At 40.6% G+C, this 131,749-nt stretch overlaps 4 protein-coding genes and 1 pseudogene across 7 annotated transcripts; 4 read left to right on the top strand and 1 right to left on the bottom strand.

Annotated features, from left to right (window-relative positions):
• The first annotated feature begins 13,076 nt into the window (after positions 1-13,076).
• Positions 13,077-33,970, top strand: LOC148049197 (DGAT1/2-independent enzyme synthesizing storage lipids-like; annotated as a pseudogene).
• LOC148049198 (uncharacterized) lies at positions 23,366-25,068 on the top strand. Its single transcript, XM_087706758.1, is given in 2 exon segments — positions 23,366-24,989; positions 24,992-25,068. Coding segments are annotated over 2 exon segments (1,701 nt in total).
• A 24,750-nt stretch (positions 33,971-58,720) lies between the features above and the next one.
• Positions 58,721-75,581, top strand: LOC148049196 (DGAT1/2-independent enzyme synthesizing storage lipids-like). The gene is made up of 7 exons (XM_087707052.1): positions 58,721-58,747; positions 60,457-60,794; positions 70,649-70,813; positions 71,001-71,194; positions 73,600-73,660; positions 74,602-74,741; positions 75,430-75,581. The coding sequence occupies exons 2-7, from the start codon at positions 60,503-60,505 to the stop codon at positions 75,532-75,534; spliced, it is 957 nt and encodes a 318-aa protein (XP_087563178.1). The 5' UTR covers positions 58,721-58,747; positions 60,457-60,502; the 3' UTR covers positions 75,535-75,581.
• Positions 75,582-87,440: 11,859 nt separating this feature from the next.
• LOC148049195 (DGAT1/2-independent enzyme synthesizing storage lipids-like) lies at positions 87,441-95,024 on the top strand. Its single transcript, XM_087703858.1, has 7 exons — positions 87,441-87,467; positions 89,172-89,509; positions 91,112-91,276; positions 91,464-91,657; positions 92,487-92,547; positions 93,445-93,584; positions 94,569-95,024. The coding sequence occupies exons 2-7, from the start codon at positions 89,218-89,220 to the stop codon at positions 94,671-94,673; spliced, it is 957 nt and encodes a 318-aa protein (XP_087559984.1). The 5' UTR covers positions 87,441-87,467; positions 89,172-89,217; the 3' UTR covers positions 94,674-95,024.
• A 17,310-nt stretch (positions 95,025-112,334) lies between these two features.
• LOC106545489 (DGAT1/2-independent enzyme synthesizing storage lipids) lies at positions 112,335-130,007 on the bottom strand. 4 transcript variants are annotated; one of them, XM_087707049.1, is made up of 7 exons: positions 129,960-130,007; positions 128,455-128,554; positions 123,986-124,150; positions 118,494-118,687; positions 114,070-114,130; positions 113,338-113,477; positions 112,335-112,699 (listed from the first exon to the last, which is right to left on the bottom strand). In XM_087707049.1, the coding sequence occupies exons 2-7, from the start codon at positions 128,474-128,476 to the stop codon at positions 112,598-112,600; spliced, it is 684 nt and encodes a 227-aa protein (XP_087563175.1). In that variant the 5' UTR covers positions 128,477-128,554; positions 129,960-130,007; the 3' UTR covers positions 112,335-112,597. The 4 variants fall into 4 exon arrangements, with proteins under 4 accessions (XP_087563175.1, XP_087563173.1, XP_087563172.1 ...); XM_087707047.1 differs by having other exon boundaries at positions 128,455-128,938; positions 129,960-129,987; XM_087707046.1 differs by lacking the exon at positions 129,960-130,007 and adding an exon at positions 129,253-129,735 and having other exon boundaries at positions 128,455-128,938.
• Positions 130,008-131,749: the final 1,742 nt, after the last annotated feature.

The following is a 131,749-nucleotide window of genomic DNA, read 5'->3' as shown; positions in this document are numbered from 1 at the left end:
AATCTTTCCATGTTCATTTTAAAGAGCACAGCATAAGATTCCTTTCATTTCCTATGCATAGCCAGTGCCATTTGTCTTTGTTCCCCTTTTTGGTCAGAAAGGAAAAAGATGAAAAGAAGACTACTAATGAAACACATCGAATATGGTAATATATTCACCAATTCAGAGTTCAGAGCAGGGGTGAAATCCTCCTGGTTTGGCTGGGTTTGGCCAAACTAATAGGGACGATTGTCCTTGGTTCTGCGAACAGGGATTAAAAAAAAAGCTTCCGAGGATTACGTGGCTCAGCTGTGAGTCGCACGATTTTCTGAAACCCCACCCCCCTGCTTTTTAACACATTTTTTTCCTGCTGGTTCAGGTGAACTGCAGGGAAAAAATACTTTAAAAAGCCGTGGGTGGGGGTGCTGCAAAAGAAAGAAAGAGAGAGGGGGGGATGGAAGGAGGTAGAGAGAGAGAGAGACGGAGAGATGGACAAAAAAAGGAAAGGGAGGAAGGACAACAAACCTGGCACTAGACTTCGAGGATACCTTGAAAAAGCACAGCAATCCAGGGCTGGTAGGGACCTGAAGGTCATCTACTCCAACCCCCTGCTCCAGCCGGACATTGTTAAAGTGAGCTTCTGTCTTTTGATCCCCAAGTCACATGACTACATAGCCACACCGACCCAGCCACATGACTTCCACCAAGCCACGTTCACAGAATGGGTAGAATTTTTTTAAAGATTTCACCATTGGTTCATAGCCTTACGGCAATGGGTTAGGAATTAGGCAGTGGTAGGATTCAAATAATTTAACAACCAGTTCTCTGCCCTAATGATTTCTTCCAACAACCACTTCACCAAACTGGTCAGAAAGTTAACAACCAGTTCTCCCGAAGTGGTGTGAACTGGATCCCACTAGAGTTAGATTACAGAATGTAAGGCAGCATTGAGCTTCAGACTTTAGTGTCTGTGTCCTGAGCAACAAATTTTCTGACATTACTGGTAGTCCTCAAGTTACTATCACAATTGGCCCCCAAATTTATGTTGCTAAATGAGACATTTTTAAGTGAGTTTTGCCCCATTTTATTACATTTCTTGCCACAGTTGTTAAGTGAATCACTGCGCGGTTAAGTTATAACATGGTTGTTAAGTAAATCTGGCTTCCCCATTGACTTTGCTTGTCAGAAGTTCTCAAAAGGTGATCATGTGATTCTAGGATACTTCAACAATCATAAATATGTTTCAATTGTCATTTTGATGAGTCAACTGAATTCTGATCCCGTGAGCACCCACGGGATGACGATGTGTGAAAAATGGTCATAAGTCACATTTTTAAGTGCCGTTGTAACTTTGAACGGTCACTTAATTATTGTAAGTCGAGGACTACCTATATTCTGGAACTGTGACTGGCATCTTCAGACCAAAGTTCGTTTGTTCCTGTCATCTAACTCAGTCCCTGATTAGTTGCCTGTGGTTTGTCACCCAATATTGCCAAACAGGTGCTAAATATGAAAGCCTATAGATTACATAATGTTGGAAAAGGAATATGTGTATTTCAGCACTGATTTCTCAGTAAATATATTAAGATGTGGCCTTCCTATTGCTTTGATCTATTACAAAATCTTTAATGGGGAGATTGTTTATTTGGTAGGATGAAATACTCACGTGTTCTTGTTCCACACTTAGAAATGATGACTTTTATTCCAAGGCAAAGAATTTCATCATAGAGATATTCATTGTGTAATACTAATGATAAGTCTGAATGATGGATATTTTTCTTCCTAACCCTAACTGTAACTATTGCTTACAGATTTTAGAAGCTCCATGAAAGGAAACCAGGATAGGTTAATATGTAAAAAAAACAACTAGTCTGAGAATAATTAGCACCAGGCTGGGGAAACCTTAATTTCTTAGGTCTTCAGACTTTCCAGTAATTGTAGCTCTTCCTTACACCAATCTGACACATCCATAGATAAAATGTTCACATTCAAATATACAGATAAGTTTATCCACACATATCTTGCCACACATATTTTGTTAGCTTTACAGTTAGTAAACTGTGACACCTACAGCAACATGTATTTTTATATTAAACATAATTCCAGGACACTGCAACTGTCATAAATTTGATTTAGTTGTCAAGCATCTGAATATAAATCACGTGAGCATGGGGATGCTGCAACAGTCATAAGTATAAAAAATGGTCACATACCACTGTTTTTCACTGCTATTGTAACTTCAAATGGCCACTAAATGCTATTGTAAGTTGAGGATTACCGGCAAATACTTTCAGTGCATAATTTAGTAGGAAACAGGTGGGGCAGAGCATGTTGTAACTATCTAGTCATTAATCTCCAGGTCTATGCAATATCCAGGGATTTAGCTAAAAATACTCTTACTCCATCAAATCCTATTTTAAGTCCATTTATGCCACATTGCATAAATAGCCAAATAGGTTTTGCCAGCCTTTTCAGAAGCATTCTAGTTCATTGTTGCCAAAACTTTGTGAACATTATTTGTTCATTTTAGACCTTTCTTATATACTGAAGTTATCAAGATCATCTGGCCAGAAATGAAGAAAGAGGAGGTGAAGAACTCTGAAATACTTGAGTATTTAGGATATTGCATGAGGGGTCTCCGGTAACTCAGAGTCAGTACTGTGAGGGCTCTCATCTCAAGCAATTCCATCTTCCAAGAACACCAACCCAATTTCAGGCCCCATTGTGGTATTCCTCCTGAGGTAACAACAGCAGTAGTGGGATTCAATTTTTTTTACTACCGGTATCGGCATGGCTTGGTGGATGTGACATGGCTTGGTGGGCGTGGCATGGGGTGTGTGACTGGGGAAGGATACTGTAAAACCTCTATTCCTTCCCCACTCCAGGGGAAGGTTACTGCAAAATCCCCATTTCCTTCCGATCAGCTGGGACTCAGGAGGCAGAGAATAGATGGGGGTGGAGTTTTACTGGTGTTTACTGGTTCTCCGAACTACTCAAAATTTCCACTATCAGTTCTCCAGAACTGGTCAGAACCTGTTGAATACCACCTCTGAGCAATAGACTTTTCCAGTAGGGGCAGTAAGAAGGCAAGTCAGAAGTTGTCACTTAGCACTAGTTAACCCACCTTGATGGGATATGGTGGCTCAGTGGCTAAGACACTGAGCTTGTCAATCAAAAAAGTCGGCAGTTCAGTGGTTTGAATCCCTAGCGCCACATAACGGAGTGAGCTCCTGTTACTTGTCTCAGCTTCTGCCAACCTAGCAGTTCGAAAGCATGTAAAAATACAAGTTGAAAAATAGGAACCACCTTTGGAGAGAAGCATTCGATGTGCCTTCGACATTTAGTCATGCTGGCCACATGACCACAGAGACGTATTTGGACAGTGCTGGTTCTTCGGCTTTGAAATGGAGATGAGCACTGCCCCCTAGAGTCGGGAACAACTAGCACATATGTGCGAGGGAAATCTTTACTTTTACAGTAATCCACCTTGAGCGCTATATTTGACAAAGTAAAGTCATTATTTATATAATTTCTATGATATGTGCTCAACAAGACTTACTTGACAATTGAGGATCAAAGAGGAAATCTACTTCCTGCAATTTAGAAACTTTATCTCTGTTAAAGTAGCTTAAAATTGTATTTGCTTTCTGTTGTGTCTGAGTCTGTTGAACTACAATTCCCACCCCCTTTAAAGTATTATTACTGGTCTAGGTATTTCATAGCTCTATTCTGAGACAACTGAATTATTTCTGATTGCATACAGTTGCATTAATATGAGCTAAATTTTCATTTCCTGCTATTTCTGTACCCTATTAATTTTTAGTGAATTCGATTTATGTTTTCTAGGTATGAATTATCCTACCCAGTCTTGAGATATCTGGAAATGTGTTAAAACATGCTTCATATCTAAGTATAATCTTTATTGTCACTGTACTTAAATAAAACGAAATTGGTTTTAACCTCACTGGTGCAAAATTATGGCAGAATGAAAAAAAAAGAAATAGAGAAAAAAAGCTAGCATGTCCATGCAGTGATTGTGATTGTATTTAAAAGCCTGACAGCCAAGGATAGAAACTATTTTTAAACCTATTTGTTCAAGTGGCTAGAATGGTAGACGTGCGATGAGACACTAACCAGGGTGTGAATCATCTCTGAGTATCTTCCTTACTCTGCTAAAGCAGCGAGATCTGGTGATGTCATCCAGTGGTGTCAGAGGGCAACTAATGGTTTCTTGTGCCGAATTGTTAAGGTGACCAGACGTCCCGCATTTGGTGGGACAGGCACACCTTTTCATAAATTTTCCCGCGTCCCGCACCGTTCTTAAAAAAACACACTTTTTTTGGCGCTCGCAGTTCCCTCACTCCCCCGCCCATCAGCTGCTAGCTCGCTGGGCTGGCTCATCATTCTGTTCTATCCTGCAAATTTAAGCCAGACCAGCCTGCCGATCACTGATTGGATTGGCCTGGACTCCAGCCAATCAGTGAGCTGGCTGGGATGGAAAATTTTCAGCACCGCGTGCTGAAAATTTTCCATCCCAGCCAGCTCACTGATTGGCTGGACTCTGCTTAGCTTAGCACGCCTGTGAGAGTCTCCATTTCATTTCGTCTTTTGTTTTGGTTGCAGCTGCGCTTTCTCACTGGTGAGTAATCATGGAATGGATTGGTACTGGTGGGAATCGGGAGGTGCTGGGGGGAGGAGACAGCCCTCCTCTCCTCCTTCTCCCCCTTTGCGGAGTTCATTTCACTTCCTCACGTCACAGCCAGCTTCTGTGCTGCGCCGCCATGTGCGGCAGAAGCTCCGGAACCAAGTGGAAGTTCTCTGCGTGAGTGAAACAGCCGCCGCCACTCGCGCAGAGAACTTCCACTCGGTCACGGACTCACGGAGCTTCTGCCGGTGTGCTGGGCAGTTCCCAGCGACCACGGCGTGAGTCCGCGAGGCGTGGTCGCGTCCCGCCGCCCTCCCATGCGGCTCTCCTGCGGCAGCGGCCGTTTCAGTCACGCAGAGAACTTCCACTCGGTTCCGCGGCTGCCGCCGCCTGGCAGAAGTCCCGGAACCGAGTGGAAGTACTCTGCGTGAGGTGAAACGGCCGGCCGCCGCCTCGCTCTCCTGCAGCGGTGTCCATTTCAGTCGCACAGAGAACTTCCACTTGGTTCCAGGGCTGCCGCCACCCAGCAGAAGCCCCGGAACCGAGTGGAAGTTCTCTGCGCGAGGTGAAACGGCTGGCCGCCGCCTCGCTCTCCTGCAGCGGTGTCCATTTCAGTCACGCAGAGAACTTCCACTCGGTTCGGGGGCTGCCGCTGCCCGGCAGGAGCCCCGGAACCGAGTGGAAGTTCTCTGCGCGAGGTGAAACGGCTGGCCGCTGCCTCGCTCTCCTGCAGCGGTGTCCGTTTCAGTCGCGCAGAGAACTTCTACTCACTTCTTGGGCTGCCGCCGTCCGGCAGAAGCCCCGGAACCGAGTGGAAGTTCTCTGCGTGAGGTGAAACGGCTGGCCGCCGCCTCGCTCTCCTGCAGCGACATCTGTTTCAGTTGCTTCCCTCGTCCGTCTCAATTGCTGGAAGCAGTAACAAATGGCGCGTCCGCTCCGCTGTCAGCGCCCTGACAGCTACCCCAGCCGGCGGCTACCGGGCCTCGCTGGAGTCAATTGCAAAACCGCGTTCAGCGCTTTGAGGACCTGAAGCATCTTGGGAAATGCAGTTCCCTATCGGAAAGAATGGAGTAGCTGCGAATTTGTAACAACAACAGAAGATAATAACTTGGTGCTTCGCAGGTTACGAAAATCTCAAGTTTGATTTGCACACTGTTTTTTAAAAGTTAGATAAAGAAATTATGCTGTGAAAGCGACTAGAAAGCCCCCCTCCCCTTCCTGTGTGCGAGAAAGGGAAGGAAGGAGGGAGGGGGGAAGGAAAAGAAGAAGGGAGGGGGGAGAAGATGGAAGGAGAAAAGATGGATGGAAGGAGAAAGAATGGAAGGAGAAGGAGGAAGATGGAAGAAGAAAGGAAGAAAAAGAAGAAGGGAGGGAGAAAAGAGGGAAGGAGGTAGGAAGAAAAGGGGAAGAGAGGGAAAGAGCAGAAAGACAAAGAGGATGAAGTTGATAGGCAAGAGGAAGGGGGAAGGAAGGAAAAAAGAAAAAGGGAGGGAGAGAGGAAAGAAGAAAAGATGGAACTAGAAAGGAAAGAAGGGAGGGAGGGAGGAAAGGGGAAGACAGGGAAAGAGCAGAAAGACAGAGAAGGTGAAGGTAGATAGACAGAAGGAAGGAAGAAGGAAGAAATAGGAAAGGAGGGAAGGAGGAAGGAACAGAAGCGAAGAGAAAGAGAGAAATGGAAAGAGCAGAAAGACAGAGAAGGTAGATAGGCAAAAGAAATGAAGCTGAAAGAATGGAAGGAGGAAGGAAGAGAAAAGGAGGAAGGGAGTGAGTGAGGAAAGAAGAGAGGATGGAAGGAGAAAGGAAGGAAGAGAGGGAAAGAGCAGAAGACGGATAAGGTGAAGGTAGATAAGCAAGAGGAATGAAGGAAGAAGTGAGGTATCTCGAGGAGGGGGAAAACATTTAGTGACCAAAGTTACAATGGCATTGAAAAAAGTGACTGATGACCATTTTTCACACTTAGCGACCATTGCAGCATCCTCATGGTCACGTGATCAAAATTTTGTTTCGCAACAGATTCGTATTTATGCTGGTTTCAGTGTCCTGGGGTGACCTTTTGACAAAAAATAAAATTTTTAATCAACCCCCCTCCCCCCGTCAATAGTGTCCCTCTTTACCAATCTGAAAATCTGGTCACCTTACGAATTGATCACTCTCTGCATTGCCTTCCTGTCCGCAGCTGTTAAAACAGCGTACCATACTGTAATGCAGTATGTGAGGACACTTTCTATGGTGGACTGATAGAAAGAGATTATCAGCTGTTGTTCCACCTGATTTTTTTGCAGAACTCTAAGGAAATGAAGTCTCTGTTGGGCCTTTCCAATCACCAGAGACGTGTAGTTTTTCCAGGTGAGATCTTGACTAATAAGCACCCCCAAGAATTTAAAAGAGGAAACACTCTCCACACAACCTTCCTCGATATACAATGGGGAAGGCTCCTCTTTGTGCTTCCGGAAATCTAGCACCATCTCCTATGTTTTACTAGTATTTAGTTGTAAGTTGTTTCTTGAGCACCTTAATTAATATAAGTTATTAATTAAATCATTGAAGAGTACAGGATTCCCAACTGAATATTGTGTGATCGCCAAGGAGTAGTGACCTTCCTCCCATATTTGGGCATACCGGGGGTTGTAAATCTAAATAGATACCTTTCACCCTGGCTTGGCTGATAAGGAGTCGAGCTCTGTGGCTCAGTGGTTAACACATCTGCCTTAGATGCAATACAGCACAGGTTCGATTCCCAGTAAGGGTATGGCTAGCTGAAGAGAGCTAAATAGCTTGAAATAGATCTATCCTAGTCTCCCTTTATTTATTTATCAGGACAAATACAACAAATGTAACAAAAAGGCAACAGTAAAAAATATTGGGTTTCTGTCTGGATGGTCTCTTGTGACGAGCCGAAGGACAGAGAATGGAAGTAGTGACCTTCCTCCCATATTTGGGCATAGCGGGGGTTGTAAATCTAAATAGATACCTTTCACCCTGGCTTGGCTGATAAGGAGTCATTCTCTGTGGCTCAGTGTTTAACACATCTGACTAAGATGCAATACAGCACAGGTTCGATTCCCAGTAAGGGTATGGCTAGCTGATGAGAGCTAAATAGCTTGAAATAACTAGTCTCCCTTTATTTATTTATCAGCACAAATACAACAAAATGTAACAAAAAGGCAACAGTAAAAATATTGGGTTTCTGCCTAGATGGTCTCTTGTGACGAGCCGAAGGACAGAGAATGGAATTAGTGATCTTCCTCCCATATTTGGGCATACTGGGGGTTGTAAAAATCTAATAGATACCTTTCACCCTGGCCTCGCTGATAACGGATAAGAGCCTGTGGCCTAATGGCTAAGAAGTCTGCCTAGTATGTAATATAGCCCAGGTTCAAATCCCAGTAAGGGTATGGCTAGCTGATGAGAGCTAAATAGCTTGAAATAGATCTATCCTAGTCTCCCTTTATTTATTTATCAGCACAAATACAACAAAATGTAACAAAAAGGCAACAGTAAAAATATTGGGTTTCTGCCTGGATGGTCTCTTGTGACAATCCGAAGGACAGAGAATGGAAGTAGTGATCTTCCTCCCATATTTGGGCATACCGGGGGTTGTAAAAATCTAATAGATACCTTTCACCCTGGCCTCGCTGATAACGGATAAGAGCCAGTGGCCTAATGGCTAAGAAGTCTGCCTAGTATGTAATATAGCCCAGGTTCAAATCCCAGTAAGGGTATGGCTAGCTGATGAGAGCTAAATAGCTTGAAATAGATCTATCCTAGTCTCCCTTTATTTATTTATCAGCACAAATACAACAAAATGTAACAAAAAGGCAACAGTAAAAATATTGGGTTTCTGCCTGGATGGTCTCTTGTGACGAGCCGAAGGACAGACAATGGAAGTAGTGATCTTCCTCCCATATTTGGGCATATCGGGGGTTGTAAAAATCATATATATATATATATATATATATATATATATATATATATATGTATGTATGTATGTATGTATGTATGTATGTATGTATGTATGTATGTATGTATGTATGTATGTATGTATGTATGCATGCATGCATGCATGCATGCATGCATGCATACATACATACATACATACATATATATATATATATATATATATATACACACACACACACACACACACACACACACACACACAGATAGATATAAACTAACTACTAGAATTGAATACCTGCATAAATGATAAAATTGAGAGACATCTATTGGTATAAGATAATAGTGTGGTATATAAATCTATGACATATATTAATTAAGGACAAAAATAGAATTGAATACTATATAGGAATGTTCAGGTATTGAAACGTGATATTAAGGAAGGTTAACTATTGTTAAATATTGAAATATACAATTACTTATATTATTGATATTACTGATAAAGTAGAAGTAAAGTAAAACTTATATGCAATTGTGGGCAAGGATAAATAGGGGGATAAAAATGGCAACTTCAATAAAATTAGTGAAAAAAACTACACCCAATGTGATTTCAGCCACACCCCCTTCCTCAAATCAAAGATCAATTGAGAGTGCATTGGGGTTGGAGAGAGGTGAAAAGATGGCAGGAACAATAGGGACAGCTCCATCGATGCAGAATATGCAATTGATGCTCCACATGATACAAGAGACATTGGCAAAAAGCCAGGAAGTGACAACTACTAATCATGAAGAGACAAGGAGGAATCATGGAGAAATGAAAAATGAATGGGAGAATTGAAAGGAACTATCAAAAATGTAGATGACAAAATTGAAAGTATACAGAATGCCTTAGCAATTAATGAACAGAAAATCCAGTGTATGGAAGAAAAAATAGTACAAGCAGATCAGAAGATGGGGAAAATGGAATTGGAATATAAAAAACTTAATAAAGAACTAAAAATATCAATAACCCGACTTGAAAATGAAAGAGCTGCATTCTACCTAAGATTCCAAAACATACTGGAAGAGAAGGAGGAGGACCTGAAAAGAAAAATGATTGAAATTTTCACTGAAATTCTCCAAAGAAAAGAACAAGAGTTGAGAGGAGAAGTCGATGAAGCTTACTGGGTGCATACTAACTGTGCCAGAAGACATAGACTCCCGAGAGAAGTGCATGTAAGATTTGCTAAAAAAACAACGAGAGATGAAGTGTACAAAAAAACTAGAGAAGACACGGATTACATTACAGGAAAAAGAGTTGATCACGCTCAAACAGATTCCACGGAGAATTCGGGAAAAAGGTAGGCAGCACCAATTTTTAACAAACCATATATAAGATAAAGAATACAGAAGAAGCACAGAAATTCTATGAAGAATATAGCAAAGCAGAAGAAGAACAAAGAAGTAAGGAGGGACTAGAAAGTAGGGTCGAGAGGAAGAAACATTAGGTGACAAGGAAAGAAACAGGAGAGAAGAACAGAGGCAAGAAAGAGAGAGAGCAGAGAATGAAGGCGCGAGAGGGAAAAGTCAGATACAAACTAGAAATAAAAAAAAAACCCAGCTAAAGATGGATCAAGAAATAACAATTATCTCGATAAACTTGAATGGACTGAATGCACCAAAAAAAAAGAGCCCAGATGTTTAATAAACTTAAGAAATTGAAAGTAGATATACCCTTTATACAGGAAGTAAGAATTGACAGAGCTTGGATTTCATCTGGGCTATGTAACCAAGTAGACGAAACTGAAATAGAACCAAATGAGTGGGTAGACCAATTTAATAACTCAAAAGGAATTAGCACAGAAAATTAAAGTAGTCAGACTGAATTACTTGGAATAAGCCATCAAATCAGGACGATGGCTGGCATATAGACTGTAGAACGAAAGAGAAAAAAGGAAATGATACGAAACTATATGGGTTTGTGGAAATACCATCCCCAAAAAACATAAACTGAGATTTGAAAGAGACACCTATAACAATAGAAAAAGAAAGGGAGGGAAGAAGGAAGGAGATGAGAGGAGGAAGGAAGTAGAGAAGGGAGGGAAGAAGGAAGGGAAAGGAGAAGAGGGTGGAAGGGAGAGAAAGAGAAGGAGAGATAGTAGGAAAGGAAGAGGAAGAGTGGAGGAGAGGTAAGGGAATAAGAAAGAGGTAAGGAGAGGTGGGTGGAAGGGAGAGAAAGAGAAGGAGAGAGGGCAGGAAGGGGAAGAGAGAGGGTAGGAGTAGGGGAGAGGTAAGGGAAGAAAGAAGGGGAAGGAGAGGAGGAAGGAAGGAAGTAGAGAAGGAAGGGAGGGAGAAAAGAAAGGGGAAATAAGGCGCTAGGGATGGTAAACAGGCGCTAGGGATGGTAAACAAAACAACTCAAACTGTATATTATAACCTTTTAAATGGAACAACAAAAGTATAAGAATGGCAAAGAAAAAGAATAACTATAAATATATAAATATTTCCCAAATCCAAATTGCATGTTGTGCGGAAGAGCATACCCTCATGCTGATTGGTTCTGACTTCCTGCTGAGAGACAGGGGAAGGTAAGGCACATTCAAGTGGAAAATGTTAAAATTTGCAGATGTCTAAAAAGAACACTGATGCAACCATCATTGAATGACAGGCACTAGACATGTTTTCTCATGTGCAGGGCTGGAAAAGTTTGCTGCAGCCTTCAGGAAGACATTCCAAAGGATAGATGTCACAACAGAAAATAATCATCCAATTAAATGATATTTGATTTGATTTGATTGATTTGATTTTATTAAACTTGTATGCCACCCTATTCCCCGAGGGGACTCAGGGCGGCTAACAAACCAAATAGGGAAAGGGGTAGTACAAAAGACAAAGAAGACAAAACAATACAAAAACAAATTAAAAACTCATCAACAGCCACAACCATTCGAGTGGGGTTGGGAACTCATCAGCCCCAGGCCTGCCGGAACAGCCAGGTTTTAACGGCTTTGCGGAAAGCCTGAAGGGTGGTGAATCTCCACGGGGAGATCGTTCCAGAGGGCCGGAGCAGCCACAGAGAAGGCCCTCCCCCGGGGGTCGACAATCGACACTGGCTGGTTGATGGAATCCGGAGGAGGCCTAATCTGTGGGATCTAATTGGTCATAGGGAGGTGATTGGCAGAAGGCAGTGTCTCAAGTACCCAGGTCCGATACCATGGCTTTAAATACCATAGGGCTTTAAAAGTAATAACTAGCACCTTGAAGCGCGTCTGGAGTCCAATGGGCAGCGAGTGCAACTCACAGAGGATAGGTGTAACGTGGGTGTACCGAGGTGCACCCACAATCACTCGTGCGGCTGCATTCTGGACAAGCTGAAGTCTCCGAATGCTCTTCAAGGGCTGCCCCATGTAGAGCGCATTACAGTAGTCCAGTCTTGAGGTCACAAGGGCTTGAGTGATTGTTCTGAGTGTCTCCCGGTTCAGGTAGGGACGCAATTGGTGCACCAGGCGAACCTGGGCAAATGTCCCCCTGGTCAGAGTTCACAAATGGTGTTCTAAAGTCAGCTGTGGATCCAGGAGGATTCCCAAATTGCGGACCCTGTCTGAGGGGCATATAATTTCACCCCCCAGACTGAGAGATGGAATACAAGGCCAATTATTGGGAGGGAAAAACACAAGCCACTCGGTCTTGTCGGGATTGAGTGCAAGCTTGTTCACACCCATCCAGACCCTAACATACTCCAGGCACTCACACATCGCAACAACCGCTTCACTGAGTTGGCACGCGACAGACAGATACAGCTGTGTATCGTCCGCATATTGGTGGTATTTTATCCAATGCCGCCGAATGATCTCACCCAGTAGCTTCATGTAGATGTTAAACAGGAGGGGGGACAAGACCGAACCCTGTGGCACCCCATACTTAAGGGGCCTAGGGGTCGACCTCTGTCCTCCAACCAACACCGACTGCGAGGTGTCCGAGAGGTAGGAGGAGAACCACCGAAGAACGGTGCCTCCCACTCCCACCTCCCACAACCGCTGCAGAAAGATACCATGGTCGATGGTATCGAAGGCCACTGAGAGGTCAAGGAGACCTAGGACGGAGGCATGGCCCCTGTCCCTTGCTCTCCAGAGATCATTGATCAGCACGACCAAAGCAGTTTCCTTTGTGTAATATCAAAAACTGATATTCCCACAAAATGCCTTCCTGCATGAGATTACATCAGATCACAGCTCCCAAAGGATCTCATGGCCCAGGACTCAGACTCAGATAAATCTGCCTCTGCTGAACCAAGTGGAATGTCAACTCAGCAGAATAACAAACCAGGAGTCATCTAAGGTTGATTAAGCACAAGGCACCATGAGAACAGTTAGAGCAGACTTAATTCTCATTTCATAAGCTACTTGTTCTTCACTTAAAGATCAATGTTGACATTGGCTAAAAGAATGGTTAATTCTAGGTAGATGAATTGAGTTTGTTCTCACTCCACCCTCTGAGGGAGGAGAATTTATTCATTTATTCAATCATTTAAAACCATATTTCATCAGCGTAAAATTGATCTTCCAAGCAAGCTGTTTGAAGGAGGTAATGATTGTGTATGCAGGTGAAATTCATCTCTTTTTTTCAATACCAGTGGGTCCCTTCTGTTTTTAATCAATAATGCTCTGATTGTTCATAAATTTACAACTTTTCTTTTAATGTTTTGACATTGACCTCAGTAGGATATTTCTATTGCAGAAAAGTTGGATAGTGAGAGGTTGTTAATGTATAAATTACTGTTTCATTCTGAAGGAAATTCAGTTGAATTAACTATTTTTATCACCTGTTCTAAATGACTTGGGGGGTCGGATGAAGAGTCTTAGAATCATTTTGCAAAAAGCTGAATATTATTACAAGACTTTGTGGCCATTCTGAGGTAGCTTTTCAAATATCTGTAGAATCTGAAATATTACTGCTATATTATTTCATCTATGAACCAAGAAGAAAGGCTAATAGTGATACCAGCTATCAGAGTGTGCATGGAATAGTGTTATGCTATTGCTTCTATCTGTCTCATTCTGCTAGAAGTTCTTTGAGCAGGTTAGCTCACAGAAAACAAAGACAGGAAATATTTATTCATTATTAATATTTTTTAGAAAAATTATATTTATTATTCTGAATAATGAATTTATTACTCATTCTGTCAGTAAATCAGAGCGTTTCCTTAATAATAGATTGTGAAAGATTGATAGATTGCGAGGCAAGATATTTCTTCACCCTGTTCTGCATTACTGTATAGTGGTATAAGGAAATCCTTAAATGAAGCATTTCTTACTGAACAGTTAAGGGAGTGGGTGCCTTTTTCCATACTTATACGGCTGCTTTGGCATCTGTTCTGTTGAATCCGTGCACATCATTTTTTTCCCTCGAACTCAATATACTCAGCAGCTATAGAATGTTTAGATTTATAACCAATGTTTCTTTTTAAAACAGTTATATTAAATGGGAGTAAAACAATTACTATGTTAGAGTAGCACAATGTTTTTAGAAACTCTGGGAGACTGCTTTGCTGTGCAACATCCCTGATATTTTAGCTGCAGTAGAACTACAAGAGTCGGATTTTGGAATTTATGGTGATGAAACTCTTGAAGCTAACTTGCCAACTGAAGATTAATGTCCTCAGACACAAACCTATTTTAGTGTTTGTTTCTATTAATTGAAGCTAACTTGCCTACTGAAGATTAGTGTCCTCAGACAGAACTACCATCCCTGTTTTAATCACATTCTGCCTTGGAGATGCCTGTCATAATGAAACAGGTTCTAGCAGAAGGGAACAGAAGGTGAGTTTCTTGCAAGAAGTCTACAATTGATCCCTTTCTAATAAAAATAAAGGAGGAGGTAGAAGCTCAGGGACAGAATGGACATCAGTCAGGAAGAAAGAGTTTCTATGACAGATTTTTAACAGAGGATTTCAAGATTTGTCTTGTATGCACAAAAACCCACAAGTTGTTTCAAAAATCAAGGACTCCCTTCTGAATAGACACCTTTGGCTGGTCAAACCTTTTCTTTCTTGGTTGGTTAAAAAAACAAGTTTAGTGTCAGCCTCTAATTATACTAATAATATTTCATTAAAAGTACCAATAGTTTGATTGATTGTACTAAGATTTGATTTGTTTTATCATCTCAGCCCAATCTTCTCCATTAGGCTATTTGAAAGCATCATTACAATGTATTCAGTGCTATTCTGATATTCTGCTCTTATCCGAAAGCTCAATATTGCAAATAGTAATTATATTAAAGAATGTTTGTATGGTTTTTTTCAGGAAGAAAACATTTTTGGACTTTTATTCCTGTAGTCTGAGTTTAAACATGACTGCAGAAAATATTTACTATACCCCTGGAAAAGAATATTTCATCTGGCCAACTTACATTTTGGAAGAATGTGCAGGCTTTATAGTATATCCCATAACAGTGTTAGTAATATTGATAATATTATATTATCCAGTTATATTTGCATTTTCATTCTTCTATACCACTAGTCTAGTATATTATGTGTGGGGGGAAAATTGGTAATTTTCCAGAAGATGGCAATAGCAAACAATGGGATATGCCAAAGGAAATTTACGCATGGATAACAGACTTGTTTGGAAAGATATTGCATGGTAAGTAGGATGTTCTTCATTAATTCTTTAAGGCAGAGAGAAGGAATTTATTTTCACTCATAGACATAATTCTTGGGGCCAACCCTTAACTGCAGTCATTTGCATCTTGAAACCTCATCAGAATGTAGTAGAAAATAAAGGGGAAACTGAGGCTGCATACTGCCAATTTATATAGAATTCACTTATTAAAAAATGCTTCTACAATTAGTCAACAAACTCCCTTAATCTTTGAGGTTGCAGAACTGAATGCAGGAGCTGCCTTAACCTCAATTTAAGAAACTAATTGCAGGTATTACACACAATATCAAGTTTGCTTATGGTCACTCACACACAGTGATGTGCTGTGAGGTTTATGGCTGGTGAGGCAGTCTTCTCCCCCAACATCCCACTGTCTAAAGTTCTTTCTTTCTTTCGCCCGCCTGAGATCTGACAGCCCACCAGCTTGCTTGCTTTTGATGGCCACTGTTTCTGCGGCTGCCGCGGACATAGAGGTGGGCAAAAGAAAGCGGCAGCCCGCCAGCCCTCCTGAGCTGCCTTCACCTGTGGCGGGTAAAAGAAAGCCGCAGCCTGCCAGCTCACTTTCTTTTGCTGGCCTCTATGTCCGCGGCTGCTGCAAAAGAAAGAAAGCGGCAACCCGCCAGCTCGCTTTCTTTTGCCCGCCTCTGTGTCCACAGCAGCCGTGGACATACAGGCCGGCAAAAGAAAGTGAGCTAGCAGGCTGCCACTTTCTTTCTTTTTTCCCAGAGGGAGCAGCCCAACTGAGCTGCCCGCCTCTGGGCAAAAGAAAGCAGCAGCCCGCCAGCTCACTTTCTTTTTTCTGCCTCTGTGTCCACAGCAGCCATGGACATAGAGGCCGGCAAAAGAAAGCCAGCTGGCAGACTGCCACTTTCTTTCTTTTGCCCAGAGGGAGCAGCCCACCTGAGCTGCCCACCTCTGGCCAAAAGAAAGCAGCAGTCCACAAGCTCACTTTATTTTGCCCCCCTCTATGTCCACGGCTGCTGCAAAAGAGAGAAAGGGGCAAGAAAGAGAAAGAAAACGGCAGCCTGGCAGCCCGCCTGAGCTTCCCGCTTCTGGGCAAAAGAAAGCGGCAGCCCGCCAGCCTGCCTGAGCTACCCGCCTCTGGGCAAAAGAAAGCGTCAGCCCACTAGCAGAGGAGGGTAAAAGACCCGCCTCTGCTGGCGGGCTGCCGCGGACACAGAGAAAGAAAGCTTGCAGGCTGCCCTCCTTGCCTCTCCTAACCCCTTCCCTCTCTTCACTCTCAAACACACACACACATATACAAAGTTGCAAAGTCCCTTCGACCCACATACCTTTTCAAGCTGTTTCACAAAGGATTTCAACTCTGCTCTTGCCTGCCATCATGAAAATGTAAAAATGTAAAAGGAAAAAGGCAAGAGCTGCTGAGGTCAGGCTGGGCTAGTTGCCGCCAGAGTGCCCAATGGATGACTCTGCTTAACTATTTTAAAAAGCCTCTAAAAAACTCCCTCTACAGGAGGAGGCAAGAGAACTACGTGACTCATCTACATAAGGCTTTTTTCAGCTTTTAACTCTTGCCTAAGGGTTGCTCAAGTGATCATAAAGTCAGATTAAAATGAGGCACGTGGTTCTCCTGCCTCCTCCTGTAGAGGGCACTTTTTAGAGGCTTTTTTAAACAGTTAAGCACTAAGCAGAGCCATCCATGGTGACTCTGGCAGCAACTAGCTTATCCTGACTACAGCTCTTGCCTTTTCCTTTTACATTTTTTTTCTTTTCATGATGACAGTGGTGAGGCTCAGCCTCCCCTGCCTCCCCTGACTGCATGTCACTGCTCACAAACACACACACACACACACACACACACACTCGCAGCCCAGGTCAACACCCATGATCCAATTATTTTTAACTGAATACTGAGTTACAACTGGTTCTTTGGAATTTGCGGAGGCCTGAAGAATTTAAAGTAAGTGAAAAACTTTACTGGTTTTGCAATGTACATTTTCATTTTCTCACATGCACACAGACACTTATCCATATTTGTCACATCCTTCTCAGCTAGGCTGCCAAGTATTAGTCAGAAGGATGGAAGCCACCAATTATAGATCAAAAGTTAACTCAAAATGCACAGGCCTTAGAATCCCTTTTATCCACCAAAGAATTCAGTTTGTTGATTCGTAGGACTTGCCGTGATCAGTTTCAAGTCTGTTGGTGGGACTTTGGGAAGGGTTTTCCATGTGCTCAGGCTCAATTTCTTTAGTCTAGTTTGGGTGACATTTTTGATTTGTTTCCTTAAAGACTTAGGTCCTTCGTATATACTTCCTGGAGGTTTTCAAAAATAAAAAGGTCAACCATTTGACTGAAATGTTATACGTTTCATGCTTTGGCCATGGGTTAGAGTAGAAGACCTCCAAAGTCTCTTCCATCTCTATGATTCTATGGTTCCATAATCTAGAAGACCTAATTTCTGGCTTTTTGTCTACACTGCTTATGGGCTTGTTTCATCTTTAGTCTCATACATACATAATTTTAAAATAATAATAAGATCAACCCTATGTATACTGTAAAACTAACCATAAAATACCAGAAATATTTAGGTATAGTAGTATAGTCTGTATTGTTATTGTACAAAATAAATACAGTGAAATTGGTTTTAGACTCACTGGTGCAAAATTATAGTAGAAACGAAAAAAGAAAGAAAAAGAAAAAACTACTCGTACGTTTCCGCATGTGCATGGAGTGATTGTGGTTGCATTTAAAAGTCTGACAGCCTAAGGATAGAAACTATTCTTAAAGCTATTTGTTCGGCTGGCTATACTTTGATGTCCTCTGCCCGATAGTAGAAGTGCAAAGAGACACTGACCAGTATGTGAATCAGCTCTGAGTATCTTCCTTAGTCTGCTAAAGTAGCGAGACCTGGCGATGTCATCCAGAGGGCAACCAATGGTTTCTTATGCCAAATTGATCACTCTCTGCAGTGCCTTCCTGTTCACAGCTGATAAGCCAGATATATATACATCTTCATATCATTATATTCCTAAAAATTCAGAATTATAAAAATAAAAACCAGTATATAATCATCTTAGGAAAAGTTAAAAAAAACAGAGAGGATATTGATCAGTACATTGGAGGAGCAAGACCTTATATCTAGTAAAAACACTAGCAAATGTTTTCCCTGATGGGACAGGGAATAGCGCCTGGGTCTCCCATGTGTAAGGGAGGCATGTGCCTATCATCACCGGCAGAGCAACCCAAAAAAGCCCAGGCCTTCTCCCCAGTGCTCTATTTAGTGACTGCAATTTGGAAAACATTGAGTCATTGGGTGAAGCGATCATATGGCTTCTCCTATTATAATCACAAGAAGACCTATAATATATTTTGTGCTAAGGTTTCAGTTGCTTAGAAACACATTGGCTTTACATTTTACATTAAGACATAATTTCTCCTGGTTTGGGTCTGGCCATCCAACCTAGTAATCTGTAATTCTAGTCTTTTTGACAATTAAAATAATTGGAATTTTATTTCATATGCAAAGTACAATACCTAGAGGTCTGACAGTAAACAAATTAAATCAGGAATATTTCTTCTAATCCTTGCCTCTACCATGTACAATTTTCCCTGTGACTTATAATTAAACTCCAAATGAGCTGTTTTAATTTAAACTTGTTTTTTCAAAATTGTAGTTAAGCTATTAAACATTACCATTAACTATACCTTTGGATAAAGCTGGAAGAAGCCATCTAAAGCCCATACATTCTATATATTTGTAAGAATTTTGGAAAGTATCAACAGAATACCAAAACTGTATTTTTAAAAATGAGTTTTTTAAAATGGACAAAATTTTCAAAGACATAAATATTTGTGGGAAAGGTTTGATGCCATTAACTAACACGAATCTAAATAACTTATAGGAAACTAGGCCAGATGTGCAGGATCACAAAAGCAATAACATTGATTTCTCAGAAGAGTCTTTTTTATTTTTTTAGGATTCAATGTGATGGTTCCAAAAAGCACATTTGATTTAAAATATTTAGCTTGAAAAGAAAAATATGCCATATTTTTATGTGATCTTCTATAGGAAACTCTTGTGACAAAAAAAGCTGAAGCCATTTCATTGTTCTCCCAATAACAGGTTATTAGATTTCTGGACTAGAAAATTTACCCCAAGGACCAGCACTTCTTGTCTATTATCATGGAAGCTATCCAATTGACTATCACTGTTTTGCAATAAGGTTGTATAGACTCACTGGGAGATTCTGCTATTCTGTGATAGAGGATTTGATCTTGAGTTTACCAGGTAAAAAAATTACTATGTTTAGGCGGGTGGGTTTGTGGGGGGGAGTTAATAAAATTGATTCACTAGCGTGTGAAGTCCAATTTTTCTTCTCCAAGGTCTTATTTGGAGTTATGTTATTATGGAAATACATGTATTCTGCTTTCTTTTACAAGCAAGAACAGAATGATTTCTTAGGTCTGCTTTTGCAGGACTAAAACAATTCATTTCTGTTCATCGCTGTGATTGTTCTACAAGAGAAAGGTGTATAAACGTTCTGAAACAAGGGCACTTACTTGGAATTGCACCAGGAGGACTACGAGAGCAGAACTATGGAAATAACCAGTATAAAGTAATATGGGGAAAACGTAAAGGATTTGCTCATGTAGCTATAGATGCCAAAGTGGTAAGCCATTTGTCTTCATATTTTTTCCTAGTGGTCTTTTAAGTGGAATATGCATTTGCAAATATTATCTATTTATTTTTAAGCTATTTGCTAATGCACAGAAGGGTGCATAAAACCACAAATCAGATTTGCCAAACCAGGAAAAGAAAAATCTTATTTCTTTCAGTTTACATAATTCAAATCACTTTTTTTATTTTCATCAATTTATTATGCTAAACTATTTAAGACAATGAAAGTATAAATGCATATATTATACATTATGTTGTCATGCATACAAATAGTATAACTACAAAAGTAGTGAAAATAAAAGTAATAATTAAAATAGGAAGGAAGGGTTGTGTTTCCTTTTGCTCTAGTAAAAATTTGCCTATCCAACCCTAAGCAATCCATACAATGCATCAACGATTAGATATTAAAGGCAGTACACAGGAAACAAACCTTATGACTTATCCATCTATGCCAAATTTGATTGTAATAAAAAGTATGCTGCTCTCGCCACATCTCCTGGAAAAAAAGTGGAAAAAGTAAAGTGATAAATAATGCAAGTATTATTTATACAAGTATATAATAATACAAGTATACATAAAATTAGAAATAAAGTCATTGTCCTATAAAACTTAAAAATTATGCTGCTCTCCTGCACTCCCCAGAAAAAAAATAAAAAAGAAAGCCATTGATATATAAAATTTGGTGCAAAATTTGGTGGAATCAGGCAGTTAACTTGTGTTTTCTATGTTTAATTCCTTTTAACAGATCTCAAAACAGGTGAGTTGTGTGTGTGTGTGTGTTTGATTGATTAGTGGGCGTATCTATATCTGCCTGGTTCACATTCAAAAAAGTTCCATCTTTACCTTCCCTTACAAAAGTGATATTGGTGGAAGTTAGTTAGAAAATAGCTATGAGAGTGAATATGAAAACTATTGAATTTAGCTTTTCATTTGATTGAAAATAAACCCATTCAGCAAATTTTAAACTTGAGATTACAAAGATTTTCAATCCACAGGTCATACATCTCATTTAAAGTACACATCTGTGCTCTAGTAATCAACTTTCAAAGTTTTCTTTTAAGAATGTAATGTAAACATGACACTTTTTCAAGAGGCAACTGGACTTTCTGGATTTTCTTTGAAGATGTTTTGCTTCTTATCCAAGAAACTTCTTGGATGAGAAGCAAAATGTTTTCAAACATTTGGGCAATCATGACCTGGATGACAGAATCACTATAGATATGTAAATAGTATGCTTTTTTCCACATTGGAAGGTATAATTAATTTCAATTTCTTTCTTTAAATCAATTTTACAAAGTCTTAACATTTTTAAAAACTTTTAAAAAATGACTCTAAAAATCACATCTTTGTTGTATATTTGGGGAGGGATGCAAACAAATAAAGATCTCACCAAGCTGGAAAAAATATGTTTTTCTTTTTAAATGTATTAAAGATTAAGTAATTCAGCAAATGGTAAACTTGAAGTGCTGAATGATTTTCAGTCTTAAAGAAACAATAAACAGTAAAACTCCCAAAGGATTAAAAAGAAGAGGACCTTGAAGACCTTAAAGGCTTAGTGTGCTTTATGGCGTACATTTGGGCAAACTCCAGATCTCAATTCCAGACAGAGTTTTGGCTGTCCAGATCTTACATCCAGTTACCTTTTCAGCCATAATGCGCCTGCAATGCAAAAAAAAAAATATGGAAATTTTAGTTCATTTTCACCTCATTGGAACATTTCTGCCTCTGAATTGGAAGGTTCTGGAAGGTTTCTACCTTCCCCCAAAGGTCTATGTCAGTGTGGTAAACTCAAGGCCTGGGGGTTGTAACCAGCCTGCTTAGGCCTGGCCCACTGGGCTGCCCTGAAAACAGCGAAAGACTCACCCGTGGTGCCTGTGTCAGCATTTGCCTGAGTATGCTAGATGCCAATAACTGATCTGAAGGAGTAAATTTATCTGTAAGAAAGATGGACAAAGTTATAGGACAATGTAATAAACGCTCAATAAAAAAAGAATCATAATATTTTCATTCAACTCTTGCCTTTGTCTTCCCTTTGCATATTAGTTGGTTATGTGAAAAATAAAACTGAAGTTTAATGTTAGTTTAAAAATCAGGATCTTTTGGATGCATGAGCATGAAATATCAGCATTAAGAAAAAAAAGTTCAGCATGTCAGTACCTGAACTACATTTAGTACAATGACACACCAAACTACATTTAGTTCAACAATGCCCTGCTGAAAAGGGATGTGATAAAAATACAATGATCTTATACAATATATTGTTCATATTAGTTAAAATAACCTTTTAATTGATGTATTTTATGTCCAACCAATACATTTTATTCCTTTCACATATTATAACTAAAAGAAGCTCATTATTTGTCTCTTTTATTTCTTCTAGCCAATCGTTCCTTTGTTTACACAAAATAGTAGAGAAGGATATATGGCATATGCAAACATAAGTAAGTAAAACTTTACATATTCTTGAAAATGTTATTTATTTAAGACTATAAATTTGTACATCTGCATCTTTGCTTACCATATTTAATTTGAATGAAAAATAGCTAAATCTGGGTTCTAAGTAAACTAAAAAATATATTTGGGGTAGATTAATTTGGGATTATTTTTATTTTATTATTAGGAAAACTGTTTTAAGAGGTGGTGAAGTGGACAAGGCCATGGGAGCAGTGAGTGTCTCCACATGTGTACTGGACCCGTGCCCCTCCTGGCTGGTCGCAAACAGCAGGGAGGTGACGCGGGGCTGGATCCAGGTGATGGTGAATGCCTCTCTTCGGGAGGGTTTCTTTCCACCGGCATTGAAGGTAGCAGTGGTGAGACCCCTCCTGAAGAAGCCATCACTGGACCCAGCCAGTTTGAACAACTACCGTCCAGTCTCCAACATCCCCTTCATTGGGAAGGTTGTTGAGAAAGTGGTGGCCTCGCAACTCCTGCGGTCCTTGGATGAAGCCGATTATCTAGACTCCTTTCAGTCTGGTTTCAGGCCTGGCTACAGCACGGAAACTGCTTTGGTCGCACTGACCGATGATCTCTGGAGAGCCAGGGATGGAGGTCATTCCTCCATCCTAGTGCTCCTTGACCTCTCAGCGGCCTTCGATACCATCGACCTTCCCCCTTCTCACTTTGTCCCATCCTAGATTGCGCAACTTAGTCTCCGCATTTTATGAATGAGGTGTGAATGATGTGACTGTTGGTGTATGTGCCCACTTTTAACCCCTATCATTGTTGTATTTCTCTCTGTGTTTTTAAATTGTTAGTGGGGACTGAATGGTGTTGTGATTGTGTATGTCTGAATAGGCTGGGGCCTCACCCAGGCACCCTCTATACTGAGTGATCTGCAGAAGTATTAGAGGGGCCTGGGTCAATCCCAGCCGCAGAATGCTTGTTTCGAAGGGCCTGCCGGAGCACGCAGGGGTTATGGGGGTGGATAGGGGGACCACGGACACGGGAGTGGGCCGGAGCATTACGGTCTTAACAGGGAGGGGCAGATATGGCGGGGACTTTAGGGCAGGCCATTACCGGGGAAGGAGGGCTCGCTACGTCACAGAGATCCCTCCTTCCGGCCCTATGAGTCCCACTCCAAGGCCAGGTGGTGTGAGTAATCAGGACCCTGGCCTCAGGCTGCTGTCGCTAAATGCCAGGTCTGTAGTTCATAAAGCTCCTCTCGTTCAGGACTTAATTTTAGATGAGAGGGCAGACCTGGCATGTATTACTGAGACCTGGCTGGGCCCGGAGGGAGGAGTCCCCCTCGTAGAGATGTGCCCAGAGGGTTTTCAGGTGCTCCATCAGCCGAGAGCTCAGAGAAGGGGTGGGGGTGTGGCCATTGTTATCCGAGAGTCTCTAGCACCTCGTAGGATCCCTGCTCCGGAGCTTGTCGGGTGTGAGTCCCTGCTGGTGAAGTTGGACCTCAAGGGTCAAGTGGGTCTGCTGCTAACATACCTGCCTCCTAACTGCGTTGCAGCAGCCCTCCCCTCGCTCCTCGAGTCGATAGCCGAGCTGGCAGTTGAGTTCCCCAGACTTATGGTTCTGGGGGACTTCAATTTGCCTTCGCTCGGTGAACACTCTGATGGAGCGCAGGAGTTCATGGCTTCCATGACAACCATGGGCTTGACCCAAGTAATCCAAGGACCAACCCACTCAGCGGGTCACACGCTCGACCTCGTATTCCTCTCGGAGCAGTGGATTTGTGATCTTGGTCTGAGGGGTAATGAGATCATACCCCTGTCGTGGTCAGACCACTGCCTACTGAGGCTAGACTTCCGGAGGCCAAACCCCCACCGTAGGGAGGAGGAACCGACCAGGTGGTTCCGCCCCAGGCGACTTATGGACCCCTTAAGGTTCCAGACGGAGCTTGGGGTTATTCCTGATACTCTCGCCCGCAGTCCAGCGGAGACACTGGTTGCGGCCTGGAACTTGGCAGCAACGAAGTCTCTTAACCAGATTGCGCCTCTACGGCCTCTCCGAGGCAGTGGATCCTGGAGGGCTCCTTGGTTTACTGAGAATCTCCGGGAGAGGAAGCGCCAAAGGAGACGCCTAGAGCACTTATGGAGGTCCAGTAAATCCGAATCGAGCCAAGCACTTTTAACAACCTGCACCAGAGAATACATTCGAGCAATTAGGACGGCTAAGGGAACACACATTGCCTCTCTGGTTGCGTCTGCCGAGTCGCGCCCAGCCGCCCTGTTTAGGATAACCCGTTCCCTCCTAAATAGGAGGGATACAGGTGATCCGCTGCAGGGCAGGGCTGAGGATTACGTCCAATTCCTCGCAGACAAGGTTGCTCGGTTCTGGGCGGACCTGGACTCCAATTCTGCAGAACCAGCCGAGGCACTAAGGGATAATCTGGTAAGTCATCGCTGGATTGAGTTTCAAGCTGTTACCCCTGAGGATGTGGACAAGGCAATGAGAGCTGTAGGTGCCTCCACATGTGTGCTGGACCCGTGCCCCTCCTGGCTGGTTGTAAACAGCAGAGAGGTGACACGAGGCTGGATCCAGGCGGTTGTTACTGCCTCTCTACGGGAGGGGGTCTTTCCCCCCACTTTAAAGGCGGCGGTGGTGAGACCCCTCCTGAAGAAACCATCCTTGGATCCAGCTGTTTTAAATAACTACCGTCCGGTTTCCAACCTCCCCTTTGTGGGGAAGGTTGTTGAGAAGGTGGTGGCCTTTCAGCTCCAGCGGTCCTTGGAGGAAGCCAACTATCTCGATCCATTCCAGTCAGGCTTCAGACCCGGCTGCAGCACAGAAACCGCTTTGGTCGCGTTGACCGATGATCTCTGGAGAGCCAGGGATGGAGGCCACGCCTCCATCCTGGTGCTCCTTGACCTCTCGGCAGCTTTCGATACCATCGACCATGGTATCCTTCTGCGACGACTGCAGGAGGTGGGGGTGGGATGCGCTGTTTTACAGTGGTTCTCCTCTTACCTCTCGGACAGGTCGCAGTCGGTGTTAGTCGGGGGGCAGAGATCGACCCCTAGGCCCCTAACGGGTTCGGTCCTGTCCCCCCTTCTTTTCAACATCTACATGAAACCGCTGGGTGAGATCATTCGACGGCACGGGATAAAATACCACCAGTATGCGGACGATACACAGTTGTATCTGTCCGCCCCGTGCCAACTCAACGAAGCGATGGATGTGATGAGCCAGGGTCTTGAGGCTGTTAAAGACTGGATGGGGGTCAACAAACTTGTGCTCAATCCAGAAAAGACCGAGTGGCTGCTGTGTTTCCCTCCCGCGAATTGGCCAAGTGTTCCATCTCTCAGGCTGGGGGGTCAAATTGTACGCCCCTGAGACAGGGTTCGCAACTTGGGAGTCCTCCTGGACCCACAGCTGACTTTCGAACATCATTTGTCAGCTGTGACCAGGGGGGCATTTGCCCAGGTTCGCCTGGTGCACCAGTTGCGTCCCTACCTGAACCGGGAGGCCCTCACAACAGTCACTCGTGCCCTTGAAGAGCATTCGGCGACTTCAGCTGGTCCAGAATGCGGCCGCGCAAGCGATCATGGGTGCACCTCGGTTCACCCACGTAACACCTATCCTCCGCGAGCTGCACTGGCTACCTGTTGATCTCCGGGTGCGATTCAAGGTGCTACTTATCACCTACAAAGCCCTTCATGGTATTGGACCTGGGTACTTGAGAGACCGCCTACTGCCAATTACCTCCACTAGACCGATACGATTGCATAGATTAGGCCTCCTCCGAATTCCATCATCTAGCCAGTGTAGACTGGCAACTACCCGGAGGAGAGCCTTCTCGGTGGCTGCTCCGACCCTCTGGAACGAACTCCCCGTGGAGATTCGGACCCTCACCACCCTCCAGTCCTTCCGCGCCGCCCTAAAGATCTGGCTGTCCCGGCTGGCCTGGGGTTAAGACTCTAACCCCACTCGAATTTGTGTGGCTGTTGTGGTTTTTTTAATATGTTGTATTGTCTGTATGTTGGAAATTGTTTGTCCTCCCCCCCCCTTTTTTTGAACTGTGAGCCGCCCTGAGTCCCCCCAGGGAAAAGGGCGGCATACAAATAAAGGGAAAATGAAAAAATGAAATGGTATCCTTCTGCGACGGTTGCGAGAGGTGGGGGTGGGAGGCACCGTTTTTTGGTGGTTCTCCTCCTACCTCTCGGACAGGTCGCAGTCGGTGTTAGTTGGGGAGGAGAGGTCGACCCCTAGGCCCCTGAAATACGGGGTTCCTCAGGGTTCGGTCCTGTCCCCCCTGCTATTTAATATCTACATGAAGCCACTGGGTGAGATCATTCGACGGCACAGGATAAAACACCATCAATATGCGGACGATACACAGTTGTATCTGTCCGCCCCGTGCCAACTCAGTGAAGCGGTTGACATGATGTGCCAGTGCCTGGAGACTGTTAGGGTCTGGATGGGGATTAACAAGCTTGTACTCAATCCAGACAAGACTGAGTGGCTGTTGTGTTTTCCTCCCAAAAACTTGGTCAATATTCCATCACTCAGGCTGGGGGGTGAAAACCTACTCCCCTCAGACAGGGCTCGCAACTTGGGGGTCCTCCTGGATCCACAGCTGACTTTAGAACACCATTTGTCGGCTGTGACCAGGGGGGCATTTGCCCAGGTTCGCCTGGTGCACCAGTTGCGTCCCTACCTGGACCGGGAGGCACTCGCAACAGTCACTCACGCCCTCATGACCTCAAGACTGGACTACTGCAATGCGCTCTACATGGGGCAGCCCTTGAAGAGTATTCAGAGACTTCAACTCGTCCAGAACGCAGCCGCGCGAGCGATTGTGGGTGCACCTCGGTACACCCATGTTACACCTATCCTCCGCGAGCTGCACTGGTTACCGATCAGTCTCCGGATACGCTTCAAGGTGCTAGTCGTAACTTATAAAGCCCTTCATGGTATTGGATCTGGGTACTTGAGAGACCGCCTGCTGCCAATTACCTCCCACAGACCCATTAGATCTCACAGGGTTGGCCTCCTCCGGGTGCCATCCTACCAGCCAATGCCACCTGGCTATTACCCGAGGGAGGGCCTTCTCTGTGGCAGCTCCGGCCCTCTGGAATGAACTCCCCGCAGGGATTCGGACCCTCACCTCTCTCCAGGCCTTCCGAAAAGCCGTCAAAACCTGGCTTTGCCGGCAGGCCTGGGGGTGATGAGTTCCCTCCCCTCTCGACATGTATGGTTGTGCGACTGTTGTCTACTTTTATTATTTGTATTTTGTCTTTTATGTTCCCCTCTTTTTTTCCCCCTTGAATTGTTCGCCGCCCTGAGTCCTCCCAGAGAAGGGCGGCATACAAATAATAAAATACCAATACCAATACCAATACATATTAGTTTTCACCTAGAATGTGAAAAGACTATATATGCTCTCTCTTCAGATATCTGTCTGACTGTCTGTCTGTCTGTCTGTCTATCTGTCTGCATGTCTGTATATATGTATGTCTTTCTGTCTTTCTGTCTGTCTGTCTGTCTGTCTGTCTGTCTTTCTGTCTATGTATCTATCTATATTCTATCTATCTATCTATCTATTTATCTATCTATCTCTAGATATAGATTTACAAATCTACAGATATGCAAACACGTATACTGTATACATATACATACATATGTACATATTCCAGAACTCCAGGGCTTTGGTGTAAAAACTGATTTAATACATTTCCCATAACTGACGTGATGTCATGGGATTACAACGCACAGGGATGACCCAGAAATTATGGATATTCAGCAAAGTTATCCATATTCTGTAAATTAATTGGTAATTATCCTGGAAAGACTGCCTGTCTTGTCTGTTTATCTGTCTACTATCTATCAACCTGCTGTTTGTCTGGCTACTTATATTTGTGTGTCTATTTATGTGTCTATTTATGTTTCCTAACTCTAATTTTTTAATAACTTTTAATCTAAATTGTATTTTACAAACTGTAAGGTTCCAAACATGATGGCTTATTTTCTTGTTTCTATACACTGCAAAAGCTTCCATTAGTTGATTTCATTGCTGGCATTAACTCCAGGGCTTTGGTGTAAAAACTGATTTAATACATTTCCCATAACTGACGTGATGTCATGGGATTACAAAACATACAGATGACTCAGAAGTTATGGATATTCAGTTGATTTCATTGCTGGCATTAATTATTGCATTTAAATATAGGCTCCCAACAAAGTCAAATATGAAACTCTTGGCAATCTACTAATATACATATCATATTTTCTAAAATTTGTACCCAGGACCAATGAGATGGTTTTATGAGAGAAACCGATGGTTCATCTTTCCATTGTATGGAATGTTTCCAGTTAAACTTATAACCCATATTGGAAAACCAATTCCATATGATCCAGATATAACTCCTGAAAACTTAGCTGAACAGGTAAGCGTATTTCTATTCTAAAGAGAAAATATCCATTCAAATTAAAACTTCCTTCTTTATGAAATTATAAATTCTATAATAACTATTTGCAGACAGTTATTGAAATAGACTAAGTATATATGCAGAAATATTGTTGAGTGTTTGGTACATAAATGTCAATGTAACATTATCATCCATTCACCCCTTACTGTTTAAACAGCGCTTATTTAAACTACACAATATGATTAACAGCATGTATAAATGAAAATATCCATCAAATATACTGTATATCACACTAAAGCTTCATCATGGAGAGTTCAACCTCTTCTTACCCAATAAGTTTATATTTTCAATTTATCCAATTATGGTTTATTCAGCAACCCACTGTTAGGAACAAATTAAATAAGAGGCATCAGCATGCATTCTGCTTTTTAATTATACAACTGGGTGCAGCAGACCGTCTAGCCTAGGTCAGAAGAAGAGGATGTAGAAGGCGGCTTGAACACCATCTCCAGCCATACGGCATAATTCCAACTCTTCTGCAAGGGCATTTCTAAGAAGGAGAAAGGGATGAAGGTTTGTGTTTTTACATGCAAAGGACGGATATTGTTTTTTATAGACATTGCTGCAAATGTTCAACTCCGTTTACCAGGGTCTTATTTTCGCCCACATGAATTTACTCTTGTTACAGTATACAAAAAGAGACAGATATTTGCATATCATATATTTTCAGATTTATAGGAAAATGTGATTTATCTAAATGGTGTAGCATGAGCAGGAAGAGAGAAAAAAATCTTTGCCATAAGATAAAATCAAAGATAACATTGGTTTTCAAATGTATGTTAAAGACTGTGATGAAGAGCAAGTTAGAATGGTTTGAATTCACTAAGAAAGAGAAATAAAATACTGAATGCTCTACGGAAAAAGAATTGTGATTTGACATGCTTGCAAGAAGTACATATAGTGAACCACCAGCAAAATGTGTTGTATTACCCCCGGCTGGGTATAATGTATACAAGTTTAGCAGATGAAAAGAAAAGGTGCATTGTGTTGTATGTTAAAGACCATATCGATTCTAAATTGGTGTACACGGATGGGGAGGGTAGACTTTTAATGGTCAAATTGAAATTTGTTCGATATAAAATTTTGCTGGTGGCCATATACGCACCGAATGACAGCCAAAGTACTTTCTTTAGAAGTTGCATTTAAAAATTGCAGAGTTAGGCTATGACCATATATGTGTGGTGGGTGATTATAACGCGGTGGCAGATAGGACAATGGATTATAACCCAGGAAACATCCAAAAGGGGGGGAAATTAAGAGAAAGGAGGAGAGTTCTCCCCAAAACGTTTGAAGACATGAGGGAGGAACATGAATTAAAGGATGTATGGCGTGAACTCCACCCACAGAAACAACAATTTACTTTCTTTTCACATAGACATCAATCCTGTTCTAGGATTGACATGGCCTGGTTGACACCAGAAATTGGGGATTTGATTAAGGAAGCAGCAATTGAGGTTAATACCTGGGCCGATCATAATCCACTCTTATTGGTGTGGAAAGGAGTAAGGCAGGGGAGGAAGAGAAGGTGGATGATGAATACAGAGATAGTGAAAGAACAAGAATTTCAGCAAATGTTTAAAAGGGAAATGAGGTGTTTTTTTTGAAGAAAATAGGAAAGGAGTAACCCCACAAATACTTTGGGATACGGCCAAGGCTTATATGAGAGGCCTAGCTATTAAACATACAACAGGCACACACAGGAAAAAATTAGAAGAGAGGGCAAAATGGGTAGCTAAACTGGAGGTGGTAGAAAAAGCCTTGCAACAGAACCCACTAGATAATAGGAAAAAAGAAGAAATGGCTAGAATTAAGCACGGGATCTCTCTTCTAGACCAGGAGGATGTTGCTCGGAAACTTAGGGGGATTAAGCAAAACTTTTTTGAGCATGCTAACAAACCGGGTCGTTGGCTCTCTTATAGACTTCGAAAAGAAAGAGAGAGCAGACATATAGCTCAACTGCAGAATAGTAAAGGGGAATTAGTAGAAACCAAGGGGGAGAAACAGGAAATTATCCAAGGTTTTTTTCAGCAACTATATAGTAGGGAAGAAGTTTCTGAAGACCAAATTAAGGAATTTTTAGACAATGCAAATCTACCCAAGATCTCAAATGAAGCAAAAGGGGTACTGAACCAAAAGATAACAATAGATGAATTAGAAAAGGCAGTCAAAAAAATGGAAAACAACAAAACTCCTGGCATGGATGGTTTGCCAGTTGAAATCTATAAATCTTTTTTGGAAATTTTACGACAAGAGATGATAGTAATATTTAATGCTGTCTTGACGGATTCTATCGCACCGAAATCATGGGCTGAGGCTTATATAACCCTTTTGCCTAAAGCTGGAGCTGACCGCACCCAAATTAAAAACTATAGGCCCGTTTCACTTTTGAATGTGGATTATAAAATCTTTGCAGCTATACTGGCAGATAGACTTAAATTCTTCCTTAATAAATTTATACACCCTGATCAGAATGGCTTCCTGCCGTCAAGGCATTTGAAAGATAATGTTAGAATTATTTTGGATGCCTTAGAATATTATGAAGCTCGGCCAGATAAACAAGTGGCCTTTATGTTTCTTGACGCACAAAAGGCTTTTGATCGGGTAAATTGGAACTTTATGTTGTCACAACTAGAAAATATGAAGTTTGGAGAAAACTTCTTAAATGCAATTCGGGCAATTTATGTACGACAAACCGCGACATTATTGGTAAACGGAGAAGAGGCGGGTGATATTGAGATTGGTAAAGGCACAAGACAAGGATGCCCGTTATCCCCCCTACTGTTTATCCTCACATTAGAACCCCTTCTTAGAATAGTGAGAAGTGACACACAAATTAAAGGGTTACGAGCTAAAGCTCAGGAATTTAAGGTCCAGGCTTTCGCCGATGACCTTGTTTTTATCCTGGAGGATCCTATGGCTTCTGGGATACAACTTTTATGTAAAATAGAGGAGTACGGTAGGATAGCAGGGCTACGTATAAACAAAGAGAAGACAAAACTGTTAATTAAGAATATGACTCTGAACCAGAAAAGGGAAGTAAGAAGCCTGTTAGGGATTAACATGGCCCACAAAGTACAATACTTGGGAATTTGGCTCACGGAGAGATGTTCCTCTATCAAGGCAGATAACTATATGAAATTGCTACAGCAGGTATCTAAAGATATGACTAATTGGAGTGGCAAACAACTGTCTCTGATGGGCAGGATCGCGACAGTCAAGACATATGTATTACCAAAATTTTTGTTTCTGTTTCAAACGGCACCAACTAAATTGGACAATTTTTTTAAAAAATCTTTGGAGACAATAGTGACTCGATTTATATGGCAAGGCAAGAAAGCACGAATTAAAGCCCAAATATTGCAAAAACGTAGAGAACTGGGAGGCTTCGGAGTACCCAACTGGGAAGCATACTATAATGCAGCAATTATGACATGGGTGAAAGATTGGGTGATGTTGAGTAGAAGGCGCCTATTGGCTATAGAGGGAAATGACCTCCCTCAGGGATGGCATGCCTCCCTCTGGCAAGAAAGAGACAACCCCCATAGGTACTTCATGGGACTTTATATTCGGAAGATTTTGATGGGGGTCTGGGAAAAGATGAAGAAAAAATACTATCTTAGGGTTCCGTGCTGGTTGGCACCATTAGAGGCCTTAACGCATCCCAGTGTATTTAATTGGACAAGAAACATAACATATAAAGATATCATGACAGAAGATGGCAACATGAAAACAAAGATGGAATTAGAGCAGCAGGGCAGGAATTTGGAATGGTGGGAATATTTACAGGTTAGAGACAGGTTTAAAAGTGATAAGGTACGTTTTGGGATCTACCCAAACCCTCAGGGGCTAGATATGATTTTGTTTGGTGGAGACAAGAAAATGTTATCAAAGATTTACCAATTTTTGACCTGCCAAGATGCTAATGAAGAGATGGACAAAAGCCTTCTAATAGCATGGGAGAGAAACCTTGGCTATGAAATTGAAATGGGCAAATGGTGGGATCTATGGAGTAAGACCATTAAACTTACAATATCTACAGCATTCAAAGAAAACATATACAAGATGGTTTATAGGTGGCACTTCCCCCCAACGAGGTTAGCCAAGATGTTCCCTGAGTTATCTCCATTGTGTTGGAAATGTGGAAGAAAGGATGGCACATTCTACCATATTTGGTGGTCCTGTACTGAGGCCACGAAATATTGGAAAAGGATTAAAAAATGGCTAAAAGAGGTTACCGGGGCAAACATGGAATGGAGACCCGAGAACCTTCTACTAAGCATTAAACCAGAAAACATAAGCAGTTCAATATGGCATTTGAGCCTACATATAATTGTGGACGCAAGAATAACCTATGCACAATTTTGGAAATCCACTACCATACCGTCGGAAGATGCTATAATTAAAAAGATCTATGAATGTGCAGAAATGGATAGAATGACGGGTTGGCTGAGGGACAAAGGAGAAACGGAACACTATCTTAGCTGGAACTTATGGTATATGTGGGCAACAAAGAGAACAGCAGGGACTTAAAATGGGGAAAGTTAAAAGTGAACATGGGTATTGTAATAGATCCCTGAACTCTGTAATGAGAAGATGTGGCTTAGAGACCTAACAATGAGGAAGGAAAGAAAAAAGTTGGGCTGTGAATGACTGTCACCGTGGGGGGGGGAGGGGAGGGGGGTTGTATGTTTAAAATTGTATTTGTATCTGTATGTTTTACGCTTAAAAAAATGTATAACTAATGAATGCCGATACAAAAGGCTGTATATTTACTTTATATTGTTATGTATGTTTTGTCTTTTCTTATGTTGTTGTATTTTTCTTTCTGTTTTTAAAGGTAATAATGTTTAATAAAAACTATTTTTTAAAAAAAATAATAATAAAATAAATGGTGTAGCATGAGCAGGAAGAGAGAAAAAAATCTTTGCCATAAGATAAAATCAAAGATAACATTGGTTTTCAAATGTATGTTAAAGACTGTGATGAAGAGCAAGTTAGAATTTTATATATGTGCTTAAATATGTGGTGTGTTCTATTAAAGAGTCCATATATTGTATATTTAGTTCCAGGATGTTCTCTCAATAGTTGCTGAATCATAAATCTAAATTAAATCTCTTTTTTTCCTTTTTTTTTTGTCCCATTCCATCCCACTCCACTGCTCCATGCCATTCCACTGCTCCAACAGACTCAAAGGGCAATAGAAGATTTACGGGACAAACACCAAAAAATCCCAGGAAGCATATTGCATGCTCTTTGGCAACGCTTTGATGCACACGCCAAAGATAAATAGTGATATAACATCGACAATCTTGTGGATAAGATATGTGCATATATAGCTAATATGTGTGTATGTGTAGTGCATGCGTTCCATCAGGCACTTTTTAAAAACAGAATGTCAGGGCAAGACTGTTATCATAAAAGAACTTATCATTAAACACTTTGAAAACAATTACTAGAAACCTGTCTTAACTTATCTAATATTTTTAGATAGCTTCCTTAGTAGACCTTAGGAATTTTGTAAAGTTAGTATGATATCTCTTGCTTTCCTTACAAAGAAGTTGACAAGAGATTTTATTCTGTCCAGCAGGATATTAGTGAACAGGTTACATGATGATTGATTGAGTGCACTGCTGACTTGAAAATTATTCTGAAAGAGTGATCATCATTCATCAAATACAGAGATCACAAAATATTCAGTTGGGAATCCTGTACTCTTCGATGATTTAATTAATAACTTATATTAATTAAGGTGCTCAAGAAACAACTTACAACTAGATACTAGTAAGACAAAGGAGATGGTGCTAGATTTCCAGAAGCACAAAGAGGAGCCTTACCCATTGTATATCGAGGGGGGTTTTGTGGGGAGGGTTTCCTCTTTTAAATTCTTGGGGGTGCTTATTAGTCAAGATCTCACCTGGAAAAACAACACGTCTCTGGTGATTGGAAAGGCCCAACAGAGACTTCATTTCCTTAGAGTCCTGCAAAAAAATCAGGTGGAACAACAGCTGATAATCTCTTTCTATCGGTCCACCATAGAAAGTGTCCTCACATACTGCATTACAGTATGGTACGCTGGTTTAACAGCTGCAGACAGGAAGGCACTGCAGAGAGTGATCAATTTGGCACAAGAAACCATTGGTTGCCCTCTGACACCACTGGATGACATCACCATATCTCGCTGCTTTAGCAGAGTAAGGAAAATACTCAGAGATGATTCACACCCTGGTCAGTGTCTCTTCGCACGTCTACCATTCTAGCCACTGAACAAATAGGTTTAAAGATAGTTTCTATCCTTGGGCTGTCAGGCTTTTAAATACAATCACAATCACTACATGGACATGCTAGTTTTTTTTCTCTATTTCTTTTTTTTTTTTTTCATTTCTGCCATAATTTTGCACCAGTGAGGTTAAAACCAATTTCGTTTTATTTAAGTACAGTGACAATAAAGATTATACTTAGATATGAAGCATGTTTTAACACATTTACAGATATTTCAAGACTGGGTAGGATAATTCATACCTAGAAAACATAAAACGAATTCACTAAAAATTAATAGGGTACAGAAATAGCAGGAAATGAAAATTTAGCTCATATTAATGCAACTGTATGCAATCAGAAATAATTCAGTTGTCTCAGAATAGAGCTATGAAATACCTAGACCAGTAATAATACTTTAAAGGGGGTGGGAATTGTAGTTCAACAGACTCAGACACAACAGAAAGCAAATACAATTTTAAGCTGCTTTAACAGAGATAAAGTTTCTAAATTGCAGGAAGTAGATTTCCTCTTTGATCCTCAATTGTTACTGTAAAAGTAAAGATTTCCCTCGCACATATGTGCTAGTTGTTCCCGACTCTAGGGGGCAGTGCTCATCTCCATTTCAAAGCCAAAGAACCAGCACTGTCCAAATACGTCTCTGTGGTCATGTGGCCAGCATGACTAAATGCCAAAGGCAAATCAAACACTGTTACTTTCTCACCAAAGGTGGTTCCTATTTTTCTACTTGCATTTTTACATGCTTTCGAACTGCTAGGTTGGCAGAAAATGGGACAAGTAATGGGAGCTCACTCCGTTATGTGACACTAGGGATTCAAACCACTGAACTGCCGACCTTTTTGATCAACAAGCTCAGTGTATTAGCCACTGAACCACCATATCCCTTCAAGGTGGGTTAACTAATGCTAAATGACAACTTCTGACTTGCCTTCTTACTGCCCCTACTGGAAAAGTCTATTGCTCAGAGCTGGTATTCAACAGGTTCTGACCAGATCTGGAGAACTGATAGTGGAAATTTTGAGTAGTTCGGAGAACCAGTAAATACCACCTCTGATTGGCTCCACCCCCACCTATTCTCTGCCTCCTAGGTCCCAGCTGATCGGGAGGATATGGAGATTTTGCAGTAACCTTGCCCTCTCCAGGGGAAATAGAGATTTTACAGTATCCTTCCTCTGCCACACCCACGCCAGTAAAACTAAAACCATGAAGTAAATATTTAAACTGCAATGTTTGCATTCAGGAGAAGAGCAAAGTTACTCCTGTAAACAGACTGAATGGTTTTAAAACAAAGGAACCTCTGGAAGTTGTTTTTGCTGATATAATAGTACCTTTAAAACCCAGTTTGGGAGTTGCCTGTTACAGTGGGGGAAAAAAGTATTGAGTCAGCCACCAATTGTTCAAGTTCTCCCACTTAAAAAGATGAGAGAGGCCTGTAATTGATATGATAGGTAGACCTCAACTATGAGAGACAAAATGAGAAAACAAATCCAGACAATCACATTGTCTGATTTGGAAATAATTTTTTTGCAAATTATGGTGGAAAATAAGTATTTGGTCACCTAAAAAAAAGCAAGATTTCTGCCTCTCACAGACCAGTAACTTCTTTTTTAAGACGCTCCTCTATCCTCCACTCATTATCTCTATTAATGGCACCTGTTTGAACTTGTTAGAAGTATAAAAGACACCTGTCCATAACCTCAAACAGTCACACTCAAAACTCTACTATGGTGAAGACCAAAGAGCTTTCGAAGACACCAGAAACAAAATTGTAGACCTGCAGCAGGCTGGGAAGACTGAATCTGCAATAGGCAAGCAGCTTGGTGTGAAGAAATCAACTGTGAGAGCAATAATTAAAAAATGGAAGACATACAAGACCACTGATAATCTCCCTCGATCTGGGGCTCCATGCAAGATCTCACCCCATGGGGGTCAAAATGGTCACAAGAATGGTGAGCAAAAATCCCAGAACCACACGGGGGGACCTAGTGAATGACCTGTAGAGAGCTGGGACCAACGTAACAAAACAGTAACACACCGCCAGGGACTCAGATCCTGCAGTGCCAGACGTGTCCCCTGCTTAAGCCAGTACATGTCCGGACCCGTCTGAAGTTTGCTAGAGAGCATTTGGATGATCCAGAAGATGATTGAGAGAATGTCATATGGTCAGATGAAACCAAAGTAGAACTATTTGGTAAAAAGACAACTCGTCGTGTTTCGAGGCGAGAGAATGCTGAGTTGTATCCAAAGAACATCATACCTACTGTGAAGCACGGGGGTGGCAACATCATGCTTTGGGGCTGTTTCTCTGCAAGGGACCAGGACAATTGATCTGTGTATAGGAAAGAATGAATGGGGCCATGTATCGTGAGATTTTGAGTGCAAACCTCCTTCCATCAGCAAGGGCATTGAAAATGAAATGTGGCTGGGTCTTTCAGCATGACAATGATCCCAAACACACCGTCCAGGCAATGAAGGAGTGGCTTCGTAAGAACCTTTTCAAGGTCTTGGAGTGGCATAGCCAGTCTCTAGATCTCAACCCCATAGAAAACCTTTGGAGGGAGTTTAAAGTCCATGTTGCCCAGCAACAGCCCCAAAACATCACTGCTCTAGAGGAGATTTGCATGGAGGAATGGGCCAACATACCAGCAACAGTGTGTGCCAACCTTGCAAAGACGTACAGACAATGTTTAACCTCTGCCATTGCCAACAAAGGATATATAACAAAGTATTGAGATGAACTTTTGATATTGACCAAATACTTATTTTCCACCATAATTTGCAAAAAAATTCTTTCCAAATCAGACAATGTGATTGTCTGGATTTGTTTTCTCATTTTGTCTCTCATAGTTGAGGAGTACTATGATATCAATTACAGGCCTCTCTCATTTTTTTAAGTGGGAGAACTTGCACAATTGGTGGCTGACTAAATACTTTTTTGCCCCACTGTATGTTTTGAGTATCATGGATCATTATTCTAGATATGGTTTCTCTTATTTAATGAAAACAAAACAGAAACATTTCAGCGTTTCTTTAATTGGCTGAGGTTTGTGGAAAGAAAGATGAAAGCCAAGGTTATCTGTAGTTACTGATAATGGGACGAAGTTTACCAACTATAAATTCCAAACAATGTTGAGAACAGCTGGTATTGACCATAAACGTTCTGCTCCTTATAGGCCACAACATAATTTGTTTGTAGAACGAAGGGGGCAAACATTACAGGCCATAGCTTGAACTATGATAGCTGATTCAGGTTTGCAGGAAACACTCTGGTGCAGCTTTTTCACGCTTCTGATGGGCTGCTCATGTTTGTAGCCGAATGAGAAGAAAGACACCGGACAAATCTCTCTTGGGATGAGCTTCGCTTGGCCCCGAGCAATGCCCGGGGGGCTCCTTTTATTCGTTCCAAACAAAGAGAAGGTGTATACAAATTACATCAAAAGGCACATGACCAAATAATCCAATAATAATAATGCAGCTTGGCAAAAGGCTTCATCTCTGGGCAAAAGAGGAGAGGTGGATAAAAAGGGGGGCTGCTTCGTCCTTGGGCAGGAGAAGATAGATAGATGAGAAGGGAGGGAAGTGAAGGAATAGGGAGGGGGAGTGGGGGAAGGCGAGCAGCTCGCATTCCTGCATTTCTTTGAGGTGCTAACTGCTAGATAAACTGGTACAGAGAAGCACACTAATTAATAGGAAAACTTTTTATTGCTAACAAGAATGTTTTTGTTCAACTCATCCAGGCAGCCATAGCTGCCCTATACACAGAACTGGTAATGGATCTCAACATCTCCTCATTTTTGTTTTAAAATGAGAAGGAGGAAAACAAATATATCAAAATGCAGATTCTTCATCATCACTGGTTATAGCAAACACCTTTACAAACAAATTGTTGTCCAGCTCATGCTTGTCCTCAGCGTCCAGAAGGGATTTAGTTTCGTTGATAAGAGTGTCCTTCCTAGCTGAGGAAAAAAAGCCTTTGCATAGCTGAAAAAGGGAGGGCAGGCATTGAATGCAGCAGCAAAGTGAAACAAGCACTACTATGATACACATAATGGAGGAAAAAATGCTTCTTAACCAGGAGCCATCCGGTAGCCAGGACCACAGACCACCCCACCAGGCCGGCAGGACGTCTTCTCGAATCTGGGAAGCCAACTCCTTTAAGGAACTGATCTGATGCTTAACCAATTGAGAGGTGTCTGAAAGGTTAAAACAACACATGTTTTTGACAGATTCACAGCCTAGATGATGTACCAGTAACAGAAAATCAATGGCAGCACGATTGTCTAAGACAGCATGTCTGATCTCTGCCTGTTCCTGATTCAAGGCAGCTATGGCTGCTGATGTGATGTTTATAGTTTTTGCAAGGGAACAGGCAATGCGATGGGCTGTCCTGTGGTTATGCATTGCGAATGCCGGAACACCAACTATAGAGATAGCAAGGGAAAGATATTCAGCCTCGTTAAAAAGATTAATTGAGCTGTCACATGTTTCATCAAGGACTACCGACGACCTCCGTGGTCGTGGAGTGAGGTCCTGTTTGGTTGGTAGAACCGCAGTAAGACGACTCAGACAGCAACGTGTATCTGATAGATTAGCAGGTATGTAATTAAAAGTTTTTTGACCACATGTGAAAAACCAACCAGCAGGAAGCAGAACGTGAGCCCAATTGTAGGAAATGTTCTCGTAGGTGGAACAGTTGGCAGGAAAGATTCCCGTGGGCATACAGGATTGTGTGAGAGAAGCAGTACAATTTTGAATGCGTGCACATGTAACGTTGGGTCCACTAGCTACAAAGGGTGTGGTGAGAGACATGGCATCAGCTGGGAGCCGTCTTGTGACAAGGCCCCACACCATAGAGTCGCCGTAATTAACTTCCTCTCTTTTTTTAAACATTGCCAGCTGGGTGTCTTTTAAAATAACAGAAAGAGGCGTGCAAACTGGTATTAAACAATTCCCTAATAACATGTTCATGTCCACAGCTTCGCTTAGGCAAAAATTGGATACGTTTGCCTGTTCTGCCAAACGCATCCACAAGTTGTATGTCATTCGAGTGTGCAAACCATGAGAAGCAGCTGACCTTTTCACCCTGTGTGTGAGAGATCTAGTAGGCACATGTAATGGTTCCTGTAACTTGTAAGAGGCACGATGGGAAATTTCACAGCGTATTAAAAATGCAAGCAATACTAAAACTATGCCACACAATAAAAAAATAACATAATGATATGAGAAAGTTCTAAAACTGAAGGGTTTCATACCCTCCTGCCACCGCGACAGGGGATAACCTGGAAGTCTTCTTCGAAATAAGGGACATCCTTCTGGTGGCGAATACGGTGGAGGGTGTCCTTCCCCGTTTTCCTGGTCGGGGCAGGAAACAGCCTCTGTGGTCTCATATGGTGGAGGGTGTCCAGGCCTGTTGTCCAAGTCAGGCCAGGAGGCAACCACCACAAGCTGTACCTCATTTGGGGGCTGATGGACGATGGCCATCCCTGAAGTGTGTGGTGGTGATTTAGGAAGAAAAGGTCTTACGTGTCTTCCCGGCACCCAGAGCACCTTGTCTTTTACTTGGATTGCAGCGTAGCCCCTTCCCCAGGTGATCAGGTCAGCAGGTCCTCGCCACGTCAGGTCAGGCAGGCAGCGATAGTAGACAGGTGGACAGGGGGTGTCTGCAGTAGGTGGAGCTGCAAAATGACGAGTCGCTGCTGAGGATGGTGGGCTGCCGGTAAGATTTAAGAAATTCAGGGTATAAAGGCAGAGATTAAGCATGTCTTGCACTGCTGGGAGGCCAGGGGGCAATTTTCCCCTATTGCCAATATATCTGTCCAGGGCATGTTTTAATGTCTGGTTGGCGCGTTCAGCCAACGCCTGACCCTGGCTGTTATAAGGAATGCCAAATTTATGTACAATGCCCCATTGGTTACAAAAGGCAGCAAAGGCTGCACTTGTGTAAGCGGGGCCATTGTCTGTTTTTAATTCTTTTGGGCGTCCCAACGATGCAAAGGTCCGAATACAATGATTAATAACATGTTTGGTGGCTTCGCCCCTTTGGGGGGATGCCATAATGTAGCCTGAATACGTGTCAATGGAAACATGTAAATATTTCCAAGGGGCAAATGGAGGATATTGGGTAACATCCATTTGCCAAATCTGGCAACACTCTGTCCCCCTGGGATAAACTCCCATAGGGAGCGAATGTGCTTGCCGACTACAATTGGGGCATTGTTGAATGATTGCTGATGCCTCCGCCGACATAAGGCCAAATTGTTTTATGAGCGCTTTCTTGTTTTGATGAAAATAGGAATGACTCTCCCATGGCGTGGGAGCTGTCAAAGTTAAAAGAGAAGAAAAGTTGGCAGCAGCCACTGCTGCAGTGTCGGCCACATCATTGCCTTCCTGGAGAGGCCCAGGGAAGGGCTGATGGCTTCGAATGTGGGAAACATGAAAAAAGTGGGTGCGGGCAGAAATTAACTTTTGCAAAAATAAAAAGAGCGAGAGTAACTGTGGTTCCAATGAGGGAGAAAGATAGGCCTCATAAATTGATTTCACAATCTGAGTTACATAGAGGCTATCCAAAATAAAGTTAAAGGGTGTATTTGGAAAAGTTGAAAAAGCCAAAATAGAGGCAGCAAGCTCCGCACGCTGAGCGGAAGTCTGGGGGGGGGGGGTAATTTTTGTGCACCACCGACCATTCTCCTGCCAGGCACAAGCCCCATAGGTTTTGCTTCCGTCAGCAAAAATAGTCATGGCCTGAGGAAGCGGGAGAGGGGAATATGGAGTGTGCCATTGCAGGGGAACAGTTTTCAAAAGAGCCAATCTAGGGTCAGGAGGTGCATGGCAAGAAATCTCACCTGGCCAGTCAGCAAGTGCGAATTGAAGGTTTTCCGAGTTAGCAAATAAAGTCTCCCAAGTTGATAAAGAACAAGGGACAAAAATCATGGAAGGTTCAATTCCGGCCAACAACTTTGTTCTGACATGGGCTTTTGTAATTAGAGCTGCAAAAAGTGCAGGTTTCTGAGAAATTGTGGATTTTGGGGTGTGAGACATATGTACCCATTCAATAATTAATAATTTTGAAGTTTTTTGCACCACGGCTCCTGTTGGGAGCCCAAGAGTGTTACATATAATGAAAGCTAAGGGGGTGTTATCCTGAAAACGATCCACCCAAATTTGAGCAAGGGCCTCATTTACCGCTTTTAAAACTTGCTGATGTGTTTCATCTAATTTAATAACATCTGCAGGGTTTTTGCCCATTGTTAATACAGAAAACAACGGAGCCAATTGAGAGGTTGTGAGCCCCATATATGGGCGTGCCCAGTTAATGGAGCCCAAATATTGCTGTAACTGTACTAATGTGGGAGTGTGTGGCAAGTCCAATTTTGGCATTGCAGGTGCAGCATGAGAAGGCAAAAGCTTATGACCCAGGTACGAAAAAAGGTTGTGCTGTTTGAACCTTTTCTGGAGCTATGTGCAGGCCATTTTTATGGAGAATGTTAGTCAAAAAAGGTAATGTTGCTAAAACCATACCTGGGGGCCCACATGCCACTACCAAGATATCATCCATATAGTGGTAAATTAAAAAGTGAGGATGTGCCGTCCGATACGGCTGCAAAGTTTTATCTACAAAATATTGACACATGGTGGGGCTGTTGAGCATTCCCTGAGGCAGGACTGTCCATTGAAAGCGAGAAGCAGGTTTGGAGTTGTTAAATTCCGGGACAGTAAAAGCAAACAGTTTGCGATCTTTTTCATGGAGTGGTATAGAAAAAAAGGCATCTTTTAAATCAATGATCATGAGATCCCACTCTTGGGGAATCAAATTTGGATTGGGGAGGCTGCATTGCAACGCTCCCATGGGTTGGAGAATTTTATTAACAGCCCGCAAATCATGCAAAAAACGCCATTTACCAGATTTCTTTTTTATAACAAACACAGGGGTATTGTAAGGGCTGTGGGATATCTCTTTTCTCTTCCTCTCTTCTCTCTCTGTCTCTCTCATCCTCTTTCTCTTTGTCTCTGTTCACTTTCTCTTTCTCTCTTTTCCATTCTTCTGTCACTTTCTCCTTCTCCCTTCTCTCTCCTCTTTGTCTCTTTCTGACTCTTTCACTCTTTTTCTTTCTTCCTCTCTCCCACTCTTTCACCACTTTCTCTTTACTCTCTACTGCCCAACCTGTCCCCATAATTTACCTACTTTCCTAAATATCTTTCCCTTACTGGAGCCTTCGCTCACTCAAACACATACACACACACACACACACACTCATGCACGCACAAAACCATTTTTCTCCTATAAATCAATTGCTCTGTGAAACATCTGTGAAAAAAATTCAGGTGCTCAGGCCTGAAAATGTCATCAAAGCAGCAGAAAAGAAATCAGAAGAGTCAGTAAGAAAGGGAGTAGCAAGAACTCCTTGAGACATGAAGTCATGATGAGGAAAGACTAAGAGAGGCATCGTAGGGGGTAATGGAAGAGAGGTAACCGGGATCACCGGAAGAAAATAGAAAGAGCCAGACATTGGAGCATCTATAGGTTCACTTGCCAAGAGATTGAAATAAGAAGGAAGATAAGAAGCAGAAATAGCAGCATCAGCCTTTTGTGTGGAGCTGGCTGAATGCCCCAGGATTAGTTTCCTGACAGTGAGTCAGGTTGGAAAGCAGGCAGAAGCATCCTTTAAAGGGATGTAATGCTGAGGAGCTTCAGGGGCTGAGGGTGACAGAGGCATGCACACAAGGGAAGAGGAAGCCTTGGATTCAAAGTGTGAATTTAGTGAAGAGGTTTCCAAATATGGCAGGGGGGGGTCCGGTCCCCCCATCATGGCCTTTTCATGAACTTTTAAGCATTCCATGACGATCCGCCAAGTGGAAAGTATTTTCGGTTGGAAATACTTCCCTAATTTTTCCCAAATGGCTATTCGAATTGAGCCCTTCTCAGGATATGTGGGACAAATTTGATAAATGTACCTGAGAAGGTTAGTAAGATCTTTTTTTGAAGGGATGGGGAGAAAGTTCCCATTGTTTTTTAAGATTAATATTGAGGATTTGGCCAATTCTCTAAGGTCGAAAAGGTGTGCAACCTGGGGCTTAGAGAATTCTGCCCCCATAACTCACGATTCTGGGAGGATGCTCCGTCTGCGACGGCTGGTCCTGTTATGCAAGAGGCGTTCCTTCACCGGTGAGCAAGAGGGTTCCAAATGGGACGGATGAAGCGACGTGCTTGATCAGCAAGTTCACGTCGGGGTCACCAGTTGTGGCTTTTTCACGCTTCTGATGGGCCGCTCATGTTTGTAGCCGAATGAGAAGAAAGACACCGGACAAATCTCTCTTGGGATGAGCTTCGCTTGGCCCCGAGCAATGCCCGGGGGGCTCCTTTTATTCATTCCAAACAAAGAGAAGGTGTATACAAATTACATCAAAAGGCACATGACTAAATAATCCAATAATAATAATGCAGCGTGGCAAAAGGCTTCGTCTCTGGGCAAAAGAGGGGAGGTGGATAAAAAGGGGGGCTGCTTCATCCTTGGGCAGGAGAAGATAGATAGATGAGAAGGGAGGGAAGTGAAGGAATAGGGAGGGGGAGTGGGGGAAGGCGAGCAGCTCGCATTCCTGCATTTCTTTGAGGTGCTAACTGCTAGATAAACTGGTACAGAGAAGCACACTAATTAATAGGAAAACTTTTTATTGCTAACAAGAATGTTTTTGTTCAACTCATCCAGGCAGCCATAGCCGCCCTATACACAGAACTGGTAATGGATCTCAACACTCTGGGGTGAAGCTATGATGTGTAGTAACCATGTTTTAAATAATGTGGTGAATACAACAACTGGTGAATTGCCATTCACTAGGTGGCATGGCAGAAAGCCAGATCTGAGTTACCTAAATATATTTGGAGCACCAGCATGGGTGCATATTCCCTCACAAGTAAGACTGAAAGGGCAACATAGAGCTCGACAGTTATTTTTCGTAGGTTACGAGGCCAACAATAGATCATTTAGGTTTTGGGAGAAAGGCACAACTAAAGTTCACTGCAGTGTTAGTGCTAAGTTTATAGAACACGTTGGGTGGAATAAATTGGAATTTAACAATGATGTAGTTATCAACATCCAGGTAGTCCCTAGTGATGAAATAGTAAAACCAGCAATTAAACAGGAAGTGCAGGTACAGGAGGAACTAGAAGAACGGGACCAGGTGAAACAGGAGAGTCCACAGATGAGTCCTGAGCTGCCTAGACATTCAACCCATGTAACACGACCACCTTACAGATATCAAGTTACTATAGCATGTCAAGTAGATAAAGTTCCTGCTACATATCATGAATTAACCCTGTATCCTAAGGAAAAGCAGACAGTTTGGAAAACAGCAATGGAAAAGGAACCGAATTCCTTACAGAGGTGCATGAAAATGTAAAGTTACCCCCAGGTAAACATACCATAGGATATAAATGGATCTACAAGATTAAAACAAGTGTAGATGGGACTGTTACCCATAAAGCCAGATTGATAGCACAAGGGCTTGCTCAGTCAGCCAATGACTATGATGAGGTATTTGCACCTAGTCTAAAGGCTACAACATTACGTGCATCATTAGTTTGGGCAGCTAGGCATGGATATGTAGCGAATCATTTAGATGTTGAGACGGCATATCTCCATGCACCGTTGCAACATACTGTATATTTAAAGAAGCCTTTAGGGTTAAACACTGGTAATAACACTGATTGCTGGAAGTTAAAAAAGAGTCTTTGTGGCTTAAAGCAATGAGGCTATGAATGGAATCAAAGTATAGTGAAAGAGTTAACTAAGATGGGTTTTAAAGCTGCATAACTGATCCATGTTTGTTTAAGAAAGAAAGTAATGGTGTGATTTCATTGTTTCTATTGTTCACTGATGACATACTATTAATCACTAAAACTGAGCAAGAAGCTATGAGTATTATAACACTGTTGAGGATGCAGTTCAGTATCAAACATCTCAGTTAGATTAGGCAATATCTTGGTTTACAAATGGGTAAAACTAGGGGAGCATACAAAATCTCACAAACCGAGAAAATTAACCAGCTACTCAGAACGTTCAGGATGGAACTGTGTAAACCAGCTAAAACTCCAATGGGTCTGGAATTTAGCCATGATTATGTAAAAAGCCCTGTGTTTGATAAAGGTATTTATCAATCATTGATTGGTAGCTTATCGTATCTGAATAATTTGTCAAGGCCCGACATAACATACAGTGTAAATCAATTAGCCAGGTTTAATGCTGAACCTGCTGAAAGGCACTGGCAAGCTGCTAAGAGGATATTAAGATATCTTAAGCAAATGATGCATTATGCATTATATTTAGAACCTAGAGATGATCTGAGCTTAACTGCATATACTGATGCAAGTTTTGCTACAGATGTGTCTACACGGAAATCAGCATCAGGGTTTGTTGTATTCCTGGAAAAGGCACTAATTGGATGGCAGTCTATCAACTATGGAGGCTGAATTCTCATGTATGTCATTAGTATGTACAGATTTGGTGTTTTAGAAACAATTCCTACTTGATATGGGGATTGACATACGAGACCCTATTGTTGTTTATGAAGTCAATCAAGCAGCAATTCATATAGCATCCAATCTTGTTGTAAAAACTAGGTCAAAACACACTGATATAAGATATCTGAATGTACGGTAAAGTGTGAATAGTAAATTAGTTTCACTGGAGTATTGTATGTCTGAAGACAACATTGCAGACCACTTTACTAAGGCCCAAGGTAATATATAGCATAAACATTGTTGCGAGGAATACGGATTAAGATTGTAAGATTTATATATCGTCCTACCCAAAGGGGAGAATGTTAGGAATATAATTCTAACGCTTGGGTTGGCAATATATAAATCATATAGAAATGCTATTACTGTGTCTTTAAATCATACTGTAAAATGTGATTAGTTGGTGGATCTTCCTGTCGTGACGCCACCGTGCTTAGAGCGGAGGAAAGGAAACTCTCCTAACTTCTAACTCTAACTTCTTCGTTTGGGCTCATTTTTGAGCACTGTTGATCCTGAAGGGGCCAGCAGATTAAAGGGGATACTCAGTAGATGCTGGGGTGATAAGGCAAATCCCCCAGCAGATAGAAGAAACCCCCTAAACAGATGAGGAACTATCCTTCCATTTGGTTAGGAACAGCAATGGTGACCACATAAGAAGGAAGGAAACAGAGAGGGAAGCAGTTGAAATTAGGATATTGGTTACTATTGCTGACAACCCAAAGAGGAGGTCAATGCGAAATTGGTAGAGAGGGTGAGTTGGAAAGAAGGAGGCACTGGGAAGGAGACTGTTTTTGCAGTTAATTTTTGCCGAAAAGAAGTGAAGCAGAGACGCTGAGTTCGCTGAGTTGGAAGGGTCAGCCCGAATAACTTGAAGGAATTGGCCAAGTGAGAACAAAAACCCGGCATGGACAACAGGAGTAGAAAATAATATCTGCCGAGAAGATTTGGAAAGTTCAGACTGTTTAACAATCGGGTTGGTAATTTAATTGTTTTTTTCTTTTTCTTCTCGCTCTTCCGTCTGCTGTTTTGTTTTTCCCCAAAGAATAGTTGAACTTATAAGTACTTGATATTTATTTGCCTCGGAACAGTGTCAGAGAGAGAGGAATGTTTTCGAAGGGACCTCTTCCTTACTTCTTTGCTGGAAACTGGATATTAACAGTCTCTGTGAGGGGAGAGTGATACCTAGTGGACTGTAAATTTGGACAGTGAAATCTGATGCAAGAAAACCAACGGTTGATATTTATATATATATAAATATCCCTAACCCTAACTACTAGAATTGAATACCTGCATAAATGATAAAATTGAGAGACATCTATTGGTATAAGATAATAGTGTGGTATATAAATCTATGATATATATTAATTAAGGACCAAAATAAATTTGAATACTATATAGGAATGTTCAGGTATTGAAACGTGATATTAAGGAAGGTTAACTATTGTTAAATATTGAAATATACAATTACTTATATTATTTATATTACTGATAAAATAGAAGTAAAGTAAAACTTATATGCAATTGTGGGCAAGGATAAATATGGGGAGAAAAATGGCAACTTCAATAAAATTAGTGAAACAAACTACACCCAATGTGATTTCAGCCACACCCCCTTCCTCAAATCAAAGATCAATTGAGAGTGCATTGGGGTTGGAGAGAGGTGAAAAGATGGCAGGAACAATAGGGACAGCTCCATCGATGCAGAATATGCAATTGATGCTCCACATTGATACAGCATGGGTTGCACAGGTAAACCCACCAGTGGCTGGCCAGGTTAGGTGGTCTTAATAGAATGGACCTTATAAATTCATTTTAGTTTGGCTTTTACTCCAGTGCCCTGGAGTCCCAAAGTTGACTTTTAACTTCCTCATAAGTATTACAAATAGGGCTGAACAGTGTGGCAAGACTCTGTAAAGGAGGGGCACAGGAAGCCAGACGTGGGGGAGAGATAAAACAGAGAAGTTGCAGAAAACTGTTGGTACGAAATCAGCTTTCCTGTTCTTGATACTTTTGTATGAATATCTGCTTTTGTATTTTTCCAAGATGTACTTCCCTGTTCTGAACAGGGGTTTTTACGTTTTGTATGAATACGCCTCTTTAAACACCCTCTGATTGACGAAGTTTGATTAAAGGTATAAAATCACTGCCCTGGGCGTAGCCAGGCCAGTTCAGATGTTGGTGTGTGAACACGCTGAACTCGATGCATCCAATAAACCTGTTTCTCTCACTTTCGTGGTCTCAAGTCCTGCTCTTTCGTAAGTAGATTACTAACCACAATCTGCTACAACAACATGATACAAGAGACATTGGCAAAAAGCCAGGAAGTGACAACTACTAATCATGAAGAGACAAGGAGGAATCATGGAGAAATGAAAACTGGATGGGAGAATTGAAAGGAACTATCAAAAATGTAGATGACAAAATTGAAAGTATACAGAATGCCTTAGCAATTAATGAACAGAAAATCCAGTGTATGGAAGAAAAAATAGTACAAGCAGATCAGAAGATGGGAAAAATGGAATTGGAATATAAAAAACTTAATAAAGAACTAAAAATATCAATAACCCGACTTGAAAATGAAAGAGCTGCATTCTACCTAAGATTCCAAAACATACTGGAAGAGAAGGAGGAAGACCTGAAAAGAAAAATGATTGAAATTTTCACTGAAATTCTCCAAAGAAAAGAACAAGAGTTGAGAGGAGAAGTCGATGAAGCTTATTGGGTGCATACTAACTATGCCAGAAGACATAGACTCCCGAGAGAAGTGCATGTAAGATTTGCTAAAAAAACAACGAGAGATGAAGTGTACAAAAAAACTAGAGAAGACACGGATTACATTACAGGAAAAAGAGTTGATCACGCTCAAACAGATTCCACGGAGAATTCGGGAAAAAGGTAGGCAGCACCAATTTTTAACAAACCAGTTAAATAAAAATAGAACAATGTACAGATGGTTGGTACCAGAAGGGATTCTGATATCTTGACAAGGAAAAAGATATAAGATAGAGAATACAGAAGAAGCACAGAAATTCTATGAAGAATATAGCAAAGCAGAAGAAGAACAAAGAAGTAAGGAGGGACTAGAAAGTAGGGTCGAGAGGAAGAAACATTAGGTGACAAGGAAAGAAACAGGAGAGAAGAACAGAGGCAAGAAAGAGAGAGAGCAGAGAATGAAGGCGCGAGAGGGAAAAGTCAGATACAAACTAGAAATTAAAAAAAAGTCCAGCTAAAGATGGATCAAGAAATAAACAATTATCTCGATAAACTTGAATGGACTGAATGCACCAAAAAAAAGAGCCCAGATGTTTAATAAACTTAAGAAATTGAAATTAGATATAGCCTGTATACAGGAAGTAAGAATTGACAGAGCTTGGATTTCATCTGGGCTATGTAACTGATACAGCATGGGTTGCACAGGTAAACCCACCAGTGGCTGGCCAGGTTAGGTGGTCTTAATAGAATGGACCTTATAGATTCATTTTAGTTTGGCCTTTTACTCCAGTGCCCTGGAGTCCCAAAGTTGACTTTTAACTTCCTCATATTACAAATAGGGCTGAACAGTGTGGCAATACTCTGTAAAGGAGGGGCACAGGAAGCCAGATGTGGGGGAGAGATACAACAGAGAAGTTGCAGAAAACTGTTGGTATGAATATCTGCTTTTGTATTTTTCCAAGATGTACTTCCCTGTTCTGAACAGGGGTTTTTACGTTTTGTATGAATACGCCTCTTTAAACGCCCTCTGATTGATGAAGTTTGATTAAAGGTATAAAATCACTGCCCTGGACATAGCCAGGCAGTTCAGATGTTGGTGTGTGAACACGCTGAACTCGATGCATCCAATAAACCTGTTTCTCTTCCTTTGTGGTCTCAAGTCCTGATCTTTCGTAAGTAGATTACAAACCTCAATCTGCTGCAACATTTTTTGGCGAGCCAGCCAGGAGTTGAGGGGTCTTTGGGACCCTCTGGAGCGTCCACCCCGGTGTCAGAGCTCATCTTGTCAGGGGGAACCTCCCTGGCGCCAACGGACCCATTTGATCCGAGGGACTTCCCAGCGACAGAGGGCTCTGGCAGCAGCGTTTGGCGATTCCAAGAACCACCAGAGAAGGACCAGAGACCAGGCATCTAAAAGGCTGGCCAGCATCGCAGGAGGGAAGCCAAGTACATGAGGCAAGTACTGTGGGAACCCTATTTAGACCCGGACTCCTTGTTGAGCCGGAGGTGAGGCCTGATCTCCCTCACTAGGTGAAAGGTTTTGGGGAGGATTGTCTAGTGTATGTGTGTGTGTGATTGAGGGGGGGCTACTGCATTTCCCTACGATAGCCGTGTCCATCCGGTATCCTGGGTCAGAAGCCTGTGTGGGGTGATTGCTAAATCCTTGTTGTCTGGTACCCTGTGAGGAGTTGGGGGGCAGCAGTGTTCCCTAGACCCCATTACAATGTACGTAAAATCATTTTAAAGGATATGTGACTCAGGACTATGGCATTGAGTGAAGCAGGCATGAGCTTTAAAAGTTTTGTGAATCTGAATGGCCCACTTTTGGTTTTGGGAGGCCCAACAAAGGCAATTTTTGATCCCAACATAGCTTTGAATGTCCATAGGTTAGTGTTTGATCCTGATCAAACAGGATCCGTATATTGACGTGTAGTACAATTTGTTGAGGAGACAGCTTGGCTAAAAAAACAAATGCAAAAGACCAACAGTGTATTCTTATGGCTGTTCGGGTTGCAAACCCCAAATGTCCCAAGCAGAGACCACCAATCCTAGCTAGTGCCCCAGAAGACTTGCCAGAACAGGAAGAGGATCACCACAACCCTCACCACGACCATGCCAAAGGGGGGCTACAACTAGTAGCTCAAGAGACTTGAGGGCATCAACAAGCCGAGCATCTGTGGAGTGGATAGAGTGAGGGCTGGACGGTGTGACCTCTATGATGTCAGAAGAAAGTCCTGTCAGAGGGACAGAGGATGGGGACCCTCTGAGAATTTTGGGAGAAGAAGGAAGAGGAGATAGAGCAGTCTGAAGAGAGGGAGAAGATTAGAATTGCAGTGTCTAACATTCTAGAACCTGATGTTCCTGCTCACACCAATCTGGCTGACTTTATTGAGCAACGCTTCCCTTCAAGGGACCCGAGATGGAGCCCCTATGACCCCCACCAGTTGACTCTGCTACGTAATCATCAACAGTTAATTGTAAGGGCTGTCCGGCTGGGAGGAAAGCCAGCCACTAAAATGTCTAAACTCTGCCAAAAGCCCCAAGGTTTTTATTTATGGTAACCACTAACCTTCCTGAAAATGCTAGGATGCTAGCTATGGCCTTTGTTTCTCAGTCATCCGACACAAGCTGTAGAAGCTGGAAGGGGCACTGGGGAAGCCCCTCAATGAGCTTATGGAAGTAGCTAGAAAAACTTTCGTCAATAGAGACTTGTTGGAGGAAAAAATAAATAAATCAAAAGATGCAGAAAAAAGCAGAAGTGCTCGCGGCAGCAATTAGGGAGGGGAACAGGGCCCCACCCTTGGGACGGAACCGATGTGCCATCTGTTACGAACATGGCCACTGGGGAGGGGAGTGCCTCAACCGGGACTGGGCTCCACCCCCTGAGGAAAGGGAAGATGACCGCCCTAGGACCCCCCCCCCCACCCTTGTTGTTAAGGTAACTAAAATTAGGCCTTGGATTCACTGGACCCGTTTTAAATTGGCTGCGAAAGCTTACTGGAAGGCCTCCAGTGACCCTGCCAAGCCTCTATACCTCACGTTTCGGAAACACCAGGAGGAACGCCACCTCTTCTGCGGACACACAGGAAGCTGTCGCTCTACGAACAGGTGGTGAAGAACCAGCGCCCTCTGCAGGTGTGGCTCCAGGTGCCGTCGACACCCATCGCACAGGCAACGTACCGCGTCTACCATGGAAACTCCGCCCCGTCCAATGCCCAGGCACAACCATGAAGACTGACTAGCGTCTACGCCGAGCTGCATGCATTAGGAGAGGCCTGATGCCTGCAGTTCTGATCGTGGTTTTTCTCCTATTCATTTCTATTCTCATTGACTCTCTTTATCTCTATCAGGCAATCTTGGCCAGAGCAAAGGGTGAGGCCCATTGGTGGTGTGGGAAGTTCCGAATGATTACGAGGACCCCCGCTCCATCCTTTCCTATAGGGGGGAATGAGGATAATGAGGGTACTCCCCAACAAACGGAAGCTAAGCCCCTCACCTCTATAAATGACTCCCCTGCACAGGTAACTTCTGAGCCAATGCTAGAAGAAATGGGTTCAGGGCCTTTCCCCCTTTGCAAAGACTGCTTTTATCAGGGTGAACAGGGACTGCATTTTGTGTATAATGAATGCTGGTTATTAAATTGCCATCCGGAGGAGGGGCTATCCCCCTGTTCAGAGGGACAGGGAACTATTTTGGCAGTGTCGAATGAACCCCAATGTCACAACTTGGGCACTAAACAAACGGTACAATTTGACCATTAGGTGCCATCGCAAAAAGCCCATTCAGAGACCCTTCCCAGACCCCTTTCCAGAAAGGACAAGGGCTCAGGTGAAGTGGGCCCCCTTGATTTCAGTCTGAAAATGGAATATGACATAACTTATGACCAGATTCCCATAATAGTGGAGATAACTTGTCAGCTTATTGGGGATATAGGGAATCAGTGGTTTCTACAATGGTGGTCAGAGAATGAAAATCTGTCAAGCATGGATGCACAAGGTCTGAGTAAGTACTGGCGCATAGGTGTAACGTGCAACACTAGTGCTAAAGCCAGTCGCCTGGAGGTCTGGATAACCCAATCCAACTACTTGGAAACATACCAATGCCATGCGGGGACACTTGACAAGAACCTCAGCAGAACAGCTATAGCCACCCTAAACACACAGGGAAAGGGAATGGTAGTTCTGGAGCCACTCCTACAACAGGGTAGGAACCCCCGTCCCACACGCACCCCTCAGGAGGATGGGAGGGGCGGCTCACAAGGGAAGGAGAAGGGAGTCCCAAGGGAACCCAGGGCCACAAGGGAGGCCATTACCCCCTCTCCATTGGAATGCACTCAATGCCTGCAGGATCACAGAAGGACAAAAGGGGAAAAAAAACACAAAACCCCATCTAGCACTTGGGAAGCCCCGGAAAACATGTATTGGATTCGTGGCACATTGGCCTACGAAGTTCTCCCTGTGTTCTTGGATGGATAAAACTTTCGTTCTTACTATTGCCCATCCAATCACGACAGGTGCTAGGGGTCCGGGTGTATGACTCAGTAGGCCCCATCCGTCAGAAGAGGAAGGTGGACACAGCCTTCTCTAACTTTCCTTGTAAGGAACTGGCTGAATACGAGAAATCTGACATGTGGAGCTCAGAGAGAATCGTATGCACATATGGGAGGGCCACTAGGGCAGAGGATGGTTATTGGGGTTACCGCACCCCCATTTACATGATCAATTGGATCATGCATTTGCAGGCAGTATTGGACTTGGCTGGGGAGAGGATTGATAAATCTTTGAATATCCTCTCCACTGCCACTGACAAACTCTGTACTGCAGTGTACTAAAAATCGATTGGCTCCTGATTACCTCCACGCAAGGGAAGGAGGGTCTGTGGGAAGTTCAACTTGTTTAATTGCTGCCTTCACATTGATGAGACTGGATGTGTCATTAAGCAGCTCACCACAGAAATGAGGCAACTCACTCATGTCCCAGGGCAGGAATGGAAAGGTTTTGATTTAACCTCCACTTCTAACTCCTGGTTCCCGAAATTGCCAGGGTTTCACCCCTCTTGATGGAGAAATGGGCCACTGCAAAGGTCCTGGCCCTGGTGGGATGCTCAGAAGGACGCTCAAGCAAATATGTTGGGCTCATGCTTAATGGAGAGGAACCTGCCATTTATGAAACTACACAGTAATCTTAGGATTGGGTGAAGTTTCAATAGGGGGGAATGATACAGCATGGGTTGCACAGGTAAACCCACCAGTGGCTGGCCAGGTTAGGTGGTCTTAATAGAATGGACCTTATAGATTCATTTTAGTTTGGCCTTTTACTCCAGTGCCCTGGAGTCCCAAAGTTGACTTTTAACTTCCTCATATTACAAATAGGGCTGAACAGTGTGGCAATACTCTGTAAAGGAGGGGCACAGGAAGCCAGATGTGGGGGAGAGATACAACAGAGAAGTTGCAGAAAACTGTTGGTATGAATATCTGCTTTTGTATTTTTCCAAGATGTACTTCCCTGTTCTGAACAGGGGTTTTTACGTTTTGTATGAATACGCCTCTTTAAACGCCCTCTGATTGATGAAGTTTGATTAAAGGTATAAAATCACTGCCCTGGACATAGCCAGGCAGTTCAGATGTTGGTGTGTGAACACGCTGAACTCGATGCATCCAATAAACCTGTTTCTCTTCCTTCGTGGTCTCAAGTCCTGATCTTTCGTAAGTAGATTACAAACCTCAATCTGCTGCAACATAACCAAGTAGACGAAACTGAAATAGAACCAAATGAGTGGGCAGACCAATTTAATAACTCAAAAGGAATTAGCACAGAAAATTAAAGTAGTCAGACTGAATTACTTGGAATAAGCCATCAAATCAGGACGATGGCTGGCATATAGACTGTAGAACGAAAGAGAAAAAAGGAAATGATACGAAACTATATGGGTTTGTGGAAATACCATCCCCAAAAAACATAAACTGAGATTTGAAAGAGACACCTATAACAATAGAAAAAGAAAGGGAGGGAAGAAGGAAGGAGATGAGAGGAGGAAGGAAGTAGAGAAGGGAGGGAAGAAGGAAGGGAAAGGATAAGAGGGTGGAAGGGAGAGAAAGAGAAGGAGAGATAGTAGGAAAGGACGAGGAAGAGTGGAGGAGAGGTAAGGGAATAAGAAGGAGGTAAGGAGAGGTGGGTGGAAGGGAGAGAAAGAGAAAGAGAGGAGGGTGGAAAGGAGAGAAAGAGAAGGAGAGAGGGCAGGAAGGGGAAGAGAGAGGGTAGGAGTAGGGGAGAGGTAAGGGAAGAAAGAAGGGGAAGGAGAGGAGGAAGGAAGGAAGTAGAGAAGGAAGGGAGGGAGAAAAGAAAGGGAAAATAAGGCACTAGGGATGGTAAACAGGCGCTAGGGATGGTAAACAAAACAACTCAAACTGTATATTATAACCTTTTAAATGGAACAACAAAAGTATAAGAATGGCAAAGAAAAAGAATAACTATGTGAATGTATGCCTATAATTGTATGTAAGAGAATAAATGACAGTAAGAATATAAAACACAATATAGGTAAACAATATTTTGTTATAAATAGCTAAGTATAAATAAATATAGATTCGTACATAAAAATGGATAATGAATAAGGACATGCAAGATAGAAATGTATAGAAGGGAAAACAATAACTGTAAAGAAACCGATACGGAACTGCTGTATGATATATGATGGAACTTCTTGTTCCTATGTTGTTTTAAGTCATGTGTTTGTTTTTGTTTATGTGTTTAAAATAAAATAAAAATTTAAAAATGTGATTGGTTACTGTTTTCCTCAATTGGCCATAAGAGGGAGCCAAAATGCCTGTTACCTCTCTCTCTGTTTGTTAGATGCTGGGCTGATCTGATCTGAGTTTTGCAACAGTTAGCAACTCTGTGTACCGGACTGATTATATGTTACTGGACTATGTTATTTGGATTATCCCTTAACTGAAAGATTTTGATGACTGACTGTCTTATCCGTCTATGACTTGGACTGTTTGATGGACTCCACGAAAATAAAAGCCTATTTAAACTGCAGTGTCTCTGTATGCTGGTTTGTGTGTTCTCCAACACAACTCTCACAACACTTCGCTGAACATACTCACTCTCCCAACGGGGAGCTTACCTAACAGTTTCCACTGATGCTTTCTTATCCATACAAGGGAAAAGCTGGAGACAGTTTTCAGAAAGTTTCCAGATTTCTCCTTCTATGGATGAAAGGGCATCAATGGAGGTTGCTCTTATTCTATGCTACAAATGTTCTTTTTCTTGTTCCTTATTTATTTAATTGTTGATTTCCTAAATTTATTCAGCTGCCCATCTTACTCATGTGGCCTCACTGGCATAGAAAAATATAACAGCAATGACCAAATACATTCTGACAAAAATTATTTTAAAATAGTTTTTTTAATTCTCATAATCTTTGGTATGGTGTAATCAATTTCCCTACCAATGCAGCCACTTTTCAGGTGCCCATATACACATTCCCAAATCCCAGGCTAAATGGAAAAAAGCATGTCTTCTGGTAGGTCACAAAATTGGAACCAATCTGATTCTAGGATGATTGAGAGTTGTGCACCTACCAGTTGTGCAACTATCGCCACAAAGTTGGAAGTTGAAAAGAGCTGCAGATAGACCAATGCAAATAAATATCTCCCAAATCCAAATTGCATGTTGTGCGGAAGAGCATACCCTCATGCTGATTGGTTCTGACTTCCTGCTGAGAGACAGGGGAAGGTAAGGCACATTCAAGTGGAAAATGTTAAAGTTTGCAGATGTATAAAAAGAACACTGATGCAACCATCATTGAACGACAGGCACTAGACATGTTTTCTCATGTGCAGGGCTGGAAAAGTTTGTTGCAGCCTTCAGGAAGACATTCCAAAGGATAGATGTTACAACAGAAAATAATCATCCAATTAAATGATATTTGATTTGATTTGATTGATTTTATTTTATTAAACTTGTATGCTGCCCTATCAGGGCGGCTAACAAACCAAATAGGGAAAGAGGGAGTACAAAAGACAAAGAAGACAAAACAATACAAAAACAAATTAAAAAACTCATCAACAGCCACAACCTTTCAAGTTGGTTGGAGGCCTAATCTGTGGGATCTAATTGGTCGTAGGGAGGTGATTGGCAGAAGGCGGTGTCTCAAGTACCCAGGTCCGATACCATGGCTTTAAATACCATAGGGCTTTAAAAGTAACAACTAGCACCTTGAAGCGCGTCCGGAGTCCAATGGGCAGCCAGTGCAGCTTACGGAGGATAGGTGTAACGTGGGTGTACCGAGGTGCACCCACAATCGCTCGCGCGGCTGCATTCTGGACAAGCTGAAGTCTCTGAATGCTCTTCAAGGGCTGCCCCATGTAGAGCGCATTACAGTAGTCCAGTCTTGAGGTCACAAGGGCTTGAATGACTATTCTGAGTGCCTCCTGGTTCAGGTAGGGATGCAATTGGTGCACCAGGCAAACCTGGGCAAATGTCCCCCTGGTCACAGCTGACAAATGGTGTTCTAAAGTCAGCTATGGATCCAGGAGGATTCCCAAATTGCGGACCCTGTCTGAGGGGTGTATAATTTCACCCCCAAGACTGAGAGATGGAATACATGGCCAATTATTGGGAGGGAAAAACACAGGCCACTCGGTCTTGTCGGGATTGAGTGCAAGCTTGTTCACACCCATCCAGACCCTAACATCCTCCAGGCACTCACACATCGCGTCAACCACTTCACTGAGTTGGCAAGGGGCGGACAGAGACAGCTGTGTATCATCCGCATATTTGTGGTATTTTATCCCATGCCACCGAATGATCTTATCCAGTGGCTTTATGTAGATGTTAAACAGGAGGGGGGACAGGATCGAACCCTGTGGCACCCCATACTTAAGGGGCCTAGGGGTCGACCTCTGTCCTCTAACCAACACCGACTGCGATCTGTCCGAGAGGTAGGAGGAGAACCACCGAAGAATGGTGCCTCCCACTCCCACCTCCTGCCACCGCTGCAGAAAGATACCATGGTCGATGGTATCGAAGGCCGCTGAGAGGTCAAGGAGCACTAGGACGGAGGCATGGGCCCTGTCCCTGGCTCTCCAGAGATCATCGATCAGCGCGACCAAAGCAGTTTCCTTTGTGTAATATCAAAAACTGATATTCCCACAAAATGCCTTCCTGCATGAGATTACATCAGATCACAGCTCCCAAAGGGTCTCATGGCTCAGGACTCAGACTCAGATAAATCTGCCTCTGCTGAACCAAGTGGAATGTCAACTCAGCAGAATACCAAACCAGGAGTCATCTAAGGTTGATTAAGCACAAGGCACCATGAGAACAGTTAGAGCAGACTTAATTCTCATTTCATAAGCTACTTGTTCTTCACTTAATGATAAATGTTGGCATTGGCTAAAAGAATGGTTAATTCTAGGTAGTTGAATTGAGTTTGTTCTCACTCCACCCTCTGAGGGAGGAGAATTTATTCATTTATTCAAACATTTAAAAGCATATTTCATCAGTGTAAAATTGATCTTCCAAGCAAGCTGTTTGAAGGAGGTAATGATTGTGTATGCAGGTGAAATTCATCTCTTTTTTTCAATACCAGTGGGTCCCTTCTGTTTTTAATCAATAATGCTCTGATTGTTCATAAATTTACAACTTTTCTTTTAATTTTTGATACTGACCTCAGTAGGATATTTCTATTGCAGAAAAGTTGGATAGTGAGAGGTTGTTAATGTATAAATTACTGTTTCATTCTGAAGGAAATTCAGTTGAATTAACTATTTTTATCACCTGTTCTAAATGACTTGGGGGGGGGGGTTGGATGAAGAGTCTTAGAATCATTTTGCAAAAAGCTGAATGTTATTACAAGACTTTGTGGCCATTCTGAGGTAGCTTTTCAAATATCTGTAGAATCTGAAATATTACTGCTATATTATTTCATCTATGAACAAAGCCAAGAAGAAAGGCTAATAGTGATACCAGCTATCAGAGTGTGCATGGAATAGTATTATGCTATTACTTCTATCTGTCTCGTTCTGCTAGAAGTTCTTTGAGCAAGTTAGCTCACAGAAAACAAAGACAGGAAATATTTATTCATTATTAATATTTTTTAGAAAAAATATATTTATTATTCTGAATAATGAATTTATTACTCATTCTGTCAGTAAATCAGAGCGTTTCCTTAATAATAGATTGTGAAAGATTGATAGATTGCGAGGCAAAATATTTCTTCACCCTGTTCTGCATTACTGTATAGTGGTATAAGGAAATCCTTAAATGAAGCATTTCTTACTGAACAGTTAAGGGAGTGGGTGCCTTTTTCCATACTTATACGGCTGCTTTGGCATCTGTTCTGCTGAATCCGTGCACATCATTTTTTCCCCTCGAACTCAATATACTCAGCAGCTATAGAATGTTTAGATTTATAACCAATGTTTTTTAAAAAAAACAGTTATATTAAATGGGAGTAAAACACTTGCTATGTTAGAGTAGCACAATGTTTTTATAAGCTCTGGGAGACTGCTTTGCTGTGCAACATCCCTGATATTTTAGCTGCAGTAGAACTACAAGAGTCGGATTTTGGAATTTATGGTGATGAAACTCTTGAAGCTAACTTGCCAACTGAAGATTAATGTCCTCAGACACAAACCTATTTTAGTGTTTGTTTCTATTAATTGAAGCTAACTTGCCTACTGAAGATTAGTGTCCTCAGACAGAACTACTATCCCTGTTTTAATCACATTCTGCCTTGGAGATGCCTGTCATAATGAAACAGGTTCTAGCAGAAGGGAACAGAAGGTGGGTTTCTTGCAAGAAGTCTACAATTGATCCCTTTCTAATAAAAATAAAGGAGGAGGTAGAAGCTCAGGGACAGAATGGACATCAGTCAGGAAGAAAGAGTTTCTATGACAGATTTTTAACAGAGGATTTCAAGATTTGTCTTGTATGCACAAAAACCCACAAGTTGTTTCAAAAATCAAGGAGTCCCTTCTGAATAGACACCTTTGGCTGGTCAAACCTTTTCTTTGTTGGTTGGTTAAAAAAACAAGTTTAGTGTCAGCCTCTAATTATACTAGTAATATTTCATTAAAAGTACCAATAGTTTGATTAATTGTACTAAGATTTGATTTGTTTTATTATCTCAGCCCAATCTTCTCCATTAGGCTATTTGAAAGCGTCATTACAATGTATTCAGTGCGATTCTGATATTCTGCTCTTATCCGAAAGCTCAATATTGCAAATAGTAATTATATTAAAGAATGTTTGTATGGTTTTTTTCAGGAAGAAAACATTTTTGGACTTTTATTCCTGTAGTCTGAGTTTAAACATGACTGCAGAAAATATTTACTATACCCCTGGAAAAGAATATTTCATCTGGCCAACTTACATTTTGGAAGAATGTGCAGGCTTTATGGTATATCCCATAACAGTGTTAGTAATATTGATAATATTATATTATCCAGTTATATTTGCATTTTCCACCTTCTATATCACTAATCTAATATATTATGTGTGGGAAAAAATTGGTAATTTGCCAGAAGATGGCAATAGCAAACAATGGGATATGCCAAAGAAAATTTACGCATGGATAACAGACTTGTTTGGAAAGATATTGCATGGTAAGTAGGATGTTCTTCATTAATTCTTTAAGGCAGAGAGAAGGAATTTATTTTCACTCATAGACATAATTCTTGGGGCCAATCCATAACTGCAGTCATTTGCATCTTGAATCTCATCAGAATGTAGTAGAAAATAAAGGGGAAACTGAGGCTGCATACTGCCAATTTATATAGAATTCACTTATTAAAAAATGCTTCTACAATTAGTCAACAAACTCCCTTAACCTTTGAGGTTGCAGAACTGAATGCAGGAGCTGCCTTAACCTCAATTTAAGAAACTAATTGCAGGTATTACACACAATATCAAGTTTGCTTATGGTCACTCACACACAGTGATGTGCTGTGAGGTTTATGGCTGGTGAGGCAGTCTTCTCCTCCGACATCCCACTGTCTAAAGTGCTTTCTTTCTTTCGCCCGCCTGAGCTCTGACAGCCCACCAGCTTGCTTGCTTTTGATGGCCGCTGTTTCTGCGGCTGCCGCGGACATAGAGGTGGGCCAAAGAAAGCGGCAGCCTGCCAGCCCGCCTGAGCTACCCGCACCTGTGGCGGGTAAAAGAAAGTGGCAGCCTGCCAGCTCACTTTCTTTTGCTGGCCTCTATGTCTGCGGCTGCTGCAAAAGAAAGAAAGCGGCAAAAGAAAGAAAGTGGCAGCCCGCCAGCTCGCTTTCTTTTGCCCCCCTCTATGTCCACGGCTGCTGCAAAAGAGAGAAAGGGGCAAGAGAAAGAAAACGGCAGCCTGGCAGCCTGCCTGAGCTTCCCGCTTCTGGGCAAAAGAAAGCGGCAGCCCGCCAGCCTGCCTGAGCTACTCGCCTCTGGGCAAAAGAAAGCGTCAGCCCACTAGCAGAGGCAGGCAAAAGACCCGCCTCTGCTGGCGGGCTGCCGCGGACACAGAGAAAGAAAGCTTGCAGGCTGCCCTCCTTGCCTCTCCTAACCCCTTCCCTCTCTTCACTCTCAAACACACACAAACATACAAAGTTGCAAAGTCCCTTCGACCCACATACCTTTTCAAGCTGTTTCACAGAGGATTTCAACTCTGCTCTTGCCTGCCATCATGAAAATGTAAAAATGTAAAAGGAAAAAGGCAAGAGCTGCTGAGGTCAGGCTGGGCTAGTTGCTGCCAGAGTGCCCAATGGATGACTCTGCTTAACTATTTTAAAAAGCCTCTAAAAAAACTCCCTCTACAGGAGGAGCAAGAGAACTACATGACTCGAATTGTGGCTTCCTGGGAGGAGCCTACTGGTGGGGGCAGCAAAAAATCAGCTGCCTCCGAATTCCTGGCTACGTACCTGTTTAGAGGATCTTCCATCTGACGTCTTATCAGGTTTTCTTATCCTTCAGGCAAGAAGGAAAGAAGAAACTGTTTTGCTGGCAAATGCTCTTCGATTTTTGCAGCTTTTGTGCTTGCAGGAAAGGGGGGCTAGCCCAAGGCAGAACGGCTGTCCGTGCTGGGAACTTCAAACTGCCTTGTGCAGGACAAAGTAGGTCTCTCCCACTCTGCTCTAAGCTTTGTTTGATTTATTCTTATCACGAGCTGGATCCATTTACTGTGGACAATAATTGCTTATCAACATTTTAGCTTCTTTTCTTTTTCTCCTCCGAAAAAATATTTACTCAGAGGCTTCTAAAATGGCGCCGAGCAGGCTGGCCTCTCCGGTAATAACGAACACTTTTTGCTAACTCTCACAAAAATTCAAAACAAAAGAGATTGCTTATCATTTGTTTTGGTTTCACAATAGAAGAATTTTACTCCTTCATTAACCTTGCTTATTTGGAAGTTAAATGGTGATGAATCTGCTGAATGGTCTTGTTACAATGTTTACTCACTGAAAGTTTTGCCAAGCCTTAAACTTCAAAATAAAAGCCTCTTTACTTAAAGCTGCAAATTCAGGCAATAGAGTTTTATTAACTGCAGGCAGATAAATTTTGAAATGGCCTCAAAACCAAATATTAACTTGAAGTCGTCACCCTCTACTTCCAGGGGCACATCCTCAGTGCCTGGCACAAAGCTGCAGCCTCCGCTTCCTACACCCCCTGCTGGGGATGTGTTAACGAAAGAATTTTTCCTGAGTAATCTAAGCGAGGCTCTCAATGCACAGACAATTAAAATGGAAGATAAGTTTAGAGATAATAGAGAGGTGGTAAAGCAGGAGAGAAAAGAGGAAATGAAAGAAATGAAAGAAGAAATTAAAAGTGAAATAAATGGACTTAAACAGGAGCTGTATGAGAAATTTGATGCTAAGATTGATAAAATTAGAGACGACATGCTGAGTCTTGTAACTGTATTAACAGAACATATTTCTGGAGTGGAAGATACTCTAGAGGTTCTTAATGATGCCAATGCTAACTTGACATTGAAAACAGAGGTGGTGGAACAAAAAGTGGAAAATGCTGAAAAAGAAATTATTATGATACAGTACCGACAAATGGAGTTCGCATTAAGAGTAAGGGGGCTGCGTGAGGAGAAACAGGAGAACCTGAAACAGATCCTATTGGAAGCTTTTGACCGCCTGATGGGAAGACCAGGGACCAATCAAGACTGGCGAATTGACAAAGCTTACCGTGTTAACTCCTGGCTGGCAAAGCAGAAGCAGCTTCCTCGAGACATCGTTATATATTTTACTACAAGAGAGTTTAGAAATATGGTACTGCAAGCATCTTATAATACTAAGCTTCAAATTGGCGGTCAAGACCTGGCTGTTTTGAAAGAGATACCACCTCAAATGTTAAGAGCCAGGAGAGACTACGCTTTTTTGGTCGAAGAACTCAGAAATCGTCAGATACAGTATAGATGGGATGCACCATTTGGCATCATATTTACATTTGATAAGCAAAGATACCGCCTCAACTCTGTATGGAAAGCCCGAGATTTTTATTATAATATATTGAAGGCCGGACACCCTGCACCATCTGGACCTAGAGAAAGACCACAAGAAGGACAGGATAGACAGCAAACTACACAACCACCAGACAAGATGGAGCATCTCTCTTCTCTAGAAGTGCAAGGTGCTATGGAACCAAGACCTAGCCGCATGACTACTAGACGTATGGAGAAACAAGCTAAAAAGCAACAGCATCAACAATCATCGGCCATCGATCAAGGATCTACAACAACAAATCTGGAAGCAATGGGAGGAGCTAGACCTAAGGTTAAACAGGCCGTGCAGGAAGCTCTAAAAATGCTTCAACCAACCAAAGATGACAACTAAGATTTTAACATGGAATGTCAACGGACTGAACTCTCCACAGAAGAGGAAGAAAATATTTCATTATCTCAAACAGTTTAAGAACGATGTAATTTGTTTGCAAGAAACTCATATCAAATCAACTGATCAAAAATATTTGATCAACTCAAAACTTGGTCAACATTTTGTAGCTTCTGCTATGGAAAAGAAGAATGGTATAGTTGTATACTTAAGAAAAGACATGAAAGCTGAATTAATAGAAGCAGATCCCTTCGGAAGATATATTGCTTTAGACTTAATCTTAGAAGGGAAAAAGACATTACTTTTGGGAATTTATGCTCCCAATCAACAGCAAGATAGATTCTATAGAAATCTTCATGCTAAATTAGTACAATGGGACTATAGTTCCTGTATACTATTGGGTGACTGGAATGGAGTGATAGACACTAAGAAAGATAAGAAGATTTCCCGCCTAAATACCAAGATGCGAGCAAAGTTACCCAAATCTTTCTTTGACATTATGGATGATTTTGAATTGAGAGATATTTGGCGAGAAAGAAATGCAGAGGAATGTGACTTCACTTTCTTCTCGGACAGGCATCAATCCCTCTCAAGGACTGATTTTATTCTAACCACTAATGATTTGCTTTCTAGGGTCAAGAAAACAAAGATTGCAGCTAGGATCCTTTCGGACCATAACCCAGTTTGGATGGAGTTGGGAAGGGTAGTGCAGGCAAGAAGGTCTTGGAGATTGAATGAAAACTTATTTAGATATGAAAAGTATATTAATGATTGTAAAAAATTACTATCTGAATATTTTGTTTTGAATATGAATAAGGGTACATCTATGGAATTTGTATGGGACGCAAGCAAAGCGTATATGAGAGGAGTTTTGATGAATATAAATAAAACACATAGAAATAAGCAAGGGTTAAAACGAACAGAACTGGAAGAGGAAATTAAGAGAAAAGAGCTGGAGTTAACAATGAACCCAGACGATACAAAGGTTAAGGAAGCTATTAACATATTAAAATCTCAATTTGACATGTTGATCTCTGACCAGGTGGCTACTAATCTATTATATGCAAAACACAATACTTTTTGTAATGCAAACAAACCTGGCAGATGGTTAGCTTATCAGATTAGGAAAAAAAGGAAAACTCGAAATATATCTAAACTGATTTATAGAGGGAAGGAGGTGTTTCAACAGGAAGAGATTCAAAAGGCTTTCTGGGAATTTTTTACAGAACTGTATAAAGGGGATAAAATTAATGGTTTAGACATAGACAAATATTTAGACAAAGAGAAAATACCTTCAGTTAGAGAAGAACACAGGCAAAAATTGAATCAACCAATAACCTCGGGGGAAATCCTGCAGGTAATTAAGCAATTAAAGTCAGGGAAAGCACCAGGTACAGATGGCTTGACAGCGGTTTACTATAAAAACTTACAGTTAGAAATGGTAGAACCTCTTAGAGAATTATTTAATATGATTCAAACGGAAGGTAAAGTCCCTCCATCTTGGAAGACAGCGTTTATATCTTTGATACCTAAAGAAGATCAGGATACTACTCAACCCAAAAATTATAGACCTATTTCATTACTGAATGTAGATTATAAAATTTTTACTAAAATATTAGCAAATAGGTTAATGTTGGTCACTCAACAATTGATACATACGGACCAAACAGGTTTTATACAAGGGAGACAGATGAAAAGTAATGTTAGATTAATTATTAATGCATTAGAATATTTGGGAAAGAACAACCAGATCCCTGCTGCGTTTATATTTTTGGATGCTGAGAAGGCCTTTGATCGAGTTAACTGGCAATTTCTGTTGATGATACTGCAAAAAATGCAGATAGGAGATAATTTTTTACAGTCAATTAAAGCAATATACCAACAGCAAACAGCACAAATCATAGTCAATGGAAGTCTAACAGACTCTTTTCAAATTGGAAAAGGTACAAGACAGGGCTGTCCTTTGTCCCCATTATTGTTTATTATAACTTTGGAAGTATTGTTGAATAAAATACGGGGCTTGGATGGTTTAAAAGGGATCAAGATTAGGCAGCAAGAATATAGAGTCCGCGCTTTTGCGGATGATTTGGTTATAATATTGGAACAACCGCAGGAATCCAGTATGGTTTTAATGAATATGATTAATCAATATGGTCAAGTGTCGGGCTTTAAAATAAACTTAGGAAAAACCAAAATATTAGCTATAAATATGAATATTAAACAAAAGGAAGAATTAGGAGTGATGCTAGGATGTGAGGTAGTTAAAAAAGTCAAATATCTTGGAGTTAACATTTTAACTTCAAATGGGAAATTATATAAGCATAATTATGAACCACTTTGGCATAGCATACAGACAGAGATGAAAAAATGGGAGAAATTGCACCTATCTTTGCTGGGTAGGATAGCGGCAGTGAAAATGAACATTCTACCAAAATTTTTATTTCTCTTCCAAATGTTACCTATACTAAAAAAAGATGCGAACCTTTTAGAATGGCAGAAGGGTATTAACAAATTTGTGTGGGCAGGAAAGAAGCCGAGGGTAAAGATGAAAATAATGCAAGATGCACGTGAGAGAGGAGGATTGAAACTACCTAATTTAAAACTATATTATGATGCAGTGGCATTATCTGTAATTAGTGATTGGATTCACTTAACCAATGATAGAATATTGAACATTGAGGGACACGATCTGCTATTTGGTTGGCATGCTTACCTGTTATTCAACAAAAAATTGGATAAGAACTTTAAAAGTCATATTTTAAGAAATGCTTTATTGCGGGTCTGGAAGAAATACCAATATAAATTAAATGACAAGATACCCATGTGGGCAATTCCTAGACACGCAATTGAAAATATGAATACAGCACAAAAACAGGACAGAATTACTTACAGACAGCTTCTTACCTCGGAAAGGGGGGTATTACAATTAAAATCTTTAGAGGTATTAAAAGAGGAGAAGGTAGTTCAAACATGGTTCCAGTATGGGCAATTACAGGCTAGGTGGAAAATAGATCAAAAAATTGGTTTTATTCAAGTTGAGGATAATCTGTTTAAACAAATAAGAGATCAAAGCTTAATGCATATAAAGAGGATATATAATGTATTAATACAGATGGATTCGGAAACAGAATTAGTTAAAGATTGTATGATAAAATGGGCTCAAAATATTGAGGAACCAATAATGTTGGATACATGGGAAAGAATCTGGGTAAGAAATGTGAAATTTACACAAGCTCAAAATCTGAGAGAAAATTTTTACAAGATGTTCTATAGATGGCATTTAGATCCTAAAAAGTTGGCTTCTATGTATCCGAATGTACAGCCTAAATGTTGGAGGTGTGGTTCTCTCGATGCTACATATTATCATATATGGTGGACCTGCCAAAAGGTTAAGGCATTTTGGATAAAAATATGGTGGGTCATGCAAAATGTTTTTAAAAGAAGGATAAAGTTTAGTCCTCAGTTATTTTTACTAGGTATATGTACTGACTTTACAGTGGTAGAGACCAATTTGACTTTGCACCTGATAACTGCAGCAAGACTGTTGGTGGCGCAATATTGGAAGAAGGAAGACTTGCCTACAATCCAAGAATGGACATTGAAAGTAACAAACTTAGCTGAAATGGCTAAAATATCGGCATATCTCAAAGATCATTCAAATGAGAGATATAAACGAGACTGGAAAAAATGGATTGACTATATACAAAATAAATACGGGACTAAGAAATTCCAGTTAGCCTATGCTTAAGATCAGAAATGATTTAAACTGTTAAAAGTTAGTTCAGTAAGAAGACGCTAAGGTCAATCTAGAATGTCATTAATTTCTTTATTTCTTTTTTCTCAATAGATTTTAGACTGTGTTAGTTAAAAATCCATACCGGGTACGGGTTCTGGGAAGTCGGGGGGGGGGAAGGAGGAGGGGGGGTGGGGGGGTGGAGGGAGGGAGGGGTACACACAACAAAAAAAAATTGTACTTCAATGTTTTAATGATTGACAAATGACATATTTGTGTTTTTTTTAAAGAAAAATAAAAAAGTTCTGTTTAAAAAAAAAAAGAACTACATGACTCATCTACATAAGGCTTTTTTCAGCTTTTAACTCTTGCCTAAGGGTTGCTCAAGTGATCATAAAGTCAGATTAAAATGAGGCACGTGGTTCTCCTGCCTCCTCCTGTAGAGGGCACTTTTTAGAGGCTTTTTTAAACAGTTAAGCACTAAGCAGAGCCATCCATGGTGACTGGCAGCAACTAGCTTAGCCTGACTACAGCTCTTGCCTTTTCCTTTTACATTTTTTTTCTTTTCATGATGACAGTGGTGAGGCTCAGCCTCCCCTGCCTCCCCTGACTGCATGTCACTGCTCACAAACACACACACACACACACACACTCGCAGCCCAGGTCAATAGCCATGATCCAATTATTTTTAACTTCTCCTGAATGCAACTGGTTCTTTGGAATTTGCGGAGGCCTGAAGAATTTAAAGTAAGTGAAAAACTTTACTGGTTTTGCAATGTACATTTTCATTTTCTCACATGCACACAGACACTTATCCATATTTGTCACATCCTTCTCAGCTAGGCTGCCAAGTATTAGTCAGAAGGATGGAAGCCACCAATTATAGATCAAAAGTTAACTCAAAATGCACAGGCCTTAGGATCCCTTTTATCCACCAAAGAATTCAGTTTGTTGATTCGTAGGACTTGCCGTGTTCATTTTCAAGACTGATAGCTGTTGGTGGGACTTTGGGAAGGGTTTTCCATGTGCTCAGGCTCAATTTCTTTAATCTAGTTTGGGTGACATTTTTGATTTGTTTCCTTAAAGACTTAGGTCCTTCGTATATACTTCCTGGAGGTTTTCAAAAATAAAAAGGTCAACCATTTGACTGAGATATTATGCATTTCGTGCTTTGGCCAGGGGTTAGAGTAGAAGACCTCCAAAGTCTCTTCCATCTCTATGATTCTATGGTTCCATAAACTAGAAGACCTAATTTCTGGCTTTTTGTCTACACTGCTTATGGGCTTGTTTCATCTTTAGTCTCATACATACATAATTTTAAACTAATAATAAGATCAACCCTATGTGTACTGTAAAACTAACCATAAAATACCAGAAATATTTAGGTATAGTAGTATAGTCTTTATTGTTATTGTACAAAATAAATACAATAAAATTGGTTTTAGACTCACTGGTGCAAAATTATAGTGGAAACGAAAAAAGAAAGAAAAAGAAAAAACTACTCGTACATTTCCACATGTGCATGGAGTGATTGTGGTTGCATTTAAAAGTCTGACAGCCTAGGGATAGAAACTATTCTTAAACCTATTTGTTTGGCTGGCTATACTTTGATGTCCTCTGCCCGATAGTAGAAGTGCAAAGAGACACTGACCAGTATGTGAATCAGCTCTGAGTATCTTCCTTAGTCTGCTAAAGTAGTGAGACCTGGCAATGTCATCCAGAGGGCAACCAATGGTTTCTTATGCCAAATTGATCACTCTCTGCAGTGCCTTCCTGTTCACAGCTGATAAGCCAGATATATGTACATCTTCATATCATTATATTCCTAAAAATTCAGAATTATAAAAATAAAAACCAGTATATAATCATCTTAGGAAAAGTTAAAAAAAACAGAGAGGATATTGATCAGTACATTGGAGGAGCAAGACCTTATATCTAGTAAAAACACTAGCAAATGTTTTCCCTGATGGGACAGGGAATAGCGCCTGGGTCTCCCATGTGTAAGGGAGGCATGTGCCAATCATCACCGGCAGAGCAACCCAAAAAAGCCCTGGCCTTCTCCCCAGTGCTCTATTTAGTGACTGCAATTTGGAAAACATTGAGTCATTGGGTGAAGCGATCATATGGCTTCTCCTATTATAATCACAAGAAGACCTATAATATATTTTGTGCTAAGGTTTCAGTTGCTTAGAAACACATTGGCTTTACATTTTACATTAAGACATAATTTCTCCTGGTTTGGGTCTGGCCATCCAACCTAGTAATCTGTAATTCTAGTCTTTTTGACAATTAAAATAATTGGAATTTTATTTCATATGCAAAGTACAATACCTAGAGGTCTGACAGTAAACAAATTAAATCAGGAATATTTCTTCTAATCCTTGCCTCTACCATGTACAATTTTTCCTGTGCCTTAATATTAAACTCCAAATGAGCTGTTTTAATTTAAACTTGTTTTTTCAAAATTGTAGTTAAGCTATTAAACATTACCATTAACTATACCTTTGGATAAAGCTGGAAGAAGCCATCTAAAGCCCATACATTCTATATGTTTGTAAGCATTTTGGAAAGTATCAACAGAATACTAAAATTGTGTTTTTAAAAATGAGTTTTTTTAAAATGGACAAAATTTTCAAAGACATAAATATTTGTAGGAAAGGTTTGATGCCATTAACTAACACGAATCTAAATAACTTATAGGAAACTAGGCCAAATGTTCAGGATCACAAAAGCAGTAACATTGATTTCTCAGAAGAGTCTTTTTTCTTTTTTTAGGATTCAATGTGATGGTTCCAAAAAGCACATTTGATTTAAAATATTTAGCTTGAAAAGAAAAATATGCCATATTTTTATGTGATCTTATATAGGAAACTCTTGTGTCAAAAAAGTTGAAGCCATTTCATTGTTCTCCCAATAATAGGTTATGAGATTTCTGGATTAGAAAATTTACCCCAAGGACCAGCGCTTCTTGTCTATTATCATGGAAGCTATCCAATTGACTATCACTGTTTTGTAATAAGGTTGTATAGACTCACTGGGAGATTCTGCTATTCTGTGATAGAGGATTTGATCTTGAGTTTACCAGGTAAAAAAAATTACTATGTTTAGGCGGGTGGGTTTGTGGGGGGGAGTTAATAAAATTGATTCACTAGCGTGTGAAGTCCAGTTTTCCTTTCCAAGGTCTTATTTAGAGTTATGTTATTATGGAAATACATGTATTCTGTTTTCTTTTACAAGCAAGAACAGATGATTTCTTAGGTCTGCTTTTGCAGGACTAAAACGATTCATCTCCGTTAATCGCTGTGATTGTTCTACAAGAGAAAGGTGTATAAATGTTCTGAAACAAGGGCACTTACTTGGAATTGCACCAGGAGGACTACGAGAGCAGAACTATGGAAATAACCAGTATAAAGTAATATGGGGAAAACGTAAAGGATTTGCTCAAATAGCTATAGATGCCAAAGTGGTAAGCCATTTGTCTTCATATTTTTTTCCTAGTGGTCTTTTAAGTGGAATATGCATTTGCAAATATTATCTATTTATTTTTAATCTATTTGCTAATGCACAGGAGGGTGCATACAACCACAAATCAGATTTGCCAGACCAGGAAAAGAAAAATCTTATTTTTTTCAGTTTACATAGTTCAAATCACTTTTTTTATTTTCATCAATTTATTATGCTAAACTATTTAAGACAATGAAAGTATAAATGCATATATTATACATTATGTTGTCATGCATACAAATAGTATAACTACAAAAGTAGTGAAAATAAAAGTAATAATTAAAATAGGAAGGAAGGGTTGTGTTTCCTTTTGCTCTAGTAAAAATTTGCCTATCCAACCCTAAGCAATCCATACAATGCATCAACGATTAGATATTAAAGGCAGTACACAGGAAACAAACCTTATGACTTATCCATCTATGCCAAATTTGATTGTAATAAAAAGTATGCTGCTCTCGCCACATCTCCTAGAAAAAAAGTGGAAAAATAAAGTGATAAATAATGCAAGTATTATTTATACAAGTATATAATAATACAAGTATACATAAAATTAGAAATAAAGTCGTTGCCCTATAAAACTTAAAAATTATCCTGCTCTCCTGCACTCCCCAGAAAAAAAAGAAAAAAGAAAGCCATTGTTATATAAAATTTGGTGCAAAATTTGGTGGAATCAGGCAGTTAACTTGTGTTTTCTATGTTAATTCCTTTTAACAGATCTCAAAACAGGTGAGTTTTGTGTGTGTGTGTGTCTGTGTGTGTGTCTGTTTGATTGATTAGTGGGCGTATCTATATCTGCCTGGTTCACATTCAAAAAAGTTCCATCATTACCTTCCCTTACAAAAGTGACATTGGTGGCAGCTAGTTGGAAAATGGCTATGAGAGTGAATATGAAAACTGTTGAATTTAGCTTTTCAATAGATTGAAAATAAACCCATTCAGCAAATTTTAAATTTGAGATTACAAAGATTTTCAATCCACAGGTCATACATCTCATTTAAAGTACACATCTGTGCTCTAGTAATCAACTTTCAAAGTTTTCTTTTAAGAATGAAATGCAACCATGACACTTTTTCAAGAGGCAACTGGACTTTCTGGATTTTCTTTGAAGATGTTTTGCTTCTCATCCAAGAAACTTCTTGGATGAGAAGCAAAATGTTTTCAAACATTTGGACAATCATGACCTGGATGACAGAATCACTATAGATATGTAAATAGTACGCTTTTTTCCACACTGGAAGGTATAATTAATTTCAATTTCTTTCTTTAAATCAATTTTACAAAGTCTTAACATTTTAAAAAACTTTCAAAAAATGACTCTAAAAATCACATCTTTGTTGTATATTTGGGGAGGGATGCAAACAAATAAAGATCTCACCAAGCTGGAAAAAATATGTTTTTCTTTTTAAATGTATTAAAGATTAAGTAATTCAGCAAATGGTAAACTTGAAGTGCTGAATGATTTTCAGTCTTAAAGAAACAATAAACAGTAAAACTCCCAAAGGATTAAAAAGAAGAGGACCTTGAAGACCTTAAAGGCTTAATGTGCTTTATGGCGTAGATTTGGGCAAACTCCAGATCTCGATTCCAGACAGAGTTTTGGCTGTCCAGATCTTACATCCAGTTACCTTTTCAGCCATAATGCGCCTGCAATGCAAAAAAAAAAAAAAAATAGAAATTTTAGTTCATTTTCACCTCATTGGAACATTTCTGCCTCTGAATTGGAAGGTTCTGGAAGGTTTCTACCTTCCCCCAAAGGTCTATGTCAGTGTGGTAAACTCAAGGCCTGGGGGTTGTAACCAGCCTGCTTAGGCCTGGCCCACTGGGCTGCCCTGAAAACAGCGAAAGACTCACCCGTGGTGCCTGTGTCAGCATTTGCCTGAGTATGCTAGATGCCAATAACTGATCTGAAGGAGTAAATTTATCTGTAAGAAAGATGGACAAAGTTATAGGACAATGTAATAAACGCTCAATAAAAAAGAATCATAATATTTTCATTCAACTCTTGCCTTTGTCTTCCCTTTGCATATTAGTTGGTTATGTGAAAAATAAAACTGAAGTTTAATATTAGTTTAAAAATCAGGATCTTTTGGATGCATGAGCATGAAATATCAGCATTAAGAAAAAAAAGTTCAGCATGTCAGTACCTGAACTACATTTAGTACAATGACACACCAAACTACATTTAGTTCAACAATGCCCTGCTGAAAAGGGATGTCATAAAAATATAATGATCTTATACACTATATTGTTCATATTAGTTAAAATAACTTTTTAATTGATGTATTTTATGTCCAACCAATACATTTTATTCCTTTCACATATTATAACTAAAAGAAGCTCATTATTTGTCTCTTTTATTTCTTCTAGCCAATCATTCCTTTATTTACACAAAATACTAGAGAAGGATATATGGCATATGCAAACATAAGTAAGTAAAACTTTATGTATTCTTGAAAATGTTATTTATTTAAGACTATAAATTTGTACATCTGCATCTTTGCTTACCATATTTAATTTGAAAGAAAAATAGCTAAATCTGGGTTCTAAGTAAACTAAAAATATATTTGGGGTAGATTAATTTGGGATTATTTTTATTTTATTTAATGTGAAAAGACTGTATATGCTCTCTCTTCAGATATCTGTCTGTCTGTCTGTCTGTCTGTCTGTCTGTCTGTCTGGCTGGCTGGCTGGCTGGCTGGCTGGCTGGCTGGCTGGCTGGCTGGCTGTCGGCCGGTCGGTCGGTCGGTCGGTCGGTAGGTAGGTAGGTATGTCTTTCTGTCTATCTGTCTGTCTTTCCATCTATCTCTCTTATCTCTCTATTTTCTATCTATCTATTTATCTATCTATCTCTAGATATAGATTTACAAATCTACAGATATGCAAACATGTATACTGTATACATATACATACATATGTACATACTCCAGAACTCCAGACCTTTGGTGGAAAAAACTGATTTAATACATTTCCCATAACTGACGTGATGTCATGGGATTACAAGACATACGGATGATCCAGAAGTTATAGATATTCAGCAAAGTTATCCATATTCTGTAAATTAATTGGTAATTATCCTGGAAAGACTGCCTGTCTTGTCTGTTTATCTGTCTACTTATATTTGTGTGTCTATTTATATGTCAGGATTCTCCTAACTCTAATTTTTTCATCTAAGTTGTATTTTGCAAACTGTAAGGTTCCAAACATGATGGCTTATTTTCTTCTTTCTATACACTGCAAAAGCTTTCCATTAGTTGATTTCATTGCTGGCATTAATTATTGCATTTAAATATAGGCTCCCAACAAAGTCAAATATGAAACTCTTGGCAATCTACTAATATACATATCATATTTTCTAAAATTTGTACCCAGGACCAATGAGATGGTTTTATGAGAGAAACCGATGGTTCATCTTTCCATTGTATGGAATGTTTCCAGTTAAACTTATAACCCATATTGGAAAACCAATTCCATATGATCCAGATATAACTCCTGAAAACTTAGCTGAACAGGTAAGCGTATTTCTATTCTAAAGAGAAAATATCCATTCAAATTAAAACTTTCTTATTTATGAAATTATAAGTTCTATAATAACTATTTGCAAACAGTTATTGAAATAGACTAAGAGGATGTAGAAGAAGCCTTGAACACCATCTCCAGCCATACGGCATAATTCCAACTCTTCTGCAAGGGCATTTCTGGGAAGGAGAAAGGGATGAAGGTTTGCGTTTTTACATGCAAAGGAGGAATATTCTTTTTTATAGACATTGCTGCAAATGTTCAACTCCGTTTACCAGGGTCTTATTCTCGCCCACATGAATTTACTCTTGTTACAGTATACAAAAAGAGACAGATATTTGCACATCATATATTTTCAGATTTATAGGAAAATGTGATTTATGTGAATGGTGTAGCATGAGCAGGAAGAGAGAAAAAAATATTTGCCATAAGACAAAATCAAAGATAACATTGGTTTCCAAATGTATGTTAAAGACTGTGATGAAGAGCAAGTTAGAATTTTACATATGTGCTTAAATATGTGGTGTGTTCTATTAAAGAGTCCATATATTGTATATTTAGTTCCAGGATGTTCTCTCAATAATTCCTGAACCATAAATCTAAATTAAATCTCTTTTTTTCCTTTTTTTTGTCCCATTCCATCTCACTCCACTGCTCCATGCCACTCCACTGCTCCAACAGACTCAAAGGGCAATAGAAGATTTACGGGACAAACACCAAAAAATCCCAGGAAGCATATTGCATGCTCTTTGGCAACGCTTTGATGCACACGCCAAAGATAAATAGTGATATAACATCAACAATCTTGTGGATAGGATATGTGCATATGTAGCTAATATGTGTGTATGTGTAGTGCATGCGTTCCATCAGGCACTTTTTAAAAACAGAATGTCAGGGCAAGACTGTTATCATAAAAGAACTTATCATTAAACACTTTGAAAACAATTACTAGAAACCTGTCTTACCTTATCTAATATTTTTAGATAGCTTCCTTAGTAGACCTTAGGAATTTTGTAAAGTTAGTATGATATCTCTTGCTTTCCTTACAAAGAAGTTGACAAGAGATTTTATTCTGTCCAGCAGGATATTAGTGAACAGGTTACATGATGATTGATTGAGTGCACTGCTGACTTGAAAATTATTCTCAAAGAGCGATCATCATTCATCAAATACAGAGATCACAAAATATTCAGTTGGGAATCCTGTACTCTTCGATGATTTAATTAATAACTTATATTAATTAAGGTGCTCAAGAAACAACTTACAACTAGATACTAGTAAGACAAAGGAGATGGTGCTAGATTTCCAGAAGCACAAAGAGGAGCCTTCCCCATTGTATATCGAGGGGGGTTTTGTGGGGAGGGTTTCCTCTTTAAAATTCTTGGGAGTGCTTATTAGTCAAGATCTCACCTGGAAAAACAACACGTCTCTGGTGATTGGAAAGGCCCAACAGAGACTTCATTTTCTTAGAGTTCTGCAAAAAAATCAGGTGGAACAACAGCTGATGACCTCTTTCTATTGGTCCACCATAGAAAGTGTCCTCACATACTGCATTACAGTATGGTACGCTGGTTTAACTGCTGCGGACAGGAAGGTACTGCAGAGAGTGATCAATTCAGCACAAGAAACCATTGATTGCCCTCTGACACCACTGGATGACATCGCCAGATCTCGCTGCTTTAGCAGAGTAAGGAAGATACTCAGAGATGATTCACACCCTGGTCAGTGTCTCTTCGCATTTCTACCATCAGGCAGAAGACATCAAAGTATAGCCAGCCGAACAAATGGATTTAAAGATAGTTTCTATCCTTGGGCTGTCAGACTTTTAAATACAACCACAATCACTCCATGCACATGCTAGTTTTTTTCTCTATTTCTTTTTTTTTCATTTCTGCTATAATTTTGCAACAGTGAGGTTAAAACCAATTTCATTTTATTTAAGTACAATGACAATACAGATTATACTTAGATATGAAGCATGTTTTAACACATTTTCATATATCTCAAGACTGGGTAGGATAAGGTGACCAGACGTCCCACTTTTGGCGGGATAGTCACATTTTTTCACAATTTATCCCGTGTCCCGCGACGTTTTTAAAAAGTCCTGATTTTCATGGGTGAGTGGACAAAAGGGCATCGGCAGTGTAGCCAGGACCCGCTGTGCGAGGGCAAGGGAAAAGCAGGGCGGGGCCTGAGGGAAGCCGGAGGGAGGGGGCTCGGAGGGAGGGGGGAGCCAAGATGGCGGTGGCTGAGGAGGAGGAGGTGTCGCGGCCGCCGCTGCCAACGACGCTACCAAAGAATTGCAGGATAGTGGCTTTGCGCCGGGAGGACGCAAAGGGTAGGAACTACCCTACAGAGTAGGAACTCATTCAAGTTGTTTTCCAATAGCGAAGAAGAGAAAGAATGCCACTATTATGCACACAGAATAGAATCAAGCATCAGATAGAGACGACAGAGGGGCATTGTAATTCCAGCTGAGCTAAACCGTTTATAACAATTTCCTGAAACTAAGTTGAATTTGTAAATCACGCGGAACCCAAAATGTCAGGCATGGAAATCGAAAGATAATTCCAACAGCTGAATGGAATGGAAAGGACAATGGTGTCTCCCTGGGTCAAGAAACCCCCCCAGTGAGGAGTCTCTTGGTTAATCTACTAGCTCACCTAATCTTGACATGGATTTATTGCTGTTAAATTATCTTTATTAAATTTCCCCAAACAAACATTAAAATTCAAAGGGAAGGGAGTTCCATGGGATGGTTGGCCAACCTCACCTCATTCAGTGCTTGCCGGTCTGTTTTAGGCAGTTTTTTGGCTTCGTTGTCAGCTTCAGCCCATTCCTTCATCACCTGTGAAATCATAACAGAAGAACAGTGGTGTTTGTTATGTTATCATAACAAAAGGACAGGGAGGGGTTTCTGCTGTAGAAATTGCTTCCGGAAAAGCAGTTTCTGTTGTCTGGGGAGATTCTCAATCATCCAAGTCATAGGACGGCCTGCGGGGCTGGAGGCTGCGTGGCAGGTACGTGCTGCCGAGCACTAACAGGAGTCGCGGGGCGGGCTGGCTGAGCAGCCTCGCATATGCAGCTCGCCTCGCTGCCCAATGGAGGCTGCCCTGCTGCTGGCCCTGCTGCGCCTCAGCTCCGCAGCGAAGATGCCACCGCCACCCCCGCTGGCTCTTCCCGCCCGGACACCCGCTGCCCAGGAGCTGCCTGAAACCTTCCTGCCCACCACTGGCTGCACCGCAGCTGACTCGCCCCGGGTGGTCTGGAAGGCTTTGGGCATCCGGGCGGGAAGACTCCAGGATGACTGAGAATCCCCCCTCGAAATTATTCCGTGTTATTCCAGATAGGATAGAATATTGCCTTTTACACTTTCTCCACTCCCCCCAATGGCGGTTAAGAATCGGCAAAAATTTGGGGTGTGTGTCTGTGGGAGAAAGAAAAGAAAAGAAAGGAAAAGGAAAGAAAGGAAAAGAAAGGAAAAAAAGAGAAGAAAATGTCTTTTTCTCTCCCACGGTTGTTTCTGCGGGGCCGCTCGGAGGCGTTTTCCCCACAGTGCGCGCGCTCTCCTTTAAAGTTGCGGGGAGAAAGCGAGAGGTGAACCCCACTTCTCTCCAATGCGTCTGAAGCGCGTAGGGGAATCGCTGCCCCACTCAGGTTTCAACTTCGGGGGAGTGACCGAGCGAAGGAGGAGAGCAGAGGGGAGAAAAAGGGGTTTGTTGTAGAGTTGATAAAGCTTTAAGAGCTTTAAGAGTTTGGCGGCGAGAGGATTCTGAATGGATCCCGAATGATCGGCACTCAAAACCAGTCTATTACGTCCTGCTTTTTGTGGGGGAAAGAGAGAGAAAGAGGGAGAGGAAAGAAGTTTTGGGAACGGCCGTAGCCTTCCTCATCTGGATCCTGGAGCGAAGCGCGGAGAAAAACACAAAAAAAGTGTTGGGTTGAGGTTTTTTTGGATACTCTGATTTTTGTCTCTCTCATTACTGTTTTCAATTCAATTCTTTTTTTCCCAGTCTTTTTTTAAAAAACTGAACGCTTCCATCCCTCCTCTGCCGTCTGCCCCAAGGAGTTTTGGAGTGGAGGAGAGGAAGAGGGTTTGAGGCGTGGGGATGGAGGTGGTCGCCGCCGAATCCCCCCACCCGGGTTCCGGCGGAAAAAAGAGGATGGTGGTGGGCTGGGGGGGGGATCGGCTGGCCAAGACGGCGTAATCCCCCGCTTTCCAAGCTCGCAAAGAGCACGGATCTCTCCAACTCTTTCTTGCTCTAAGCTCCCGGCACCCCACTTCCCAACCATTCACTTTGCGCTTGGGGAATTTGCAATGTGCGGTTGCCGGTCAGAATTTGCAAGATGGTATATAGTTGTGCATTTTTTCCCTCTTCCCAGGGCGGGGTATCCGGAGCGGGGTCGTTCCAAATTTTGGCAGCTTTTGTCAAGTTTTATTTTTTTTTTTATAAAGCGAGTTTCGTCGCTTTAGGTGGGCGGAACTGGTTAAACCAGGTGCAGCCCTATGTACCTACCCAGGCAGGGGACCCTTGGGTGTGTTGATCTGCTGCCCCCCCCCCAGTTGTAATCCATCTGACGTGATGGAGTGGAGGGACTGCTGCTTTACAGGAGCCGCCTACGGTTTCTGACAGGTTCTTCTCTCTCCCAACTCCGCCTAGTAAACCTATTTCAATCCCTTTTCTAAACGACACTGGTTGTGAGAACAAGATTTCATGATGAGGTGGTTTACGTGGAAGAGTTTCCGAGGAAATAAATAAAAAGAAATTGCCAGGCGTGCTGAGTTCGACGGGACTCAAACTCAGGGTGGGAAATGAACATCTGAGCTGCGCGCTCTTTGCTGCGTCCCCGGTTCCTATATACATCGATCTAGAATCTTTACTGGTTTTTCAGCATGGATTTGTCCCCCTTTGGCTTAGCAGCCCTTGAATCTGAGAAGCCCCATTATGTGAGCTTCTGATCTCCACGGTGTTAAGAGTGTTTCTCTCTTCCAAGTGTATTACTACAACAGGCTTAATTAAATTCCCCTAACTCTTTCCCAACACTGGTTTAACAGAGAAAATTGGAAGTACAAGTAAACATTTTAGCCTATGCCAAGTTCTTCCCTGCCCCCCACTCTCAATTTATGAATTTGCCTCAAGGGACAGAATCTCAAGTTCTCCCTAGAAGTATTTTACACTGAGGTTTTTAGCTCCAGCATCCCTGTTTTTAAAATGCTGAAGACCCATCCTGATCCCTCCAATGACGTTCCAGATAATAAAATATGCACGGCATGTTGTAGTAAAAAAAAAGTTGCCAATTATCATGGTTGAAACAGGATCTGAATTGTAGAACTCCAATTTGCTTGGCATAATGTTTAAAGGACTTTGATTTGAAGAGAAGAGATTTCAGAGGAAGAAATGGCTGTGGCTTCAGAGGAACAAGTGGCAGCCTCAAGTTACATGAGCTCGCCATATGTCATACCTACATGCTTGCAAATTCTTTTACTTATTGCACCAAAGACCCAGCTAGGAAAAATGATAACACATAGAATCCTTTAGTGAATGCTATGCAGCAGTATGTGTATCAAAAGCATAGATTTACAGGAGCTTAGTAGAAACGTGCTGTAGTACTAATGCAAATCAAAAGCAGAAGAATTTATCCTTGAGGATCTTTACTATGTTCAGCCTCTTCCCTCTTCAGGCTTCAGAATTTAAGGAAAGAGAGAGGAAGAGGGAGAGGAGGGAGGGAGGGAGAGAGAGAGAGGGGAGTGTGTGCACGGAGGGGAGATTTTCTAAACCCCATTGAATCCAGAGGAGGGGAGAAAGAGAGAGAGAAAGCGGGAGTGTGTGCACAGGAGGGGGGGTTTCTAAACATCCCATTGAATCCAGAGGAGGGGAGAGAGAGAGAGAGAGAGAGAGAGGGAGTGTGTGCACAGGAGGGGGGATTTTCTAAAAGTCCCATTGAATCCAGAGGAGGAGAGAGAGAGAGAGAGAGAGAGAGAGAGAGAGAGAGAGAGAGAGAGAGAGAGAGAGAGAGAGAGAGAGAGAGAGAGAGAGAGAGAGAGAGAGAGAGGGAGTGTGTGCACAGGGGGGGGATTTTCTAAAAGTCCCATTGAATCCAGAGGAGGAGTGTGTGTGTGTGTGTGTGTGTGTGAGAGAGAGAGAGAGAGAGAGAGAGAGAGAGATTCTTGATGAATGTATTGTATTTTATTTTTTTTATGTACACCGAAGACAAATTCCTTGTGTGTCCAATCACACTTGGCTAATAAACTACTCTACTCTACTCTACTCTACTCTACTCTACTCTACTCTACTCTACTCTACTCTACTCTACTCTACTCTACTCTACTCTACTCTACTCTATCTCCTCATTTCTACTAAGAAGTTTAGCTTCTCTCTCTTGAAAATGTAAGCTAGCATAAGGCATTATAATGCAAGCTAGCTTTAGCTTTCAAACAGTTCATTTAGTGACCAAAGTTACAATGGCATTGAAAAAAGTGACTGATAACCATTTTTCACACTTAGCGACCATTTTTCACACTTAGCGACCGTTGCAGCATCCTCATGGTCACGTGATCAAAATTTTGATGTTTGGCAACAGATTCATATTTATGATGCTTTCAGTGTCCTGGGGTAATGTAATTGCCTTGTGTGACCTTTTGACAAAATATAAAACGTTTAATCAAGTCCCCCCCCACCCCCGATCAATGGTGTCCCTCTTTACCAATCTGAAAATCTGGTCACCTTAGGGTAGGATAATTTATACCTAGAAAACATAAACCGAAATCACTAAAAATTAATAGGGTACAGAAATAGCAGGAAATGAAAATTTAGCTCATATTAATGCAACTGTATGCAATCAAAAATAATTCAGTTGCCTAGGAATAGATTTCTAAAATACCTAGACCAGTAATAGTACTTTAAAGGGAGGGGAATTGTAGTTCAACAGACTCTGACACAACAGAAAGCAAATACAATTTTAAGCTGCTTTAACAGAGATAAAGTTTCTAAATTGCAGGAAGTAGATTTCCTCTTTGATCCTCAATTGTCAAGTAAGCCTTGTTGAGCACATATCATAGAAATTATATAAATAATGACTTTACTTTGTCAAATATAGCGCTCAAGGTGGATTACTGTAAAAGTAAATATTTCCCTCGCACATATGTGCTAGTTGTTCCCGACTCTAGGGGGCAGTGCTCATCTCCATTTCAAAGCCGAAGAACCAGCACTGTCCAAATACGTCTCTGTGGTCATGTGGCTAGCATGACTAAATGCCGAAGGCGAATCGAACGCTGTTACTTTCTCACCAAAGGCGGTTCCTATTTTTCTACTTGCATTTTTACATGCTTTCGAAATGCTAGGTTGGCGGAAAATGGGACAAGAAACGGGATCTCACTCCGTTATGTGGCACTAGGGATTCAAACCACTGAACTGCCAACCTTTTTGATCAACAAGCTCAGTGTCTTAGCCACTGAACCACCATATCCCATCAAGGTGGGTTAACTAGTGCTAAATGACAACTTCTGACTTCTTACTGCCTTCTTACTGCCCCTACTGGAAAAGTCTATTGCTCAGACATGGTATTCAACAGGTTCTGACCAGTTCTGGAGAACTGATAGTGGAAATTTTGAGTAGTTTGGAGAACCAGTAAATACCACCTCTGATTGGCTCCACCCCCATCTATTCTCTGCCTCCTAAGTCCCAGCTGATCGGGAGGAAATGGGGATTTTGCAGGAACCTTTCCCACTCCAGGGGAATAGAGATTTTACAGTATCCTTCCCCTGCCACGCCCACACCAGTAAAACTAAAACCAGGAACTATCCTTCCATTTGGTTAGGACCAGCAATGGTGACTGCATAAGAAGGAAGGAAACAGAGAGGGAAGCAGTTGAAATTAGGATATTTGTTACTATTGCTGACAACCCAAAGAAGAGGTCAACACGAAATTGGCAGAGAGGGTGAGCTGGAAAGAAGGAGGCGCTGGGAAGGAGACTGTTTTTGCAGTTCATTTTTGCCAAAAAGAAGTGAAGCAGAGAAGCTGAGTTTGCCGAGTTGGAAGGGACAGCCCGAATAACTTGAAGGAATTGGCCAAGTGAGAACGAAAACCCGGCATGGACAACAGGAGTAGAAAATAATATCTGCAGAAAAGATTTGGAAAGCTCAGACTGTTTAACAATCGGGTTGGTAGTTTAGTTGTTTTTTTCTTTTTCTTCTCACTCTTCCATCTGCTGTTTTGTTTTTCCCCAAAGAATAGTTGAACTTATAAGTATTTGATATTTATTTGCCTCGGAACAGTGTCAGAGAGAGAGGAATGTTTTCGAAGGGACCTCTTCCTTACTTCTTTGCTGGAAACCTGGATATTAACAGTCTCTGTGAGGGGAGAGTGACACCTAGTGGACTGTAAATTTGAACCTTGAAATCTGATGCAAGAAAACCAACGGTGACATAAGTTTATACATACATACATAGATACATACATACATAGATACATAGATACATACATACATACATACATACATACATACATACATACATACATACATACATATAAACTAACTACTAGAATTGAATACCTGCATAAATGATAAAATTGGAGACATCTATTGGTATAAGATAATAGTGTGGTATATAAATCTATGGTATATATTAATTAAGGACCAAAATAGAATTGAATACTATATAGGAATGTTCAGGTATTCAAACATGATATTATGGAAGGTTAACTATTGTTAAATATTGAAATATACAATTACTTATATTATTTATATTACTGATAAAGTAGAAGTAAAGTAAAACTTATATGCAATTGTGGGCAAGGATAAATATGGGGAGAAAAATGGCAACTTCAATAAAATTAGTGAAACAAACTACACCTAATGTGATTTCAGCCACACTCCCTTCCTCAAATCAAAGATCAATTGAGAATGCGTTGGGGTTGGAGAGAGGTGAAAAGATGGCAGGAACAATAGGGACAGCTCCAACAATGCAGAGTATGCAATTGATGCTCCAGATGATACAAGAGACATTGGCAAAAAGCCAGGAATTGACAACTACTAATCATGAAGAGACAAGGAGGAATCATGGAGAAATGAAAAATGAAATGGGAGAATTGAAAGGAACTATCAAAAATGTAGATGACAAAATTGAAAGTATACAGAATTAATGAACAGAAAATCCAGTGTATGGAAGAAAAAATAGAACAAGCAGATCAGAAGATTGGAAAAATGGAATTGGAATATAAATAACTTAATAAAGAACTATAAATATCAATAACCCGACTTGAAAATGAAAGAGCTGCATTCTACCTAAGATTCCAAAACATACTGGAAGAGAAGGAGGAAGACCTGAAAAGAAAAATGATTGAAATTTTCACTGAAATTCTCCAAAGAAAAGAACAAGAGTTGAGAGGAGAAGTCGATGAAGCTTATTGGGTGCATACTAACTATGTCAGAAGACATAGACTCCCGAGAGAAGTGCATGTAAGATTTGCTAAAAAAACAACGAGAGATGAAGTGTACAAAAAAACTAGAGAAGACACGGATTACATTACAGGGAAAAGAGTTGATCACGCTCAAACAGGTTCCACGGAGAAATCGGGAAGAACGTAGGCAGTATCAATTTTTAACAAACCAGTTAAATAAAAATAGAAAAATGTACAGATGGTTGGTACCAGAAGGAGTTCTGATACCTTGGCAAGGAAAAAGATATAAGATAGAGAATACAGAAGAAGCACAGAAATTCTATTAAGGATATAGCAAAGCAGAAGAAGAACAAAGAAGTAAGGAGGGACTAGAAAGTAGGGTCGAGAGGAAGAAACATTAGGTGACAAGGAAAGAAACAGAAGAGAAGAACACAGGCAAGAAAGAGAGAGAGCAGAGAACGAAGGCACGCGAGGGAAAAGTCAGATACAAACTAGAAGTAGAAAATAAAACAGCTAAAGATGGATCAAGAAATAACAATTATCTCGATAAACTTGAATGGACTGAATGCACCAAAAAAAAGAGCCCAGATGTTTAATAAACTTAAGAAATTGAAAATAGATATAGCCTGTATACAGGAAGTAAGAATTGACAGAGCTTGGATTTCATCTGGGCTATGTAACCAAGTAGACAAAATTGAAATAGAACCAAATGAGTGTGCAGACCAATTTAATAACTCAAAAGGAATTAGCACAGAAAATTAAAGTAGTCAGACTGAATTACTTGGAATAAGCCATCAAATCAGACGATGGCTGGCATATAGACTGTAGAACGAAAGAGAAAAAAGGAAATGATACGAAACTATATGGGTTTGTGGAAATACCATCCCCAAAAAACATAAACTGAGATTTGAAAGAGACACCTATAACAATAGAAAAAGAAAGGGAGGGAAGAAGGAAGGAGATGAGAGGAGGAAGGAAGTAGAGAAGGTAGGGAAGAAGGAAGGGAAAGGAGAAGAGGGTGGAAGGGAGAGAAAGAGAAGGAGAGATAGTAGGATAGGAAGAGGAAGAGTGGAGGAGAGGTAAGGGAATAAGAAGGAGGTAAGGAGAGGTGGGTGGAAGGGAGAGAAAGAGAAAGAGAGGAGGGTGGAAAGGAGAGAAAGAGAAGGAGAGAGGGCAGGAAGGGGAAGAGAGAGGGTAGGAGTAGGGGAGAGGTAAAGGAAGAAAGAAGGGGAAGGAGAGGAGGAAGGAAGGAAGTAGAGAAGGAAGGGAGGGAGAAAAGAAAGGGAAAATAAGGCGCTAAGGGATGGTAAACAGGCGCTAGGGATGGTAAACAAAACAACTCAAACTGTATATTATAGCCTTTTAAATGGAATAACAAAAGTATAAGAATGGCAAAGAAAAAGAATAACTATGTGAATGTTTGCCTATAATTGTATGTAAGAGAATAAATGACAGTAAGAATATAAAACACAATATAGGTAAACAATATTTTGTTATAAATAGCTAAGTATGCATAAATATAGAATTGTACATAAAAATGGATAACGAATAAGGAGAACATGAATGCAAGATAAAAATGTATAGAAGGGAAAACACTAACTGTAAAGAAACCGATACGGAACTGCTGTATGATATATGATGGAACTTCTTGTTCCTATGTTGTTTTAAGTCACGTGTTTGTTTTTGTTGATGTGTTTATGTGTTTAAAATAAAAAAAAATAAAAAAAATGTGATTGGTTACTGTTTTCCTCAATTGGCCGTAAGAGGGAGCCAGAATGCCTCTTACTTCTCTCTCTGTTTGTTAGATGCTGGGCTGATCTGATCTGAGTTTTGCAACAGTTAGCAACTCTGTGTACCGGACTGATTATATGTTACTGGACTATGTTATTTGGATTATCCCTTAACTGAAAGATTTTGATGACTGACTGTCTTATCCGTCTATGACTTGGACTGTTTAATGGACTCCACGAAAATAAAAGCCTATTTAAACTGCAGTGTCTCTGTATGCTGGTTTGTGTGTTCTCCAACACAACTCTCACAACGCTTCGCTGAACATACTCACTCTCCCAACGGGGAGCTTACCTAACAGTTTCCACTGATGCTTTCTTATCCATACAAGGGAAAAGCTGGAGACAGTTTTCAGAAAGTTTCCAGATTTCTCCTTCTATGGATGAAAGGGCATCAATGGAGGTTGCTCTTATTCTATGCTACAAATGTTCTTTTTCTTGTTCCTTATTTATTTAATTGTTGATTTCCTAAATTTATTCAGCTGCCCATCTTACTCATGTGGCCTCACTGGCATAGAAAAATATAAAAGCAATGACCAAATACATTATGACAAAAATTATTTTAAAATATTTTTTTTTAATTCTCATAATCTTTGGTATGGTGTAATCAATTTCCCTACCAATGCAGCCACTTTTCAGGTGCCCATATACACATTCCCAAATCCCAGGCTAAATGGAAAAAAGCATGTCTTCTGGTAGGTCACAAAATTGGAACCAATCTGACTCTAGGATGATTGAGAGTTGTGCAACTACCAGTTGTGCAACTATCGCCACAAAGTTGGAAGTTGAAAAGAGCTGCAGATAGATCAATGAAAATAAATATCTCCCAAATCCAAATTGCATGTTGTGCAGAAGAGCATTCCCTCATGCTGATTGGTTCTGACTTCCTGCTGAGAAACAGGGGAAGGTAAGGCACATTCAAGTGGAAAATGTTAAAATTTGCAGATGTATAAAAAGAACACTGATGCAACCATCATTGAACGACAGGCACTAGACATGTTTTCTCATGTGCAGGGCTGGAAAAGTTTGTTGCAGCCTTCAGGAAGACATTCCAAAGGATAGATGTCACAACAGAAAATAATCATCCCAATAAATGATATTCCTTTGTGTAATATCAAAAACTGATATTCCCACAAAATGCCTTCCTGCTTGAGATTACATCAGATCACAGCTCCCAAAGGGTCTCATGGTCCAGGACTCAGACTCAGATATATCTGCCTCTGCTGAACCAAGTGGAATGTCAACTCAGCAGAATACCAAACCAGGAGTCATCTAAGGTTGATTAAGCACAAGGCACCATGAGAACAGTTAGAGCAGACTTAATTCTCATTTCATAAGCTGCTTGTTCTTCACTTAAAGATAAATGTTGGCATTGGCTAAAAGAATGGTTAATACTAGGTAGATGAATTGAGTTGGTTCTCACTCCACCCTCTGAGGGAGGAGAATTTATTCATTTAAAAACCATATTTCATCAGCGTAAAATTGATCTTCCAAGCAAGCTGTTTGAAGGAGGTAATGATTGTGTATGCAGGTGAAATTCATCTCTTTTTTTCAATACCAGTGGGTCCCTTCTGTTTTTAATCAATAATGCTCTGATTGTTCATAAATTTACAACTTTTCTTTTAATGTTTTGACATTGACCTCAGTAGGATATTTCTATTGCAGAAAAGTTGGATAGTGAGAGGTTGTTAATGTATAAATTACTGTTTCATTCTGAAGGAAATTCAGTTGAATTAACTATTTTTATCACCTGTTCTAAATGACTTGGGGGGTCGGATGAAGAGTCTTAGAATCATTTTGCAAAAAGCTGAATATTATTACAAGACTTTGTGGCCATTCTGAGGTAGCTTTTCAAATATCTGTAGAATCTGAAATATTACTGTTATATTATTTCATCTATAAACAAAGCCAAGAAGAAAGGCTAATAGTGATACCAGCTATCAGAGTGTGCATGGAATAGTGTTATGCTATTGCTTCTATCTGTCTCATTCTGCTAGAAGTTCTTTGAGCAGGTTAGCTCACAGAAAACAAAGACAGGAAATATTTATTCATTATTAATATTTTTTAGAAAAATTATATTTATTATTCTGAATAATGAATTTATTACTCATTCTGTCAGTAAATCAGAGCATTTCTTTAATAATAGATTGCGAAAGATTGATAGATTGCGAGGCAAAATATTTCTTCACCCTGTTCTGCATTACTGTATAGTGGTATAAGGAAATCCTTAAATGAAGCATTTCTTACTGAACAGTTAAGGGAGTGGGTGCCTTTTTCCATACTTATACAGCTGCTTTGGCATCTGTTCTGCTGAATCCGTGCACATCATTTTTTTTCCTCGAACTCAATATACTCAGCAGCTATAGAATGTTTAGATTTATAACCAATGTTTTTTTTAAAAATCAGTTATATTAAATGGGAGTAAAACACTTGCTATGTTAGAGTAGCACAATGTTTTTATAAGCTCTGGGAGACTGCTTTGCTGTGCAACATCCCTGATATTTTAGCTGCAGTAGAACTACAAGAGTCGGATTTTGGAATTTATGGTGATGAAACTCTTGAAGCTAACTTGCCAACTGAAGATTAATGTCCTCAGACACAAACCTATTTTAGTGTTTGTTTCTATTAATTGAAGCTAACTTGCCTACTGAAGATTAGTGTCCTCAGACAGAACTACCATCCCTGTTTTAATCACATTCTGCCTTGGAGATGCCTGTCATAATGAAACAGGTTCTAGCAGAAGGGAACAGAAGGTGAGTTTCTTGCAAGAAGTCTACAATTGATCCCTTTCTAATAAAAATAAAGGAGGAGGTAGAAGCTCAGGGACAGAATGGACATCAGTCAGGAAGAAAGAGTTTCTATGACAGATTTTTAACAGAGGATTTCAAGATTCGTCTTGTATGCACAAAAACCCACAAGTTGTTTCAAAAATCAAGGACTCCCTTCTGAATAGACACCTTTGGCTGGTCAAACCTTTCTTTCTTGGTTGGTTAAAAAAACAAGTTTAATGTCAGCCTCTAATTATACTAGTAATATTTCATTAAAAGTACCAATAGTTTGATTGATTGTACTAAGATTTGATTTGTTTTATTATCTCAGCCCAATCTTCTCCATTAGGCTATTTGAAAGCGTCATTACAATGTATTCAGTGCGATTCTGATATTCTGCTCTTATCCGAAAGCTCAATATTGCAAATAGTAATTATATTAAAGAATGTTTGTATGGTTTTTTTCAGGAAGAAAACATTTTTGGACTTTTATTCCTGTAGTCTGAGTTTAAACATGACTGCAGAAAATATTTACTATACCCCTGGAAAAGAATATTTCATCTGGCCAACTTACATTTTGGAAGAATGTGCAGGCTTTATGGTGTATCCCATAACAGTGTTAGTAATATTGATAATATTATATTATCCACTTATATTTGCATTTTCCACCTTCTATATCACTAATCTAATATATTATGTGTTAGAAAAAATTGGTAATTTGCCAGAAGATGGCAATAGCAAACAATGGGATATGCCAAAGAAAATTTACGCATGGATAACAGACTTGTTTGGAAAGATATTGCATGGTAAGTAGGATGTTCTTCATTAATTCTTTAAGGCAGAGATAAGGAATTTATTTTCACTCATAGACATAATTCTTGGGGCCAACCCTTAACTGCAGTCATTTGCATCTTGAATTTCATCAGAATGTAGTAGAAAATAAAGGGGAAACCGAGGCTGCATACTGCCAATTTATATAGAATTCACTTTTTAAAAAATGCTTCTACAATTAGTCAACAAACTCAATTTCTTTAGTCTAGTTTGGGTGACATTTTTGATTTGTTTCCTTAAAGACTTAGGTCCTTCGTATATACTTCCTGGAGGTTTTCAAAAATAAAAAGGTCAACCATTTGACTGAGATATTATGCATTTCGTGCTTTGGCCAGGGGTTGGAGTAGAAGACCTCCAAAGTCTCTTCTAGTCCTATGATTCTATGGTTCCATAATCTAGAAGACCTAATTTCTGGCTTTTTGTCTACACTGCTTATGTGCTTGTTTCATCTTTAGTCTCATACATACATAATTTTAAACTAATAATAAGATCAACCCTATGTGTACTATAAAACTAATCATAAAATATCAGAAATATTTAGGTATAGTAGTATAGTCTTTATTGTTGTTGTACAAAATAAATACAATGAAATGGGTTTTAGCCTCACTGGTGCAAAATTATAGTGGAAACGAAAAAAGAAAGAAAAAGAAAAAACTACTCGTACGTTTCCGCATGTGCATGGAGTGATTGTGGTTGTATTTAAAAGTCTGACAGCCTAAGGATAGAAACTATACTTAAACCTATTTGTTTGGCTGGCTATACTTTGATGTCCTCTGCCCGATAGTAGAAGTGCAAAGAGACACTGACCAGGATGTGAATCAGTTCTGAGTATCTTCCTTAGTCTGCTAAAGTAGCGAGACCTGGCGATGTCATCCAGAGGGCAACCAATGGTTTCTTATGCCAAATTGATCACTCTCTGCAGTGCCTTCCTGTCCACAGCTGTTAAGCTACATATATATACATCTTCATATCATTATATTCCTAAAAATTCAGAATTATAAAAATAAAAACAAATTTAAAAAAATCAGAAATATTTCTGCTAATCCTTGCCTCTACCATGTACAATTTTTCCTGTGCCTTAATATTAAGCTCCAAATCTGCTTTTTTAATTTAAACTTGTTTTTTCAAAATTGTAGTTAAGTTGTTAAACGTTACCATTAACTATACCTTTGGATAAAGCTAGAAAAACCCATCTAAAGCCCATATATTCTATATATTTATAAGAATTTTGGAAAGTATCAACAGAATACCAAAATTGTCTTTTTAAAAATGATTTTTTTTAAATGGACAAAATTTTTAAAGACAAAAATATTTGTGGGTAAGGTTTGATGCCATTAAGTAACATGAATCTAAATAACTTGACCAGATGTGCAGGATCACAAAAGCAGTAACATTGATTTCTCAGAAGAGTTTTTTTTTTTATTTTTTTAGGATTCAATGTGATGGTTCCAAAAAGCACATTTGATTTAAAATATTTAGCTTGATAAGAAAAATATGCCATATTTTTATGTGATCTTACATAGGAAACTGGTTGTGACAAAAAAGCTGAAGCCATTTCATTGTTCTCCCAATAACAGGTTATGAGATTTCTGGACTAGAAAATTTACCCCAAGGACCAGCGCTTCTTGTCTATTATCATGGAAACTTTCCAATCGATTATCACTGTTTTGTAATAAGGTTGTATAGACTCACTGGGAGATTCTGCTATTCTGTGATAGAGGATTTGATCTTGAATTTACCAGGTAAAAAAAATTACTATGTTTAGGCGGGTGGGTTTGTGGGGGGGAGTTAATAAAATTGATTCACTAGCGTGTGAAGTCCAGTTTTCCTTTCCAAGGTCTTATTTAGAGTTATGTTATTATGGAAATACATGTATTCTGTTTTCTTTTACAAGCAAGAACAGATGATTTCTTAGGTCTGCTTTTGCAGGACTAAAACGATTCATCTCCGTTAATCGCTGTGATTGTTCTACAAGAGAAAGGTGTATAAACGTTCTGAAACAAGGGCACTTACTTGGAATTGCACCAGGAGGACTACGAGAGCAGAACTATGGAAATAACCAGTATAAAGTAATATGGGGAAAACGTAAAGGATTTGCTCAAATAGCTATAGATGCCAAAGTGGTAAGCCATTTGTCTTCATATTTTTTTCCTAGTGGTCTTTTAAGTGGAATATGCATTTGCAAATATTATCTATTTATTTTTAAGCTATTTGCTAATGCACAGGAGGGTGCATACAACCACAAATCAGATTTGCCAGACCAGGAAAAGAAAAATCTTATTTTTTTCAGTTCACATAATTCAAATTACTTTTTTTTTATTTTCATCAATTTTTTTAGAAAACTTGTGTTTTCTATGTTAATTCCTTTTATCAGATCTCAAACCAGGTGAGGTATTTCTGTGTGTTTCTGTGTGTGTTTGATTGATTAGTGGGCATATCTATATCTGTCTGGTTCACATTCAAAAAAGTTCCATCTTTACCTTCCCTTACAAAAGTGATATTGGTGGCAGCTAGTTGGAAAATGGCTATGAGAGTGAATATGAAAACTGTTGAATTTAGCTTTTCAATTGATTTTTCAAACATTTGGACAATCATGATCTGGATGACAGAATCACTATAGATATGTAAATAGTACGCTTTTTTCCACACTGGAAGGTATAATTAATTTCAATTTCTTTCTTTAAATCAATTTTACAAAGTCTTAAGATTTTTAAAAACTTTCAAAAGTGACTCTAAAAATCACATCTTTGCTGTATATTTGGGGGGGGGATGCAAACAAATAAAGATCTCACAAAGCTGGAAAAAATATGTTTTTCTTTTTAAGTGTATTAAAGATTAACTAATTCAGCAAGTGGTAAACTTGATGTATTTTATGTCCAACCAATACATTTTATTCCTTTCACATATTATAACTAAAAGAAGCTCATTATTTGTTTCTTTTATTTCTTCTAGCCAATCATTCCTTTGTTTACACAAAATATTAGAGAAGGCTATATGGCATATGCAAACATAAGTAAGTAAAACTTTACGTATTCTTGAGAATGTTATTTATTTAAGACTATAAATTTGTACATCTGCATCTTTGCTTACCATGTTTAATTTGAATGAAAAATAGCTAAATCTGGGTTCTAAGTAAACTAAAAAATATATTTGGGGTAGATTAATTTGGGATTATTTTTATTTTATTATTAGGAAAACTGTTTTAAGAGGTGGTAGATATTAGTTTTCATCTAGAATGTGAAAAGACTATATATGGTCTCTCTTCAGATATCTATCTATCTGTCTGTCTGTCTGTCTGTCTGTCTGTATGTATGTATGTATGTATGTATGTATGTATGTCTATCTATCTATTTTCTATCTATCTATTTATCTATCTATCTCTAGATATAGATTTACAAATCTACAGATATACAAAAACATATACTGTATACATATACATACATATGTACATACTCCAGAACTCCAGAGCTTTGGTGGAAAAACTGATTTAATACATTTCCCATAACTGACGTGATGTCATGGGATTACAACGCACAGGGATGACCCAGAAATTATGGATATTCAGCAAAGTTATCCATATTCTGTAAATTAATTGGTAATTATCGTGGAAAGACTGCCTGTCTTGTCTGTTTATCTGTCTACTTATATTTGTGTGTCTATTTATATGTCAGGATTCTCCTAACTCTAATTTTTTCATAACTTTTTAATCTAAATTGTATTTTACAAACTGTAAGGTTCCAAACATGATGGCTTATTTTCTTCTTTCTATACACTGCAAAAGCTTTCCATTAGTTGATTTCATTGCTGGCATTAATTATTGCATTTAAATATAGGCTCCCAACAAAGTCAAATATGAAACTCTTGGCAATCTACTAATATACATATCATATTGTCTAAAATTTGTACCCAGGACCAATGAGATGGTTTTATGAGAGAAACCGATGGTTCACCTTTCCATTTTATGGAATGTTTCCAGTTAAACTTATAACCCATATTGGAAAACCAATTCCATATGATCCAGATATAACTCCTGAAAAATTAGCTGAACAGGTAAGCGTATTTCTATTCTAAAGAGAAAATATCCATTCAAATTAAAACTTCCTTCTTTATGAAATTATAAATTCTATAATAATTATTTGCAAACTGTTATTGAAATAGACTAAGTATATATGCAGAAATATTGTTGAGTGTTTGTTACATAAATGTCAATGTAACATTATCATCCATTCATCCCTTACTGTTGAAACAGCGCTTATTCAAACTACACAATATGATTAACAGCATGTATAAATGAAAATATCCATCAAATATACTGTATATCACACTAAAGCTTCATCATGGAGGGTTTAACCTCTTCTTACCCAACAAGTTTATATTTTCAATTTATCCAATTATGGTTTATTCAGCAAACCACTGTTAGGAACAAATTAAATAAGGGGCATCAGCAGCCAGTCTGGCCTAGGTCAGAACAAAAGGATGTAGAAGAAGGCTTGAACACCATCTCCAGCCATACGGCATAATTCCAACTCTTCTGCAAGGCCATTTGTAAGAAGGAGAAAGGGATGAAAGTTTGTGTTTTTACATGCAAAGGAGGAATATTCTATTTTATAGACATTGCTGCAAATGTTCAACTCCGTTTACCAGGGTCTTATTCTGGCCCACATGAACTTACTCTTGGTTACAGCATACAAAAAAGAGACAGACATTTGTACACCATATTTTTAGAGATTTATAAGAAAATGTGATTTATCTGAATATGAATGGTATAACATGAGCAGGAAGAGAGAAAAAATCTTGCCATAAGATGAAATCAAAGATAACATTAAAGACTGTGATGAAGAGCAGCTTAGAATTTTATATATGTGCTTAAATATGTGATGTGTTCTGTTAGAGTCCATATATTGTATATTTAGTTCCAGGATGTTCTCTCAATAGTTCCTGAACCATAAATCTAAATTAAATCTATTTTTTCCTCTTTTTTTTCTCCCATTCCATCCCACTCCACTGTTCCATGCCACTCCACTGCTCCAACAGACTCAAAGGGCAATAGAAGATTTACGGGACAAACACCAAAAAATCCCAGGAAGCATATTGCATGCTCTTCAGCAACGCTTTGATGCACATGCCAAAGATAAATAGTGATATAACATCAACAATCATGTGGATAAGATATGTGCATATGTAGCTAATATGTGTGTATGTGTAGTGCATGCGTTCCATCAGGCACTTTTTAAAAACAAAATGTCAGGGCAAGACTGAGATGGGGTGAAAACATTTATTTCTTCAATGTGTTTAAATCTCCAACACCAGATTAAATTACATACTAAGGTACCAAAAGTATTGCGTGATTCCCCCCCCCCCCAAACTCTTATGAATTACATTTGAGAAATCCTGATGAAGTGGAGGATGACTGGATAACACCAACTGTTATTCTAATTTTCAAAAAGGAGAAAAAAGAAAACACATCAAGATATAGGCCAGTTACTCTGATGTCAATACGCTGAAAAATTTAAGAGTGCATACGGTTATCATAAAAGAACTTATCATTAAACACTTTGAAAACAATTACTAGAAACCTGTCTTAACTTATCTAATATTTTTAGATAGCTTCCTTAGTAGACCTTAGGAATTTTGTGAAGTTAGTATGATATCTCTTGCTTTCCTTACAAAGAAGTTAACAAGAGATTTTATTCTGTGCAGCAGGATATTAGTGAACAGGTTACATGATGATTGAGTGAGTGCACTGCTGACTTGAAAATTATTCTCAAAGAGTGATCATCATTCATCAAATACAGAGATCACACATTATTCAGTTGGGAATCCTGTACTCTTCAACAATTTAATTAATAACTTATATTAATTAAGGTGCTCAAGAAACAACTTACAACTAGATACTAGTAAAACAAAGGAGATGGTGCTAGATTTCCGGAAAAACAAAGAGGAGCCTTCCCCATTGTATATCGAGGGGAGTTGTGTGGAGAGGGTTTCCTCTTTTAAATTCTTGGGGGTGCTTATTAGTCAAGATCTCACCTGGAAAAACAATACGTCTCTGGTGATTGGAAAGGCTCAACAGAGACTTCATTTCCTTAGAGTCCTGCGAAAAAATCAGGTGGAACAACAGCTGATAATCTCTTTCTATCGGTCCACCATAGAAAGTGTCCTCACATACTGCATTACAGTATGGTACGCAGCAGCGGACAGGAAGGTACTGCAGAGAGTGATCAATTCGGCACAAGAAACCATTGGTTGCCCTCTGACACCACTGGATGACATCACCAGATCTCACTGCTTTAGCAGAGTAAGGAAAATACTCAGAGATGATTCACACCCTGGTCAGTGTCTCTTCGCACGTCTACCATTCTAGCCACCTGAACAAATAGGTTTAAAGATAGTTTCTATCCTTGGGCTGTCAGACTTTTAAATACAACCACAATCACTGCATGCACATGCCAGCTCTTTTTCTCTATTTCTTTTTTTTTTTCATTTCTGCCATAATTTTGCACCAGTGAGGTTAAAACCAATTTTGTTTTATTTAAGTATAGTAACAATAAAGATTATACTTAGATATGAAGCATGTTTTAACACATTTACAGATATCTCAAGACTGGGTAGGATAATTCATTCCTAGAAAACATAAATCGAATTCACTAAAAATTAATAGGGTACAGAAATAGCAGGAAATGAAAATTTAGCTCATATTAATGCAACTGTACGCAATCAGAAATAATTCAGTTGTCTCAGAATAGAGCTATGAAATACCTAGACCAGTAATAATACTTTAAAGGGGAGTGGGAATTGTAGTTCAACAGACTCAGACACAACAGAAAGCAAATACAATTTTAAGCTGCTTTAACAGAGATAAAGTTTCTAAATTGCAGGAAGTAGATTTCCTCTTTGATCCTCAATTGTCAAGTAAGCCTTGTTGAGCACATATCATAGAAATTATATAAATAATGACTTTACTTTGTCAAATATAGCACTCAAGGTGGATTACTGTAAAAGTAAAGATTTCCCTCGCACATATGTGCTAGTTGTTCCCGACTCTAGGGGGCAGTGCTCATCTCCATTTCAAAGCCGAAGAACCACCACTGTCCAAATACGTCTCTGTGGTCATGTGGCCAGCATGACTAAATGTCGAAGACACATCGAATGCTTCTCTCCAAAGGTGGTTCCTATTTTTCGACTTGTATTTTTACATGCTTTCGAACTGCTAGGTTGGCAGAAGCTGAGACAAGTAACAGGAGCTCACACCGTTATGTGGCGCTAGGGATTCAAACCACTGAACTGCCGACTTTTTTGATTGACAAGCTCAGTGTCTTAGCCACTGAGCCACCATATCCCATCAAGGTGGGTTAACTAGTGCTAAGTGACAACTTCTGACTTGCCTTCTTACTGCCCCTACTGGAAAAGTCTATTGCTCAGAGGTGGTATTCAACAGGTTCTGACCAGTTCTGGAGAACTGATAGTGGAAATTTTGAGTAGTTCGGAGAACCAGTAAACACCAACTTTGATTGGCTCCACCCCCATCTATTCTCTGCCTCCTGAGTCCCAGCTGATCGGAAGGAAATGGGGATTTTGCAGTAACCTTCCCCTGGAGTGGGGAAGGAATAGAGGTTTTACAGTATCCTTCCCCAGCCACACACCCCATGCCACGCCCACCAAGCCATGTCACATCCGCCAAGCCATGCCGATACCGGTAGTAAAAAAAATTGAATCCCACCACTGCTGTTGCTACCTCAGGAGGAATACCACAATGGGGCCTGAAATTGGGTTGGTGTTCTTGTAAGATGGAATTGCTTGAGATGAGAGCCCTCACAGTACTGACTCTGAGTTACCGGAGACCCCTCATGCAATATCCTAAATACTCAAGTATTTCAGAGTTCTTCACCTCCTCTTTCTTCATTTCTGGCCAGATGATCTTGATAACTTCAGTATATAAGAAAGGTCTAAAATGAACAAATAATGTTCACAAAGTTTTGGCAACAATGAACTAGAATGCTTCTGAAAAGGCTGGCAAAACCTATTTGGCTATTTATGCAATGTGGCATAAATGGACTTAAAATAGGATTTGATGGAGTAAGAGTATTTTTAGCTAAATCCCTGGATATTGCATAGACCTGGAGATTAATGACTAGATAGTTACAACATGCTCTGCCCCACCTGTTTCCTACTAAATTATGCACTGAAAGTATTTGCCGGTAATCCTCAACTTACAATAGCATTTAGTGGTCATTTGAAGTTACAATAGCAGTGAAAAACAGTGGTATGTGACTATTTTTTATACTTATGACTGTTGCAGCATCCCCATGCTCACGTGATTTATATTCAGATGCTTGACAACTAAATCAAATTTATGACAGTTGCAGTGTCCTGGAATTATGTTTAATATAAAAATACATGTTGCTGTAGGTGTCACAGTTTACTAACTGTAAAGCTAACAAAATATGTGTGGCAAGATATGTGTGGATAAACTTATCTGTATATTTGAATGTGAACATTTTATCTATGGATGTGTCAGATTGGTGTAAGGAAGAGCTACAATTACTGGAAAGTCTGAAGACCTAAGAAATTAAGGTTTCCCCAGCCTGGTGCTAATTATTCTCAGACTAGTTGTTTTTTTTACATATTAACCTATCCTGGTTTCCTTTCATGGAGCTTCTAAAATCTGTAAGCAATAGTTACGGTTAGGGTTAGGAAGAAAAATATCCATCATTCAGACTTATCATTAGTATTACACAATGAATATCTCTATGATGAAATTCTTTGCCTTGGAATAAAAGTCATCATTTCTAAGTGTGGAACAAGAACACGTGAGTATTTCATCCTACCAAATAAACAATCTCCCCATTAAAGATTTTGTAATAGATCAAAGCAATAGGAAGGCCACATCTTAATATATTTACTGAGAAATCAGTGCTGAAATACACATATTCCTTTTCCAACATTATGTAATCTATAGGCTTTCATATTTAGCACCTGTTTGGCAATGTTGGGTGACAAACCACAGGCAGCTGATCAGGGACTGAGTTAGATGACAGGAACAAACCAACTTTGGTCTGAAGATGCCAGTCACAGTTCCAGAATATAGGTAGTCCTCGACTTACAATAATTAAGTGATCGTTCAAAGTTACAACGGCACTTAAAAATGTGACTTATGACCATTTTTCACACATCGTCATCCCGTGGGTGCTCACGGGATCAGAATTCAGTTGACTCATCAAAATGACAATTGAAACATATTTATGATTGTTGAAGTATCCTAGAGTCACATGATCACCTTTTGAGAACTTCTGACAAGCAAAGTCAATGGGGAAGCCAGATTTACTTAACAACCATGTTATAACTTAACCGCGCAGTGATTCACTTAAAAACTGTGGCAAGAAATGTAATAAAATGGGGCAAAACTCACTTAAAAATGTCTCATTTAGCAACATAAATTTGGGGGCCAATTGTGATAGTAACTTGAGGACTACCAGTAATGTCAGAAAATTTGTTGTTCAGGACACAGACACTAAAGTCTGAAGCTCAATGCTGCCTTACATTCTGTAATCTAACTCTAGTGGGATCCAGTTCACACCACTTCGGGAGAACTGGTTGTTAACTTTCTGACCAGTTTGGTGAAGTGGTTGTTGGAAGAAATCATTAGGGCAGAGAACTGGTTGTTAAATTATTTGAATCCTACCACTGCCTAATTCCTAACCCATTGCCGTAAGGCTATGAACCAATGGTGAAATCTTTAAAAAATTTCTACCCATTCTGTGAACGTGGCTTGGTGGAAGTCATGTGGCTGGGTCGGTGTGGCTATGTAGTCATGTGACTTGGGGATCAAAAGACAGAAACTCACTTTAACAATGTCCGGCTGGAGCAGGGGGTTGGAGTAGATGACCTTCAGGTCCCTACCAGCCCTGGATTGCTGTGCTTTTTCAAGGTATCCTCGAAGTCTAGTGCCGGGTTTGTTGTCCTTCCTCCCTTTCCTTTTTTTGTCCATCTCTCCGTCTCTCTCTCTCTCTCTCCCTCCTTCCATCCCCCCCCCTCTCTCTTTCTTTCTTTTGCAGCACCCCCACCCACGGCTTTTTAAAGTATTTTTTCCCTGCAGTTCACCTGAACCAGCAGGAAAAAAATGTGTTAAAAAGCAGGGGGTGGGGTTTCAGAAAATCGTGCGACTCACAGCTGAGCCACGTAATCCTCGGAAGCTTTTTTTTTAATCCCTGTTCGCAGAACCAAGGACAATCGTCCCTATCAGTTTGGCCAAACCCAGCCAAACCAGGAGGATTTCACCCCTGCTCTGAACTCTGAATTGGTGAATATATTACCATATTCGATGTGTTTCATTAGTAGTCTTCTTTTCATCTTTTTCCTTTCTGACCAAAAAGGGGAACAAAGACAAATGGCACTGGCTATGCATAGGAAATGAAAGGAATCTTATGCTGCGCTCTTTAAAATGAACATGGAAAGATTTCAAACATATGCCTTGAAACTTTTATCATAACTCAGGTTTTGATATTTTTCAATCACTTATGTCAGGAGGTTATTGGTATCACTAAAATGCACATCCCAGCTAAGGAAATTTAGACTTTTCTGTGAATTTTTTTTCACCATTAGCTGAAGAGTTTTGTTTGCTTCTGTTATTTAATTCTCTTTAGAATTAAAGGCTCACTGTCGTAGTGATAAACACATATGGGACTCCCATATGCAAAATAACTGCATCTGCTGAAACACACTTTTTCTCTATAAAATGTTTAGTGATGTACCATAACTTTCAAAAGGGAAATGAGTTTTGTATCAATGATTTTGTGTAGGATAGGAAAAAGAAGTGGAAGATGTATTTGAAGAATCTGCTGCTGTGTTGTTTGTGTATATTTTATATTGAATTTAATCTAATAAAACTGGAATCTTAGAGAATATTATGGGTACTAAATCTAGTAGAATCATTTCTAAGGAGGCCTGCAGAAAGAAGGTTATGAAATTGATTTTGTTGCTACATTTTGAAGAGGCTTTTAGGGAAAAAGGTTCCTAGATCAGGGATGAAATTCAGCAGATTCTGACAGGTTCCGGAGAAGCAGAAATTTTGAGTAGTTCGGAGAACTGGCAAATATCACCTCTGACTGACCTCCGAGTGGGGAGGGAATGGGGATTTTGCAGTATCCTTCCCCTGCCACGCCCACTAAGCCACGCCCACAGAACCAATAGTAAAAAAAATGAATTTCATCGCTGTCCTAGATTATCAGGTTCAATGGAATAGAAGTTAGGATTTGCAACCCACGTAGTGGATTTAGAAATTTTTGGTCTTAGTAAGACTATAGGGGTGGTGACAGTTGTAATTACACTTATGATAATTATGTACTCACCAGCAGTCAAGCTCAGCTCAATGGCTGAGAGCCAACTTTAGGAGGGAAGGAAGCAAACCAACAAGCCTAGCAAGAAAAACTGGTTGCAGCTGCAGAAGATCATTTGATCTGAATTCTCTCAAGTTCTTTTTAGGCTAATGGATTTTTGCTATGACCATAAGAGCTCCTATCCTAGTCTCATACTAACATATTTTTGCTCATAGGATTGAAGGCATTTTCTCCCTCTATGTGGAAAGATGGAGTGGTACAATATTTGCAAATGTTAGAAAGTACAATGTAATAAACTTTGTAAGGGATTGGACTTTAAGTTTAAACTGGATTATTTCCAGAAATGTTCTCTTAAACCCTTGTACTCATGTCTGTACGTTATGAGTCATGAGTTTTTATTCTTACAAGCAAGTGTGACTTAGATAGGGTAAGTTTGGTGTCCTTGGTGCTCTCTGAGCTTGATTGATTTCTTGCAGATGTTTCATTACCCAACTAGGTAATTTCATCAGTACTAGATGGTAGTGGTGTTTGCTTTCATTTTATGTATTAATGGCTTGCCTTGTTTGCACAGAGGATTGATACAACACATAGATACACTTAACCAGTGGTGGGATTCAGCCAATTCGCACCACTTCAGAAGAACCGGTTGTGAACCATCTGAGCAGTTTGGTGAACTGGTTGTTGGAAGAAATCATTAGGGCAGAGAACCAATTGTTAATTATTTGAAATTAATCGTACTTTCAACTGTGAGCATCCTAGACCAAGACATGTCCAGAAATACAACAGAGTGCCTAGAACCTTGCCACTCAGACAGATTGGCCATAAACAGGCACATAACGATAAGCAACATTTACATATCATTTCCTACCAATCATAAATTACTAATTCTTCTAAGGCTACACCTCTTGCTAACCAAAATTGGAACACAATTCACTCTTTTTTAGGGATCACATGGAATTTAATTTGAAGACATGTAGAATACAGAGGTGAGATCACTAAAGAAGGAAAAACAACTGTTATAATTAAAGCGGAGAAGGACATCCTATTAATTGAAGCCTGTATTGAATAGTCATGAGTTCTGTGATCTTGGTTTATGGAATGAAATGCAGTTGGTTGAATTTTCTAACCACAATTGCCCTACTAGGTCTGTTACAATTCATGTAATATGTAAACCTGGCTACTGCATTTCATGTCTTAAATATCTGATGTTTAGATCACTTTTAACTTTTTTTGCTTTTGATTTTTGACAGTCATATTCTTACAATGAAAAGCATAACATCTTAACAGAAACATAATAGCATATTAGAACCTGTTGGGCGCAGTGGTGAAGATGCTGGGCTAGAAAGCAGAGATTGTGAGATCATTTTAGGAATAAAAGCAGTCAGGATGATTTCGAGCCAGTCACTTTCTTTCTGTCTTCCTCTGAGCCCATCTCTCTGAATGGTTGTTTTCGGAGAAATATGAGGTAGGCAAACAAAACCCACCTTGCTTGAAACTGCCTAAATTCTTAGATGTTACCTTAATAATTCTTAGCTTTTGGGGAGGAGGAGGGGGAGGAGGAGGAGGGGGGGGAAGGAAGAGGAAGAAGAGGAAGAGGAACAGGAAGAGGAGGAGGAGGAAGAAGGAGGAGGAGGAGGAGGAGGAACAGGAACAGGAAGAGGAACAGGAGGAGGAGGAGGAGGAGGAGGAGGAGGAGGAGGAGGAGGAGGAGGAGGAGGAGAAGGAGAAGAAGAAGAAGAAGAAGAAGAAGAAGAAGAAGAAGAAGAAGAAGAAGAAGAAGAAGAAGAAGAAGAAGAAGAAGAAGAAGAAGAAGAAGCAGCTTAATTGGATTTTGTTATCCCATGGTTATCAGTGCATGGAGGAAAATGTCAAAAAAAATGGGCCAAATATTTAGGTTCAGACCTTGACTAGGATTCTAATTTCAGGACTTAAAATCATGACTAATATTACAGGCCTGATGCCTCTGCTATTACTGTAGAATTACCAATTTCATTGGGACTGCTATCTCTGCAGCTAACTTTGCAGTCCTGGCCTCTTTAATGAATATTTAGACCAATTGACCCTGGAGAAGTCCAAATCAATAGTAAAAGAGAGAAACAGGGACATTGATCATCAAAATGAAATCTGCAATGCCCCTGAACACAATTGCCATGATCTGAGGCTTTCTACTGCAGGGTACCTTACATAAATACAGATGAGCATTTTCCAGAGACCATTATGATGCCTCACATCACTTCTACTAATGGAAAGATTTCATGGAACTCCTTACTTGCAAAGATTTTGCCTTGTGGATACAGGGAAATAGAAATTCGCATTCATGTTGTCATACGGGATCCCTTTCTATGATGCCCCAAGGTATGCTCTCATCACCTCAATCATCTTAAAATATGGCGGCCACGTAGATAAATTTTATATCTATTTTATTGTTTATCTTAAGGAATGCTAACCTTACATTCATATATCAGTGGACAAATATCTTCACCATGTTATACAACTGTGCAAATCTTTTAATTTTACATATTGTTTTATTACCCTACTGTTTTTCCCTTCCTCAATTTTTATTTATTTATTTATAATTCATTGGCCATCCATTTACCATAGAGTAACGTTGGGGTGCTTGCATCTAAGCTAAAACATAAAAAGTTAAAAACAAACATTAAAACCAAAGACACATGGTGGGGGGGGGGGGGCAAGTGGAGGGTAAAGTGCTATGTGTTATTACTCCATTAACCATCACCATTACACTGTTTCCTAAGCCAACTGCCAAAGTCACATCTGTAATGCTCTTATTAAAAGATAGGAGAGTTGGGGCCAACCTTACATGGGGTGGGGGTGGGGGGCAGGCAAGATGTTCCAAAGGACAGGAGCAACAGCAGAGAAGGTCCTTCTCCTGGACCAATCAGAATAATTGAGCTGATGGGACGCACAGCATGCCTCTTGCTGACACAAGTGGTACCGCCCAATCCCAGTAGGGGGAGACGATCCCTGAAGTAATCTGGACCCATGCCATGAAGGGCTTTAAAGATGATCACCAACACCTTGAATTGCTCCTGGAAGCAGACCAAGGCAGCTCGTGGGGCAGTGGTGTAACAGGGACTATTCTTGGGGGGCCCTGAAACTATTCACACTGTTGCACTCTGCACCAGTTGTAACTTCCAAATAACAAATAGTTGTGTCAAATTATTTCTGTTTCTACCCTACTCTTTTTATTGCAAAAGCTGGTCAAAGACCATAATATAGATATTTTATTTTGATTTGCTATACTGATATATTATTATTTCCTAGGTCCTTGGAAAGAACTCGATGTTATGAAAGTCAACACAAGCTGAAAAACTGGCAACTGTGATTTCACATTTTTAGGTAAATAATATTCTTCCAGTGAGGCACAAACATTATGTGGTTATGGGCTTGTTTGCTCTGACGAACAGGAGATTATGTCAGACATTCAACCGGTGTCCACAGAGAAGACAGAGAAGAGTGTCTCTCCCATAAACTATAAGGTAAAATATAATTTACAGAAACATATTTAGCATCCATTGTTACCCTGTTTCCCCCAAAATAAGCCTTCCCCTGATAATAATCGGGCTTTTGAGCGCATGTGCTGAAATAAGCACTCCTCCAATAATAAGCTCTCCCAAAAATACTGCAACACAACAGCAGGCATGAGGTGACTATAATTGCTGCTTCCTGCACCTCAAAAATAATAAGACCTCCCCGAAAATAAAACCAAGTACTTATTTTGGGGGTCAAAAGAAAATAAGCCCGTGTCTTATTTTTGGGGAAACACGGTATATAAGCATCACTGCTCATATTCATACAGAATAAATCATAATTTGTTGGCTAGGACACAATTGTATAATTCATATACAATATTGAACCCTAGTGGATGGATATGGCTATCACAGTTTCTGAAAACAGATAAGCCACATTATACTTTAACACTAGTGACTAGGAGCCCTCTGCATGACATGGAAATACAGAGATATCTGTGTTGCAATATATCCTGATCTAGCAATGAACAAAAATAAATAAATAAAAGTGCTTAGCAGTAAATAGTTAGGAGCCCTTTTATGCCTCCAAAGTCCTTGCTTTGCTGAGGGCAGGGAAGGGAATAATAAATATAACTTATACAAACAAAAACTCTTTTGGGTTCTTCCATAAATTTTAAAGTGTGAAGGGTTCCTGGGAGAAACAAAAGTTTAAGAAATACTCTTCTAAATAAATCTTAAATTGATCAGCTAATCTTTTAACTTACTTTCAACTATTATGATCCATCAAGGTAGAATAGTCTTATTCAGGTTTGTGCGCTGAGAATGTATTGGCCAACAGTGACAATTTGAACTATTGAGTAGAATTCCTAAGATTTGAAACACAGCATATCCAATGAGAAGCAAAGTAAGGAAAGCTGAGTTAAAACAATGTCCTGAAGCAGTGTGAAATTATAGTCTCCTAAATCTACTAGGGTCTAAGCTTTCATGAGTATCTTTGTCTATGAATATATTTAAGTCTTCGGGCATTTGACAGAATTAGCAAAACATGACTGCATATGTGACAGCCAGATTGCGCATGTGCAAGATCAGAATGGCTGCCAGGCTTTTTTGCTCCGATTTAACTAGGCAAAAAATGCTGCAAACCTCATAAAACCAACCTCGTAACCATGCGGAATAGGGTCCCTGGGGATGACTGCAATTCAGGGGACCCAAGAAGGCAGACATCTGGGGGGGGTCGCCACTTTCAGGCGGCCCCAGTCCATGCAGCCTCTGGCTTTCGCACGACCTGGGTTGTCTGACGGTGAAGATGGCGATGCCGCACTGATGACGGCGGCATTTTTCGGCGATTCTCGGCGGCCCCAACGACTTCTGACTCCGTCCTCCCGACTTGGTGAACCCTTGGGGGCTATACGTGATTGCCATCGCCCCAGAGAGGAGGCGGTCAGCTTGTGCTCGTGCCGGTGCTGGGCGGATCGGGCAGCTGGCTCTGTTTGCCGCCACCACGGCCCTTCCAGACGCCCGCCCCTCCCTACTTGGCTTGAGCTTCTTGTCGAGCTTCTTGTCGGCGCTGCCTCTTCCCTCCTTTGCTACCCACTCGATTCGACCTGCTTGTTAGCGTGGCTTCTGCTTTGCCTGCCCTCGCTGCTGTGGGGCCTTCCCCTGCTTCTTCCATCTAACACCAGGCTTTCTCTAACCTCGGCCTCTGAACATCTGGCCTCTGATCATCTGGCCTTTCCCAACCGCGGCCTCTGGGCTCCTAGACTTGCCCTTTCAGCCCCATTTCTACGACCATTGCCACCCACCGCTGCCCCTGGAGTACCATCTTGCATAGCGCCTACTCAATTCACCTTACTACGGCGGTTTGGACTTTGGATGGGTGGGGGCACCTGCAGTGAGTGTGGGGGTCCTTCGGCATGTCGGCAATACCTACAGTTTGCTCCTTGGTGCATCTGTTTAGTGGAAGGAGCGACGGAAGATGGCAGAAACACGGGTGGGGACTTAACGTTTTTTCAACTCCCCCCCCTCCCTTTTTCGATCCGCCTCAGCCACCCCGGACTTTGGACCTTTCTGTTATATTCTTCAGGTCTACAGGAGGGGAGAGAGCCTTTTGGACCCTGTGCCCCTTGTGGGAGAGGATCGGGATATTAACTTCTTCTTCCATATCAGGACAATTCTGAGCAAATTGCATTTGACACTACTGCACAGTTTTTAATTTGTATGGAGAGTGTTGTGGTATGATTGTGGTTGATTGAATGTACCCACTTTTATTATTATACTGTTGTTATTTTGTTTTAAATTGTTTGTGGGGATTGTCTGATAGTATGGTTGTGTATGTTTGAGAAGGCTTCGACCACCTGCACTGAGTGCTCTGCAGAAGTGTCAGGGGGGCCTAGGCCTAATCCCATCCTTAGGATGTCTGTGTCGAAGGGCCTGCCGGGGAATGCGGTGGCCATGGGGGAGGGTGGAGGGACCCTGGACACGGGAGTGGGCCGGAGCATTACGGTCATAACAGGGAGGGGCAGATATGGCGGGGACTTTAGGGCTAGCCATTACCGAGGAAGGAGGGTTCGCTACGTCACAGAGATCCCCCCTTCTGGCCCTATTAGTTCCACTCCAAGGCCAGATGGCGTGAGTAGTCAGGGCCCTGGTCTCAGGCTGCTGCTGCTAAATGCCAGGTCTGTAGTTCACAAGGCTCCCTTCATCCGGGACCTAATTTTAGACGAAAGGGCAGACCTGGCATGTATTACTGAAACCTGGCTGGGCCCGGAGGGAGGAGTCCCCCTCACTGAGATGTGCCCAGAGGGTTTTCAGGTGCTTAATCAGCCGCAACCCCAAGAAAGGGGTGGGGGAGTGGCCATTGTTATCCGAGGGTGTCTAGTTCCTCGTAGGATCCCTGCTCCGGAGCTTGTCGGGTATGAGTCCTTACTGGTGAAGTTGGACCTTGAGGGTCAAGTGGGCTTGTTGTTAACATACCTGCCTCCCAACAGCATTACAACAGCTCTCCCCTCGCTCCTCGAGCTGGCAGTTGAGTTCCCCAGGCTTATGATGCTGGGGGATTTCAATTTGCCTTCGCTCGGTGAGTACTCTGATGGAGCACAGGAGTTCATGGCTTCCATGACAGCCATGGGCTTGACCCAAGTAATTCAGGGCCCGACTCACTCAGCGGGTCACACACTCGACCTCATATTTCTCTCGGAGCCGTGGAGTTGTGATCTTGGTTTGAGGGGTATTGAGATCTTGCCCGTCATGGTCGGACCACTTCCTACTGAGGCTTGACTTTCAGAGGCCAATCCCCCACTGTAGGGAGGAGGAACCGATTAGGTGGTTCCACCCCAGATGCCTTATGGACCCTCCGGGCTTTCAGACGGCGCTTGGTGTTATACCTGATACTCTCGTCCACAGTCAGGTGGAGTCCTTGGTCGCTGCTTGGAACTCAGCGGCGGCGGAGTCTCTAAACCGGATTGCGCCTTTACGGCCTCTCCGAGGTAGCGGATCCAGGAGGGCCCCTTGGTTTACTGAGGAACTCCGGGAGATGAAACGCCAAAAGAGATGCCTAGAGCGCCGCTGGAGGTCCAGTAAGTCCGAGTCAGACCGAGCACTGTTGAAAGCCTGCATCAGAGCCTACCTCCTGGCAATTCGGACATCAAAGAACGCATATTTTGCCGCTCTAATTGCATCCGCTGAGTCGCGCCCAGCTGCCTTGTTCAGAATAACCAGCTCCCTCTTGAAAGGGAGGGATGCGGGTAACCCTTTACAAGGTAGAGCTGAGGAATTCGTCCAATTTCTCGCGGATAAAGTTGCTCAGCTTCGGATAGACCTGGACTCCAATTGCTCAGAGCCAGCTGAGGTACCGGGGGAGGGTCTTGATCGGAATTTATGGATTGATTTTCAACTTGTCACACCTGAGGAAGTGGACAACGCCATGGGAGCAGTGAGTGCCTCCACTTGTGTGCTGGACCCATGCCCCTCCTGGCTGGTCGCGAACAGCAGGGAGGTGACACGGGGCTGGATCCAGACGATAGTTACCGCCTTTCTTCAGGAGGGGTCCTTCCCACCCCTCCTAAAGGATCCAGCCATCCTAAGTAACTATCGTCCAGTTTCCAAGCTCCCCTTCGTTGGGAAGGTGGTTGAGAAAGTGGTGGCCTCTCAGCTCCGGCGGTCCTTGGATGAAACCGATTATCTAGACGCCTTTCAGTCTGGATTCAGGCCTGGCTACAGCACGGAAACCGCTTTGGTCGCACTGACCGATGATCTCTGGAGAGCCAGGGATGGAGGTCATGCCTCCGTCCTAGTGCTCCTTGACCCCTCAGCAGCCTTCGATACCATCGATCATGGTATCCTTCTGTGACGGTTGCGGGAGGTGGGAGTGGGAGGCACCGTTCTTCGGTGGTTCTCCTCCTACCTCTCGGGCAGGTCGCAGTCGGTGTTGGTTGGAGGGCAGAGATCAACCCCTAGGCCCCTTAAGTATGGGGTGCCACAGGGTTCGGTCCTGTCCCCCCTCCTGTTTAACATCTACATGAAGCCACTGGGTGAGATCATTCGGCGGCACGGGATAAAATACCACCAATATGCGGACGATACACAGCTGTATCTGTCTGCCCCGTGCCAACTCAGTGAAGCGGTGGACGTGATGTGTCAGTGCCTGGAGGCTGTTAGGGTCTGGATGGGTGTGAACAAGCTTGTACTCAATCCCGACAAGACCAAGTGGCTTGTGTTTTTCCCTCCCAATAATTGGCCTTGTATTCCAACTCTCAGGCTGGGGGGTGAAATTTTACGCCCCTCAGACAGGGTTCGCAATTTGGGAGTCCTCTTGGACCCACAGCTGACTTTAGAACACCATTTGTCGGCTGTGACCAGGGGGACATTTGCCCAGGTTCGCCTGGTGTGCACCAATTGCGGCCCTACCTGAACCGGGAGGCTCTCAGGACAGTCACTCACACCCTTGTGACCTCAAGACTGGACTACTGTAATGCGCTCTACATGGGGCAGCCCTTGAAGAGCATTCAAAGACTTCAGCTTGTCCAGAATGCAGCTGCGCAAGCGATTGTGGGTGCACCTCGCTATACCCACGTTACACCTATCCTCCGCGAGCTGCACTGGCTGCCCATTGGACTCCAGACGCGCTTCAAGGTGCTAGTCGTTACTTTTAAAGCCCTACATGGTATTGGACCTGGGTACTTGAGAGACCGCCTCCTGCCAATTACCTCCCTTCGACCAATTAGATCCCACAGATTAGGCCTCCTCCAGATTCCATCAACTAGCCAGTGTCGACTGTCGACCACCCGGAGGAGGGCCTTCTCTGTGGCTGCTCCGGCCCTCTGGAACGATCTCCCCATAGAGATTCGGACCCTCACCACCCTTCAGGCTTTCCGCAAAGCCGTCAAGACCTGGCTGTTCCGGCAGGCCTGGGACTGATGAGTTCCCAGCCCCACTCGAATTTGTTGTGACTTTTGAGGAGTTTTTTAATCTGTTTTTTGTATTTTGTTGTTTGTCTTGTTTGTTCTCTTTGTATTGTCCCTTTCCCTATCGGTTTGTTAGCCGCCCCGAGTCCCTTTGGGAATAGGGCGGCATAGAAGTTTAATAAAACTGAAACTGAATCTGAAACTGACTGTTATAACAATAGTGGAATTACTTTTCTTCTGCACACATTTTATCATATACATATATACATACAGTTTATAGCCTAATAACCAGAATTGCAGGATGATTTACAAACACTCAGACCAATTAAATCACAAAAACACATTTCATACACACCATTAAAATTTCATAAAATATTTGGAGATGGAAAAAAAATTGGTAACATTGATGATACAAATTAATCTAAAGCTTAGAGAAAGAAATAAAATAGGCAGAGATGAAGCCATATAAAACAAGTAATGCAGCTTAAAATACATGCAAAAGGTATTTAAATCTAGCCTTTTCTAACATGGCAGCATCACATTTTTATACTTAAAACAGCTTTTAAAATGAAGTTAGTTGTGGATTAAATCAGGACTATCAGTAGTTGAGTTATACAATAGATATCTCAAAGCACAATACTTCCTACTTCTGATCTAGACAATGAGTCACATCCTAAAATCCCTGAAATTGGCCAACAACTCCTCATCTGAATATTTTATTTAGGAAAGAAAGAAGTGATCTCTACAATATCATGCATTAATTATTGTTTTCATTCATTCAACCATTCATTCACTCATTCAATTTGTACAGCTGCTAATCTCACATTTGTGAGAGGACAGCCTACATAATTAGCCTACTACCAAGTAACACAAGCCATAAATCATTTTAAAAAGTCACCACTAAATCCCTTTAAATTTAAAATGAAATTAAATTTAAAATGAAATTGTCCAACTATTTATTTGAGTGTTGTATGCAGGAAGGAAAAAAGTGATTCCTATGCCATGCATTATCTATTAATATTCATTCATTTTATTTCATTCATTCAGATTATATAGCTGCTCATCTTACACTTGTGAATGGACGGATCACATAATTAAAAACAACGAAGTAACACAACCCATAAATAAAATAGTGAAAGTAGTAAAAAATGCAATTATCCTTCTACATTAAAAAAAATCAATTAAAATATCCATCTTAAAACCAAGAAACAAAAAGCAGGCAATTGCAAGACAGGGATCAATCCATATACCCATTTGGCAGTCTCTAATCTAAAGCATAACGAGATCCCCAGACCTGTTGATGCAGTCACGTCTTTAGTGCAGTGTTTCCTAAACTGTGAGATGTGGCAGTGTAGACAGAAGCCAGAGGAAGATTGAAGAAATTTTAGGAACATGATCATAATAAATCCATGATATCCAAGGTTTTGTTGTTTTCATTGTTCCCTTGTGTCCATTTTAGTGTTTGGATTTTTAAAGGAGATTTGTACACAAAGATTGCACTAAAAGGAACTGTTATGGCAAAGGGTTAGGAACTCTTGGCTTTAAAACCTTTCAAAATGCAAGTAGCACCAGTCTGAGGAGAATGATGTCCCAATGGACATGGGCTGTGAGAGAAATGGCTTGTCTAAAAGGATTCATAATGTATCCTTTCTGCCAGATCTGAAGAGATGGGTAGATATAACCAGAGAAATTGCAGGTCCTCAAATTATCCATAAAGAACTTTACAGGTTATTTGCATCTTCAATTGAACCTGAAAGCAAAATGGTAACCAGCTGCTCACTGAGCAGAGGTGTAATGTGTGGGGGAGGTGTAATTTAGGACGAGCACACCTAAATGTTGTGCCAGTGATTTTGCACATACTGAACCTACAGATGCTCTTCAAGGATAGCTCACTTAGAGTATGTGATTAACTGTGATTTTATTATTTGACTACCCATTCAGGAGCTGTTTGAAGTTACAATGGCCTTGAGCAAATGCAACTTAGGCTCGGTTCCTGAAATTATAGCCACTGCAACACCTCCATGGTCACATGAACAAAATTTTGGTGCTTGGCTGCCTTCCAACTCTGTTAATCTGTTAAACTATAAACCTGTATGTTTTATTGTATTGTTGTTCTGGTTTTATAGTGATCCACCAACTATGACTTCAGGGGCAAATCTGAGCTTCTGCCTATTTCTATATGGTCCACAAGCAGATGGTAGGTGGGCAGCAGATGCCACCTTCACTCCATTCTGCCAAGTCTTTCTCTTCCCCCCCCCCCCTAACTAATTAATCATTAGATATGAAGTAGATGCTGGAGTTGTAATGTTTCTTCATTATAGCCTATAATTGTATGTGATCAAATTAAATTCTGAATCAGTTTAAAATCTGAGTAACATCTAAATAGAATCTTATACAGGAATTTTGAATTAAATCTTATATGAATTTGCACATTTCTGTGCCATTAAAAAAAGTTGAGCACCACTGAATCTATTTTTTCAGGGATAAGAAGTTAGAGCAAATTTTCTTTTCCAATTTTAGGTACCATTTTAAGAACAATATTTATTAAATGATTGCAAATACAATAAAAAGGTCGGTCACCACTAAAGATATTTATTTGAAGAAGTTCAGATCACAAAACCCATATCGCTTTTCTATATATGAAATATACACAATAAATCAACAAATCTAAAATTGCAAACAAGCAACAAATAGATATTACACGTACATATTTAATACACATATATTAAAATTTAGTGACTGAAATGAACTATTTTTTTCTAAAAACCTCAAATCACTAGCACAATATATTTCTTAGTGGGGAAAATGGAGATCTACATTTTCACAGACTGGCATCATTTCTCCGGGAGTTTTTCAAACCGTTCCAATAGTGCTCTTTGTATGTTACCTGGTATTTCTTGGTATTTATCTCTGAGATCTTTTATTGCATTATTGGTCTGTAAAAGAGCAAAGAACAAGGAAAAATATATTATTTTATTTCTCTGGAAAATATGGAAACTACATTCATATTATACTTTTTAAATGCCACTGTGAACAATGAAGTGCTGAAATGAATAATATCACATGTGTAACTGGATTTATACTTTAAATTATATTTGCCTTTATTTTTTAAATGGTGTGATTCCACAAGCAATGCATATAATCCAAAGGTAATCATTAAGAGTAAATATTATTAAGTGTAAAGTATTGTATACCAGTGTTTTTCAACCACTGTGCCGCGGCACACTAGTGTGCCGTGACATAGTGTAAGGTGTGCCGTGGGAAAATTATTTTATATATAGTCAATATAGGCACAGAGTTAAATTTTTTTAATATTTTCTAATGGTGGTGTGCCTCGTGATTTTTTTCATGAAAAAAGTGTGCCTTTGCACAAAAAAGGTTGAAAAACACTGTTGTATACTATGATATTTTGAACAGAAATATTAACACAGTTCAGTAATTTTTTCAGAGGTTTAGATGCCTGCCATCACAAACTTTCTTTATCATGGACATACTATATAAAGACTTATGAATAAATAGTATCAATATAATGGCGAGTGTTATAATTGAGGTTTCTGCAGTTCACTTAAATTACCTTTTCAGCTAATTCTTCAGCTGATATATTTGGATCGTAAGAAATGGGATCTCCTATGTATGTGCAAAATTTCACAGGAAATCCACCATATATAGGAACAATTGGCCATCGGGTACGTTCATACAACCATTTGAATGGCCCTGTGTGCAAAATAAAAAATATGGTCATGTTCCAACAACAACAACAACAACAACAACAACAACATGATATGGACTGAACAATATTCAAAGTGCCCTGATTGGAAAGAAATGAAATCCATGCAGTTATATCTTAATTGTATAAAAAATGCATACCTCTATTATTATGCAGAGCAAATGTCAAAGTTCTATTTCTTTATAGAATTATTAGCCATTTTGTCTTGTTAATTTCCATCGGTATAAACACACAAAAATGCAACTAAATTGTAGCTAAAGTAAAGCTGCATCTGCCAGCTTTACACCTGAAGAAATTTAAAGAAAACACAACAAAAAGAATCACAGATAAAAAGAGAAAGAAACAAAGACATAGGAACCCAAAATAATAGGATCAGCCAATTTGATTGAAGTCCAAGGCCAAGAAAGAAAGAGATGGAGAAACAAATGGATATAAGAAAACAAAAAAATTAGAATATTTTAAATCAAGGATCAACAGTCTAAGCACAATTAAATAGAAATACAGTTGAAATCAGCATGGTTTTCTTCCATAAAATATGCTTCAGCACAATGAGTAAGATGCAAGTTGAATTTTTCTTACATATTTTCCCAAGTGTTCTGTATCCTTCTCGTAGATTTTTTGTAAATACAGGAATGACAGGCTGTGAAAGGTAGGGGAAAAGTAGCCAGAATTAGGGCAGTATTTCAGCCTCTACAATTTAAAGATCATGTATTAGCACCATACATTGAATAATTAGTACAATAAATATTATCTCTATTCACAAAGGAAATTATACCTTTCTCAGTGTTAGATACCTCACTTTTAAAACTGGTTTCTAATAAAACGCATAATATTTAATGTATTTTTAAAAAACCTGAATTTGAGGGATTCATTCAACTACAACAATGTTCAATGTATATGAATGGGTTCTTTACACCTTAATTTCTGGAGATTCATAATGTGGCAATTCTAAGCTTTCAATTCAACTGTCTATAGCAATCTAAATCTGAAATGGGACAATACATCAATAGTTTATTGAAATCAGCCAATTTATAACTAAAGATTTGAAGTTGTCTTTTCAATAAACCAAAATTGCAGCTAACAACTTTTTAAAGATAAAGATAACCTACTTTTTATTGAATTGGAACTGCAAAGTGCTAATCTTATCACTAAGAGTTTTAGGATTATTAATGCAAGAATAAACTGCATTTCATGAAAATTTAAACACATCCACTACTGTATGTTATGGTTATGAAAACAAAAAAAGATTTTTAAATAATACTGTAGCTATTTGATATGGACTTTTTTATGCAAGATGAAAATTTGCCATATAAATTTTCTTAACTATAAATTTTATTAAGTAAAGAAATGAGATATTCAATTCATATGGTAATAAATGTATGGAATAGAATCACCATGCACTTTTAACACTACAACTCTGAAAACAGAATATAAAACATGAATTTTCCTAAAGACATCTTTTTGTAAATCTCATGGATTTTCAATGGGAAAGATATGAAAATGTTTTCTAAATAAACAAGTTTATTTACCAGAAAAGTTATCTTTTGTTGTCCATTTATGTCTCTGGCCGAGAACTGTTTTTTGCATTTTGATTTTATTTATCTGTCTGTCTGTCTGTCTGTCTGTCTGTCTGTGTGTGTATATGAATATGTATATATATATGTGTGTATATATATGTGTGTGTGTGTATATGTATATATGTGTGTGTGTGTGTGTGTGTTTTATTTGTGCTGATAAATAAATAAATTTATTTATCAGCACAAATAAAAAAACACATATATAACAAAGGCAACAGTAAAAATATTGGGTTTCTGTTGTGATGGACTCTTGTGACGAGCCGAAGGACAGAGAATGGAAGTGTGACCTTCCTCCCATAATTGGGGCTTACCAGGTGTTGTGACTTTAAATATATATATATATATATATATATATATATATATATATATATATATATATATATATATATATATATATATATATATATATATATATATATATATATATATATATATATTATATTATATTATATTATATTATATTATATTATATTATATTATATTATATTATATTATATTATATTATATTATATTATATTATATTATATATATATATAAAGTCACAACCCCTGGTAAGCCCCAATTATGACACTTCCATTCTCTGTCCTTCGGCTCGTCACAAGAGGCCATCCAGACAGAAACCCAGTATTTTTTACTGTTGCCTTTTTGTTACATTTGTTATATTTATGCTGATAAATAAATAAATATATAAATATTATAGATAGATAGATATATAATTAGTTCATCTTTTTTGGGCTGCCCATTTCAATCAATGACTCTGGTGGCTTATAATTCATAAAATATACCATTTTTACAACTAGAAATTTAAACAACATTTTAAAACAATAAAAACATCAAATTTAAGATAAATAAGAACAAGGTATTTAACCTGGTTAGCAATATAGCCAGGAAACTGTGCCCTTGGCACATTCAGGACATTAACCTCAGGAACATAGCCAGGTTTTTAAGGCCTTATGAAAGGCTAAGAAGGTAGGGGCCATTCTGATATCTGAAGGGAGGAAATTCCATTCAGCGGGGGCCATTCTTTGGCTGATGGGATCTGCAGCATGCTCCCTCTGCTCGACCAAGTTGGATGGGTAAGAGACTCTTGAAAAAAGACAATCCTCAGGTACCTCTGTCTCAAGCCATGTAAGCTTTACAGATAATCACAAGCACCCAGAATTGTGAAAGATTCCCTAGAAAGTGGAGGTTGGAGACCAAATAAAAACTGTCCAGGCTACTGGGTCAAGCAATGGTCCTTTGCGGAGGGGACACACCACTGCCTCTTTAAGAACTGGCAGCACCACTGCTTCTCTCAAGGATAAATTAACTATTGCCCAAACCCACTCAACAGGTCCCCTCCTGCAAGGCTTTAGTCAGAAGGGACATGAATCTAACATACAAGTGGTCAAACTAGCAGCTGAGAGAGCCCAGTGCTCTTCTTCAGGTTCAACAAGCTGAAACTCTTGACAGATTACCTTGGAAGACATAGTCACCATTACCCCCATAAACTTTGCTCTAAAGCTGGAGTCCAGTGTAGAATGAATGCAACCGATTTGCATTGCATGTGTAGTATATTCTTCATAGTAACCGTTTAGATAGACTTTGGCATTTTTTTTCTCCAAGGAGGAACCAAGTCAAGACCACTCAGAACAGGGCTGCTCAGCAACCATGAGCAGACACAATAAAGGCAGAGAAGTACTTATGTTTCCCCCACCCTTATTGCCATGAGGTAGTCATTAATAGTGGCTCTAGCTTGTGTCTGATTGTCTTCACCAGTGACATTCTAGGTATCTTTTAATCCACTTAAGTTCTTTTTATTCTCTCGTGTACCATGGGAAATTTCAGGAACTCTGGGCGCAAAGAAACTGCTCAGGCACAATCTGATCTAAAGATGCTTTATTATTCCAGGCAGCCACCAAGGCTTTAATTGGACTGAGTATTAGACTTTCCAGAATAACCCCAAGTTCTCCCTGGAACCCAATTATCTTCATTAATCTCGGGAAGAGGTGGGCTGATCCATTAAGTTCAGCCTCCCTGCAGAGGGAGGTAGCACCTGAGAAACGAGGGTCACCAGTGAGTGGTCTGTCCATAGCAGGGAGAAAGCAAAATCTCCCCGAATTACTACTACTACGAATTGAGCCCTGGACTACTTGGGTCAGGTCTGTAGCTGCCATGAGGGCCATAAATTTCTGATACCTCTGGCCTGCACCTAGGTGTGTTGAAATCTCTCAGCACCATAAAACTAGGGAAGTCCACCACCAGGCCAGTCATAGAATCAAATAAGTCAGTCAGGGAAGTTGCTACATAGCAAGGAGACTGGAACAACACCAACAACCTAATAGACCTCTCCTTGGTGGCCAACTTAAGAAATAGCATCCCCCAATAGCATCCATAATTTGTGGAACAAGGCCCCTGAATGTTTGCCAAGGATCCCAGATATTCACCGCTACTCTAATCCTCACAGTAGGATTACGGAGTAACGGAGTACCATTAAAGACCGTTCAGAAGACCGTTCAGTGCATTAGAATGGGCAGTGGTGGGCTACCCACAAACTTCATGGTTGCTGTGCATGGGGTGCAATTCAAGGTGCCTATTATCATCTTTAGAGCCCCTTCGGAATACAGCCAGAACTATTGTCCATTCTTTCTGCCCATCTAGTAAGATCTGCAGAGTAGCTGGGCATACTACAGGTTCCTTCAATTAAACAGTGTTATCAGGACCTAAAATATCATGCCTTCTCTGTTGTGGCATTTGCCTTCTAGAAGACAATCTCTAAAGAGATCCATATGGCTCCTCATCATAATGATGTTTCATACAACACCAAAAGCTTTACTGTTTTCCTAGACCTCGGAGCAGTATGCCTGCTGACCCTCTATAAGTTGTTTTTGTTGTTTTGTTTAGTTATTATTCTCTTTTGGAGATCTATCTGTTTCTGAATTTTTTATGTTCATTTTAAAGTACAAGTTGCCAAGACTCACAACCAGAGATGGGTTCCTACCGGTTCGGCCCAGTTCGGCTGAGTAGGTAGTAACTCAGCCTGCCATGACCCCGAACCGGTTCTCTCCAAGATGCCATAGGCGATGCCATCTTGTTTTTTGCTTCTGCGCATGCACAGAAACATTTTAGTACTGCAGATGTGTGCATAGTGTGCATCAAGCGCAAGCGTGCGCAGCTTATCCCTGAGCAAACGGGCAGTAGCAGCAGCAACCCCTGCTCATAACTATCCAAAGGCAAAAATGTTCACCCCACGATTCATCCAAGTTATCCACAGGTTGTTGTTGGCTTTTGGGGGGGAGGAGGGTTGCAGAAAACTTAGCTCAATGGCTGGAATGATGTAGATGACATGAAGGTTTGAATTAATGATTGTTGGAATATATTTCTATTTAATCAAGTGTCCATTGTAACCTTTATTATGTTTTTTATGCATAGCAGAAAGCTACTCACCACTTTTGCATCTCTAGCCACATGAGCAAAGCCTCTCCGGCTACCCCATAGTAAGCCATAGTTCTCATCACTAAACAGTGCTTCTCGGGTTCCACCTGGTAAAACTCCCAATAAGTATCCCATTTTCAGAATTTTAGTACATTCTGACCTTCCATTATGTGTAAGGCCTTCCACATTATAAAACAGTTTTATACCTGTACAAGATACATGCAAAAACATCTTTAGAATATATACAATATTATACCTAAAAATCTTCTACACATATAAATAAAAGTATGGCTCTCTTGAGTTCTCTTTTGTAAGTCATATATAAAATTAAATCCTGTGAACCAATGGTCAAGAGAACACATAAAGAAACAAGTATTATATTCACATATTGATAACAGTTTTTAACATAATTATTAAGGAACATAGCTGCCTCCTTGTGCTTCTGAATGATCATGCAAATGCTTCCTATAATATGGATATGTTTCAATTTTTGTCTGAAATGCTACTAAATGTAGCTTTCTACGGAAGAGCCAACTTCAATGTATTTTTTGGATGCTGCATAAAACCATGGAGATGGCCTTGAAAGAAATATTCATTAACCAATACAGAAACAAGGGCACATATATTCCTTAAATCCTGGGAAAGGAAGTAATCTTAAGAGGTTCAATCTGGTTTCCCCTTGTAGACATGCTGGAAAGATTCTGTTACTATGGCCTATCTTAATGACATTAAAAAGTTACAAGTACATTTTTATTAAAACGATGGGACCTGATATTCTTCATGTATACTCAGCAATACATTTAACAGAGCATAATGTCTTTTATATTCAGACAGAGTACAAATATTAAACAGGTTTTGTGGGGCTTATATTACTTGCTGACTATAAAAATGTATGAAACTGGAATAGTAGAAGGCTGCACCTTAACTAATATATCTGTAATTAGTTACACATATTCAGATATAGGTAATGTCCAGCTAAACTAAGTGGGAAAAGGCAGTGAAAGTTTGCATAGACACGAACATAATTTCATTATGTTTAGCATGGTGAGAGCCAGTTTGATCCAGAAGTTAAGGCACCAGGCTAGAAACCAGGAGACTATAAGTTCTTAGCTATGAAAGTTAGCTGGGTAACTTTGAGGCAGTCACACTCAGTCCAGCCTACCTCACAGGCTTGTTGTTATGGGGAAAATAGGAGGAGGAAGTGTTGGATATGTTCCCTGCCTTGAATTATTTGTAAAATAATAAAAGTGGGATACAAAATAAATAAATAAATAAATTACCCCATTACTACCACACAACCTTCAGGCCCCTCTTACTGAATGGAGATTTTAAACAATAACTAATAGAAGGTTAAAATCACTATCAGTAAATTTTTTGTGACAGAGCATTCATTCATTTCTAGTAAAGACTAGCTCTCCAGTCAAAGAGTTGATAAAAAGTAATACAAAAATCAGACAAATTTGCCAAAAAAATTCTCCCCAACAGATGAGGAATGAAAAAAACTGGGCAAAACCAATAAGTTTATTTTTAGAAAGCATTTTGTTAGATTGAATTGAATTGAATTGAATTTTATTATTTGTATGCCGCCCTTCTCTGGGAAGGACTCAGGGCGGCGAACAATTCAAAAGGGGAAAAAGGGGAACATAAAACGAAATACAGATAATTAAAATAAGCAAGAGTCACGCAACCATACAAGTCGAGAGGGGAGGGAACTCATCAACCCCAGGCCTGCCGGCAAAGCCAGGTTTTGACGGCTTTTCGGAAGGCCTGGAGAGAGGTGAGGGTCCGAATCCCTGCGGGGAGTTCGTTCCAGAGGGCCGGAGCTGCCACAGAGAAGGCCCTCCCCCGGGTAGTAGCCAGATGGCATTGGCTAGTAGATGGAACCCGGAGGAGGCCAACCCTGTGTGATCTAATGGGTCTGTGGGAGGTAATTGGCAGCAGGCGGTCTCTCAAGTACCCAGATCCAATACCATGAAGGGCTTTATAAGTTACGACTAGCACCTTGAAGCGTATCCGGAGACTGATCGGTAACCAGTGCAGCTCGCGGAGGATAGGTGTAACGTGGGTGTACCGAGGTGCACCCACAATCGCTCGCGCGGCTGCGTTCTGGACGAGTTGAAGTCTCCGAATACTCTTCAAGGGCTGCCCCATGTAGAGCGCATTGCAGTAGTCCAGTCTTGAGGTCACGAGGGCGTGACTGTTGCGAGCGTCTCCCGGTCCAGGTAGGGACGCAACTGGTGCACCAGACGAACCTGGGCAAATGCCCCCCTGGTCACAGCCGACAAATGGTGTTCTAAAGTCAGCTGCGGATCCAGGAGGACCCCCAAGTTGCGAGCCCTGTCTGAGGGGCGTAGATTTTCACCCCCCAGCCTGAGTAATGGAATATTGACCAGATTTTTGGGAGGGAAACACAACAGCCACTCGGTCTTGTCTGGATTAAGTACAAGCTTGTTAACCCCCATCCAGACCCTAACAGCCTCCAGGCACTGACACATCATGTCAACCGCTTCACTGAGTTGGCACGGGGCGGACAGATACAACTGAGTATCGTCCGCATATTGATGGTGTTTTATCCCGTGCCATCGAATGATCTCACCCAGTGGCTTCATGTAGATATTAAACAGCAGGGGGGACAGGACCGAACGCTGAGGAACCCCATATTTCAGGGGCCTAGGGGTCGACCTCTCCTCCCCAACTAACACTGACTGCGACCTGTCCGAGAGGTAGGAGGAGAACCACCGAAAAATGGTGCCTCCCACCCCCACCTCTCGCAATCGTCGCAGAAGGATACCATGGTTGATGGTATCGAAGGCCGCTGAGAGGTCAAGAAGCACTAGGATGGAGGAATGACCTCCATCCCTGGCTCTCCAGAGATCATCGGTCACTGCAACCAAAGCGGTTTCCGTGCTGTAGCCAGGCCTGAATCCAGACTGAAAGGAGTCTAGATAATCAGCTTCATCCAAGGACCGCCGGAGTTGCGAGGCCACCACTTTCTCAACAACCTTCCCAATGAAGGGGAGGTTGGAGACTGGACGGTAGTTGTTCAAACTGGCTGGGTCCAGTGATGGCTTCTTCAGGAGGGGTCTCACCACCGCTATCTTCAATGCCGGTGGGAAGAAACCCTCCCAAAGAGAGGCATTCACCATCGCCTGGATCCAGCCCCGCGTCACCTCCTTGCTGTTCGCGACCAGCCAGGAGGGGCACGGGTCCAGTACACATGTGGAAGCACTCACCGCTCCCATGGCCTTGTCCACTTCGTCAGGAGCAACAGGCTGAAAATCAGTCCAGAGATGTCGTTCAAGACCTTCCCCCGGTACCTCGGCTGGCTCTGCGCAATTGGAGTCCAGGTCCATCCGAAGCCGAGCAACTTTGTCCGCGAGGAACTGGACATATTCCTCTGCTCTACCTTGTAAGGGGTTCTCCGCAACCCTCGTATTTAAGAGGGAGTGGGTCACCCTAAACAAGGCGGCAGGGCGAGACTCAGCGGATGCTATCAGAGCGGCAATGTGGTTGTTCTTAGCTGTCCGTATTGCCAATAGATATGCTCCGATGCAGGCTTTTAAGAGTGCTCGGTCTGACTCGGATTTACTGGCCCTCCAGCGGCGCTCTAGGCGTCTCTTTTGGCGCTTCATCTCCCGGAGGTCCTCGGTAAACCAAGGGGCCCTCCTGGATCCACTGCCGCGGATTGGCCGTAAAGGCGCAATTCGGTGGAGAGCCTCAGACGCTACCGAGTTCCAAGTAGCAACTAAGGTCTCCGCCAAACTGCGGGCGAGAGTATCAGGCATAACTCCAAGCGCCGTCTGGAAACACTGGGGATCCATAAGACGCCTGGGGTGGAACCACCTAATCGGTTCCTCCTCCCTACAGCGGGGGATTGGTCTCCGAAAGTCGAGCCTCAATAGGAAGTGGTCCGACCATGACAGGGGCAAGATCTCACTACCCCTCAGACCAAGATCACAACTCCACTGCTCCGAGAGAAATACGAGGTCGAGTGTGTGACCCGCTGAGTGAGTCGGACCCTGGATTACTTGGGTCAAGCCCATGGCTGTCATGGAAGCCATGAACTCCTGTGCTCCATCAGAGTGTTCTCCGAGCGAAGGCAAATTGAAGTCCCCCAGTACCATAAGTCTGGGGAACTCAACCGCCAGCTCGGCTATTGACTCGAGGAGCAAGGGGAGGGCTGTTGCCACGCTGTTGGGAGGCAGGTACGTTAACAACAAGCCCACTTGACCCGCAAGGTCCATCTTCACCAGCAAGGACTCACACCCGACAAGCTCCGGAGCAGGGATCCTACGAGGAGCTAAGGACTGTCGGATAACAATGGCCACTCCCCCGCCCCTTCGCTGGGGTCGCGGTTGATGAAGCACCTGAAAACCCTCTGGGCACATTTCTGTGAGGGGGATGCCTCCCTCCGGGCTCAGCCAGGTTTCAGTAATACATGCCAGGTCTGCCCCCTCGTCTGTAATTAGGTCCTGGACGAGGTGAGCCTTGTGAACTACAGACCTGGCATTTAGCATCAGCAACCTGAGACCAGGGTCCTGACTACTCACGCCATCTGGCCTTGGAGTGGAACTCACAGGGCTGGAAGGAGGGATACCTCTGATATAGGGAACCCTCCTTCTCCGGTAATGGCTTGCCCTGAAGTTCCCACCATATCTGCCCCTCCCCATTATGACCCCAATGTTCCGGCCCACTCCCGCATCTGTGGTCCCTCCACCCTCTCCCCCCGCCGCCAGATTCATCGGCAGGCCCTTCGACACACACATCCAAGGGCTGGAACCGAGCCCGGTCCCCCCAGCACTTCTGCCAAAGCACTCAGTGCAGGAGGACCCGGCTAAACTCCCAGCCCACCTAACATACCCATGCATACAACCAATCAATCCCCACAATACAAGTTAAAATAGAACAACAATATTATAATAAAAGTGGGAACATTCAGTCAGTCACAATCATACCATACTCTCCCCACACATTTAAAATATAAAAATTTAGTAAAAATTACAGGTATATAAAAAATTATGAATCTGCGCAGTCCGGGCAGTTGCATAGTCCAAGGAGGCCAGAAAGTAATGTCCAAGCCTCCCGAAACCAAGGCTGAATGATATTTGAATGAGCAGAACAGTATAAGTAGAAAATTGTACATGTTTTGAAGATCATTTAAAAGAAAGTTTTATTTTTCCTTATTATATAGGCAAAGAGAAACAGAAAATTTATTTTCAATAATTTGCCTGGACATTTTTTGTTCTCAAACAACCAAAAAACATTTATCTAAGTTGCTTATGGAAAAAAAAGATGTTAGTAAAAGTGGAACAGACTTAAGCTGCTCTGGCTCAGGCTACAAAAATGGTATTTTTCAGTAACAATCAAAATGTCGAAAATACATTCAAGAAACTATATAAGCTTGCATTTTACAGGAACTATGTAATATTTTAAAAATAAATTGTAATTATGCCTGTGTTAAAGATTTGCAATACAGCGTTTGTGCAGGAGACAACATGTTTTACCTGGTATTTTGGAAAAATTGTAATCAACCACTGTGCAGCAAAATCTGCCTGTTCTTAAATATAACCTAGATACAAAGTAGAAATAGTCTAGAGGAAAGGCTCCATGGTAAAATACGATAAGCCCTGGTCCTTCTGGTATTTTATCCATCCCATGTATCTCATAACCTGTTTAAAGGATAAAATATAAGAGTTTCAGTATTGCTTTAATAAAAATAAAGATTAAGATTAGCATGGAATCTAGAGAAAACTGCAGTCAATATAAGCACAGTTATTGAGATCAAAAAACTGAATCAAACTCTTTGCTATAATCTTCAGCATTTATACTGTCAAAATACCAAAAGTTATGAGACTGATAGATCTCAGCCTCATCACCTATTTCCAATTTGATGAACAAATATAGAAACAGATTAGAGGATTAAGCTTTTGAATCTCAGGATTCACAGTAGAGAATGTAGTGCAATCTCTAGAAGTAATAGTCGTCTCAGAGATACAGTCCAAAATATGGATCTCTTTTGTGCCATTCCATGAACGGCTTTCATGGAATCAGATTCACAAGAGAAGAAAATAATTACAGAAGAGTGTTTTTCTTGGACACAGCCATCGTAATAAAAAAATAACAGCAATTTACATATCCAGGTGCATCATAAAACAATGTGCACACAGCTAAAGAGGATAAAACAGACAACTTTGCAAGATTAGATGCAAGGTCTTAGAACATCCCAAGCGAGGCTAATAGGAAGAAAATTGTGAGAAGATTCACTGAGATAAAGCTGCATCTACAAACTATTCAAGAAAGGAAGCAGCTACAGGTTGTTTTCAACTTACAATGGGACTGGAATTTCTGTCACTAAACGATAGTCATAAAGCATGACATCATTTAGCAATGGCAATCCCAACAATCCCATTAAAGGAATCCCAAAATCATAAGGTGAGGAAATTTCCTGCTGGCTTCCTACAAGCAAAGTCAGTGGAAGAGCTTGCAGAAAGTCCTGGGCTATGAGGTAGCATAGAGGGTGCTGTCAAATAGGGGATAAAGCAAGGATGGTGCAAGGAAGGGTGCAACAGAGCATCAGGGAGGATGTGCAAATGTGGATAAACATGTCACGCTTCAGGAAGAGGTGCAGTAGGGTCCATGAGATGCAGTGTGGATTGGGAAGAGTGTGCCAGGGTGCATGAGATGTCTGGGTTGGGGAGGCTGTGTGTGAGGCTTGATGCATGTTGGGAAGGAAGCCCTGATGGCATACAAGCCATCACCCCAGCCAGCTCCACCACACATGCACATGCGCCTCCCACTAACCAGTTGATTTCTGGGTCTCTGCTGTGTATGCACGGGGAGCAGCATATGTGGAAATGCGCACACATGTGCACGTGCATGGTGGTGGGGGGAGCACAGAGTGATGCAGTGCTCCCTCCACACTCCATTTTGGGGCCCAGGATTCTTCAGGGAGGCCTGCTAGGCCAAAAACGGGGTTTGAGGGAGTTGCGTGCGCATGCTCAGGAGTGCGGGGGTTGCCCGCACACACTCAGGGGGCGGGGCATGGAGGGGTGTCACACTCACATTGCATTATGGGTGTGGGCATGTGCACGTGCCTTTTGGCACGCAATGAAAGGGAGGAAAGTGTGTATGGGAGGATTCCTGGGGGTGCATGAGTGGCCAGCATGGCATGAGCACAAAGGGATTGGGGGGAGGCTACATGAGCGCAGAGGGGCAAGTGGGGGAGATTTACTACAGCAACTTGCAATTTTCCTTGTCAGCTGTTCCACTGATTTTCTTGGGACACTAGCAGGGAAGGTTGCAAATGGTGATGTTATGATTGCAGGACATTCACATGACTGCAGGAGTACTGGGATAGCCAGAACTCCAAGGATTGGTTGTAATCCACCATTTATTCAATGCCATTCTAATTCATGGAACAAATGGTCATAGGTCAAGGATTCCCTGTATAGGCGAAGGAAACAGAAAACCTACTAATCTTTCCTCACTGCAAACCTATTAATCTACACCCAAATAAGAAGAAATCAACAGCAGAGAAACAAGATCTAAGATGAAACAATACTCACCCCAAGTGTTACCAACACTGGTAACAAAGCTACGGTATATAAACACCCAGCAAACTTTACTCCCCTGCATTGTTATATATATATACTTTAATGGATGTCAGAATATTCATAAATGTATCATGCTGCCACAGAAATCTACTTGCCTTATATAACCAAGCAGTAAAATATTATTGAAGAAGGCGCTACAATGGCATTTCATAATTCAGAAATATAATAAGCATTGATAAGCCCATTTTTTTTCATTTTTTGCAAATTTCTATTCCAGTCATTCAAATTATTCTGGGAAGTATATATTTTTGAATGTCAATTCATCACACAGAATTGTGTAGATTCAGATCTACAATTATTGTTAATAATTAAATAACAAATTTCAAGTTGCTATAGAAATCAATTCAACATTCAAATAAAACAATATCAAAACATAATATACAGCAGCTATCCATGATTATTGGGGTATGTGCCAAATGCTAGCTTCAAGAGAAGTACCATATTTTTCGGAGTATAAGATGCACCCTTTTTCCTCAAAAAAGAGGCTGAAAATTTGGGTGTGTCTTATACACCAAATACAGCATTTTTGCCTCCCGAACCCCCTCCCATTCACCAAAATGGCCGTGCATAGCCTTATGGAGGCTTTTAGAGAGCTCCTGGAGGCTGGGGAGGGCAGAAATGAGCAAAAAACTGGCTGTTTTTTGCCCCTCAGCCCCTAGCAGCGGTCTATAAGCCTCCATAAGACTATGCATGAAATTTTTTTGACGAAAAATGGGCCAGTTTTCGTTAAAAAACAGGCTGGGTTTTGCTCATTTTTGCGCCCTCCAACCCCCCTCAGGAACACTCTGCAAGCCGGCCTCCCCCCCCCAAGGCTATTCATGCTTTTTTTTAAAAAAACGGACCATTTTTGGGAGGTTTGCAAAGTGCAAAAACTTTTTTTTTTCCTTTTGGAAAACTCTTTAACTGATTGATGCGAATTACATTGATCAAGTGCTGTGCCAGCATAAACACCTACCTATCTACTGCATTTCTCTCTATCTCTATTTCTCTCTCTCTATCCCTCTGCCTACCTATCTAACCCCCTCTCTCTCCCTACCTACTCTATTTCTCTCTCTCCCTTTATCTGCCTACCTACTCTCTCTCGGTCTATCTTTCTACTGTATTTCTCTCTCTTTCTATTTCTCTCTCTCTATTCCTCTATCTACCTACCTACCAACACTCTCTATCTCTCTCTATTTCTCTCTCTTTCTATCCCTTTATCTACCTACCTACCAACTACTCTCTCTCTCTCTCCCTACCTACCTACTATATTTCTCATTCTTTCTCTCCCTCTCTATCCCACTATCTACCTATCTACTTTTTTAAAATTTGCCTCTTCAAAACCTTGGTGTGTCTTATACTCTGATGCGTCTTACACTCCGGGAAATACGGTATCTATACTGCTTTTGAGAACCCCTTAAGTAAATATTCCCATATTTGAGAAATAGTAGCAGTAATAGTAACAGTATGAAAGGAAAATATGACTTTGAATTAATTTGGTACCAATTCCACAAAGCACTTTGTTATTACCTACTAGTGTCTCCTTAAGTCAAATGCATTGTTTCCTGGACATACACAAGTATTTGTGAGCCCAGAAAAAGATGCACCTCCAAACTGTTATGCATATACACACATGCATATTCCAAAATTTGGTTTCAGATATGAAGCAATGCAGTCCTTGAGCTCTCTTAGAAATATATACTAGTTTGTAACCAAGGAGCCTTCTGTAAATCATTATCTCGGTTTACTTTTTTTTTCAGCCCAAAGGTAGCATTCGTCTTTAAAACACTTGCTGAAAAGTAAGTAGATCTGGACAATGAAGATGACTTATTCATAGCAAAACCATACACATTTTAGAAAGATAAAAAAGCAGTTTCAGTTGTTTCTATGCAGCACTCTCCAGAATAAGAAAAATACTGATAAGTTTTAGCACATAGCAGTATAAATCAACCAAAACAATTTTATCCCAAGCATGTTCATGCTTTTCTAACAAGATAGGGTTTCTAATCTTTTTTTTTTGGGGGGGGGGGGAAGCTAACATCCTGTTACCTGCATTCCTCCAATAAGTTACATGCAGTGAGATTTTTATTATTTCTTACTGTTTTTCTGTGCTTTGCAAAAAAAAACATTTATCACCAAGGGAATTACATGGTTGTCATGATATGTGTGTATGCACTTACATTACCTAGATATTTCACATTAAATCCAGTGATATGATTATTCCCCACACATAATTAAACAATGCAACTTGATGGAGGGTTCTGATGCTCACGTGATTGCTGCATGTGGTCCCCCTATGCCATTTAAGGTTATTATAAATCACTGTGGTATTGTCAACAAAGCCACATCAACGTGTCAGTCAAGCAGGAGATTAAACTTACCATGCCACAGTGTACCATACATGTCCCAAAGGTGAGCCACAGTCCTCCGTCCATTGTCCCATGATTGACTGAGATAATCTTCCTTTAAGTTAACTTTTCTCTTGTAAATATGCAAGAGAAAATTAGAAAGATAAATAAAACCAAGAATTATTAAAACAGGAGAAAAGAGAAGTAGGAACAGTACTGAAACCCAGAAAAAGTATGCTGAGTAATCCGTGAAACTGTTTATGATATTATATGGAGACATATTGATATTGTTCAGTAATTCCATGACCCAGGTCATATTGTCTTTCCCATCAGAAAATGAATTCATATTAGTTCTTTCCTGTTTAAAACTAAAAAAGCAATGTGATAGAAAAACAGCTTCTTAATATTGGCCCTGGATGCAGACAATTGTTAAATAGCTGTTATTGTTGCAATAGGCATCAATCTATTTCCATATCCTAAAGATTGTCCACATTCCACGAATTAGTCAAGGAAGCCACTGCAAAAAAAAAAGGTATATTTAAACTCAGAAGCGGATCATGGTGTTTGCCTTTCAGATGTATTGGATATGAACTCCCATAGTCCCCAACTAGGATGCCCTTTCATTCCGGTTTAAAGTATTTCTAGGCAAAAACTCATTCAAGGCAATTCCAACAGACAAAATCGTAAGCATACAACATAAATAAGACCTTCCATTTCCACAGAGTGAAAGTGTCTTCCAGGAACAGGAAACGGAGCCATGAAAGACTGGCCTGGGAGAAAAAAAGCCCTTCACCCTCGCCCCCGCCCCCCGATCAAACTAATTCACCGGACCTCAAAGATGCCAAGGGCCAGCGTGGGGAGGGTTCCCTGGGCCTTTGCACCTATCAAGCGCTTCTTCTCCATTCTGAGAACGAGGCGTCATTTTCCACTGATTCTGACGGCAGCGTTTCGACTCTTCATCTCATGCTTATTCCTCCTACAAGCGGAGCTCCTGCCTCGCCCCTAAAGATGCCGGCCGAGCAACTTTTGGGAACCGCGCCCTCGCTCGGGATCACTTGAATCTGGGCGCTCCATCCAAGGGCTCTAAGCACAGCACCGGGAGGTTCCTGACAGCATCCCGGGCGCGAACGAATCTAGGTAGCAGGAATGACCCCGGGCCGGCTCGGCCCAAAAGCGTTTGATGCAAGACCAAACGGGGAAACCGCGCAGAAACCTGCAGCGCCGAGAAGCCGCAATGCAGTACGAAGTTGCGCATCATGTAGATGCAAAAGGAAGAGGAGAAGACCTTCAGCGCCGTCTTTCCTTTCAGGGCTACGAAGCGCAGCCGAGACTGCGAGGAAGGATGTGGCTTTTTCTTGCCTTTTTTCTGGTCTGGACCATTTTAGACTGCACAAGCTCTAAAAAACAACAGGAGTCTCGGCATCCCGAAATATAAACCAGAGTCGTCGTTCTGTTTTGCTTTGTTTTTAATTTAAAAAGATTAACTTTAGCGATAGGGAGCTTTTCAGCGGGAAAGCAGTGAAAAATAAAACCCCTACCTACAGTCTGTTGTGGTACGTTCCATCTGTTGTCTGAGCCCCTCGTCAAAGGATTTAAATGTGGAAGTGATTTGCCCAACCCCAAAATGAGCTATTTTAAGCAACTTGTGAATGGTGATATGTTCCATGATGCATTACAGACCCTTAATACTGCACATCTGTATCTTTTGGCATGTACTTAAAAATAGCTTGGATTGTGCTACTAAATGCTCTGTGTGTGTGTGTGTGTGTGTGTGTGTGTGTGTGTGTGTGTGTGTGTATGTATGTATGTATGTATGTATATATGTATATATGTATATATATATGTATATATATATATGTATATATATATATGTGTATATATATATATATATATATATATATATATATATATATATATATATATATATATATATATATATATATATATATATATATATATATATATATATATATATATATATATATATATATATATTACAAGGAACTGGCACAGAAATAGCCCAGCAGCATGCTTATTTAATCCATCCTGTCTGATATATATGTAATTGAATAATACACTTATTGGGTTTAACTGGCTAGTGAAAGATTATATTAAAATGAGGTGGTAATGATAATGGATTTTACAACACTATTACAAGTAGTATTACAAGTATTCCTATTGAGAAGGAAGGACTCATTGGAGAAGAGCCTAATGCTGGAAAAGATTAAAGGCAAATGAAGAAGGGGATGACAGAGAATGAGGTGGCTGGATGGAGTCACTGAAGCAGTAGGCGTGAGCTTAAATGGACTCCAGACGATGGTAGAGGACAGGAAGGCCTGGACGAATGTTGTCCATTGGGTCGTGATGGGTCAGACACGACTTCGCAAGAGTTACCCTCCTCTCCTTCTGCCTTTTCTTCCCTCCATCTCCCTCCCCAAGTAGATAAAATAGGGAGTTATGTACACATATAGTACAAGAAAATTGTGTTTTAATTGTAGTGGAGCACTTTCAAATTAATAGAGGCCAAATAATTTTTATTAATTTCTTGGAGAATCTATTTCACAAGTAAAAGAATTATAAGTATTTATTTCAAATACTTATACACTGTACATAATGGAATGCAGTCCCAACTCTGTTCAAAATGTAAACTGCAATGAATACAAAAATACCCTCAAATTAAAAGTACATTAAATACATAATTAATCCAGATTACAACACAATAGTCTTGGCTATTTCTAACAGGTAATTAGTTCTGGAATCTAATAAATCAATGAATCAGCAACTCTCTCAGATTGAATTTTGTGGATAAGTATAATCTTTATTGTCATTGTACTTACATACAATAAAATTGGTTGGATAGAGAAGAATCCTGAGAATACCATGGACAGCCAAGGAAAAAAATGGATCATTAGATAAATCAATCCAGAGTTCTTTTTTCAAGCAAAAAGTAAGAAAGAGAATGACCAGCAGCAAGTTTGATTACAAATTTGATTACAGTGACAATTAATGCCTTCACTGCAAGACCTTGTAGGAAGTTAGCACCCACCCCTCTCCTAGAAAAATGAAATATCCTGGGAAATATTGAAAAGGCATAATATCATATTTCCCTAGATCAGAAATGGAGAAACATGTTTTAGGCAGGAAACAGACACACTCTTAATAGCCCCCATTTTTCTTAATGGGCCATTAAAATGGCCTACCCAGTCTATTCTACATAACAAAAAGTCACCCTTCAGCTCCAGGGTGATGGAATTAAGACATGATAGTATCAGCCCTTTACCCATCTCACCACAGAGCACCTGGGAAAAAGCAATGCTCAACTAAATTT

The sequence above is a fragment of the Thamnophis sirtalis genome, unplaced genomic scaffold (assembly GCF_051295495.1).
Source record: "Thamnophis sirtalis isolate CommonGarterSnake01/CBP01778 unplaced genomic scaffold, rThaSir2_p1.2 scaffold_2, whole genome shotgun sequence".
Classification (NCBI taxonomy): domain Eukaryota; kingdom Metazoa; phylum Chordata; class Lepidosauria; order Squamata; family Natricidae; genus Thamnophis; species Thamnophis sirtalis.
Note: the sequence above shows the minus strand (reverse complement) of the source record. Positions and strands in the feature narration are given on the sequence as shown.

Bases quoted from the DNA above. Each gene is read 5' to 3' on its own strand.
- LOC148049196 (XM_087707052.1), top strand. From the start codon at position 60,503: ATGACTGCAGAAAATATTTACTATACCCCTGGAAAAGAATATTTCATC. The intron at 70,814-71,000 runs GTAAAAAAAATT...CTGCTTTTGCAG, and splicing joins TTTGATCTTGAGTTTACCAG to GACTAAAACGATTCATCTCC. The intron at 73,661-74,601 runs GTAAGTAAAACT...ATTTGTACCCAG, and splicing joins TATGGCATATGCAAACATAA to GACCAATGAGATGGTTTTAT.
- LOC148049195 (XM_087703858.1), top strand. From the start codon at position 89,218: ATGACTGCAGAAAATATTTACTATACCCCTGGAAAAGAATATTTCATC. The intron at 92,548-93,444 runs GTAAGTAAAACT...ATTTGTACCCAG, and splicing joins TATGGCATATGCAAACATAA to GACCAATGAGATGGTTTTAT. The intron at 93,585-94,568 runs GTAAGCGTATTT...CTGCTCCAACAG, and splicing joins CTGAAAAATTAGCTGAACAG to ACTCAAAGGGCAATAGAAGA.
- LOC106545489 (XM_087707047.1), bottom strand. From the start codon at position 128,767: ATGAATTCATTTTCTGATGGGAAAGACAATATGACCTGGGTCATGGAA. The intron at 124,151-128,454 runs GTAAGTTTAATC...TCCTTTAAACAG, and splicing joins GTATGGTACACTGTGGCATG to GTTATGAGATACATGGGATG. The intron at 114,131-118,493 runs GTGAGTAGCTTT...TACCTTTCACAG, and splicing joins TGGCTAGAGATGCAAAAGTG to CCTGTCATTCCTGTATTTAC.